At 42.2% G+C, this 133,761-nt stretch overlaps 4 protein-coding genes across 4 annotated transcripts; 1 reads left to right on the forward strand and 3 right to left on the reverse strand.

The window, feature by feature from the left end:
- Nucleotides 1-6,381: 6,381 nt before the first annotated feature.
- Nucleotides 6,382-23,725, reverse strand: FBXO15 (F-box protein 15). Its single transcript, XM_077352897.1, has 10 exons — nt 23,502-23,725; nt 19,395-19,514; nt 18,609-18,713; nt 16,950-17,192; nt 16,305-16,514; nt 15,157-15,286; nt 12,169-12,248; nt 10,806-10,951; nt 9,371-9,495; nt 6,382-7,280 (listed from the first exon to the last, which is right to left on the reverse strand). Exons 1-10 carry the CDS (start codon nt 23,678-23,680, stop codon nt 7,011-7,013), a joined length of 1,608 nt encoding a protein of 535 aa, XP_077209012.1. The 5' UTR covers nt 23,681-23,725; the 3' UTR covers nt 6,382-7,010.
- Nucleotides 23,726-24,869: 1,144 nt separating this feature from the next.
- Nucleotides 24,870-33,021, forward strand: TIMM21 (translocase of inner mitochondrial membrane 21). The gene is made up of 6 exons (XM_077352898.1): nt 24,870-25,428; nt 28,975-29,037; nt 29,132-29,229; nt 29,997-30,070; nt 32,251-32,356; nt 32,446-33,021. Exons 1-6 carry the CDS (start codon nt 25,095-25,097, stop codon nt 32,536-32,538), a joined length of 768 nt encoding a protein of 255 aa, XP_077209013.1. The 5' UTR covers nt 24,870-25,094; the 3' UTR covers nt 32,539-33,021.
- Nucleotides 33,022-52,093: 19,072 nt separating this feature from the next.
- On the reverse strand, nt 52,094-71,505 carry CYB5A (cytochrome b5 type A). Its single transcript, XM_077352916.1, has 5 exons — nt 71,291-71,505; nt 57,304-57,432; nt 55,084-55,113; nt 54,573-54,607; nt 52,094-53,307 (listed from the first exon to the last, which is right to left on the reverse strand). Exons 1-5 carry the CDS (start codon nt 71,438-71,440, stop codon nt 53,229-53,231), a joined length of 423 nt encoding a protein of 140 aa, XP_077209031.1. The 5' UTR covers nt 71,441-71,505; the 3' UTR covers nt 52,094-53,228.
- A 31,996-nt stretch (nt 71,506-103,501) lies between these two features.
- DIPK1C (divergent protein kinase domain 1C) lies at nt 103,502-125,810 on the reverse strand. The gene is made up of 4 exons (XM_077352901.1): nt 125,305-125,810; nt 114,757-115,434; nt 105,124-105,288; nt 103,502-103,780 (listed from the first exon to the last, which is right to left on the reverse strand). Exons 1-4 carry the CDS (start codon nt 125,491-125,493, stop codon nt 103,541-103,543), a joined length of 1,272 nt encoding a protein of 423 aa, XP_077209016.1. The 5' UTR covers nt 125,494-125,810; the 3' UTR covers nt 103,502-103,540.
- Nucleotides 125,811-133,761: the final 7,951 nt, after the last annotated feature.

Raw genomic sequence — 133,761 nt, forward strand, 5'->3', positions numbered from 1 at the left:
TCCTATGGGAGCAATTGTAAACTTATAACCTCCCGACTGTGACTGGACAGCATTGCTTGCAGCATTTAATTCTCGAGACAAACTGTGACTTTGCCATGACACTGCAGTATCTTGGTTTCAACATAGCCTGTTAAAACCACAGGCAAGTGTTATGCACTATGAGATATTGCACTGACTCTAGTAGAAGCAACGGATCCATCCCACTAGCTATATAACATGGGTAGTACAGACAGTAAACAAAATGAAAAACAGAGCAGGCACTAGATCTGGACAAAAGGATACTTTAAAGCATGAGCTAGTGATGTTAAAGCACCACTGAGAGTCACTGGCAATGCTTAAAACGCTGCCATGAGAGTAGAAATGTTTTATCTTGATACCCTCTAATCAGATCTCCCAGCAATTTCTTTTTAAAAGAAATATAGTGGTGAGAGGCATTTAATTATGTCACTGCAATATTTTATCATTCAAAATCTCTCCCCACCCACCCCGCCAAACCCCTGCTTTTTGTTTTCCCTGACAAAGAAATCAAAAGCTTATACAAATTTATCAGCTCTGCCTTAGAAACTTCCTGGTAAGGGTGGAATGTAAAAAAGTCATGAGATTTAAGGCCAAACTGTCTTCTGAAGGTTCCATTTCTTCCTGAAGAACTGATTCCTATGTAGTTTGGGGATTCGTTGTAATTCCACTTGTAATTGGGGTACCCTCCAGCCCCCACCTTGATGTTGGTAACTCTTAAGCCTGATAGAACTCTTCTAGAATAGAAACAAGTGATGGAAAAAGCCAAAGAGGCCATTCAGTTGCCTGTCCTCCAAGATGGGCATACATGATATTCAGGTAACTTTGAATACAGAAAAAAAAAAAAAAACACATGCAGAGAGATATAAGCAGACAGACTGCAAAATCAGAGGCAGTCCCTTGAACTTCAAAGAATCATAATACATTAATCCAGCTTCCAGAAATTGGATTCTCATTTGTTAGAACATTCACCAGTCGGTTACACCAGTGTTCTGGGAATTATAATTTAAATGTCCTTTGTTAGTCCTAACAGTAACTCAAAGTGACTTTCACACTTACAATTAGACTGTACTTTCTCAGCATCTGTGCACTGTTCCTATTAAAGAAAGCTAGACAAAGGCAATCAGAAGCATTTGAAGCTGCAAGAGTTTACCTATATAGCTTCTTTTATTGTTTCATTTGCAATTTTAAAAACTTCCTGAATACATGGCACATCTGGCTAATGGAAAGCTTAGGATCTGACTACTAAGTGACTAAACAGCAAAGCCACTAAACAGCCATAATCATGCGCCAGGTGTTGTACATAACCGTTAACACAGAAGTTACCTAGGCAGCATACGTATCAAGGAAGGAGAAGGGAGAGGACTTCATAACAGCATAGCTACTGAAGGTTTCTATGCTTTTTTTCTCCTTGAAGTTCTGTTTAATGGTACTCCACAGACTCTGGCGCTGATACAGTACAAAAGGACCTTATAGCATTTGTGACTGCATGCTACAAATCAAGTTTCCCTCTTGTCAATATATGGAAGCACTTCCAGTGTATACAAAACTGGGCATTTAGTGCATGTGGGTCTACCACAACAGAAAGAGCATATTACTCTATGCTCTTTCCATGGTTGAGAAAAACTGGATAGTGTTGTGGTAGCTGCAAGTAAGGGAACTAATAAAGCTGGTGTTATAGAACACAGGAGGCAGGTATGTGCATTGGACACTGAGCTGGATTCTTGCAGGCCAGAGATACTTTCCCCAGGCAGAAGGTGGAGAGAAATTGTTTTTTTATGCGGGAAAGGGTCTTTTAAACATCTTTGAGCCATTTCTCAGGAATCTTTACAAAATGTCAAATACATATTACATATCTTACACCAATTCTGAATGGCACAGTGCTGCCATTAAAATAGGTGTCTAGTCCTTTTCTGAGATAATTCAGTGAATTTTACTCAGAAGAGGTAAAAAGAACTCAGCTATTTATATCAGACATGTAAGAACTTATCCAAGTACCACATTTAATTCCCAGCTCCGACACGCAGGGCTCTGCTGTGCTACAGTACTGCTGCTGGAGTGTTTTCTTCTCTTATGAGAGTCCTGTCCATGAGTTGGATTCAGGTTGTATCCAATGACAGTTTTCTGTCTATTTTGCAGATTCTATGTCCCACAGCAGATCCCCATTTAAGTCCTAAGATCCCCTGTTCTAAAGGAACAGAATTTAGGGGAGCTCCCAAACTGGCAAAAATCACCTTCATCGATGAAAGTGAACAAGTTTACTTTAGGTAGAATCATAAATCACAATAATAAGTTCTTGAAGAATAAATTCTTACTCATTCTTACTTACTCCACAATGTCTCATGAAAATCACCTCACTCCAACAATATCTGGATAAAAATTAGATTTAAAAGGTAAATTTGTGCTTAATTTGTAGTCTGTTAATGTTCAGATTAACCTAATATTACTTTCACATATAGGCATGCAAAATGTAGTACAAACAAGTTTTTCTACATAGTTTTCAGCATTAGATTATATTAATTAGATTTATAGAATCACCACTCTCAGCACAATCGTCTTGGGGTGGTATGCAACAATTTAAAACAATACTACAATAAATATGTTACTTGAAATCCATCAAGAGCAGCAGTTGGCAACCTTTTACTCCCAGGTCTGATCAGAGATATTCACCTAAACTAGAGTGGGATGGGAGGGCACCTAGATGTTCCTTTTGACCTGACCTCAATGCCTAGCAGAAGTGCTTCGTCTTGCAAGCACCATGGAATTCAGTGAGCTTCAACAGGGTCCACGTCTCTTCTGGGACCTCTCTTGGATCAGAGACCACTAGTCTGTTAGAACCAACTGAATGTAATGCTCTTCAGGGGGCATATTCGGAGAGTCAGTGCCTCAGGTACACCAGGCACAGACAGTGAATGGCCTTAAAGGTCAAAACCAGAACCTCAATCCTAATCCAGTACTCCTCTGAGAGCCAGTTCAGCTCCCTGAGCACAGGGCTTATGGGACCCCTCCACGATGATCTAGTGAGGAGAACTCTGGCAGCTGCATTTTGGTCCAGCTATAACTGCCAGAGTAGGGACAAAGGAAGGCCCACGCAGAATGAGTTACAGAAGTCTAAACTGGAGATGAGCGTGCATGGATGACTGTGGCTAAGTAATCCAGGGCCAGGTAGGGTGCTAGTAGCTTAACCTGATGCACCTGCTGAGCTACCCTGGTAACTTGAGCCTCCATAGAGAGGGAGGCATCAAATATCTCCCCCAAGTTCCATGCTGTCTTGTGCAGTGGTCAGCTGCATGCCATTCAGGTAGGGTGAGTTTCCTCCACTGGTCCCTTTCTACCCAGCCACAGGGCCTCCCTCTTTGAAGGGTTCAGCTTTAACCTTTCATCCACAACTTCCAGACAACTGGGGGAGTTTGGCCAGCCACTCATCAGGAGGTAAATCTGTGTGTCATCTACATATTGGTGACACCCAAGCCCAAACCCTCAAACCAGCTGGGCAGCAAGAGGATGCATGTCATGATGATGATGATGTCATCCATTCCATTGTGTCCGAACCTTGGCGATTCTATAGGAAAATCTTCGCCATGCGCCCCTGTCTGGCTGCTTCTTTTAGTTGGTTCATGGTCATCCCTGTATTGGCTTTGTGTTGAGCCAGCGGATCCTTTGGCGACCACGTTTCATTTTGCTGCTGACCTTGCCGAGCATTAATGATTTTTCTAGAGAGTTTGATCGCATGATGTGTCCAAAGTAAGTGAGCTTTAGCCACAATATCTTCCCTTCTAATGACATAGTTTTAGAAAGGAGCAAACCAACTATCTTGTGGGTAACTTTGGCATAAAGATGCATAAAGATGTTAAATAACATAGGGGAAAAGACTGCGCCACTGCAGAACTCCCACTATTTGGCAAACAGGATACCAATTTAATGTACTACTATGGAAAAGCTAACTGCACAAGAGTTTCTTCTGGTGGTTTCATGATTCATGAGCACTGAACCCACAGAAATCTCCAAAAGAATTAGCAATTATCCAACAGGAGATGTCTAAGGGTATAATTCAGCCAATCTTAGCAAAAAAAAAAAACTTATAGTACTGGATCACCTTTGTCCACATATTTGTTTACCCACTCAAAACGTTTAGTGAGACATTTTTCCTTACAGAATTCAAGCTGATTCTTCCTCAACAGCTTTTGATCATCAATGTGCCTATGAATTATATCTTTAATAATGGATTCCATCAACTTACCCAGTATTGATATTGTTCAGAATTTCCTGAAACTCCGGAGCAGCTGTGCCAGAGGGCACATGTAGATGTTAATATGGTTGTAAACAAACTGCAATCTTTTTTTTTAAATGAAAGTTACATCAACTACTTCTAGTCAATTTGCAGTTTGTTTACAACCATATTCATGTTATAAATCAGTGGTTTAATGCAAAATCATGGTATGTGCTAACCTTTGTTTTCACCTTCCATCTTTACAGCTCCACTGCAAGCCAAAGTTTCTGATCTGCCTACCCACTGCAAAACCTCTAAGTAATAACAATGATTCTCAGTGGAGTCTGACAAATAATGAAAAGAACACAAATTTGGAAATACTTTCCTGTCACCATTATCTGAACAATTAACAAAAGTATGTGTATGTTGGGTTTTAAATTTAATCTGCACTGGTCTAGTCTGCCAAAATAATTATTGTAGCTTTTAGGCAGTTTTATTGCTGATTAATATGTATGGAATTTAAATTTAAATTTTATCTTTAACTCACTCTACAATTTAAAATTCAAAAATTTGGATGCAAAAAAGCCATAAATTCAACCTTTAACATTCTTAACAGAGAAGAAAAACAATCAAGAATTTCTAGACTTTATCAACCTAGTTAACGTCAATAGAACTACAGTTAAGAGCACAATGCTGGCAAAAGAAGAGTGTTTTGTGTAGGAGAAAGTGGCTAGTTTGCTGCTTTCCCCTCTCCCATGACACTCTTACCATGCACCATCATCTGCAAAGAAAGGAGTAGCACAAAAAACAAACAACTAATGCTGCCACTCTGTTCATCTAATAATTTAATTTAGCAGTCACCCCCCCCCAAAAGCAAGCTTGGGAATGCCCCCCCCCCCAAAAAAAAAGTAGGCACAAAGTTGTACTGACAAAAATGGTATTGTAGTCACCAAATAGCTGATCCCCAAAGAGGCTTCTCTCTAGAGCAGGATCAGCTTTCAGGCAGTTAATTTGGCGGTATCAATTAAAGTTTCCCTATTTGGCCAACCTTGAATTGATTTACCAATCAGTGATTTGGATTATTCAAGTTTTACTGAATCATGAAACTTCAAATCAACCCGAATTCCACTGCCTCCCCCCCCCCCCAATTTTTTTTAGTGAACACTAAAATGAGATGTGGTTAATTTCAGTTACTACTCTGTATATTGAGCCTCTCGTGGCGCAGAGTGGTAAGGCAGCCGACATTCAGTCTGAAAGCTGAAGAGGCTGGGAGTTCAATCCCAGCAGCCGGTTCAAGGTTGACTCAGCCGTCCATCCTTCCGAGGTCGGTAAAATGAGTACCCAGCTTGCTGGGGGTTAAACGGTAATGACTGGGGAAGGCACTGGCAAACCATCCCATACTGAGTCTGCCATGAAAACGCTGGAGGGCGTCACCCCAAGGGTCAGACATGACCCAGTGCTTGCACAGGGGATACTTTTACCTTTACCTTTTACTCTGTATATTGTTATCTCAATATGTATATTCTACTGTTTTACTACTGAATCTAGTAATTATGTCAATAAAGGTATTCTGATCTGATCACTACTAGAGATGACCACTGCATTCTATATAAGTTTTTTCTTACATAGTATTATGAGCTTCATTTCAAGTTTTGCACAGTGGGAAAATTGAGCTTCCTCAAATAACTACTGGAACATCAACAAAGGGAGAAAAAAGGATGGTCATATTAGATGTGCCACATATTTCATCCACACTAATACCATTAGAATTACATTTCCAAGAGTTTTTACAAAAAATTAATCCTGTCACACTGTTTTTGGAACTGTGATATTTTCAAAGGGAATTTGCAATCTGCAGAAATACTATAGTACTTTGTAAGTGCAGAAATAAGTCCTTATTCTGTATTACTATGTTATATACTGGCTTTGTGCCTTCATCAAGTGCATTTATCTCTCCTATAATCACGCCTCTCAGATGTTTTAACACTTTGATTCCAACTTAGAAGGTAAAAGAAGGTCTTCTCTAGTCTTTGCAATTACAATTACAAACCTAATTCCTATTATACTGTTCACTTAATGTCCCATACTATCAACTGTATTAACTAAGTCTGTGTAAGACACCTTGAATCCAAGTGAGAAAGGCACACTACTACAAATATTGTAAATAAATAATTTTTGAAAAAAATTACAGTAAGACCAAACTGAATATACAAGTGCATACATTTATACTCCTGTACATGAATGTGTCTTATCTAGTTGACATGTCTTTCAGGGATTAGAAAAATTCATGGGGGATAGACTTATCAACAACAAAGACAGCTAAAATGGAATCTGGTATTCACGGGCAGTTCTCTCTAAGTACCAGTTGCCTGATATAAAGGAGAAAGACACAGAATGGAAAATAATTGCTACATTTGTGCCCTGGCTTATATGCCACACTGATACAGCATCTTACATACGTTTATGTTCCATTTGTGCATTGCATCCATCATTATACGCAATGGAAACACATAGCATACTATATTGAAGGCTATTGCATGAAATGTTTCTATTTTAATGTAAATTTCTGCAGTAGCACAGCAGCATTCCAAAGTGACAGTCATTTAAAGTTTAAACTGTTAAAATTAAAAGTTACTCCAGAAAAGCAAATATACTTTTTCCCCCCCACAAACAACCAATGTAAGAATTTTTAAATTAACATTATTGTGGGGATCCAGTTTCCTAAGAAAATAAAAATGCAAACAAGTTCCCTTCAAGAAAAGCAATTATATTCAAGAAACTACACTCAGTAATTTCGGCCAAACCAGCTATTAACTTTTTGTGTGCTCAAAAACAGAACCAGATTTGTTATATAGTATTCTTGTGTTTCTTCCATCCAAACCATTTTCACATGTACTTTCCCAATGGAATCCACATGATCCAAGTAATAGCTGGGTCCTAAATATTCGTAGAGATCAGGTGCTTTGGAAGTGGTTACCATGCTGACTGGGGCACTAAAACACCAAAATGGTTTTTGTGATTCATCCAGAACAGTCACATCCATAATGAAGCAATTCTACAGCACAGAAAAAAGAGGAAGGGGAGTCAATCAATCTTCATAATTTACCACACAATTTTGCAAAAGTACTTGCAAAAAATTCCTTATTCTTACAGTGCTTGAGTTGTCTTTAGTTGTAAAGGTAAAGGTAAAGGTATCCCCTGTGCAAGCACCGAGTCATGTCTGACCCTTGGGGTGACGCCCTCTAGCGTTTTCATGGCAGACTCAATACGGGGTGGTTTGCCAGTGCCTTCCCCAGTCATGACCGTTTACCCCCCAGCAAGCTGGGTACTCATTTTACCGACCTCGGAAGGATGGAAGGCTGAGTCAACCTTGAGCCGGCTGCTGGGATTGAACTCCCAGCCTTATGGGTAAAGCTTTCAGACGGCTGCCTTACCACTCTGCGCCACAAGAGGCTCTTGTCTTTAGTTGTACAAAATAAAATAAAGCAGACAGGAAGTGACAAAGCACTAACACATCCAGAAACAGTACAGAAACATATCCTGTGCTTAATTAAAACCTGAAGTACATAATATGATGGACAAGGACCGAAGGCGATGGTCTTTGTTTTCACAACATCAACAGAGAAAAGCAGTATACCATAAATGTAGCTTTTTTTCTAAATGGTGTCCTAAAATCAAAGATACCAAAACTTGTGAGCTGAAATGCTAAATTCGCCATTAATAATTTGTCTGGCCTCCTCCACCCAATTCATTAACCTTCCCCAAACCAATATTTAAAGAAGTGGTTAACAGTGATTTTTTAAAAATCCCTTTTCAACTCATTTGTTACCCCATTTACACCTTTCCTTCCTGTGTTCTTCACTACTAATGCTGACCCCAGCTACACATCCAAGGTCCAAACATCTCCATGTAGTCCCTACTATCTAAGCATTTTTGCCATACCAGTTTTGTCCTCCAAACTACCCATTCTGCCAGTTTATAAATGCCATCTAAGACACATTCTCAACTAGCTACCAACATACTGCCTCTCACACATTCCCACATCTGTGGGAATGTGTACAACATGCATGCACATTTGCTCATAACTGACTGTTGTTTAGGATCTTTGTATAAGGATTTATAAAAAATACAGCCCTAGTCAACATTGTAAAAAGCATAAATTAAGAGATTAACAGGAAAGCTAAAATAATTTACTAACAATTCTAAATTCGTTATAGAAGCCAGAGTTCCACATTCCTTTTAACAAAGTGAAACTTTATAGAATAATAGAATCATAGAGTTGGGAGGGGCAATACAGGCCATCTAATCTAACCCCCTGCTCAACGCAGGATCAGCCCAAAGCATCCTAAAGCATCCAAGAAAAGTGTGTATCCAACCTTTGCTTGAAGACTGCCAGTGAGGGGGAGCTCACCACCTCCTTAGGCAGCCTATTCCACTGCTGAACTACTCTGACTGTGAATTTTTTTCCCCTGATATAGCCTATATCGTTGTACTTGTAGTTTAACTTGTAGAGAGCCAGTTTGGTGTAGTGGTTAGGAGTGCGGACTTCTAATCTGGCATGCCGGGTTCGATTCTGCGCTCCCCCACATGCAACCAGCTGGGTGACCTTGGGCTCGCCACAGCACTGATAAAACTGTTCTGACCGGGCAGTGATATCAGGGCTCTCTCAGCCTCACCTACCCCACAGGGTGTCTGTTGTGGGGAGAGGAATGGGAAGGCGACTGTAAGCCGCTTTGAGCCTCCTTCGGGTAGGGAAAAGCGGCATATAAGAACCAACTCTTCTTCTTCTTCTTAAATCCATTACTGTGCGTCCTTTCCTCTGCAGCCAACAGAAACAGCATCCTGTCCTCCTCCAAGTGACAACCTTTCACATAATTAAAAAGAGCTATCATGTCCCCTCTCAACCTCCTTTCCTCCAGGCTGAACATTCCCAAGTCCTTCAACCTGTCTTCATAGGGCTTGGTCCCTTGATTGCTTACACATCACATCATGTATTAAAAATGTAGACCTTAGCAAATCTTGGGTGTATTAAAAAAATGGGACTTAACTCAGTTCAAGATTTTGTTCTTAATATTTTAAAAGCACAGAATTCTCCTATCTGTAAGCTGATCTCCTATTCAACTGAACAGATTTCCTGCAATTTACCTGAACAATACCTTCAAGCGCATCTGTCTTCCAAGAGAGACCAACTTTTCCAACAAGAGGCAAATGCTGGGAATTATTTTTGTAACTTATGACTGTAAGCCTCAGGTATCCATTTCTAATGTAATCTGTAATAACCAAAAATATATAAAAGTACATCAAATTAGAGCCAATTAAGTCAATGGTTTTTTTGAATGTTTGTTTTCCTTTACCCTGAATAAAACGTATGTCATTTGTAAAAACAAGCCCTTCCTGTGACATATCAATGGTCCAGCTATGCTAGCATCCTCTTTATTACATGGGCTGAAGTCAAAAGTTAGAGGTGTACAATTATAACATAATTTGAACAGTATATTCTGTTAAGCGATGTACAGGTACTGATTAACCTATTTATGACTTTTGCAAAAACAGACTTTAAAATCTGAGAAGCAACAGCTTGGTTTTAATAACGAAACCTTACTTTTAGAATCAGAAATGTCTGATTAATAACATCATGCCAGCAGGCAATGATCCAAACTCAAGGCAATACACTGGACTTAACCTATCTTGACCTAATCAAGATCAGGGTGGATTGTACAAAATCTCCTTATTAGGCCCAGGTGATCATAAAAAGGCTCCCCTTAATCACTACAAGCAAGGCATGGCCCTAACATGGGATTAGGGATCGCTGATATAGGAGGATGTTGACTATAAACAAATTCTGACCCTTAAAAAATGACTGCATTAATTCAGTGCATTAATATCAATTTTGTACTTCTAGGGTTTTATTATAAGCCAGCCTTGACAAACATAACAGGCTGAGTGCAGTATATAAATGTCTAAAATAAGTATATGAAACTAATAATACACTAAACAGAGACCTCTGGGCTTGGCAATTAGGTTATGAATTTGTAAAGATCTTCACATCAGCCAGCTGATCAATGGCAACCAGGGGTGTGCATTCAGCTAAACCAAGTGGTAAAAATATCTTACTAGTATTTTTCAGGTACTATTTAAGCCAATTAAAGATAATCTGATCAGCAACTTGGATAGGCGAGCCCAAATAAAAGCCAAATTTTATTGGCTTTTATGCAGGGATATTTAGCTATACTGATCAGCTGGGATGGCAGGAGCTGTCTCTTGTTGAGTTATTACAGGAGCCAGCCCCAGTGGAGGTGATGGGGAGCTCTCAGCTCCCACCACCCCAGCTGATCCTCTCAAGTCTGTATGCAGCGGTAGGAGACCTCCCTACCACATGCAGATCCTGGCAACAGCTCCCCTGTGGTACGGTTTACACTATGCCACAAGAAAAGCCAAGCCAGCCACTGGGTTGGGCTGGGGTATTTAAAATCGTTTTTTTTTCCTCAAGATTACTGCAGTGCCACCTAAAATTCAGATTATTAGCCATATCTGGAAACAAATGAAAAGGGGCATGTAGACACGTAAACTGAGAATTTACCTTTCCTACAAAACAAACTGCGAAATGTTCCACACATATAAGTATTTCCTTTGCTGTGCATATCAATGTGCAGCTGATAGCCATGCAGGCCATATTCTGGATCAACGTCATCTAGCACTGCCTTATCTGGGGGTACAGTATGCATCCTGAAATAGAGAGAAACAAACCAGCCATTCAAAAGCATGCCAAGTAGCTTCAAATAAAATAATAGTTAACAAAGATTTTCAAGCCTTTATTTCTCAGTAGTCTCCATTTCAGCATCTCTAGTTAAAGGGATCTGCTAGTTGGGGCAATAAACTGTTAGTTTTCGTTTTTATTAACCGCCACTCCTGGGTCTACCAGCTCATGATAGTTTACATTCAGTTATAAAAAACCCAACAGATGATAAAACACCACTTGGGCTACTATTGTGACTTAAGCCTCCATAGAAAGGGAGGCATCAAAGATCACCCCTAAGTTCCTGGTGGTAAGCTGCACTCCACCCAGGGCAGGTAAACATGCTTCCTGGTCCTGCCCCTTTCTACCCAGCCACAGGACCTCCGTCTTAGTAGGGGTGAGTCCTTGTGACTTTGCCTGAGCCATCCAGAAACTGCTTCCAGACATCTGGCAAATGTTTCCAGGGGGGAGTCCAGCCAACTGTTCATCAGGAGATAGAACTGGGTGTCATCCGCATAATGGTGACAACCCAGCCCGAAACTCCGGAGCAGCTGTGCCAGAGGGCACATGTAGATGTTAAATAATGTAGGGGAGAGTATCGCTCCCTGCAGCATCCCATAGGGGAGCACAAAGGGGTGTGATAACCCCTCCCCCACTGCCATGCTCTGTATCCGATTCTGGAGAAAGAGACTAGCCACTGTAAGTCTGTCCCCCAATCCTTGTCCCAGCGAGGCAGTGAGCCAACAACTCATGATCAACCACATCAAATGCAGTCAAAAGATCTAAAAGCATGAGGATAGCTGAACTGCCCCAATCCAGCCCAAGATCCTGCCCAAGATCCTGCCACTCTTTCTGTATTCAATTTCACATACTAAATTGAATATTTTTGGGATTTTGAGGAAGCAGCAGAGAAGCAAATGTAGTTTTCCCCTTAGACAGAATGCTTCTAAACGTAAAACTAAACTCTCCAATCTTGCAATTATATTTATAAGTTTCAGAAAAAGCCTTTAATTGTGCCTCCCTAATGATTAAGCAATTTACCCAAAGCGGTATAAACCTTTCCACTATACTTTGCAAAAAAATCACTACAAATATACATTCTTATTTCAAACTAATTATGATTCTGAATTCTGCAGCAATATTTTGTTCACCTTCTTTTGTATACCAATGCTGCATGCAGCAGAAGATAACTAAAATCAGTACTTACGCTGCAGCAGAACCCAGGATGCTTCGCTCAATAAGCTGATGGTAATGAAGACATGCCATAACAAAAGCAATTTCATTTTTCTACAAAGTTAATCACAGAGAACATATTTTTCACAGCAAAGCATTTAATTTTCCCCAAGCTCTTCTTTGTCTAGAATTACAACACTGTATCACAGGTACGTTAATACTATTTTTTATGAGTTTACAGCTAACAGGCCGTAATTCAGACATCTGTTATTGTACCCTCCATTCCAGCACAAATTAACTTTGCCACTGTACAAACTAGAAAATCAGCTCTAAAAGAGAATTTTATGTAGTTTAACTAGCTTCTACAGAAAAGTGAGCTAGAAATAAAAATGGCAAAACCCTATCATTATCAGCAACCTGATCTCAGACATGTATTCAGTGGGAGAAGACAACATGAAATCCAAATGAAGTGACAAATGTCTATTTAGCACTATTCTACTGTAGCAAACAAACTCCAAGAAAGGCAAAAAGCCTTGTCCACAGGTTCCCATAGTATCATACATAGTTCCATGAATTGTACTTTTTCAGTATTCATGCTACTTGCTGACTACAAAAAGAACTGGATGAATATTCAGACTGCAAAGTCTGAAAATATTATCACAGAACAGCTAATCTACATATTGCACACAAATGTGGAACAGATAAAGCAGGTAAAGCTAAAATAGAAGGATGTAGAAATATTAAATCACAATATAAATCTTAAGAACTGAAACCCAGAGAGGAATGAGGGTGAAAAGATAAAAAGCTGTAGGCCTTAATAAGGCAGGACAGGGAAAAGAGAATGGCATGGAAGGTAAAGGAAGCTATTTTAGTTTCAGGCAACAGGTGAGAGCATATGAACATAATCGCTAACAAGTTTTAGACCTCTTGCTTCTTTTACATGTGTACTACAGCTAAAATAACAGCTCAGTGTTTACAAATGCCAGTTGCACAATCACATGAAGAACAGGAGAGTGAGCACAATGCATGACCACTGCTGTGTCACATATGTGATATAGGTTAATGTGCCCATAGAAAATCAAACTGGGCAAAGCACAAATTAGTTACATGATATACATGGTGTAGTGGTTAGGAGTGCGGACTTCTAATCTGTCGAGCCAGATTTGATTCCGTGCTCCTCCACATGCAACCAGGTGGGTGACCTTGGGCTTGCCATGGCACTGATAAAGCTGTTCTAATTGAGCAGTAATACCAGGGCTCTCTCAGCCTCATATACCTCACAGGGTGTCTGTTGTGGCCAGAAGAAAGGTAAGGCGACTGTAAGCCACTTTGAGACTCCTTCGGGTAGAGAAAAAGCGGCATATAAGAACCAAAGCCTCTTCTTCTAATGTCTCCTTATAGAATAAGCCTTCTGAAGTAGGTATCTAGTTTAAGCTAAAACTGAAGTCAGACAGGATAGATGTGTTTAGGGTTGGATGGGCTCATGCTGAAGAGATTACTGAGCACCTGGGATTGGGTAGGTCTGGCTCTTGTAGAGCAATTACAAGAGTGTTCTTGAACCCTGCTTTTCTACTGGAGAATCAGGTTAGCATGGTTACCAAGAGGACCTTCTTTGTATTAACACCTCCTTTGTAAACCCACATTCCTTTTTGATTCATCTTCTCGCTATGTTTATCTATGCTACTATAACTCTGCAACTGCTGTAAAACACCATACATAGAATATCCCTGAATGATAACTCAGAAGCTTCAATTAGCGCAAATATAGAAGAGCAAGCCAAGATTAACAGATTACATCTTTTCTAAAATAGCCTCATTAATTGCCTATTTGATTATAAATAAATTGTCCAACATCAGTTGGTGATTATCCATATCTAACAGGCAAAAGCCTGTTAATTTGTGCACATTCTTCACACTATTATGTTAATGTGTACAATTGCCACTGTTTACATACATTCACCTGTCAATTTATATTTCAATAAATGTGTTTCTGTAAAGAGGCAGATTCATGTGGACTGTGACCATTTCCACACGAAGGGGTAGAACGCGAGTGAGTTCCTGCTTGCTTGCAAATGTGGGATGCTAAACCTTGCGTTTGCAGCCCTCCTCATAGGAGACCCCTCCCATGTTGTCCCTCTGCCCCGTAACAGCTTTTTACTTCCTGACGAGGCTCCAAGGGAAAACAAAATGAACTTCTCCTTCCGTTCATTGGCTTGTCAATCAGAGCAAGACACCAATCACCGCACAACAGTTTTCTTGAGGACTGAAACTTTCCCCCGTCCCCCAAAATAATTTTTTTAAAGCACTTCCATAACAGTATTTACCTCTCTGGACTCCAGTTGCTACCCTGGAAGGATTTGTTTGGTGGGATCCCACCCCTTCCCACCACCTCCATGCCCATCATTGACCATTTTGGGAGGGCTCTACATGACCACTAAAATAGATAAAGAATTAATTAACTCCCACACAATTGGCCAAACCCTTCCAGGGCCATCACAAAACCCTGAAGTTTCATCAAACGCTAGTTGAGAAAGCCTGGTCTACTCAGACAGGCACGGCTCTCCAGGATGTCAGCCAAAGGGCTTTCATATAACCTACTGCCTGGATATTTTAGCTGGAGATCCTGAGGATCTTGGACCTTGTGTGCGTGCTAAGCAAATGCTCTAGCACTAAGCCATAGCCCCTCCCCTAGGCAATGACAAGCTACCTCTGAAAGCCTTTTGTCTTGAAAACCATGCATGTTTGCCATGAGTTGGTCGCAACTTGATGACAAAAATAATGCAATACATTTAATAATAAAATCACTACTACTAATAACAGAGCTTAGAATGGAAGCAGAGACTATACCCAGAATGAACTTATAACATTTCCAAGGTGTACTTGTGTAAAGGTTAAATGATATGGTATAGAAAACTAACTAGACACCTAAGTTTTCTTAAGTGCATACCTATATCTCAATCAGGACTGATCAGAGTCATCTAGAACAAACTATAAACAACCTTGTAATGGGAAAGTGATCTTACATTCCAAAGTCCCAGCAAGACTCCTTGTTCAACATGGTAAAGTTTAACAAGTTCATCGCACCCAATCATTTCAGCATTTTGAGTCAGATTGGCAAGCTGGTATTCAGCAATCAAGGAACGTCGCCAAGGCCTTTAAAAGATCATCAAGTTAAGTAATGAGCAGGCTTTGCTAACGCAGAAGCTATCAACAATTTCTTCGCAGAACAGCAAGCTAAAAGTAAATCGTTTCACTTATTCCTAAACCAAGTTATAAATACAATCTTGCAGCTATTATTGAAGAATGATTTTGTATTTCTGGATGTCTAGTTCTATCCTCTTTCCCCAAGAATTCCAGGAAGAAGCAACAATTCAGTTCCAGTGTTTATTTTGCCAGTAAACACGCAATTTGCAGCAGGGATCAATCACAAATGCCTCTTGCCTTGGATCCTGAAGTTCAAAGCAGTGTAGGAAATTGCCAATACATCCTATGGTGATATGCACATTTCTCGTTACAGTCCTTGTAAACCAGGGCTCTGAACCTTTTTTCAGACTACAGACACCTCTGGAATTCAGACACAGTGAGGTGGGTACAATCACAAAATGGCTGCCACGGGAGGCAGAGCCAACCAAAACATCAGAGAGTAAGGTTATGCACTCTTGACAATAGGTCTTAATGTTAATGATAATATCTTCAGTATTACTTCTGACGGCAAGCTAGAGGATAAAGGAGATGAAAGAGTGATCCACTTATTTGAACAGAAATGAGCAAGTATGGATTGGAGAAGAAATTAACTCACTTGGCAGTAAACTAAAAGAAAAAGTGAGTTGTTTTTACATCTGTTACCAAAACATCAGATGGTTGGGGGGTTAGGAGGGAGAGAGAAAGAGAGAGGCAGTACTATCCTGCTTCCCACCCCTGGGGAGTTTTGAGGACTGCGTATTTCCATATGTCATAATTTGCCCTCAGAAAATGCTGTTTCCTCAAGGAGAAGAGCAAATAGTGTGAGGAAGGGGGATGCAGAAGAAAATGAAGTGACCCCTGCAAGTTCTTACAGGATCTCAGCCTGTATTTACTGAAAGTACATTACTATTGGTACCGGAAAACAAATTCTTTGTCAACAAATAACTCATCAGCACGCTCAAGTAAAATACAACCATCAACTACTTACCCATTCTTGAGATGTGTTTTACCCTCACCTAGAAGAACCGGTGTCACTCCATATAAATGCAGACATGACAAGTTGTCTAAATAAGGCCAACTAATACCATACCAAAATACAGTAATAGAGGTCTCATTAAAAGAAATATCTGCCTGATCCATTACATGTTCATTGCCACTTCTTTCTTTTAAGGTGATTATCCATCTCAAACCAGACATTCTGTTATCAGAAAAATATAAAGATTTAAGATTGTATTTAAAAATATAGAACATGGACACTTCTAATTACCTACAAGGAAAATTTCCCACCCTTTTAATCTAAAATGAGGAATATTATGACATTACTCCAATTTTCCCATCATAAGCATAAAAGCTGACGAAGTATGCAAAAATACTACTTCAGTGTTATTAACTTTCATAATTTAATTATTTGGAAACTAGTATAGTACCAACAAAATTTAAGTCCAGTGGCACCTTTAAGACCAACAACGTTTAGTTCTGAGTATAAGCTTTTGTGTATATGCATACCTGCATCTAGTAAATTATCATACAGTCCACCTGAATGTTTCCCTCTTTGTTCATAATATATATAAACATCGCTATTAAAATAGCAAATAAAAAGAGGTTCCTACATATACAATTTAGCACAGCTTACTTGATGGCATTTTTGGTTTTTACTGGAAGGCCTGTGTAAGTATTTACAGACTTCAGAAGGTGAATTATTCCAGCTTTGCCAGAAGCAATTTTTTTTATGATATACTCTTTCTTCCAGTATCCCGATTCCTTATGCTGCAAATCAGAAAGGCTCTGCGGAACAGACAAATCCTGCACAGCTTCAGTCCTCCATTTGTTTCTTTTAGGGAGAAATGACTTGGAGTATATTTTTAACCAGAGCATGCTGAGAGAAAAAAAACGAACACAGCAAAAATAAATAAAACACAATATTTAAAAAATGTATACAAACAGAGGTTAGGCGTAAAACCATCTTCAGAAATCAATTAAAGTATTCTTACAGCACCAAATATTAATATTTTAAAATATTTACATTTTATTTTAAAATGCATTTCCACTAGATGACCTATTTACTAGTGAAACTAGAAATTAATAATTACTGGATAACACGACAAGTTCAGTTAATTAACACTCTATATCGAAGCATTAAATATTAATTTAGTACTGATAGTGTTTGATTACAGCAAGATGAACACATCACATTTGCTCTTTCATTTCATTTATATACCTGTAGAATATCTCAGGGCAGCCAGTTTATTAAACTGTAAAAGCTAATCAATACCATAAAATACATTAGTAATAAGCAAAAGAAACTATTATAAATCCATAACGGCAGCAAGTACATCTCTTTTTATCTTTCCTCAAATGCTTACTAGAATACATCCTTAATTGACAGGCTAAAAAACAAAACAAAGGTGGTCTCCAGACCTTGTTGAGAGTTCCAGATCAGCTAATTTAACATCAAATGAGACAATAGTCCAAACAGAAACCAAGGGCAAGAGAAGGACTTCAAAAGGTTAAAACCATTCTGGGAGTATGCCTAGCATAACTTAAAGACAATAGTTTCACTAAGATGTCGTAAGATTGATCCTACCCTGAGATATCTTAATGTAGACAATGCAACTAATTTGGCTGATTCTTCACACCAAAATGGGATTTAGTGTTTACACCTGATTTGTTATCCACAGTTGGTACTAACTGTGGTGAGTTGTGACATCTAGATTTACAAGTCATAGTTCGTGGAGCCACTGCAACCCTTGAAGCCATCTATCCACTTAGATCTTGTAGACTAACCAGGGTTTATTGCAACATCTAAATTCATACAATAAAAATTCAAATATATATAATTTCTGTCAAGCAACGCTTTTTTTCAGTCACCTTCAAGGGCTACTCAGAGGGTGTCTAAAAAGGAGGTAAACAACTCATATTGGCAGATCTAATGGAAGTTAATTGGAATATATTAGTGTTCTTATTTTTGCTGTTCACTCTTTTTTCATGTAACACAGCCATGGAGTGATACCCACAGTATCATGGGAAAGGAATATCAAGACGTTGCAAATATGATATGCACAGTGCAAACAGAAGATTTCTTGAAGTAGGTTAATACAAGCAATTCAGATAAATGATGTTCATACTGGGCGTATCTCATTCAGACTAATACTAAATACCAGCTAATATAATAATACAATCCACTTGAAAAATACAGAAATAACTTATTTCTTTGCCCAGACAATTAAGTATAAAAATAAAGAGACTAGACTGCAAACCTTAGCATGTCAAAATGACTGCTATGCTTCCTTACTTGTCATTGGACAGATGATAAAAACGCTTATTCACGCAGCCAATACAAAGCAGAGTCACACTATCCAGATATGATAATATCTTCAGTATTACTTCTGACGGCAAGCTAGAGGATAAAGGAGATGAAAGAGTGATCCACTTATTTGAACAGAAATGAGCAAGTATGGATTGGAGAAGAAATTAACTCACTTGGCAGTAAACTAAAAGAAAAAGTGAGTTGTTTTTACATCTGTTACCAAAACATCAGATGGGTGGGGGGTTAGGAGGGAGAGAGAAAGAGAGAGGCAGTACTATCCTGCTTCCCACCCCTGGGGAGTTTTGAGGACTGCGTATTTCACTTTTTCTTTGTATCCTTGCTTGAATACCACATGTACTCTTTTTAAAAAATTATTTTCAAATTTCTTATCTGGAAAATTGGAAGAAAATCCTCCAAATAAGAGTGTTTCTCTCAATTTTTTCCAGGCCAACACATCTCTATATAGTTCAAAGGTATTATCGGACACAGAGATGTTAACGCTGTGTCATCAAGAAATTCAACTGCACATTTTTTTAAAGTTCAGAGCCATCATCATATACCAGCACACCAAAGCAAGCAAAGTTTTCAAGCAAATAAATTATTCATATCTTAAAAGTCTATTTAAAAGAGACAAATGTTTTTGTTTTTAAAAATGTTATTTCAATGTAATGACTGCTCTTCCAGAAAGCATAGTATCACAACGTTCAGGTAGACATATTGTCATGTAAGAATACTGAAGAACGCATTTGGATCATGACAAGTATTCTTTACCTCTCAATTCCTGTTGTAGAAATCGATTTACTAAATGGCTTCCAATGCTGCTTTTGAAGGTGCATTGTTTTGAGTTCAGAGGGCTGCATGGCCATAACAGTCGAGCATTTGGACACAATACTGAAAGAATAATAATCCATTAGATCATCAAATGAAGAATTCTATGAAGCAGACTTAAGGCAAATTTCATGAATATACTGTCCAAAGTGTTCTCAGACTATATGCAACAGACAACCCATTATAGCAGGGATACCATCATTTAGTTATTCCTAAGGGCAACCTAACACAGAAAAGTTTAACAGAGATAAATGGGACAGGAACATGTGATAAAAGAAACTTTATCTTGTTAGTTTCATGTGTTAGGCTGAAGTTGAAGGCACTGAGAAAGGGCCAAAAAGTGGCAATCCATAAAGATAAAGAGAGAAGAAATTGCTACTTGCACAGTATTTTATTGCCACTTAACTACAAAAAGAATGCCATCATGAAGTGAAGGGGGGCAAAAATCAAAAATAATGAACAGAAAAATCGCTGTTTTGAAAAACAAGATAAATAAAACCCAAGAAATAACCAAAAAAGCAAAATTCAACAGGAAACTAGTCTTAATAGGAAATTAGTGGCTATTCCAAGCTACAATTCTGATTTATGCTCCACCCTTCTCCGCAATGAGGATCCAAGGCAACTTCTATCATTCTCCTCTCCTCAATTTTATTTATTTATTTATATTTGAATTTATAGCCCACCACTCCCAGTAACCAGCTCATGGCAGGTAACAATTGATAAAACCCAGTAACAATAACATTCTATTAAAATACCAATAAACCATTCTAAAACAATTAAAAACACATGGCAGTAAAAATCTCAGCCTCCCCACGCTGATACACCTGCTCCTGAAGGAGCAGGGGGCTATTTCAACAAAACACATCCTAAGGCGGCGTGGGGGGGGGGGAGCCCATCAGATCTTCCTGCACTAGCCTCAATCATAAATCCTGCGGAAGACCTCCATCTTACAGGCCCTCCGGAAAGCTGACAATTCCTGCAGGGCCCACAGCTCTTCCGAGAGCTAATTCTACCAGGCAGAAGCCAGGACCAAAATGGCCCTGGCCCTGGTCGAAGCCAAGTAAGCTTCCCTGGGGTCAGGAACAACCAACAATTTGGTACCTGCAGAGCACAAGGCCCTGTGGGGGGGCATAGGGCGACTGGCAGTCCCTCAGATATGTTGTTGCAAAGGGCTTTGAAGGTCAAAACCAAAACCTTGAACTGGATGCGGGCTGCAACAGGCAGCCAATGTAGCTGCCTCAGCACAGGCGGGATATGAACCTTCCAAGGTGTTCAAGTGAGGACTCTAGCGGCCGCATTTTGTACCAACTGCAATTTCTGGGTCAGGGACAAGAGCAGGCCCATGTAGAGGGGAGAACCTGCTCTTGAGCTTCCGGGTGCTTTCCACAGGAAGCCAAGTAGAAATATTTAAGAACATGGGGTGTTTCCAGGGCTCCTTTTTAAAACAACTTTTCTTTTTGAAGATCCTGGTATATGGACCTGACATCTCTTGAGCTGGATCTTAAGCATGTCTGCCAGTTCAGAGGTGCTTACTGTCAAGTTAGCATGGGGAGGGTTGTTGGCCATAAAGTTGCCACTGGACTCAGAATTTGTTCTGCTCTGCTGCTTCAGCTACAGAACCGATAATGCTTCTAACAAGCATGCAAATTTGAAATGATGCTGGCGGTAGGTTGTACTTAGTGTCTGTAGAGCAAGAAACAAAAATGGTTTTCTTTTTAGTCAGGAAACAGAAATCAATTGGTAGTCATTGTATTGGCTGTGGAAATAAGCTGCAAACGTTACATGAGATGTAAAGTCAATTGAAGACTGAACTGGATACTTTTGCATTGCATTCTTTTATGCATAGTAGCTTCCTGGACCATTTGTCAGGTACTTTTCTGTATAATATAGTAAAAAAGTGTTTAGGGGTGTGTCTGTGTGTGTGGGGGGGTACTTTCCACCATTTTTCCATTCAATCTGTTAAAACTTCTTTTTTTAATGCATAACTCTGGCTTACATATTGGGTTATTTGGCAGCAGTTCTTCTATATTTTCCTCCTAGAAAATGGTCAGGTTCATAACAAGAGGTGGACACCAACAATCACTCAATGTCAAGTGCAGAACAGCTGGAGAGCAGAAGTCTAAGTATGGCAGTTCTATACAGACACATAATGGGCTGCTGTCCACTTTGCTCTACTGCCCCCCTCACCAAACAGTTCGCCCCTCTGACAAAAAAAACTCTGGCCTGGGTTGTTAGCGGGTCAGCCACTCTTTCCCACACTTCTAAAGTTCATGTCCAGACCTGTCTCTGGATGATATGCATTTTAGTGTCATTTTCAGTCAGGCAGTGTGTTGCCTGTGATATTTGAAATGATATTAGATGAAGGATGTTTATGGCTTTCTATCTATAAACTACCCCTCAATGATAAGAGGGGTCTGACTGCTAACACACTAGGAATTAATTCCTAACAAACTCTACTGCACTTACTACCAATGCATTTGTTTACCATCATGTTGCAAATAAACTGCAGCAATTGTAAGTCATTTAATGCCACAGCAAGGATACGTTTGCCAACAGGCTTGGAGAAAAAAAATGTCCTGTGCCTTTAATACAGGCTAAATGTGTAGAAATAGGCAAATGTTCAAGGCATAAAGGTAAATAACATCCTATTAAACTTGCAATAATAGGCTGAGATAACTAACCAACCAAATCATGTTTCAGGAACACAAACCTATCCTAGAAGATTAACCATGTTTGGGGGCTACAATCTTGATTTATAACCCTGATATCATGTCGATCAGGACATAGAATAAAGTGGTATCAACAGGATGTTCATAAAACTGCTCCCACCAGTAAGAATATACTTGTCAATAGTCTACCAACATAAGAACATCATTTTTACAATAGTTAATGTTATTGTATCTGTACCAAAAATCTTCACTTAGGATACACACACTTTACTGGGAAAATTCAAGAACCTAAAAAGATGGAAAAATACTAAATCAAGCCAGTTGATATTTAATGTGGACCAGCTGGGCTACAAGTACTAAAACTGGTCAGCAAGTCTGAAGTTGAAATTGGGTACAGAATTGGGTTCCAGGAGTACACACGCACACACACCTGTTTTTGCATGTTTCAATAATGAAAGGATAATTATGTGTTCTTTGTTAAAAACCAGGCTGGGAGAAAATGATTAAAGCAGATATCTGAATAAATAGCACACAAGTACTTACTTTTTTTTGCAAAATGAAGCATTGGGTCAGTATGGGCCAGTCCATATCCCATATGGTAAGAACAGGACAGGATAAGTTACACTTAATTTCTAAAATATTTTCTGCAGTTCTAAAGACCTATTGGTTGAAAGGCAGAGCTTAAAACTAGAAGAAGAGTTGATTTTCATACCCTGTTTTTGACTGCTCAAAGGATTATCAATCGCCTTCCTTTCCTCTCCCCATAACAACCACCCTGTGAGGTTCTGACAAGAATGCTCTGTGAGAACAGCTCTATGAGGACTGTGACTAGCCCAAGATCACCCAGCTGCCTGCATGTGGACGAGTGGGGAATCAAACCTGGCCACTGCTCTTGACCATTACACCAAGTTGGCTCAATAAAACTGAGATAGGACTGAGGTAAGAACACTCTGAGACAGAGCACGGAGTTTCCAACTGCTGACTTCACATCTGCACATGTCTTGACACCTGCACTCATGCTCTTCCCTTGTTTACAAGCACTCTATCACCCATGCTCCCAGTTGTATATGCTGCCTAGCACTGCTGGGAAAAGGCATGGGGGAAGTGCGTGCAGCATAGCTCCTAGCAGTGGCAAAGGCATTCACAGACTCACCCAACACCAGGGACATACAGGTGGGTGGACAAAAAGAAGGGCCTGGTAGCAAACCCAAGAAACACTGTTTGCCCACGGGGCTCCCAAACCTGGCACAAGCCCTGGACAATGGCGATACGTTAACTTAGCAGCATTGATCAAAATTTTTTAAAAACCCTACAATTAATAAGCTTTATAGTGTCAAAAAGCCGAGCGTCAGAGGGGACGCGTAGAAGGAAAGTCGCTCACCTTCCCCGGGCCGGGCGGGCAGGCGGGCTCGGGCTTCCCCTGGCGAGCAGGACTTGCCCAGAAGGCAGAGCCGGCGACACCGTCGCCCCGGCCCGACGGAGGCCGCCGGAAGCAACCCCTGCGGGGCGGGAGGCCCCTCGACTGTGCTGCTGTAGAATCCAGCCGCGTCCAGTCGCCATAACGACAGGCCCTCACCCGCACGCGCGCAAATTACGCCTTGCAGCGCTTTCCCGCCAAACGGTGAAATGCGGGGGGGGAGGCCCAAAAGCGGGAGGAGCCAGCTCTCTCAAGCGGCCGAGCGGGCACGCTTGTGTGTATTGTATTATTTGACTGGAGTGCTGGGGACAACAAGTTAACGGACCTATTTGACTAAAACTTCAGTCAACAAAAGTTCTCATCTATTGTAGACACCCCAAAAGCCTTATTACTGGCGATTCTCCCAGTTATGAACAAGTGAGGAGAAACAGAGGTAGCAATGGTACTGATACTGAAATACTGGGTACTGTGATTTCTTTAGTAAGCACCTGCCACAGGTGTGGTAGGTAGTCTCATGAAGATTATAAATATGACCTCGTTCTCACTATCGGGAAGCCTGTGTCTAGCAGTCTCAGCATGCGGGATGCAGTAGTCCTTCATAAGAGGAAGAGGAAAAAATCTCTCTTGGGTGCTGATTTTTTTTATATGTAAGGAATCATAGGGTGGCCAAATGGGCTCTCCAGATGTCCATGGATTACAATTACCAGTAGTTCTCCAGATGTCCGTGGTCTACAATTGCATGTGCTGGCTGGGGCTCATGGTAATTGTAGTCCATTGACACCTGGAAAGCCAGTTTGGCCACCCCATCTCACCCCCCCCCCCCCACACACACACCCGTTATTCCAAAGTGTCACGGGTCGATCACTTCGGTGCGAACTCATGTACATTGAGCCACGTGCGTGTGTGTTTGTACAATTACGCCAGCCATGACTTTGATTGTGGGCAACGTTTAAGACTGTTCAAATCCCCGAAAGCACGACAAAAACCATTTTCTTGCAAACTTTTTTTATCTTGTAGTAAACCCGAGTAGAAAATATACACTTTCCCCACTTGTAGCTCGACAATACAGCTTAAAATACAAAGCGTTTATTTCTTATCAATGCGCGCCCCTGCTATTTCCTTCAGTGACGTAAGGATTTGTGTTGCTTGAAGTTTTCGAGTTTGGTTTATTGCCTAAAATAAGGGGCTGAAAACGATGGGGGGGGGAGAGAATCGAGACTCCTTGATTGCTGTCGGACTCGTGCTGCGAAAAAGGACGCGGAGCGGTGCACTGTGGTAATTGTAGTGCTCTTTGCTGTGCGGACACGAGTAAAGCAGGCCGCCTGTAAACTTCACTTCCCAGAGAGCTTTGCACTCACAATGGCGGCGTAAGTTGTAATGACCAGGGAATATATGTTATTCGCGCGTCCTTCGGTTTTGTTAAAGTAAATGAAGGCGTGAGAGTAGAAAAAACTGGGCGACTTGTGGGACGAATGCAGGTTTTGCAGGGAGAGTAACTTCCTCCACGATGAGTACGGTTCTTTGCACAGACTCAAGAAGGTTTGATTAATAGATCTTATGCGCTCGGCGCACTATAGATTTTCCTTTATGATGCTTTCTTCTTTTATCCGAGGTGTTCATTTAAGCGACAAGCTACTGGCATCCCCTGTGAAATGGTCGCGTGTAAGCCAAAGGAACGCATTTATCAGGACTTGGGTGTGTTTCAAGTTAGGGCAAGGGTTGAGTGGCGATGGAGCTGTCTTGCACCCTGGATTGGCCTTTGGTAATGTGAGGAGGAATATCTGGACTCCAGAAGGATCCCTGAGAGCAAGTAGATCTGAAAACAACAACACACAGCTGTCAATGCCAAGAAGCCAGAAAGGAGGTACCTCCTTGTCTGCTGCTCAGAAAGGTAAGGGATAGGAGATTGCCAAAACTGCTTGTACTTTTGTATCTTTTTAGTTATAACATTGGGTTATTCTGTGTGCAGTTAATCTATGTGAAACTACTCTAGGTTTTCAATCTGTAATTGCTTGGACAATCATACTAATTTGAGATTTATTAAGGTCATTAGTGTAAATGTTTGTTGAGGTCCTGTGGGTTGTGGGGTTCTCTTGAATATAGTGTGCCATGAATAATAACATTTAAATACATATGCAAACATAAAGAAAAACACCTAGGTATGCAACATAAATTAGCCATTCTGAGTGTTAAAGCATATGTAGAGTGACAAGGAAGCAATCATATACAATCAGCAAAATTACTCAAAGGTAGAAAGCCCATGACCACCAGAACTGGCCAGTGATCTAGCAGTGGGCAGTGGCCGACCTTCTGTCCAACCTATTCTAAGGCACTCTACTATTATTTACATTGCAAAATACAGATGTCAAAACCTTCCCCTGATACTGCCTCCTAGCACTGGTATTCAGATCTTTCCTGCTTCTGTATACATTCCATTTACTTACTGTGGCTTGTAACCATTGATAGACCTATCCTCCATGGATCTGACTGATCCCCTTTTAAACTCATCTGCACTCATGGCTATCACTATGTCCACTGGCAATGAACTCTACAACTTCACTGCCTATTGAGTAAAGAAATGTTTCCTTCCGTCTGTCTTGAACTTGTTTCCCACCAACTTCATTAGATCTTCTCAAGTTCTGGCGTTATGAGAGAAGAAAGAAAATCTCTCCCTATCCTCTTTCTCCCCCCCCCCCCATGCATACAATTTATAAAACCAAGTATCTAACATGTCTCCTTTAAGCTGTGTTTGTTGTTTGTTTTAGACTGAGAAACTCCATCCTCTGCAACATTTTCTCATATAAAAGTAGCTACAATCCTGTAATTGTCTTGGTTACTCTCACCTGTATATTTCCCAACTCTATAATAATCAGTTTTCAGATACAGCAACCAAAGCTGTACCGTATTCTGAATGAGGCCACATCATAGCTGTAGACAAATGCCCAAAGTTCCTAGCTCTCAAAGTATTTTACTAGCCCCCTATCTATGTTCATGTTTGTTAGAAAAGTAGATCCAACTCTTTCTGATTTTATGAATGCTTTGTGGTTCGTTACATAGTAACTTTTTCTAATCCCAAGTAAATATTTGCGTGCCTGGTTCACTGTTTAGACACCATGCAAAACTATATTGTTTCCTGTGAAAATTCTTAGCTACCGTAAGTAAACTGTTGTAGGTTTGAAGTATAGATATGGCTTTAATAAAATGAAGGAGTTCTAAGTGAACAAAAGGGATGTCAGTTTAGCCTCCATGGATGTAGACCTATGCAGGGTTGAGAGCACCTAGGCCCTTTTATTTCAAGGGATTGCAACACTGGCATGCATACGTAAGTATGTATATACAAGCAAGGAGCCACAAGGGACTAGTGGGAAAGGGGCTTCACATTCCTCTTGCATTTCTTTCCTGTTTTCTTCTGAAAGTTGTTTCTGGTACTAGTACAATAGGATGCTATGTGGCTTTATTCTATTCTTGGGGCATTTTATTTTAATTTTGGCATTTAATTTTTGCTTTGTTTTTATTGTTGTTTATTTCTACCTTATGTAGCTTTTTGTCTTCTCCTCCCCATACTTTTGGTGCCAAAATTTCCTTCCTAGTCTTGTTTGAGTGGGGTTGGAGTGTTGTGAAGACTTAGGTGAAAAGGCTTTGAGGGAGTTTTAATTGTTAGCTTATTGTTACATAGCTTGTAGTTGCAGGGTTTTCAACTGGTTTTTAATCTGAAATGGTTGGTCTTTTGTTTCGTTTTAATTATTTGCCCACCTGAATTATTATAATTTGTAATGGTCATCTTGATGAAAGACATCTTAATTTTTATTGTTGGTCTGAAACATCCTTGCTGCTCTACCAACCCACCCACCAGCTCATCCTCAGTGCTGCCTCCCTCTGCCTTTCATTCCACCACCACCCCCTTACACACCACCATCTACCCATCTTCCACAACCAGGCTGAAGCAGCTGATGTGTCCCCCTAGTTTGTAGGAAAATCTATTTAGTATCTATGTAGCCTCCATCCTCAGATTTAGGTGTCTGCACATGGGAGCCACACATCACTGATGGTCCACAAATAAAGATGCTGTGCTCATTGCATTGTTTATAGCCAAATTGTATTTATAGATGCAACCAACTCTACTATCAGTTTTATTGTTTTCTTATTATTTCTTATTCAGCCACATGAAACTAATAATTTATCTTCAAAACAGTAGAAGTGAAAGCCTGGCTGAGTTTAATGTTCAGAAGCAATGTTCCCTGTATAAAGTTTAATGTTGTACTTTAACATTAAAAATAACTGTTTTCTAATGTCCTTGAACAAATCTTTGGTGAAGCTACTTCAGTATCACTGCAGTTCTATGTAGTTACTTTAGTTTAATCCCATTTCCGTGGCTGACGCTGGAGTGAAGGGTTAGAGGCTAAACGTAACTGAAGCTAGTGGAGACACCTGAGCAGTAGTTTATTCCCAGATCGTTGAAGAAGTCATGATACAGCCATTGGTACATCATACCCCTGATGTCTCTAGTCAGTAAAAGTTTTGCAGGAGCAAATAACACAATTATTTTTTAGCCATTCAGGCTTCTTTTGGGTTCTCTGTATTTGTCTCAATTTCCACAGAGCAGCTGCAAGGAATGTTGTTTATGTTTTAAAAGTCTTGATGGTAAGAAGCTTCTGTTAGTGGACACTTGCTGTTTTCTGTTGCTATTGACAGACTGCTGCCCATCTTAATCTGTCCTGTAGAGGTATGTGTATAGTACTTAAGACTGCTCTATAAATACCCTGGTGATTCTGAAGTTAACAGTCATGATGGAGAGATCAATAGACCATGTTCTCATGAGAGCTTGCATTTAAGTAAGTGACAAAGTATGGCACATTAAAAGAGCCTACCTTGGCTCGCAGAGAAGCAATTTGTAACTTAAAGTAGCCATAATACTCCAAATTAAGTGGTTGCAACTCATCACTCGAAAGGGACTTTTTTATAGACAGTAACTTAAATTAGTGAATCCAAAAGACACAGAGGCATGAAAGTCATTAGTACAGGACACAATTGCCATATTCTGGTGGCAGTGGGACATACCTATTTAGTCATGCCACGGTATCTGTCTCCCAGGTATAGATTGACCACAGTCACTGGAAGAAACAGATGTATTGACATCTGCGGTTCTTCTGTGGTTCTGAGAGTCAGACAGTTATCCGCTAACACCGCAATACTACATATAGTGACCCTGTGCTGCACAATTCCTGGGTGGGGAGTAGAGATGGGGCCTGGGGGTTAGTACATTTGCTAGGACTGCAGAAAATCCTTTTTGTGTTCTCCTCCTGTGGCCAAACAGTGTGATGCTTTTATCTTTATAAAGTTTTAATTAAACTATTAGGAATCATTTAACCCATGTGACATTATTGTGAATTTTATTGTCTGATATACTTAATACTATCTTGTTTTTTTTCTCTTTCAGTGAAAGAAGCTGGAAGAGATTTCACATACTTAATTGTAGTGGTGGTTGGAATTGGAGTTACAGGTTACCAAAACAACAAAATCTTACAATTAATTGGTTATTTCTCTAGATTGGTCCCTGATTCATCTACATCTGTTATGTTTTTCTTCTATTTCAGGTGGTTTATTCTATGTGATTTTTAAAGAGTTGTTCTCTTCCTCTAGTCCCAGTAAAATCTATGGAGATGCTTTAGAGAAATGCAGAGCTCACCCTGAGGTTTGTTTTCATGCATGCATTTAAGAGTTTCTCCTTTAGAAGCTGCCCTTGTATTAAAAAGGAAATCTTGCCTTTATTTACTTGGTTTGCTCATCTGACACTGCAGACCTGTTTGTTGTGTTTATCTTGAAATGGGAACTGAATCTCAGTACCTGGGAGGGAAGCATTTCATGGTATAGTTTATGATGTGCACATCAGTTGTACATACTGCATATTGCCAGAATAAGAGTTCTGCCAGTCAAGCTAATGGAGCACAACTAGTAAATCAGCAAAACAAAAATCTCTCTTGGAATATTCTTGAGCTCTGTATCACCTATCAAAGGTGAAAGGGCAGCAATTATGTGGACTTCTGACTTTCAAGGATGATGGTGCAGAGACATTTAGTAAATTTTTAGTAAATTACTGCATCCCTATAGATCAGACAGCAGTGAGCAAGAGGCAATTGGAAAGTGTGAAAAACTCACATTGCACAGATAATCTTCAGAGATTTCAGGGAACCCTTTTTAATCCACTGGTGCAGTGAGGTGCTGCAGGCTGGCCTTTAGACATTGCAGGGGGTTCTGGGATGTATTCTGGGGTGCCCTCTCATATCTGATATTCTCATGAGATTGAATATTTTAGAAGATTATTAGCAGTAGACATGCTTTTTTTGGAGGGGGTGTCAGGAAAACTTGACTGCGATTGCTGATTTTATTGTTAAGTAAATTGCTGACCTACTGCTTGACAGTAGAGAATGCTAATTCCTCTATCCTGCATTTGTTGATTAGGTTATAGGTGTTTTTGGTGAACCCATAAAGGGTTATGGGGAAGCAACACGGCGTGGAAGAAGACAGCTTGTCAGGTAACCGCTAACGCATATCTTATAGAAGCATTAGGTTTTTTCCTAGTACCTTCTGTGAGCATGCATCACTCCTTTTTCTTCCTCTTTTTACTTTTATCATACTCACTTGTTTTATCGCCACTTAATTCAGGTAGAAGAGAACATACTATGGAGGTATGTGGCTGGGGTCATATTTGAGCCCTGGTGCCCTAGAACCAGATGCTTCTCAAGTTGCCACTAGGACTTTCATGCTTTAAAACATAAAACTCATTTCTATACAGCTGCGCACAGAAAGAAATAACGGAGGTTGCACTTTTCTGAACACCTTGTAACATGTTGATACCATTAGAATGTTGCTCAGTGTGCTACTTGAGAACTGAGAGAAGCATCAGAATGGTCCCCCCCCCCTGGGAAACACCTTTGTGACAATCAGTACACCATGAACAAAGTATTTTATGAGTTATAACAAATCTACTGTGGAATGCTTTCTAGATACCTTTAGTCTGATGGTTGCTCAGCACATGACTACGTTTCACAAGTTACAGAGAAAAAAACATTGTTGGAGGAGAGTTTGTACCGTATAAAGTTGGAATGACTGAATCATTTTCAACTTTAATTTCTAGAACAAAGTGTTGCTGGGTCACAGGCATGTTTGTCAGCTCTATAAAGAATGTTCATGGCCCCGTGTGAACATAGGAAGGGCACTCTTTTGCATAATAGGCTTCTCTCAGCTTTTTAATCTAAATTTGAGTGTTTTTTTCTGGAACGTCCTCATGAAATCATGCTCCAGTTGTGTTTCCACCATTATTTCCACCATCCTTGGACCAGTCTTTTCCGAACTTGACTTGATCCAGTGTTTGTGTGGCACAGCACAGTCCAAGAACATAATCACAGTATCGAGAAAAGAAGGTGCACATTTTCATAGCTTTATTTTTGCCTATATCAGTATTGTTTCCTCAGGCCCTTGGACTTGAAAATTTTCCCCCTTCTGGTGGAGAGCTTTTTGTAAGCTCTTTAAAGAATTTCAGTGATATCATTTAGGCTTGTAGACCAAGGGCCCAATCCGGTCGATTCGGCTTTGGCGCCTATTAAAGTCAATGGTGCCATTGACTTTAATGGGAATTCCAGTGTTTCCACCTTTCCCAGGGACTGGGGTTTTCATTTACAGCCTTCAAACTTTCAGGGTAGCTCCAGGAGGCTCTCCCCTGACCCCTCTCCAAATTTCACAACACATGATCACAGGGTCCACTTCCAGGGGTTTCAAAAGAGAGTGCCCCATCTCTCCATTCTATCCAACGGAGAGTCTGTTCCATTAGATAGAATGGAGCAGATGGGGCATCATCTTTCAGAGCTCCTGGAAGTAGACCCCATGGTCCAATCACTGTGAAATTCATAGCGATTAATGTAAAATAAAAGGAGCTTCGCTCTGGTGGATGCAGCCTTTGTGTCTATTTTTTTCAGTTGTTATCTCCATATCAAGGAATAATGTGTGAAGTCTCAGTTGTCTAAATCTCTGCCAATGCACAGAGTATCCCACCTCTTTTCCCAGCGACTTTTTGAGAAAGCCTATCCTAGTTCTCTTCTAACGTTTTGTCATTGGGTTAGTATCTCAGTCCACAAATTCTTGTGTGCAAAATAAAACTGCATACATTTGCCTGCATACCGTGATTCTGTGCACTTGCCTGCCAAAGCAAAGACAGCTGGTAGCATGCTGGAGTTCACAAAGCACAGTATATTGAATGAACGCCTGAGTTTTAAAAACAAGTTTGAAATATGCTGGCTTACGATGAAGTATTTGAGTGTGTTTACTCCAGTAATTGTAAAACTACAGCTGCAGTCTCACACATGCTTCCTGGAGAATGAATTCTGCTTAATTCATGTAGAGGGGCTTACATCCAATGTTACCTGTGTTTATTTGGAAATAACTAATTTTGCATCCAAATATCCTGGCTTAATTTGTGGATTGGACAGTTTTCTATTTGTGAAGGCCGGTATGACCTGCTGGGCTTAAAATTGGCTCTTCAAGCAGAATGACCAATTATAAACATATTAAGCACAGGTCTGCACGTCCACCTCTGAAGCAGTAGTTGGTTAACCATCTGGTTTGAATATATGGTTGGTGTCTTTAGACGTAGTATGTTACTACTTTTTTCCCTTCAGACCATATGCTGCAACCCCTTTTCTCAACTCTGTTTTCACAGTCACATTGAGTACATAAAAGATGGACTGAAATATATGCGCCTGAAATTCTACATTGAAGGCTCAGAGAAAGGAAAACAAGGGACCGTGCATGTGGAAGTGAAAGAGGTGCGATGGCTATGAATGATCTGAGCCAAAAGCATTTTTTGATTCTTAAGTGACCATGAATTAAAAAGCAATACTTTTGCTTGTTACAGAATCCTGAAAGTGGAAAATATGAGTATCGCTACGTATTTGTGGATATTGATGTCTACCCTAGAAGAACTATCATTGTGGAAGACAATAGATAAAGAAACAACTGGAAGGACTCTTCATTGTTGTGACTCTTCTTCATAATGTGATGGATGAAACAAATGAGACCAAGAAGGTTATTTTCCATCTTCATGTAATATCGAGGCCCTGCTGGTGAAACTAAGGAGGGTTATAGCTATTTTGTGATTTAAGTACTGGAAGTAAGAATCATGTTTTTAATAGGAAATGCAAACAGCGCTGACACTCTGCATATACTTTGGCAGTAAACCATGACAACTGCAAAGCTGTCAAAAGAACTGGTAAATAGTAACTTTAAAGCCTACACATCATATACTGCCTTCTAGGATTTTGGAATAAATTTCTCCATTTAGATATGAATTACAGGAACTTAATGCAATAAATCCAGCACGGCAAATGTGTAGATAATCTCCATTGTATTCCTGTGCACAGCATTTTAGTACACATTATGGTACAGAGCTTCTGATTGGACATTATTCTGTTATTAAATAATATAATTCTGATGGCTATTTAAAGAAAAATGTGCTTGCATAGGGATGGGCATGAACCAACTCCTGAACTAAAGTTTGTCACAAATTGTGGTTTACAAAGCAAGGTTTGTGGAAGAGGGCCCAGCACAAACTTTCCACAAACTATGATGCTGTACTTGGCAACTTACAAATGGATACATTTTCAGACAGACAGAATTCTAAGGTAATGGGGCGGGATGGAAATCTCCAGCCTTGGAAACACCATAAGGAAACCTCTTAAGCTCAACATGCACTTCTAGCTGCCAGTAACTTCCCATTCTGCCCTATGGGATCAGAAAGCTATATTCAGCTCACTTCGACAACCTCTAAACTGTCAGCTCTTTGCAGTTACACAGAAAGGCAGGGAACTTTTGAAAAGTGGACTAGCAGAGCACATTAATTTATTCCTTCCTGACTGTAATCTATTTCTTGCTGGGGTTTGAGTGTTAGGTGGACTTGGGAATCTCTAAGCCATCCTGGATCTCTGAGTGCCTTGGCTGAATGAAGGCCCATATTTTTATTGTGATTCCTCTGGGGTTTGGATATAAGGTGCTTGGGATTCTTTGCAACACTATCTCCCTAACTGGAGAGATTGTAGAGCAGTAGACATTTGATGACCTCTGCCCAAAAGCATTTTCCTGGCTTGATCTTAGTCCTGTTGGGTTTGCAGTGGCACTGATTCTGCTCAGCTTACAAAAGTGCCCCCACTGCCTTCTTTTCCACCTTTACAAAGGCCACCAAGGTGCTGGCTTCCATACATACATGATAAAATCACATGTACATGATAAGATTACATTTAAAATCACTAAAATTAATCCCTCCACTCCCAAAGAATGTATATCATAAAGACAAAACTAGTGTTAAAATACAAAACAAGAACATTGGCCAGGACAGAGGAATCATTGAGTGAAATTTGCTTGGTTACGAACATCGCAATGTCATCTTGTTCACTCTGTGCACTTTCCTTAAATCTTCTGTCAGTCTCACTCTTCCAAGAAGATTTAAGGTTCGCAATAAGGTCGCTGTAGCCAGGGAAATTTACCTGTCTGACAAGCATTGCTGTGGGAAACAAAGCCAACGTAGAGAGTGGGAATGCCTCTCAGGTGGCGATTCCAACTGATTAGGGATTATAGGGTGAGATCAGTCTGCATGCTAACATTATGGAGGACAAGCAAATCCTGTTTGAGCATCATTTGTCTTTTTGCCAAATCGGTAAAACACTTTCTCCCTCCTTGATATATCACTGAAAATTAAAACACTTTTTAATAATGCCAAAATGGTGACAAAAATGTTTTCTACTTGTAAGAGGTTGCAGTCATCCATCTTTTCAGCTCACTCTTTAGACTATTCATCTGAAAACTGAGGGATGGTGTAATCTCTACCAAATGGTTTGAGTATTGCCGGAGAGTATTGCCATCTAGTGGGGTTTATGGCAAACTGCATCACTTAACAGTTCAATTCTAAACTAGTTAAGCATAGAGCAGAAATCCACCAGTAGCTATTAGCCACAACATACAGGTGGAGCACTATGTCTGGGCCAGGGGTGTGCAGTGTTCTTGGTGCTTGGGGGAGGGGGGAGGACAACAGTGGGAGGGCTTTAGGAGTTCTGGCCCCACTGCTAGACCTCCTGCACTGCCTTCCCTAGTGTGCATTCTAAACTGACCTCCAATTTCTGTTTATTATACCTTGACTGCATTGCTTTCTGAGGTTCTTTGAGATAGAAATAGTGCTAGAGATTAAAAAAGCATTTAATCAGAGGACTGCCTAGGGACCCTGTGCACACTTCAGAGTAAGTATCTGAAGGACCGCCTTACTCCCTATGCCCCTCTCAGGGTGCTTCACTTTGCAAATACCAGCAGCTTGGTGATCCCTGGACTGCATGAGGTTCACCTGATCTCAGCCTTTTGGGCCCTGGCCCCAGCCTGGTGGAATGAGCTCCCAGAAGAGCTGCAGTGACTAATTCAGTTCCACAGGGCCTGTAAGATGGAGCTCTTCTGCCAGGCCTTTGGTTGAGGGGGACATCAGAGGCCCCTCCTCCTAGACTGTTCCCCATTATTCCCCAACTGGGTCACATTTTCTTTTTGGGTATTGGCAGTTGGGGGATAGGGAGGGCTGGGAGGGTTTGATTGTAAGATACTTTTTTGTTTCTATATACGTATTTGAAATTTTGATGTTAGCTGTGGCAAGCCTGCCAACTGAGAACTGTGGCTTATAAATCTAATGACATAAAACAAATAAATAAGCCTTGTTCACTGAGAAATTCAGTGGGAGTTCTATCACAATAATTGACGTCAGTAATGTTTTCAAAAAAATGTCACTTGCTACCAGTAAAAATGGCAGCGCCTCAGAAAAAGGAGATGACGGTGGGGCAGATGTGGGTGGCCCCTTTAAAAGCACAACAAACTTAAAAGACTGCAAAATTGACTTCAGGTCCATTCCTTCTGGAAACATAGGTGCAAAGGAGATCTGTTGAAAAAGTGTGAAACTTAAAAAAAAAAAAAAAACCTAGAGAGAGTATGCATGTGTTGCCTTTCAGTTCTTTGATCAAAGAGCCTTTAATGTGAAAAGAGATGCAATTTCCCTGGCCCTGTGTTATCATGAAACATAAAACGTTTTGGGGACATTTTGATCCTCATGTTCCCCGCATTTTAAAGTCAGGAGATTGCTGGAAGGTGCTGTTTTATGCGTCTGGTCTGTTTGAACCAAAGGGTGCACCCATACCTGATATTGATGGGGGGGCTAGGCAACAGTCTTATTGTGAACAATGAGAGCCAGGTTCAAATAGTCACTTGGCAAACCAGTCACTTGCAGCATAATATATCTTGCAAGGATGACAATGCAAGGGGAACTGTGTTTGCCACCTGGCCCCCCAGGGAAGAGAGGCAGCATCAAAGCACATACATAGTAAATGTACAGGCAAGTGAGGCCATTAAAAGATATCATCTTTGGTTCTTATTCTGGGAGGACCGAAATAGCTGCTTAGACCCTGATTAATATTTATTCTAGTTATAAATGACTAGTGCAGCAGGTGGGATAAATTAGTTGTTTAAAGCTTGCCAAGAGCCTAGTTTAAAGTAAGCATAACTAACTTCCGGATTAATGTGAGATACCACCCCAAGTTGGCTGGCTCAGTATACAGTGTTGTGTAATATATTTATCCCTTGTGATAACGACCCTGTCTCCGCACATTAGTGATCACAGCAGCTGTAATGCTTTTTTTTATATAAGCTTTGCCCTTTCTGCAATGTGACTCTGCTAGCACAATCAAAACCCTGTGCTTTTTTCTTCTCTGATGAAGCAGTTCATAGCTGCAAAATCAATTTATCAGAATTAAACACCGGCAAGCTGGCTTCGTGAAGACTCCTCGATTGATTTCTAGGCTGGATTAAACTTTCTCCTTCATTACCTATTCCCTTATACAGGGGATTCCAAGCATGTAGAATCATATCCAAGACACAGTAGTTCGCTAACTTGCCAGCAGTTTATGGAAGTGTAAGGAAATTGGTTTACTGGTACAGAATCAAAATTTGCCAACTTGCCAAAATGGCAAGGACTGTCTAGTACAGGGGTAGTCAAACTGCGGCCCTCCATATGTCCATGGACTACAATTCCCAGAAGCATTCGCTGGCAGGGGCTCCTGGGAATTGTAGTCCATGGACATCTGGAGGGCCGCAGTTTGACTACCCCTGGTCTAGTATGTTTCAAGGTACTGTATTTATTTAGAAAATATCTGCATTGACACTCCATAGAATCTACCTGGGGAAAAAGCCCTACATGGTGAGTTGCCCGTGAGAGAAGAGGAAGAAGAGATGTTTTTTTTTTTAATATTCTGCTTATCACTACCTAAAGGAGCCCCAAAGCGACTGACAAACACCTTGATCTTCCCATAAGAGACACCCTGTCAAGTAGCTGTGGTTGAGGGAGCTCTAACAGAACTGCTTTGTGAGAACAGCTCTAAGAGTACTGTGACTAGCTCAGGGTCACCTAATTGGCTACATGTGGAGGAGTGGGGAATCAAACCTGGTTCTCCAGATTACAGTCTGCTGCTCTTAACCACTATGCCACATTCGTTCTTGTTGCAAACACGATTTTTCTCATAGCTTGGTGTCTGATTTAGAGTTCCTAGAAGTCAGAAAAGGGAAAGAGAGAATGTAACGGATAATGTCACGCTGTTTTTAATGCCACAAATGGTGGAAAGATTGGATAGCAATTTAAAAAAACAAGGTCACCGTGCGTGAACAGGTAGTTGTGAGATCCTGCATTGTGCAGGGGGTTGGACTAGATGACCCTGAAGGCCCCTTACAAATTCTATTCTATTCTAAGGGCTTGGAAGAAAATGTTAAATGTGTACAGGAACCATTTGTTGGATGTGTCCTCATCACATGTAAAGTCTCCAACACTTGGGATTTTGTGTTCCTGCTATTTTCAAAGGCATGGTATTTTGGGGATTTAAAAAAATGATACACTTCATTCCTCATGCAAAATCAAGCAATACGAACTGGCTAAAGACAAGAGAGACCATGCTATAATAACATAAAAAACATAAAAGCAGGACAGCCACATTACTGAGCAGTACTAAATTGCCGTATGCAACCAGAATGGACTATTTTTCAGAGAAGCAACCACAAGTCTAACAAAACTGTATTGAGCCTTCTAAATAAACACTGAGACATCTATCAGTCTAAATGTGTTATTACAGCCTACAGCAATGTTATAACTGTGCACTTTGGCACAATGTAATAGCTCCACTAAAACAATGGATTTACTTGAGAATTTAAGTGAGATTCAGTACATTTGTTTCCACCAATATTAGGTCAGACTTGAATGTTCAGATTGTGCTGTGGTAAATCATAGCACGGAACCCAAGTCTAGCCCCTGCAGTCAGGCGATTCTTTTCACCATACGGCCAGCGGGAATGTCTACTGCATTTGACATACAGGTCTTTCACGATGGTGTGGGAGCCACTTCCCCCATGGTGTGCCCTGGGTAGCTCATCAATGGTACAACCCACCGAGCAGATTGTGTATCTTTTTAATTGACTAAGACCTATAGAACTGGGTTTCTCCCGAAACCTACAACCACCAGAAATGTGCCATGGGGGAAGTCACGTGTGCGAAGGGCGGATCTGGACTGGATCCTTTGATATGCTCTTTATCTTTCTGTACTGACAGATGACTCACTTCTTAAACAGGAGGCAATTGGTTCAAAGCCCTGGGATGAGAGGCAAGACATTTGGGGGATGATTAGCACAGGAGTTCACATCCTGTCCCCAAACAATTTGCTAGAGCCCATTGCATTTTTTTCCCACACAACACTATCGCTTGTTTTGGATAAAAATGTAGTTCTAATGCCCTGCTTTTGTTTTGTACTAAACTCCATACCACTGGCAGTCAAATAACCTTTCTGAAATTGGTTTGAAAAACGCAAATCATTCCTCTTTATTGTGTGCATCTGTAGAACCAGATGGAGGCCATCTTGGACTGAAGCCATGCCATAATTCCAAGCTGCAACAATTGAGCTCACTTCCTAAGCACAGGTTCCAAAATGGCTTTATCCACTCATAAACTGAGAGTATCTGCCATCCCTCTATTCCCATCATGTATTACTAACACTACTAATGTGCAATCTGATATACAAATGTTGTAATGTTTTATTGCCTAACTGGCTGCCAGCAAACCATCCCAAACATGAAAGTCAACTAGTTCCAGTTTGTGGCATCTATTTTATGCCTGAGTTGGAAAAAGAATAGTGCAACTAACTAATAGAGTCAATGGGCTCTGCAAAAATGTGATTGGGTCAGTAACAGATAGCACAGATTCAGATGTTCCATTTAGCAAGTCCGGTAGCACTTATATCCACAGAGCTGCATTAAATCAAAACTCAAATGAGAACAACCATACAATTTGCCTAGCCTAAGCACATGAACATCCTCATGTTCCCTTGTGTTAATGAGATCTGAAAATGCCTGGTTTGTATCAACTAGGCCAGTGAACAACAACAGCAACAGATAATGTTTAACTGTGGTATGACATAAGTATGTGTGAATCAGAGTTCACAACATATAAAACAAGGGTGTTAAAGGCTTCATGTCTTCAGGCCAAACCAGATGTGACACTAGGAATCCTGTGAAAGGACCAGACATAATAGCATACAGATCAGGAGCATGAGAGGTAAGCTTCCCTACAACCATGCAAGAATCTGTGTGCTTCCCCTTCATGATGGAGTCCCAAACCTAACTGAGTTCATATGTGCCAGCTACTTGAGAGCCAGTGTGATATAGTGATAAAGAGCAGCTGACTCTAATCTGGAGATTTAATTCCCCACTCCTCCACTGCAGCCAGCTGGGTGACTTTAGGCTAGTTACAGTTCTCTTAGAACTGTTCTCACAGAGTAGTTGAGCTCCCTCAACCCCAAATACTTCACAGGCAAGGCCGGCTTATCTGTGTAGCACATGCTACAGACCCTGCATTTCCAGGGGCCCCACACAGTGGCTTCCTTCCATGGATCAGGGCTGTAGCCTCTGTTCTCCCCCCTTTCCCTTCTGCAAGGACACCCGGAGTGACAATTTTCACCACTGTTGGGGGCCCTTACACCCCAAGTCCGACTGCTCCTGCCACAATTGTGGCAATTTAAGCCATGCCTGCTCACAGGGTATCTGTTTTGGACAAAGGAAGGGGTAAGTATTTGTAAGCCACTTTATTTATTTAGATTTATTTATTATATATTTATATACCGCTCTCTCCCTGTGGCTCAGGGTGGTTTATGTATAACACAGAAAACAAGAAGGTAAGCACATTATAATTCAGAGTAATATCAAATGAACAACAGTAGTAACAGCAGTTGCATAAAATTCATAACAGATATAACATAGCTAACATAGCAACATTAACATTTGGGACTCCTTTGAGTAGTGAAACCAGGGTATTAAAAAAAGCATCTCTTCTTCTATTACTACTTTTAAAAATGTTGAAAGGTCTATTCACTAAATTCCCAATGTTGCGTCTGGTTTTGCCCTTATTCTTTGACCTGTGATTTTTTTAAAAACCTTCTTCTTATATTCCTCATCATTAGCATACTTTCATTTTATTCTCCTTGTCATCTTGGTCCAGTCCTTTCAACCTCTATCAAAATTCAGGATGGCTTCCAGCTAGCTGGGAGTAAAGAAGAAAATAAATCTTCACCACCAACAAAAATCCATATACTGGCCAGCATTTTTTTTTATTTGATTGATAAGAGTCATCTAGGCAGAGAAACATATTTTACTGTTTCTACCACAGAGTTTATAGCTCCCTTCTTTTACTAGAAGGGCACTGCTGATGGTCTGTCAGATTCCCTGCTAGAGAAAGTCTATCATGTTCCTCAGGTATGCTGTCTAGGGTGAATTTCGATAGTTCCTTCCAGAGTCCTTTCCGCAAGAGGATTAATCATAACAAATCCTTTTAGGACACCTTGTGTCCTAGCTAATTTTGTTTCCCATCCAGACCAACAAGTTGTGAGGAAGCCTGTTTGATAGAGTCATTAATCTCTGAAGCGGCTCAGTTTAAACTAAAATTCTCCAAGCCCTTTTGATTCTTTGCTTGACCAACTGCCCTTCAGTTGATTCTTTTAACAAAACCTTTTCCTCTGTATGCCTCCCAGGCATCTGAGGTTCTGGGTGTTTTGGGTTTTTTTTTTACTTAGCTCCCTATTGCAAGGGAACTTAAAGTGTGCTCTGCAAATGCAGTAAAAAAAAAAGTTGTTCTCATAAAGGACTTCCTGGTCATGGCTCCATTTTATAACATCATAAATGTTATGACAGGCACCTGACATCACTGATATACAGGCATTTCTCTATAAAATTGCAGAAGTGTGACAATGTGGAAATTTGCTTTGGGAAAAAGGAATCTAAATTTAGCAGAGTTTAGAATTTGGTGCGGTGGATTAAACTGTCCCACTGAAATCAAAAGGGCAGAAGAGTTTTTTTTTTTATCTGAGTGCCCTTCATCTTTATGGACACACTAGGTTTCAACTCCCATTCATAAGAATGGGCTTTCAAAGGGCCCCCCCCCAGCGGCAAGCACCCCCAATGGCCGAGGGAGGCTGCAGGTGTGTTCTGGGGCCAGAGGGAAGCCATACCCAGCCCCCTCCCTCCCCGGTAAAGCCGTGGATTCCCCAGGGCCCTCCCTCCCTGGTGCAGCCTCTTCCCTCCCCAGCTGCGGGCCTACGGGGCCTACACTGCTCCCCGCGGGCCCTCCCTTCCCCCTACCCCAGGGCACTTACATGTGCCCTGGGGAGCGTCTGGGGCAAACTGCCACCACTGGTGGCAGAGAGCCCCTGGCTGGCTGGGTGGGCGGGCAGGAGTGGACATGGCCAGTCCAGGTGATGCGTCCCGATTGGGCCCTCACCCGGACTGGCTATGCCAACTCTCCACCCACTTAGCCCTTAACCAAATATGTATACTGTTTCCTGAGCAGTTTAAAGATACTTGGGAGCAAACCCCACAGAGATCCTTACGATCCAAGGATCAGGCTTTTGGATTGTTACAGCTAATCAGCTTTCATGTTGCATTTCATTTCAGTTTTCTTTCTCAATGTCCTGGAAGAGAAACAAAAACTAACAGGAATTTTCTGGTACCTCAAAGGCAAACCATTTTTTATTCAAAGGGTGATTCCATGCTGGGGCTATACTGTGAAATAAAATTATTGCTGTTCCATCATTAATTGCATCCAGAATTAAAGCAGGATTCGCATATTACACCCTCTCACATTTTACCATCTGCAGGGGTGGGTGGGTGTGTTTTGCTGCATTACAATCATAAATTCACTTGCTTTTTAAACTCACCAGTTGATGGCATGCTTTCACCAGTTTGTGTTCCATTTGATTTAAGTGCCACTATTACACCAGGATGCTGGGTAGCTACCCTCCAGGTGGTGGCTGTTATTACAACTGATCCCCAGGCAACAGAGCCCGTTCACCTGGAGAAAATGGCAGCTTTGGAGGCTGAACTCGTCGGTATAATAATCAGCTTTCCCCTCCCCAAAACTTGCCCTCCCACCCCCGACCCCAAGTCTCCAGGAATTTCCCACCCTGGGGATGGCAACCTTATATTAGCAGCACCTCAAAACTGTACCCTTTTCAGGGGCTATGGGTGCATAGGTGTTGTGAAATCGCTTGTGCAGCACAGTATCCAATTCAGTCATCCTACTGCAATATCATAAGCCACATGCCTAGGGATTTCTAAAACCTGTAGGCTGGAACTCAGACTCCAGTTGTCCCTCACTCAATGTAATTTAATCAAAAACTTAGCAGTGTTTCGTAACTGTGTTTCTCAAGTTCAAACACAGTAAGTATAAGCAAGTCCCACAATTTTTAATACATCTGACAGCCCTGCAGAAGCATCCATGCATCACTGGAAATGACTACCATTGTGCTATAGCAATCAGTCATAACTGGATTTTCCTGTGTGAACTCTTAGCAGGAGCCGGCTGAATGCAAGTGTAAAGGGGGTGGCTGCTTTAGGATAAAGGTATGAGGTTTGTTGCTTTAAGAAAAGAAAAGAGACTCCTTACTGTTTAAAAACAACCTTTAGTGTGATAGGAAAGTGAAATCGGAATCCAGTAGCAAAAAGAAAGGCAAAACAGCTAGAATGCTGAACTACAACTGTTTCCACCCCTGCAAAAAATGACACATTGGCCATCTTAATACTCCACGGAATCATAAGCATTTCACTAAAAAATTCTGTGATTTAGACACTGCTCCAAATATGCTCCTTGTTTAACCTGTGGTTTGCAAATGCTAGTAAAACCAGATTCCTCCCTGTCCCCTGGGAGGGAATTTGTGGTTACCTAAAGTGGAAGCCCAAAAGACCTGAGTTGGCTTTCTCCTCTATTCCCACCTCAAAGGATTATGTTTCAACCCCAACCAATAGCCTGCCTATCCTCCCACCCACCTCCTCTTCCCCTCCCCTCCCCACCATATTTTTTTAAATTTTGAACATGTTCGCATTACAATCTTAATCTGCAGTAACAGAAGCACCACATGTACACGCCCTGCCTCCCCCTGTCCCTCCCCCTCCAGCAACTAAACAGACCTTATGCAATGAAGAACTTTGTAAATTTCATTCAGGAAAACATTTTTCTAATGGCTTTGTGATCTTGGATGCATAGTCACTGAGCACGCATCAATGCAAGAATCCCTCCCTCTTGCTTGAGTGATTTGAGTGCCATGGGAATCAAGGGACAGGGAGGCGGTGCATTTCTTTTAACCTTTATTTTACAGCATGAGCTCATTATTGCAGCCATGCTCACTTTTCTCCCAGCCCTTTGCTGCCCTTGCCTCCCAGGTGCCCGCTCACCCTTTCCACTGGTGGCAGTGGCAGCAGCTAGGAGATTCAAGAACAAGTTGGGGGGGGGGAAGGGAGGGCATTTTCCTGTTATGATCGCAGTAGGAGGCAATTGTGTTATTGCACATTCTCAGTTTTTAAAAAAGGGAGGAAAGGCAGGGCAGGAGGCAGGAACGCCCACTCTCCAGACGGAAGTGCAGAATTCAAGCCCCGAATGGACTCCTGGCCAGTGCCAGAAAAAAACACATATGGAGAATTCAACGTGCAAATTCGGGACCTGCATACAGAACTCAGTGTGGTGAGAACGCACTGGCAAATCACAACTGTGGAAATGGTCTATGACATGCAGAGAGATTCAGAGAGCACGAACTGCCCTTTAGGAGGTTGAAAAGAGAGTAGGAGGGAACTTGAAGGGAGGAAATCCTTAAGAATACCAATCAGGGTACCAAAGAGATAGCAGCAGAACAGAAAAGGGAAAGGATACAAAAGGATCTCATCTCTCCATCTTCCTTCCTCTACTGCCCCTCATATGCTTGGTACGAAGAGATGTCACACTGTCCAATATTGCCAAGACAATCCAGTCATAAGGTTTCCTATAATTTTATTTGGGCCACAAAGTGTGACAATATGGCCACAATCTAACAAACATCTTTCAGTGCAAGGATGGTTGTCCAGATCACTGTGCCTTTCTTCTTTCTCCAGCCATACATAGCCATGCAAGCACTCATGCAAGCACTCATGCAAGCATTGCAATCTGTTCAGAAACACCCCAGGTATCAAACATAATTTCCAAAGCTTCCCTGAGTAATTTCTGAAGTAGAAAAGCGAGATTGAAATCTTACAAATGAACACCTTGCAGTGTCAAAGGGGAGGGAAGAGACATTCCTACTGCCCAAGGTGCATCTGGTTGTGTGCTCCTACCTTGGAAACCCATTATTAAGAGGAAAGAATCCATGCCTCATTTGCAAATCAAATTTACTTTTAATTACAGTTGACATATAGAAAAGAAAGTGTTTGGAATAATTAATGACAGAATGAAGCATTCAAATGTTTCTCATTATTTTCAGATTAAAATTCAAATAGGATTCTCAGCACTTTTACCTTTATCTAATGTATTTGCTGTAAAACATTTTTTTCATAAACATTTAATGAGGACTGACTGCTACAACGTAACTTTCCCACCCCTTTGTTTTCTATTTGTAACAATTGCAACACAGGATATGGCAAAACAGATAAGTAACATCCCAACTCAATCAAGATTTAGAAGATGGCATTTGGTGGCTGCTCAAGAAAGCCATGAAAAGTTTGCCATGTTACTATTAAATAATCTGTGATAGAAATATTGATATAATGAATATTGGAGGTATATGAAGTGTTGTTTGGCATGTTTAACTTGGCATTGCACAAAAGAAATCCTGTCTTACTCCCCTAACTGCTTTTGTATGATATTATTTTGTTTTTGAACGGTCAGAACCATTGCTACCAATGTAGCACATTCATGGGGCTTTTCTGCATGCTATAATTTTAGCGTCATATTTATCCTCTGAAGACACTATATTTCAGGCACTCTGCATGACATCACCAACCTCCCACATCCAGCCAGCAAATTGCTCGCTATATCCGCCATTTTAAAGCGCAAGTTGGTGAATCCCAAAATGTGGATTCAATAATGTAAGAAGCGCTATCCCCCAGCGGACAACCAGCAGGCCACCAGCCAAAGAAATGTATGGAGGTGAAGAAGTGCTACCTCTGCCTCCAAGGTCCCATCCTCGCATCCACCTCCACTTTAAAAATGGAGAGCAGCCTGGAGCAACAAGTAGGCGCACAAGTGTGCAGGCGTTTCCAGAAATAAAGTATTTTTTTCCAAAGTTGTGACACAAAGCATGCCTCTCTGAAGTCCCCCCCCAAAAAAAAAACCCGAATGAGATTAATATTGAAAAGTATCTAAACATTTGTGATTCCATAAGGGGTGGCATTCAAAAAGCACTGTGCATCTATGCATAGGCGTTTAAACGGAGAAGTGTTATTTTAAAAAAAGATAGCGGGCATCGCAGGACCTTTAAAACATGGGGAAAGGGGATCAGCTGCCTGGCTTGATTGACAGGCAGAACAGAGTCACGTGTAAAGCATGTTGCTCTTTTCCGCCATTTCCAGCAGCAGTTGTGGAGGGTGAGAAGTGTGAAAAGACGGCCGCCTAGAACGAAACAGAAAAAAGGTAGGGAGTGGCTGCGAGGCGCAATAATATTTAGCAATACGACACTCAGCTGCTGTAACACTATATTTACCAATGTACGGAAATGCCCTTAGACTACACATATATAAGCCTATAGTTCAATATTTAGTCAGCAGAGGGCGTTTATCTCAGTCTTGAAAGGATAAGCATTACTGCGTTGCTAAGGTATTTGGTCTTTTTTTTTTTAAAGTTCAGAAAGACAAAATGCTTCAGAACAATCCCTTATGGAAGCAAGATTAGATGATACATGTGGGAATATTAATAATCTGTAAACCACTCCGCAGAGCGGTAAAAATAAAGCTCTAAGGGCTGTGTGGGCAGAGAAAGGGCGTGGCTCCTCAGAGTGCCACTCGGGGGCCAAGTGACCAATGGGGAGACACGCACAGCCCTGGACTGCCCGCACAGATGGTTCGCAGACGCGGCAGCCCTGCTCCTTTCCCGGCGGCGAAGCAGAGACCTTGCCTGGGGAGGGGGATGCCCCCCCACACCCACTCACCCACCCTGCTCTTTGCCCCCCCCCCAATTCGCCCCCGAACTGCTACCGTTCCACACCGCTTTCCCCCTTCCCAACAACCCACCCACCCGCAGAAGTCGCCGCCATGCTCCCTCCCCAGCCGCTAACCCACCCATCACCATCTTACCCTAACCCCCCCACACAGGCACCCACGTGATCCGTGCAAGTATGCACCCACCCCTCTCTACCCCACGCTCTTCCCGTGCAACCCCTCCATTTGCACCCCCTTTGCCACTCCCCCCGACGGACACTTTGCAACCCGCCTCCTTTCCCCCTCCAATCCCAGTTCACCTACCTCCCTGCCGGCCTTCCTTCCTTCTTCCTTCCTCTCTTCTTGACTTCCTCTATTTCTCTATCTACTTCCTGCCTCTCTATCTCTCCCTCTCACTTCCTCTATCTCCCCCTTCCTGTCTTTCTGCCTTTATGCCCTCCTTCCTTTCCCCCTTCTACCCATCCCTTCACCCACCCCTCCCCTCCTTTCTCACTCCCATCCCTCTTTCCCTCTTCTACCTTCTTTTCCTTCTGTATTCCTCCAAATTCACTAGCACCCGCTGTTCTTTAGCTACAGCTACAGCGGGCTTAATTTCTAGTCTCTGTAATAAAAGCTTTAAAAATCTTTCTTTTTCTTCTTTCTCTGTTGTGATTGGGTAAGCAGTTTTTGCACACTTCCAAAAGATAATGTAATCTGTTATGGGGGGAACAAAATTAAGACTTTGAAACTTGCTTTCTAAAAATAAACTAGAGAATTATTGTGTCCAGGGGAATTTTTAAGGGGTGGAATGTGGGAAGGGTTGCCAAAAATGTCTAGAAAAATGTCCTATCCTTTTAATCCTCAATAAATTTCATTTAAAAAAATACACCTATTGGGGTATAATGTCTACTGCAAGCCAAATTCTATTGTATGTTCAGATAGAAATTGTCCCACAAAGCTAATAATGATAGTGGTGGCAGAAATCACTGATGTGACAACGCCAAAACATCTGGAGATTAAAAGATTTTTTCTTTCAGTTTGAAGAAACAAAAACAATGTTTTGAACCTATGATAACCTAAGATACTAGAAGACTAACACAAACATTAACAAAAAGATCTAATGTAACACTATTTCTATCTGGAGTATTTTTTTTCCTACCCCAGTAATATGTGGTGGTGAGACATATACAAATTCTATGTCTGGTTTGTGCATACAACCAGCTTTGCATATCTTGGGAACCAGTATATGAAACCAGTGTACATCCTCTGTCAAAACTAAATACTGATGACAGTGATTCTGTGAAGGATGTGGCTATATTTCAGGAGGGAAGTACGGTTTATTTTGCTTAACGGGGCCAACATATCTCAGGTTTTGAGTTAGCAAAGCTTCTGCTACATCTAACTTGTACGGAGGTTATAATCACTACATTTATCCCAATATGGTTCCACGTTTCAACCACTGTTTTCATCATATGGTACAAAAGCAGCAAATCCCACAATGTTCAATGCTGTTTGGGCCAGTAGACTTCTCCTTTGACAGGTTATGAAGACTCAGCATCACAACACCACTATACTGTTAGTCTAGTTTTATCAGGTTGGATCCACCCAGTTTTTCAACTAAGTCTTTCTACCCATTCCAAATGGGTTTATCTACACAGGTTCAATGTTCCACAGCACAGCTTTTTAGGTGAGAAAAGTGGAATCCCTTGAGCCCTTATACACGGCAGCAGCCATGCCCTGGTGCTTCCTATGTAATCATGGGGGAGGGAATCCCCCAGAGTAAGTGGGCTGCCCCAGCATAGCGCACATGCAAAATGCCTGGGCTGGAAAGCCTGGCACGCTGTCTGGAGGCAGCAGCGGGGGGGGGGGGTGGAGCAGGGGGAATGGGGGTTCCACCACACAATGGCAGGAAGCAGCATGCCACTTTCCCTCCAAGATGGGGGTGGGGGGACTCCCTAGCCAGCTCCACAGAGCTGACAGGGGTATGCAGTGTTTCTGCAGGGACACCATAGGTTGGGGAAAAGGGCCAGGCCAAAAGGCCCGGCTCTGCAGATTATGCATGGTGCTGGCCTGACCCAGCACCCACTCGCACCCGCAGCATCCCAGGGAACATGGAAAATTCCGCATTCGCTTGCCGCGGGTCTTCCGGGGTGTTGCACTGGGCCAAGGCTGGGGTGGCAGCAGCGTCATGCACAATTAGGGCTGCTCTGCTGCCACCATCCCAGATTTCCTGTCCCGTGCATTATTGGTCCTTGTGAAGCAAAGCACCCCTGTGTTCTCCCAAGGGTTAATGTGAATAGTAACAGGCCTGTTCCAGCTTGCACGTATACAGAATGTGCCGTCAAATACTAGGTATTAATATATTAGAAAAGCTAGCTTCTTTCTTTTCAGTTCTAAGGCTTTAAGGTTTTGTGTTTCCTGGAAATCAATTCATTATTTAAGTATTTAAACAAATTTCATATATTTTTACCACAGTGCACAGTAGCCCTGGGGTTCCATGGGGTTGAATCTAGGACTCCTTGACACGCACCCTTTCCTTTTTTACAAGCAGAAAAGCTGGTTGGATCCAACTTCTGATTTAGTCCTGTAGGTTTTTTAATAATATGATTAATAATATGATTAATAATATGATCCATAGCATATCACAGATGAATCTACAGTCTGGATACACCTTCTCACAACCAAAGGCAAATGAGTCTACAAGAAAGTTTTTGGGCACAATGTTGTTGACATCTTTCAAGTCAAGCTAACCAAGATATTACTTTTGTTAAAGCCAGTTTGAATTACTCTTCCTGTAGATCCCCGTATCCAGCAAGGTTGTACTGAAAGGCAGTTCTTCACTCTTAAATCATAGAGGAACTGGTTGATAATACTGGCATGATATCCTTTCTAAGCTATTTTGTCATTCCATGCTTTTATGCTCTCCAGATGGGTCTATCAGTGTCAAGAGAGAAGCCATGTTAGACTAGATTACGCTTTGATTGAACGCTCCACAGATTCCCGGCTGGACCTTGGTAAAGATAACGACAACTCTTTCGGTTCTCCTTTGGACTTCATCCACTGATAAGACCCGGACTGGACTTTTGACTACTCTCTGCTACACGCTTTGAACTTGCTTGACTCGGTAACTGTGCTTGCCTTTGCACTAACCCTGCGTGTGCCCGGCTAGGGCAGCACAGAGGTGGGTGCAAGGGTGGGCCACTGGAGGTGGATGTAGCGCTTCTTTGCCTCCATATCTTTCTTTTGCTGGTGGCCTGCTGGGGGGAAACACTTTTAGTTTGGTGAATCCACTTTATGCGATTCCCCAACTAGCGCTTTAAAATGGCGGATGTAGCGAGCAGTTTGCTGGCTGGACATGGGAGGTTGGTGATGTCATGCAGCGTATCCGGAATGGTCTTAAAATTGATTACCAACCTTAAGGCTGATCCTTTGGAGACCAAGTTATTCTCATATTTATAAATGTGGTGCATGATCAGATAATGTAAGAGGGAGACAACGTTCAACAATCAAATGGAGTGCCTGTAGAATCCCATTCCACACTGTCTTCAGACAACACAGTTTCACAGAAATATTGCAGGTTTACTGGGCAACACAAAAGAAAGTTGTCCAAAAACTTGTTGAAGTGAATCAGCTGTACCACACAGAAGGAAGCTTGAAGATATTGGCTAGGATCTGAAAAGCTGCATAGGTTCACGCAAGGTGCTAATGCATGTTTGTTCATTGGATTTGTTCCTTTCTTTGAACAGCCCTCTCCTCTCCTTCCTCCCTCTCACACACAGTGCCTTAAACCTTTTCTCAAATTCTTCTTGGCTTAAAAAGCAGTCGGACTGGGGGAGAAGACCAACAAAAGCAAGTCTCAGCTTCCCCTGGGCTCCTGCAGCTGGTGTCACCATTATTTGTATCCTAGCTCCTTTGTATAAAAATATGAACCAGCAGCCAAGGAACAAACCATCTGCTTTAAAACCTAATGGGATTCTAAAATTAAATGGATATATTTGCTAGACTTTACCTGGAGGCTTTTCACTTTGTTGATTCCACTGTCCGCAGAACTACTGGACATTGCTTCAGTATTCGAACCACTGAATTCTCTCCCCATCCCCCCTTTGTGGGTGGCAATATTTAATGTTTATAGAACCAAAACTAGTACCAAGACAAATATGTCAAACTCGCTCTCAGATGTGACATGAAAGCAGCCCATTTTTCACAAGATACCTGGAATAGAATAATCAAGTGGTTAGCCATGTTTTTCTGAAGTAGCACAACAAAATTTGAATCCAATGGCACCCTTAGGAATAAAAGAATAAATCTTTGTTGGTCTTAAAGGTGCCATTGGACTCAAATTTTGTTGGGATAGAATAAGTGAGGATAAACTGGAAAGTCCTCTCTACTCACAGACTGAGGGAAGTGACTATTCTTTGACTCCCATATACTATATTCATTCAAGGTGGTAGCATATTTGTTATTCACTCCGATGATTAGTGCCACTGTTCTTCTGGTGTACTGAAAAATTGATACAATAGGGCAGATCACATTTCTAGGAAAATAACATTAATTTGGTGTATTCAGGTGCATAGCCATGTTGATCTGAACAAAATGTGAGTCTAATGGCACCTTTAAGACCAACAAGTTTTACTCAAGGTGTGAGCTTTTGTGTGCAAGCACACTTCCTGATTAATTTGTTGAGAACAACAGCCATGGATGCAAAGAAGCTAAGCAACTGGACAGAGCTTTCTTGGGATTGCACCCTAACTATTTTCCGATAAGCCATCAATTGCCTTGCTATTACCAAAATACATTTTTAAATTTATCATCTTTTTCACTACAGCAAATTATACTTCCTTCGCTATATCATACTTTCTTCTTTCTTTAGGCAAAAGAATGACACTTTGACATGGGTGGAAGCAACGAAATCATAGCTAAGAGATAGTCTGAGGACATTAGAAACCAAGTGGTATACTCAGGAATCAAGAAATGACTGGAAAGGAATCTTAACATGCTTGTTGCCGCGATAAAACATCCATTTATTGATTTTACAGTTAAATGCTGTGCTACATATGATAACAGCATGATCAGTTGCAGCAATTGGATGTTTTCTCATTAGTTTCCTCAGTGGCACGGCAACAATGTTTAAATCCTCAAATTCAACAGGTAATTTTGAATTTTTTCATCCTGGTTTCCTGGGAGACATGGCTGATTCTGTGGACTCTGCCTACATTATTACTTTGCCAATGATTAAACTAATGAGAAAATATTGCTCAACTGGAGCACATTTTGGCAAGTATTTTCTGTGAACTGTGGAACTAAAAAAAATGATTTATTAAAGAAACCATGTAATTAACATTTGGTATACCGAAGAGTTCAGTATTTTCACCCCCAGATGGAGCCTGCAATTCTCCCAGAATTACAAGAGACCTGGAGATCAACAGATCAGTTTCCCAAGATAGAATGGAAGCGTTGGAAGGCAAAATCTATGCCATCATGACTTCAACTAAGCACCACATCAGCACCATTTTCCAAATGAACTGCCCCAGTATTGTCAATTATTTCCCAAGTTGGCAACCCTTTTATTTCTTGGACTTAGAAGCCACCACTCCCAGACCAGCTGGCCCATGATAGTTCATGTTTGCCCATAAACCATCAACAATAAAACCTCCTCCCATCCTCCCTTATTGGCTACAAAATTAGCATTGTGTATATGTATGTGCCTGGGGAGATGTAATAGAGGCGGGGCCCAAGGCTCCGGAGGAGAGCCAGATCGTCTATGTCCTGAACTCAACCAAGCACCTGGCAGGACAGCTCCATCTTACAGGCCCTGTGGAAAGTTCCTGCAGGGCCCTCAACTCTTCCGGGAGCTAATTCCATGAGGCAGGGACCAGGGCTGAAAAGGCCCTAGCCCTGGTTGAGGCCAAGTAAACCTCACAAGGACCAGGGACCTCCAACCTATGTGGACCCAACATTGATGCATACCTCTTAATTCATATCAACTGAGCTTGACTCCATAACTCTGTCAACCAGGACACCACAAGATACAGTAAACATCTGAGTTTATTCCCAAACATTATCCATGTGAATAATGTAAGAATTAACAAGTAAAATCATATGTACACGCAAGTAGAGTTATGTAAAACAATTGGTAATGTGACATCCACTACTTATTTTCTTTCATATTATTCCATTATTTTATCAAAAGGACATGTGAACAGAATCAAGACATTCATGTGTTTGTTTACAACTGTGGTATCCAAGGCAGATTTTACAATAATCTGAGTATAGCAAGAAGGCTAATTTTACGAAAGCTGAACACACAGAAGGATTCTGATTAAAGTAGCACCACCCTGTTTATGCAATTTCCCCAAGTAGCGTAAGTCTAAGACCTAGATTTCTCCTTCATCCCTTGATCACTCAGAACAGATAAAGGGTTTTTATTCTCCCTGGCAAAGGCTTATATTGAAATTTCAGCCTATAGTTATACATATATTGCCCTATCAGAGTGGGAGCTTCGTTCAAAAGATGCTACTGTGGAAACTGAAGGCATCTTGATTTATGTGTAGACCAAGTTTCTGGAACCATTTTCAGGAGGGTGGCTGGAGATGTGGGGGTGGGGGCGGCACTATAATCGCTTTCTGTTCACACCACGGGTTCTTTTGGTCCAAGCCGGTCTGTTAAGATGTAATTATGTAAAAAGCTCTTTTTTTCCTTTAGGAAGACAGACGTTACAACTTTGCAAATCAGTTGTTGACTAAAAGCAAAACAGCTATAATGAAAGAATTACAGGTAAAAGGCAAAGCGGTGAGTGTAAGGAAGGAATCTCCACCTGCCATTTATTTTGACAAGAGAAGCACATAAGATTTAATAAAGGAATCAAAAAGCTTTAACTAATAAATCTCATTTCATAAGAATACACCGATGGTATCAGTGTTCTTAACTCCAACAGCACAGTAATCTAGTTAACAGATTAACATGATAGAGGCAGCCCCTATACTTAATAGTTGAGTAAAAGGCAGAATTAAAAGTGCACAGTCGAAGAAACGTTGTTTTGGCTTTCACAAGGGTGGGAAGATGGATGGTTTCAAATATTGTCCTGACAGGAAGAACATTCAGACACATTCTTCGTTCTCTTTACCAAAACAGCCTCTTCCATGACAGCTTCTCAAGATGGTGCTTATTCAGGCATGTACAAACGGTACAGAAGGACAGCAAAAATGGCTGCTACCACTGCGATCAGCCAGGTGGTCCATGAACTAGAAGAAACAAGCAGACATTATTTTCATGCCAACCCAAAAACTTCTAAAAGGTGTACTTAAGAAAAGTGAATGGGTTTGATCCTGAGGTTCTACACGAGAATCACAGCATTCATATTTTCAGGACATCTGTTGAGGGTTATGTGTGTGCTACTTGTCACTGCAGGACTCCCCTTCTACTCCAACACTGTTTGTGGATCCAACCCACTGTTTCTAAGCATCACATTTCTTTCAACGACAACAGTAGAGCAAAAGCTGGCACATCACTAACACACCTCCAGGCAAACCCAATGAGTTGGCCATGAAGCAACGGGTAAAATGCCTGATGAAAAATAGTGAAAAAGAAAAGACAGTGTTTTGAATAGAGGAAGGGAGCATTTTACTGAAACGTGTCTTGGGCAGAAACGCCAAATAAGTTTTATTTTTCCTGAAAAGCGATTACAAAATACTATTTTTAGATAATATGGATGCACCAGATGGGACAAAGGGCCATAAGGCCAAAGAGAGATGTTAAGAAGGTCAGTTTAATAAAGATATCCTATATGCTGCTGCATTTCTCACTCTTTTTTGTTGTTGCTGTTGCACATTTACTAAAACTACAATATACAACTCTAAGCCCACTGAAGTCAGTTAGCCAGTAACAAAAAAAGGCATAGATAATAGGAACAGTTTCAAACACAGGGTGCTTCCTGCAAATACAACATAACTGATTATCAAGACAGCCCTGTGGTTTACAACCATGCTGACTACCCAAACACTTACTTGAAAGGGCGGGGCATGGGGAGGAACACTAGATTATATGCCCCATGTCTTTATTCATTCTCTGCACATAATGAAATGAATGGGTCCTGCTCAACTAACACAAGCAGTGCTGATCTTGTTCTGAAGGCAACACACTGAGAACTTTCAGAAGACAGGAAGTGGCCTAGCACTGCTCAGATGGAAACAATCCCCAACACGCACGCACGCACACGCACACACACACACAAACCAGTCTGGAAGTATCACTCGTTTCCACTGCGGCCTGTACTCATTTAGTGATGGATAGCAAAATGAAGACATATTCAAAATGATTATCTGGACAAGCTAGGCTGTTTAAACAGTGTATCAACTGTTTAAACAGTGAATTAAACAGTTAATCAGTTAATTAATTAATTAAATTAAACTTTATTCTTCTAGCCCCACCCCCCTGTCTGTGCAGCCCAGGGCAGGGAACAAGTGTCATATATTCAAATACATATACCATAAATAAAAGCCTACTATACCTGGGACTAGAATCAACAGTGGAAATATAAGTATCCTGAAAAAGAAAGCCATAAGTGAGTTATAGAAGTCACTCCATCCCACAAACCAGCTCTTGCAATAGTGTTTTCCCCTGGAATGTCCATGAATTACATTATGCTTGTTGCAGATCCTCTACTCATTAACTACTTTAGTTTAAGAGTAAGCTTCTGGGCTTCCTTGTAAAACCAAAGGTCTATTCTGTAGAAGTCCTCAATGCAGTCATTGAGAATTCACTTAATTATAGCAATACTTCAATATTATGGAACGTCCTAGTTCATTAGGAAAATTTGTGGGATGCAGTGGAGTAAAAATAGGTAGAAGCAGAGCAACAGGTGTTCTCATAGCCTTGCTTGAAGATTGTCAATGGAATCAGGCCTCAACAATGCTATTCTTGGGGCTTATTAGTTAATGTCAAGCTCCAAACTACTTAGAAGGTAATTTTTAGTTCCCTCAATTTAGATTGCCAACAAGGGTTCAGAGTAAAACACTTACTGTTGGTGTCTGAACTTTTTCCCAGTCATCCTGCAAGGGAAGAGAACATACCAGTTACATATAATACTATGCAGATTGCCTTAAGAGGGTAAGCATGAGCCATGTCATACCAATAATGCACTGTTCAGACCGGGGACCTCTGAACTAACCTATGTGGTGCTTATGGCAGCCAAATGCTTTCTGAAAATGGGTGAGGCCAAGCGGGGTGACTTGGGATGGGAAATGCTTCACTTTATTCCAGGAGCTGGTTTTATGAGAGGAGATGCCATTAAAATTCTGCAACTCACTCTTGTTCAGGATATTTTTATTTCCACTGTTGATTCTAGTTCCGGGTATAGTAGGCTTTTATTTATGTTACTGTTGTAATATTTTAAGGCCCTTTCTTTTACTGCCCACAGGTTTTTTTTTTGAAGCATTTCCCATCCCAAGTCACCCCAGCAGGATTTTTAGAATAGATCTCCTCCAGAGATAAAAATGCCTTGGCGAAAGATTCCTTATTAAGGCCACAGCTTAAAGTATTCTCCTGGAGTCTTACAGCAAGATACAAGTTTCATAGGCAGAAGGAGGGGGGGAGGCTTCTACAAATATAATAGGTATTGTAATAATTTTAAAAAATTAATCTTGCACTGACATTTTGATGCTGAGTACAGTTTCCCACCACCTTCTAACCTAATCATCAGTATTTGTATTAGCAAAAAGAAAAAGAAAAGAGCTCTTTGCTCTGCCACCTCTACCCAGCTAGTGATCTCTGGCCCCAAGGAAGTCCCCTTGACCTCAATAGGGACAGAGCTTTTTCTGTCCTGGCTCCCACCTGGTGGAACAAACTCCCAGGGGAGATCAGGGCCCTAATGGAACTAAAGCAGTTTTGCAAGGCCTGCAAAAGGGAGCTCCTCCACTAGGCATTTGGTTGAGGTCCTAATGGGCCCCTGAACCTCCCTCCATTGAACCCATACGATGGTTCTGCCCATCCATGGGTCTGTTAGATTGTTTACTCTGTTATAATGTTATCTTTTGTTTCTTGTTGTTATTATTACTGTTGCCTTTCATTTGTTATAGTCACTGAGTCTGATGTATTGTTCTTGTTTACATTTCATGTGAACCGCCCTGAGCATTAGGGGAGGGTGGTATATAAATGTAATAAATAACTAAAGCTTTTAATTTTATAAAACATTATAAAGCGGCTGATGAAAAATGGGAGGAAAGGTTACTTTACAACTGTATCACCAGGGCCATTAGACGAGGTCTGTGTACATGCCAAGGTTTGCTCTTAGAAGAAATATGCTCAACAATCCAAAAACAACAGCTGGGAACCCAGTGAGAATGCAATTCTCAAGATACTCATTAGACCGGGCATTCTCAACCAGGGTTTCATGAAACCCTGAGTTTTCACGACAGACCTGGAAAGGTTTCCTGAATTATATATATTAATTTGTGAAACATTTATTGGGTGATATGACCCTATGTGGTCATGTTGACCTGCCCCTCCTCCCAGAATGGCCAATGATGGGCCAGGTAAGAAGGGGAAGGGTTTGTCTGGGTGTGTACACAGCTACGCTTCCCAACCATATTCTGTATGATCATACCACTTCTGGAGTTTCTCAAAGCCCGAAGAATGTCTCAGGGGTTTCTCAACAGTAAAAAAGTTGAGAAAGATTGCATTAGACACATTTATCATATGCATATGGATCATACCACAGAGACATTTCTGTGTTTCCCACACCCAGAAATATAAACCTTGTCTACCAAACCACAGAGCAAAATCTGTCATTTGTTTGTGTTTCAGGGACTGAATTTCGTTAATCCATTAACCTGCCATATTCTCCCAGAGGTTTGTGTAAGAATGCATACCTACGATACTTCATTTTGTCCTTTAAACACTGCTTTCCACAATCCCAGATTGCAACCTAATACACTACGCTGATATGCCCATATGGAGTGACAAAACCTGACAGATATAAGTGAGTGACATCGCAAAGAAACACCAGTGAACTTTGCCACTACAAATGCCAGGAACCAGCAACCCTACAGCCAAATTGACATTATATTTTAAAAAAACCTAACAAATCTATAATTGCTGAGACTTTGCAACATCTGCTGAGCTCCAAGCACACAGTACTTTCGCAAGGGTTTGTTTTGCAATATCTTGAAACTGGGTGTGTCGATCAAGATATGAAAGCTATGAAAAACGTAAGAAGCCTATCCATGAACAGGTGTACTCACTGGATGAAGTTCTCCTATAATATATGTATCTGACAATGCTCTTGCATCTGTGGAATGGCCAACATCTTCAAAATTTTCTGTAGCATCTCCACCTGCTTGTTCCCTTAGAACTTCTTCACCGCCAGGGTGCTATAAAAGCAAACCACAAAACAGTAATATTTATCATGTGTGTGCTTTTATGGTAAACAAGTATTAGAAGCTCATAGTAAACAATAAAGAATTTAGATTTTGTTTAGATACTACTATAGAATAATAAACATCTCCTGACCCATCTCTTTATCCTTCCACAATAAAAACAGATTTTTCCAATGACTTCTTAGTAGTGCTGTCCAGAGATGTCCGGAGTAGCTGCTCTCCACGACTCACCATCTTCTGCTTGCCTGCACAGTTTTTAAAAGTTGTTTCAGTAGTAACTGCTATCACCGCACAAATATCTTCGCCGTAGGACTGAAGGTAAGCTAAACGCACACAAGTAAATATTTCTAAACAATATGTTCATTTTCAAAGGCATCCAGTTACAGGATACAGTAAGTCCTGCTTCATGTTATAGATTGCCCACTGAACCCAGGGGCTAGCCAATCATCCTGGACACGTAGGAGAAATGGCATGTCATCAGAATCAGAACTGACAGAGCCTACAAGGTGCTCTTCATCAACAAATTCCCATAAAGGAAGGAACTCCCAATTAATGACATTTATTGTCCTAGGTAACCATACAGTATGGGTATTCACAACTCACTGAAAAAATTATGCAAAAACTATCACTTTGTTTCATGAAAGCTGTGAGTGCTCTTTTCAGTAGCAAACCAATAATTTTAATATTCTTGAGGCAACCAGTTAGTAAGCATGCTTGATCGGGAAATGAACGAATTTCAAAATGCAAGACTTGGTCTGAACTAATGGTCTAAATTTGTTTTTGCTGATTTTAAAAGAGCCCACCACAAAAATACAGGGTTAGCGTTCATATTCCAAGGTATCAATACCCTCCTTACTGTAAGACAGGAAGGATAACTTCCTTGGATCATTTCTCCAGCACTGACAGCTGCTGTTCCTTGTTTTTAATGTGTTTTTCTTTTTCTTCTAATACTCTTTGTCCCCACCTGTACCAACAAAATTCAGTGAACGCCAGCAGGGTCAAAATGCCCCAGACAGGCTAGCGTCTGACCACCACCAATCAGGAGACTGCCCTTGCAATCCTTGCAGCCTGCCGTAGTGTCTTGATGAACATATTCCCCAATAGCAGCAAAGTGGAATTGTGTTACTCAGCTTAACCCTGCAACCCCCAATTAAGATGAATTCAACATGGATGAATCACTTTCCAATGACCCTCCCATCAGGCAGTGGCCCCAACACCTCCGCCTGTGGGTAGGCTCTATGCCCAACTGGGGATCTCCTAGCAACATTCTCAAAATCTCATGCAGTACTGACTCTTGCATTTTTTTAAAGGTTTGTACAATTTTCCAAGCGATTAAGACATGTACCATGCTCACGCAGAATGACGAAGCAAAAAAACAGAGGGCACATTATACAAGCATGAAGCATAAAGATTAGCAGGGCTTTTTTTTTTTTAAAGGGTTAAGGGAGGATATGCAGAAGAGAGATTATGCAAGGAAGGCGTGCAAGTACAGGCATTATCCTAACAAATCCTGCCCTTGAATCAGTTCAGATAACTATACACCTAACCAAGTAGAGCAAAGGTCCCTGGCAGCACTGAAACAGACTACCTTGAGATTTACAATGCCTTCCAGAAAACAAGTTGAACTTTAAAGGTTATAAAACACAAGTCTTCAGAGAGAGTGAATTCAGTTTCAAAAAATCACAAGCTGTTTTTTATTACCACATCTACACAGAAACTTCCCCAGTCGACAATTTTAAAAAGGACATTTTTTGCAGAGAACCCACACTGAGGAACTGTGGGAACCTCACACAACAAATGGGGGCAGATGGGACAAGAGGACCTTTTGCTCTGTATTATGCACTCTGGAAAAAGAATGAGGAGATTGTTTTGAAGACCAATACAATATCTGATCTAAAGAAACTTGCCTTGGATGACAGAAAGAAAAACTGGCTTGATAAAGGTCTCCAGAACCTGCCAAAGGTACGGTTCAAAAAAGCAAAATAAATAAATAATAAAAAATAAAATAAAAAAGACACTGCAATCTTAAACCAAGTCCTGCTCTCAATTATTCTCTTGATGATCACAGCAACTGAATTTGACCACATTAGATGACTTTTGTAATTAGTTTTAGAGGGGGCATCTCATTTTCTCCTCTCCACTCTTTCTTCTTTCCCTTTGACAGCCGCCATAGCCTCTCCCCTCTTCCTGCTTCCTTGTCATCTACCAGCCAACTGACCTTTGGCTTCCTCTATCTTCAGCATTCCCTCCTTCCCTTTCCCTGGCTGCTTCTTTCCAGGTACAGCCTGGTGGATGCCAGCAACAGGCTTGCCAGTCAGTCAGTAACCTTTTATTGGCATAAAATATGTATAAGACATATAAAAATAGGGTTTAAAATTTCAACAAAAGAATAAAATAGGCCATGGGGCTACATAACCAAACAGATCTTAAAATGATTAAATAAACTATAAAAGATAAAATACAAGGTAGGCAGCATATTATAAAAGCATCTTAGTTAAAACTCTGGCAACTAAAATGGTTACCTCTGGGTCTTTGTCAGAGAGCAGAAATTGCAAGGTCATAGATTTACTTACAGAAGGCTTGTTTCCCAGCAAAGCAGCAAAGCTGTCATCCCGACACTGCTCATATAAGGGGCAATCTAACAAAATGTGTGAGACAGAGTCAGGGCAACCAGAACCACACGGACAGAGTCTCACATGGTATGGGATACGGTGGGCAACAGGCTTGCTTCTTCCTTGTCTTCTCACTCACCAGCCTTGACCCACTTCCATTCCTTCAGCAGTCCCTTTCTGCCCATCTAGCAGCCTCTTCCCTGGAAGTCTGGTTGGGTTGCATCGTGGCTGACACTGGGCTGGATTGTGATGCACAGTGACTGCCACCATGCCAGGTTGAGCTGTGTAGGTTAGCGATCCCCAACCTGTGATCTGCGGACTCACATGTGGTCCGTCAACTAATTGGAGGTGGGCCGCGAAGGACGCCTTCTCCCCCCCCCCCCGGCCCTTTGACTATCTCGTTGCAGAGAAACAAGCTCAGGGTTCCCACTGATCTGTCATTGTCATGAGTTAAAATTTCCATGAAAATAAAATGTTCCTTATGTTCATTGTGGCATGTCTGTATCTTATTTTGAAGGGATGTTTAAACATTACCATAGCGATCATAGAGCGTTAGGGCAGTGGTTGAGAGTAGAGGAATAAACTACCCCCCCCCACCGGGCCTCAGTAAAATTGTCAAGCGTTGAGTGGTCCCCGGTGATAAAAAGGTTGGGGACCACTGGTGTAGGTAATAAGTTCCCGGTAGTTACTGCCAGGCCTTTTCTGGGACTGTTCTGGCCTCCAAGATCACTCAAGACCCCACACTACAGAAATCAAGGCTTGGCAATATTGCTGAGGATGCCTAGCAATAACCACTGAGAGCATCAGGGGCAATCTTTCTTAAAAGTTAAGCATTGTTGATGTCATTTGGTGGGAAAGAGCTGAATTACAAGAGCTAACCACGCCTGAATCTACACTGAACTAAGCATGTAGTTTTCTTAGTACCATGCTCAATCAGCATAAAGGACCAATTCAGCCTACCATTTCAATTTTCTTTCCTTTCAAGGTACCCATAAACAAAGTAGAGAGTGGAACCAAATGTTCCCAGGCAGATAAGCTAAGTATTTTGTTTCATGTGATAAATGGCTGTGCTGAGTTATTAACACAAATACAGTACATCTTCATTCTATATCCCCATGGGAGGCAAAGGGAAAAAGAGGCGGAAACAGTGCTAATAATGACTGCCTTGCAACACACACACACACACACAAAAATTTAAAATCACACAAGTGAAGTTTTGAGGCCGCATGAAATGCCATATCAGATACTGGAATTTGTATAATGGCGATTGTGAATCAAGAAGTAGTGCTTCCGGGCACTTTGTTCATCACCTATCTCAGGTATGCAATTTAAAACACAGGTATGCTTGCCCTCTTTTTGCGACACCAAAGCAGTGGTTTTTCCCATGTAATGTATGAAACAGCTAGGATATCATGATTTTCCAATGCTCTTTCAGTCTTCTGACCAAGCTGATTCATTTTTTGGTACCGCTTATTCCACTGTACAGTTTCATACATATAAAGCTAACTACGAGCCATCATATTAGGTGGGAAGAGGCAAAGTAACGTAATGGTGGTAAATAACCCGCAGTGCCAACTGCATTGCCTAACAGGGTTCTTGTGAGAGCTAATCAATAAGAAATAAAGTATTTTGCATACCGATATAGTAACATTCAGATCACACCAACAAAAAAGCCAATATGATAATTACAAACAAGAGTAAAAGCATAAGCCAGATCTGCTGACACAAACAGGATCCTTTTTGCAATAGTACATCTTTTTTCTTCAAAATTAAGTATGTCAAAAGTAGTCAGTATCTGGGTAGGGAGAAAAGAGAAAAAGTCCTACTGCACAAAGTACTGTATTTGAAAAATCCTAGTTGCATACATAATTGACTTTTCTGTAGCATGCCAAACAGGAGCACACATCATAATTCGCTTTTATTTATTTACATCCTAATTGTTTTCCCAGTAAAGATCCCAAGTGGTTTACCATTTGCTCTCTTCTCCATTTTATACTGACAACAACCTTGGGAGGCAAGGTATGTTTGGCCCAAGATCACCCAGCAAGCAATCATGGTAGGGCAGGAATTCAAACCTAGATCTCTAACCTAGCCTTTCTCAACTTTTTTACCATTGAGAAGCCCCTGAAAGATTCTTCAGGCTTCAAGAAACCCCAGAAGTGGCACGATTGTGCAGAATATGGTTGGGAAGCATAGCTGTGCATATACCAACCTTGAGTCCCTCCTCTTCCCACCTCCTCCAGGCCCATCATTGGCCATATTGGGAGGAGGGGTCGACATGACCATATAAGGTGATATCACATTATATATTTTTTTAAAAAATTAAAAATGTATTCCCATCCATTTGGGAAACCCTTCCAGGCCATCAAGAAAGCCTATTCTAACAACTACACTGTGCTACCTGTTACATGTAAGTAGCCCACAAACAACTGTTCCCTACATTATTGTGGTGTTGTGCCCTTAGATGTTAAGACAGAAATCTGACCATTCAGATCACAGGTACTGCCGCTGAACATGAAAAAGAAGCCATTTCCCCTGATATGCTCAAGGCTACTGGCAAGTAGGTCAAGTTATGCAATTAATTACATGCAACACAGACTTCCAGACTTCTGTGATAGAGAAGGAAGTTTTCAGCACTTTGGAACTTCATCCAGAGAAGTCAAGAAGAATTCAAGTTTTACATCTTTCCCACGTACACCTTTCTGGAGAACCCTAAGCTTGCTAATTCATAAAAATCAACAGAAATTATAGCCATTTATCATGTGGGTAATGTGACTTCAGCGTGCTCCTCTGGGTCATACCCACATTCAACTCCAAGGCAAAATCCCAGTAAAGTAAGAGCTCGGGCCAAGTAGCCAGAAAAAAGAACAGCCAGAGCCAAGAAGAATCTGCAGTTAATAAGTGTTCTCTCCAAGTCATATATTATCTCAGTAGACTTTGAAGTATTTTCAGAAATGTTTAAATGTGACTTGTACATAATAGCTTCCAAAAATACAACATAACTGGCAGCTCTGTGATGGCCAGGCTAGTTCTCCGTTCTGTATAACTTTGGTTCCCATTAGGGTTGGGCACTCAAAGCGGCTGTTCACTCCTGAAACAGCAAGCGCTTCACGGGGGGGGGGGGGGAGGGGAGGCACAGGCATCAGCACACCAGCGGGCGCACACGCAGGTGCAGGCATCAGAGCGCCGGCGGGTGCACACATGCAGGCGCGGAGCTCCGCACCTTGTCAGCAGGGCGGGGATTGGCCCGGCCGATGGTCTGCCCGGAGGAAGGGGCCAATCGGCACCCTTCCTCATCCAGGACAGAGCCCGCCCTAACTTCTCCCCCTAAGCCCTTACGGCTTTATTCAGTCCGCGGCGCCGGTGGCGCTGCGGGCTGTGTAAAGATTTGTATACCACCCTCCCCGAAGGCTCAGGGTGGTTTACATGAAGCAGAACAGAAACAGTACAGATAACTTAGATTAACAATGATGAATGAAATGAAACAATAAGCAACATGAATCCATAGAAAAATTAAACATTAAAGTAATTCATACTGATAGCCCAGTGGGTTGGGCAGAACTGCAGTGGATGCTGTAGGAAGCTCAGGAGGAGGGCCTTGGGAAGAGATGGTACAGGTAGACCTCAACCAAATGCCTGGTGGAGGAGATCCCTTTTGCAGGCCATGTGGAACTGTTCAAGTTCCGTCAGGGCCCTGATCTCCTCTGGGAGCTCGTTCCACCAGGTGGGAGCTAGGATGGAGAAAGCTCTGACCCTGGTTGCAGCCAAGCGAGCTTCCCTGGGGCCAGGGATCACCAGGAAGTTGGAATTGCTGGAGCATAAGGCTCTTTGGTGGGTGTAAGCAGAGAGACGATCCCTCAGGTACACTGGGCCCAGACCGCGTATGGCCTTGAAGGTGATAATCAGAACCTTAAGTCTGATCCGGAATTCATCTGGAAGCCAGCGCAGCTGCTGGAGGATGGGCTGAATGTGGGACCTCCGAATTGTTGCTGTGAAGACCCTGGCAGCTGAGTTCTGGACTAGTTGCAGTTACTGGATCAAAGTCAAGCGCAGGCCTGCGGAGAGCGAGTTGCAGAAGTATAGCCTAGAGGATACCATCGCATGGATCACTGTGGCTAAGTGCTCCGGAGCCAAGTAGGGTGCTAGTAGTTTGGCTTGGCGAAGGTGACAGAATGCCAGCCATGCTACCGTTGCAACCTGAGCATCAAGAATCACACCCAGGTTCCTGGCGGAGTGGGGCACTGATAGCTGCACTCCATCCAGGGTGGGTAAACACTCTTCCTTGCTTGGGCCCTTCCTACCCAGCCACAGGACCTCCATCTTTGAAGGGTTCAGGTTCAGATGACTCTGCTTGAGGCATCCAGTCATGGCTTCCAGGCAGCTGGCTAATGTTTCTGGGGGACAGTCAGGGCGGCCATCTATCAGGAGGAAGAACTGGGTGTCATATTGTCATATCGGTGGCAACCCAGCCCAAACTTCTGCAGTTCAGCAAGAGGGCGCATAAAGATGTTGAACGGGATTGGAGAGAGAACTGCCCCTTGAGGGACTCCACATGCCCATTGGTGATGGCTTGATGTGCCCTCTCCTAGTGCTATCCTCTGTCCGCAATCCCGAAAGAAGGACATCAACCACTGAAGGGCGGTTCCTCTCATTCCGGCATTGGCAAAGCGGTGAGCTAGAAGCTCATGATTGACAGTGTCGAACGCTGCTGAGAGGTCTAATAATACAAGCAACGCCAACCCACCCCAGTCCAACTGGCGATGGAGGTCATCCGTCAGGGCAACTAGTGCTGTCTCTACCCCATGGCCAGGCTGGAAACCTGACTGGGATGGATCTAGGATCGAAGCTTCTTCCAAGTATGCTGACAGTTGGTCCGCAACAGCCTTTTCAAGCAACTTCCCCAGAAACCGTAAGTGAGAGACGGGGCAGTAGTTGGAAGGCTATCACAGGTCCAAAGATGGTTCCTTGAGCAGCGGGCAAACCACTGCCTCTTTTAACCCTTCCGGGAATTCTCCTGTTGAGAGAGAGAGATTGATTATCTCCCGGAGGGGGGCTACTACTCTTCTATCAATTGTTTTTAGTAGCCATGATGGGCATGGGTCTAAGGAGCAAGTGGTTGGCTTTGCTGCCTTTAGCATCTTGTCCACTTCGGTCAGCATGAGTTGTCTGAAGTTACTCAATGTACTCTCCAGAGACGTCCAAGGGGCCTCTAGTTCACTTTCTGTCTCCAAAGTTGAAGGGAGGTCCTGGCAGAGTGTCGAGATTTTGTCTGCAAAGTGGCTTGCAAATGCCTCATAGCTGATGTCCAATTGGTTATTGTTTTGGCTCCCTTCCTCTAGGGTGGTAAGAGATCAAACTATCTGTAAACTGCTCCTGTGGAGCGGTAGTAATAAAATGCTAAGGGCAATGTGGGAGGAAAAAGGGCAGGCTCTGTCCGGGATAAAAACTCGCAGGGCCAAATCAGGAGCCGCAAAGCGGCTCCTGATTGGGCCCTCTGAGTGTCAATCCAGGGCCAAGTGTCAATCCAGGGAACCATTCCAATGGAGGAGTGGAAATTAATGTGGAATAATATGGTTAACGGTAATGACTGGGGAAGGCACTGGCAAACCACCCCATTTTGAGTCTGTCATGAAAACGCTAGAGGGCATCACCCCAAGGGTCAGACATGACTCGGTGCTTGCACAGGGGATACCTTTACCTTTACCTAATATGGTTAAGCGTACAAAGTGTCATCAAATAAAGGAAAACTGGTTTAAAATGTTTTATAGATGGTATGTAATACTTAAGCTATTGAGCCATGTAATTGGCTGTTATGATACTAAATGTTGGAAATACAAAGATAAGGTAGGCTCATTTTTTCATGTGGTGGCTATGTAAAAAAATGCAAAAATTTTGAGTGAAGATTAAGTATTAAATTTCCGTTGGGTCCCGAATATATGTTACTGAGTGTAACCCCGGACATTTTGCTGCATAAAGTTGGTTAATTTTTCTATCACGCAACCACAGCGGCAAGGATGCTGGTAGCAAGAAGATGGAGGCAAGAAGACATCCCAAAAATGATGGACTGGATTGAAAAACTGGGGGAACTGGCGAAAATGGCAAAGCTCACCAACTGAGTAAATGATAGACAAGCAGAAGAATATGAAGAACACTGGGGGTATTTTACATGGTATTTAGCTAGATAGTTAACTATGTATTAATGAGATAGCAGAGTAATTGAGATGTATCTTAATTTGTATAATCTTTCTTGATCTTTTCTGTCTTTTCCTTTCATAAACTTAATAAACGCTGGTGAAAACCAGCAGTTCAAAAAAAAAAAAAAAGATTATGCATTTGTGGATCAAGGGAATTGGAGTCCCTTGGGCATGTTCTCTTTAGGTGCCCACTCTATGAGGGATCATTGTCCCTCTTTGCTTCAAACTTCTGGAGCATTAGAGGGAGGAAAAATTAAGATGCTCTTCATAGGAGAAAATATTGACGTCTCTAAACAGGTAGCCAAATATTGTGCCAAAGCTCACAAGTTACATCAAACATACGTTAGTACTGGTAAATAGTTATATATATTAATGTGGAATAATTGAGCAGGGGGTTGGACTAGATGGCCTGTATGGCCCATATATATATATGGATATTTTAAAATATTTTTTCAATATTTATGTTCAGTATTATTTTGGATTCTTCATTTTTATGAGGACTTACTAGTTTTTAATAATGGTAATGTTGTCCTGGGTTTTCAACTGTGTTTATAACTGGCTTGGAGCTGCATTATAATTAAATCTGAATCACCAGCAGAAGCATATGCAGTTTTTGCTGGCCAGGTATATTAGGCCTAGCTATTATTACAACACATAACTACACCATCAGACACACTTGAAATGCTTTTTCTCATTCACGCTAAGCCTCCAGGAAACATGGTTTGAAAATTACCAACTGGTTAATTCCACCCAGGTGGTGAACTCCCCCTCACTGGCAGTCTTCAAGCAAAGGTTGGATATACACTTTTCTTGGATGCTTTAGGATGCCTAGGGCTGATCATGCATTGAGCAGGGGGTTGGACTAGATGGCCTGTATGGCCCCTTCCAACTCTATGATTCTATATAATCGCGCATACCAATATGCTGTATCCACATTTTATTTTGGACAGCAGTACAAAATGCTAGATACCACACTCTTATAGCTTAGATTTTAGCTGAATTGCAAAAAGGAATTTCCCCAATAGGGAATATCCAAAGTCAACCATCCCTAAAGATTTTTATTAAAAGATTAACAAACTGAAACTATTATTTACGTTTACGTATTTATTATCCCCCCTCCTTTTAAATAACTCCGAGCAAAGATCCCAAATCTTCATAATACCACACACTAACCCTGTTAAGTGGGTTAGGCTGAGAGCCTATGATCTGTACACTGTCACTTAGCAATGATGTCGGTTTTCCAGGAAAACGACTGAGGCAAACTTAAGTAATGTAAATGTTTGCAAAATTTAAACAATGTTAGCAGTGCCCTAAATACAATGTGATCTGATTACACACATTTCTGTTGATTTATGTTTAGTAAACTGTTCACTAGGAGTATCAGTTTCAGTATTATTGGTTCTAGCATCAATAATTTGCAAGTTTCACGTCAGACCAATGATTACAACCATCCATTCCACTGGGTAAGAAGAGGCACAAAAATAAAACTATCAGTTTTGGTTTGGATATGAGCAGCTCAGCCAATCAGGTAAATTAATAACTTTCTTTTTTATATAATTTATATATATGCATTTATTTACACAACAATATAACATATATGTACACTCTCATGACTCCCAAGCATAAGTATCCAGAAACCATGAATCCCAACTTTGAAATGACCAGGCTGACTTCATACTGTGTAAAGAAGTTTACAACTGTGTTGGCCCAAAAGTTAAAAAATTCAAAAGCCAAGAACTTTAAACCACGTGAAACCTTTTAGTCAGAGAAACCCAGTGACAAAGAATAGCACACAAGTTTTCATGTTCTTCGGAACTCTTTTTCAGGCTGTTATCCCTCTCCCCTAGAAAAAGGTTAAACAGTGCTTTGCAAAGTGGTAGTTCCAACAGGATGTGAATTAAATCTTGTTAGTCCACAAAGTTTTCCAAGAGATTTCCCATCTAAGTTCCCAATAGGGATTTTGAGTCTCACTGGTTTAAAGCAATAGCAAAGACCTTGCTTAATTTACAGATTGTAATTGATCTCCCGTTTGGGGATGGAGCTGGATATGGAAAGAGGGAGTAGACTGTTGGCATTGGTCCAAGGGATGAACGCGGCCTTTGAGGTAAAGGTTTATAATCCTATGTAACCCTTTGTTCTGGGCACAGGTTCATTCTGGACTTTAGTCCCTCTGCGTTTTTCTCTTGCTGCAGCTAAATCAAAACATAAAAACGGTTTTCCATTCTGGCATGTCTCCGGGTAACGTCATGCTAGGCAAAGGACCCTGTTAGAGGCCTGGCATACCTGGACCGCCTCTCCAAATATGTCCCCAAAGAGCATTACATTCTGCCTGTTCCTGCTGGTGGTCCCTGGCCCCTACTTGGTGGAATGAGCTCCTGAAAAAGACATGTGCCCTGTTGGAACTCACCACGGTTCCACAAGGCCTTCAAAACAAAGCTATTCCATCAGGCATTTGGTTGAGGCCAGACCACCAGAACATCAAGAACCTTCCTCCTCCCAATCAAAACACTCTCCCTTGTAACATCTGGACCTGGTTTATAATATGGGAGAGCAATGTGGGGGAATGTGTGTGAAGAGGTCCAGAAGTAAGGGAGGCTGGTACTGTTTTAAATGGGTGAACTGATTTCGGGTTTAATTTTATTGTTTTAAGCTGCTGCACACTGCCCTGAGGTGGCTGGGCTGAGAGGGGTGGTCCTATAAATCTAATTATAAATAAATATAAATAAATAAACATTCAACATACAAACAAATATTCAACCTGAAGAAGAAATCTGTTTTGTGTATCATCAGGTTTCTCCTAATAAAGGGTATTGCAGATACTATGCTCCTAAATTTTATTGCCACTCACATCCACCTATTCTTTTTAATTTGATTACTTCTGTGATTACTTTGTTGGTGAGATATTCAAGTTTTATGGAATCAAGTTGTTCTAGCACATGAATCGCGTGCTCTGGGATAACTGTCCGAAGCACTTACAAAACACTGTCAAGTAAATTGAACTGCATCAAGTTTTGCTTCCATTTGCCAAGAAGTTATTTTCCTCATGCCGGCCCTTATGAGGGCAGAAAGGTGAGGTATGAATTCTGTAATAACATAAATAAATGAACTGAAATCATGGGTGCATCTGGCAAAAAAAAAATCAAGCATGCCTACCACTATTTTTTGTATCAGCAAACACAGAAAGTTCAGCTTTGGTACAAAGGATACTGTTTCATACAGCTGTCTTACAAACAACAGAACAACTTCCAAGACTGTATTGTCTAGATGTGATATGGCATGCATAGACAGCTGCTTTTCCAAGTTCTCCATAAGAATAAGCCAAGGAAACAGCCCTGTACTTCCCTGTGACTCAGATTCAGAGACCAATTGCACAACCATCCATTCATGCAATTTCAAATTCTGGACATAGAATTGTGGCTAAAGGGCAAACAACAGCTAGAGGGTTTCAAGCAGCTTCCAGAGTGCCAATTTAAAAGGTACAGCAGGATGACGACATGCATTACTGCAACAAGCAGCTTATTTCTGCAAACTGAAGTTGTGTTAAACACCTAAAGCTTCTAGAATTCATTAACAGCTCACCTCTCACAACAGAGGAGGGTTTGAGATACAAGCCCTGAGCAAATTGCCAGATATAATTTCTTTTTTCTTTGTCACTTTTCTGGGAGAAAGATTTAAACAAAGAAAAGTATAGACAGACCTCAAGGCTCCTCTAATGAACTGCCACTTAAATTCCACACACGCCTCTTTTTCATCAAAACAGGTGCACAATTTCACTGCTGAAGGGCATTCTGGCAAATCTGCTCCTTAGCACATGAAACTCTTGCTCAACATGAGCTGTGAGAGCTTCAGCCTCTTATCTGGAGAATGGGGTTTGATTCTCCACTCCTCCACATGCAGACCTTGGCCTAGTTTGTTCCCTTAGGGTTGTTCTTGCAAAACAGTCCTGTCAGAGTTCTCTCAGCCCCATTACCTCACAGGTTGTGGGGAGAGGAAGGGAAGACTATTACAAGTCATTTTAAGACTCCTTTGGGTAGTGAAAAGCAGGGTATAAAACCCAATTCTTCTGCCTGTAGTGAGAAAAGGGCACCAACCCCTTTGGGGCAAGCATCAACCAGACAATTCAATAATCGGTTCATTAGTTGACAAAGTCCTGAAAAGATTTGATCTGCTACCTTAGCGAGCCTTCATAATGTCCCACAAGTGATCTACTGAAATATTCCTCATGCTTTGCAAGGAATCACACAGGGCCATCCAAACTGTGAGAGTCTGTATGTTGGATTTTCATCTGTGACAAAGCCCCCCAAAAGAGAACTAGATATATGACCTGGAGCTCCTGGAAGGAACCCTGGGGTGAAAGTGTACCAAAAGTTCAGTAGATCTGCAAGACACTAGGCACTAGACACTTAATAACAATCATGACATTTCCCCAATATATTCTCCTGATCCTGGGACCCTAAAGAGAAACTTGGCGGTGGGGAAAGAAAAGCAGCTCATCATGCCAACTTTCGTGCCTTGTTGCTATCAACGGGCACCTTGCACTGATCTTGGTGCTCCCACTGATAGGCAATGGGTGCAATCTTGCTGGGTGGATGTGGACACACCGGGTGTCCCATTACCCAAGTCCCACTGCAGAAGGGACTGGAGACGCTGATGCAGACAGACCTCTTAAAGATACTTTCCCATGCAGGATCCAGCTGCAATCTCGGTTTGAAGCCAGGGGCGGGGTGGAGGCCGCCTGAGCCAAGGGGCCCTCGAGCCAGTTCCACCCCGTTTCAGACCCCGGGGAAACGCCTCCCCGCCTAACAGCCAAGCAGCCTTGGCGGCGCCGCGCTCCAGAAGGCCGAGGGCCACCCCAGCGCGTCACAAGCACGCAGGACCTTGCGGCTCCGGCACCCCGGCGGCCTCGGCAAGGCTGCTGCGCTTCCCGGCGCTCCCAAAGGGTCGGGACTGACGCAGCCGCACGCTGCCCGGAGCCCGCGAGCGCAGAGCGGCGCTAGTCTCTCCCTCAGCCCCCGCGCAACACTGGACGCCCGCCCGCGCACTCGCCTCCTCCAGGAACTTGGTGAGGTCGTAGACGCGGCGGTGGAGGATGATCCAAGTCGACTGGCTGGTCTTGTGCTCCTGGATCTCCTCGAGCTTGTAATAGCAGCCCCGCCAAGGCTCCTTCGCGCCCTTGGTGCTGTTAGCCTCCGACATGTCCGGCGCCTGACCCGCACGCCACTCGCGGCTGCTCGGAGCGCGGGCCCAGGAGACGCCTGCCTGACTCCGCCCCCGCCCCCGCCGCGCGCGCCCATTGGGCCTCCCGCCAGACAGTCCCGCCCGCCGCCCCTCCTTCTCTGCGTTCTTGTTGGCTGCGGTGGCGCGACGTCCGAAAGGGCTCCGCTTCCAAGACGGCCCTCGGGCGGGGAGAGGAAAAGGAGAGCGCTCCAAGCAGCCGCGTGACGGCCCGGAGGGAGTCGGCCCTGGCCCGACGGGTACAAAATGGCTGCGCTTGTAGGCTTTCGAAGTCGCCTCTTTTGTGAGCAGAAATCGAATTCACCCGAGAGAGCCGCAGTCCGAGTGTCTGCTGAGGCTCAGGAAATGCTGAGGACAGCATGGAACAAGAACACTTTCCCGTTTGCTTCCTGCATTCTGGGTTGCAGTCCATATTGATGGCCATTGTATTCAGAGCAAGTGATCAAAGATATCGAACCCAAGGACACAGAATCATAGCTCTAGCACCGTGTTTCATGCCGAATGAGTAACCAAAATGGTCTTTTAATCATTTAAAAGCAACAACCCCCAGCATCATCTTTACAAGCCTATTCCTCAGCTGATGAAACAAAAGATCTTTTGGTTTCTTGCCCTTAGTGTTGTCCTTAATTGGAGTGCTGGGGACACCAAGTTAACAGACCCGTTTGACTGAAATTTCAGTCAACATTAAGCTCAGCAGAAATCTTCTGGTCTCAGGCAAAGGCACCATTTTTGTTACCACTGGGGCAAAGGTGTATTGGGACCAGTGCAGCAACAAGGATTCAATTTTATATCTCTAGTCTTGCATCATTTTGACTCTTGCAATAAAAAAGGGAATGGGCAAAAGTGGGATCTAGATGACTTCCTGTTCTTTCCGTTCCGACTACGGAACGGCATCTCAATCTGTGGTTCCATCAGTTCCGCCTACATCCTCGATTCTGTTGACCCAGCTTACTCCTTCTCTGAATCCAGCCTCCTTGGTTCCCAGTCATTCTCCTCACTCCAGAACCACCCCTTTGGTCTGATATTCTGCCCCACGGGTTTCCTTTGATCCCTCACCAGTGTATTATTATTATCATTTTATTTATATCCCACCTCCCGCTGGAGGTTCGAGGCGGGTTACATAAAACAATCCCATTAAAACAATATCATAAAAGCATGAACCCACAACTAATCCTTGTACGCGGGCCAGTGGGACCAGCCCTATGAGGATGAACCTCAGATGTCATTTAGGTTTGAAGAACCTCACCTGCCTGAGCAGGATATTGATGTAGAGGAAACTCCACTGAGTTATGAACATTTTTCTCAAGACATGAAGGAGGTACTCCTACAGTCTAGACTTCCCTGCAGGTAGTGAATTAATGAGAAAAATCATCAAGAAGTGCCATTGTATTCTTGGGGGTGAGGGGTAGGATTGCTGTTTAAAATTATTAATGTTAATTTCCAATGTTTTATTATCTGTATTAAAATAAAGACAAACGTTATTAGACAAATCATTCCTGATGCAGTTCGGGGATGACATTCTACTGAAGTTTGCCCACATTCGTTTTTTGGACAAAATAATTCTTGCAAAGAAACAAATACTTCCTATCATTTCTATGCCATTGTTCTTCCATTACGGACCTCAAAGCAAAAGATGTGGGATTCTTAAAAGGTCTTCCATCAATGCACTGAACAGACATATATTAACTGTGCCCAAGTACTACATTGTATTATGAACACCAGTATTTTTAAATGAAATTGTATCAGTGTGTATGACTTTTTGCCTTAATCGCTGTTTCTCTATGTTAAAGGCTGGATTGCTTAAATCAAAGTAATTCTCAAAGTAAAATGAATGACTCTAAATGCCAACCTCTGTTTTTCACCACTCCATGCTAAGCTGTAAAAACTCTGTGCCATGAAAATTACACTGAGTTCTCAGTTGGCAGGAAATGCACTTTCATTTAGAACAGCACAACTGATGATTTACAGGAAAACAAAAAAAATCATTGTATGCATAAAATCCTTCAGGGAAATGTTTGGGGGGTGTATTTGATTTATTGGCTAGATTTGAATACCTCCTGGACATAAGATTATTACTACAGATTATTATATTTTCCCACATAGTTATTCTCACGAAGTTCCTAATGAATACTAAATTAAAAATAGCTGGAGATGAAGTGAAGGTTTATTTCACATGTTGCTTATAATGAATTCTTGTTTGTGTTGAAGGCAGTTGCAGAGGGTAGTTGTCTTGGTCTGCTGTAGAACCACTATATTTGAATCCAGGAGCACACCGCAGACCAATAAGATTTCTGTGAAATCAGAGTCCAGTAGCACCTTTAAGACCAACAAAGATTTATTCAAAGTGTGAGCTTTCGAGTGCAAGCACCCTTCGTCAGACTAAAAACTGACCATCATGACAGTGGGAATATATGATGGTCAGTTCTTAGTCTGACGAAGAGTGCTTACACTCAAAAGCTCACACCTTGAATGAATCTTTGTTGGTCTTAAAGGTGCTACTAGACTCTGATTTTATTGTGCTACTTCAGACCAACACGGCTACTCATTTGAAGATTTCTGTGGTATAAGCTTTCTATCTGACAAGGGGAGGTTTGACTCCTGAAAGCTTGACCCACCAACCCCAAATCTTCCTGGCGTTTTTGCAGCTTGCTGAACAAGTAATACTAGTTTTATCAGTTATGCTCATTTAAAGTTACCTGGTTAGCAAGCTGCCCTTCTTCTCCAGTTGTACTCTGATAAAAAAGAGTTGAGAAAACAGGCTGTAATTACATATTCTAAAACAGAAACCATAATAATAATAATAATAATAAATAAATACGGATGATTACTGGTTTAAGGCACTGTTCTAAGAGCTGGTATTCTTGCACAAACGAGAAAGCACACAGTTGTATCAGTTCACATGGATGGGATCAAAATGCCAATTTTTAAAAAGAGCAGCCACAAATCATAGACCTGTTCTCTCTAAATCACTACAACCCCTTCTATAATCAAAGACACTTTTAAACCTGGGTCAGACCCTGTGCTCACCAGTAGCACTTCTGTCTTTTTGGGATTAAGTATTAGATAATTAGCCCATACACTGTAACAGCCTCCCTGGATCAGCCAGAAACAAGAGATAGATCTGAAGATCACAGAATCATAGAATTGGAAGGGGCCATACAGGCCATCTAGTCCAACCCCCAGCTCAACGCAGGATCAGCCCAAAGCATCCTAAAGCAAGATTATCCATATACTATATGAATTATTTACATATTTCTCTAAAATGTTTTATTTATTATTTATTTATACTCTGCTTTCTCCACTACTGGTTACCCAGGGTGGTTTACAACATAATTCTTCCCTCATTCATATCCTACCGGGGAGGCAATTCACAGCAATCCAAGGCATTTGGTCTGCATTTGAATTTGCTTTCCTCTACTCTTTCTGCCCTTGCCTTTGAAGCCTGAATCTGCCCACCTTCACTGGCTCTCGCCTCTTCTTGTCCATCCTTCATGCCATTTTTTTAAATTGTAAACTAGAACCCACAAGCCCTTCTTCCCTTCAATTCTTAACAGCCCAGGAGTTTATTTCTTTCCAGCTATCCCTTTTAGATATTCTCAACTTGCCAAGCAACCCATTACTTGGACAGAAAATTTGCAAACTGAAACAAAGGTTGAAATTGACATTCAATCAATTAAGAAAGATCATTTACTGGTCCCTTTGGGCCAAGACCCCAAAATTCAATTACATTCCTAAAATGGACTATCGCAGGCTTGGTCTCCAAGAGAATTGATAATTCTTTTAACTCTTTTTTTGGCCCAACATGACATCACTTGCCTCCAAGAAACCTGGTCCAAAGACCCACTGCCTGCAGATAGATTCGTAATAAATCTTCTAGCCACTCCAGGGGAGAAGCAAGTAAAGGCTAATGGAGGACTGAAATGGAGGATTGACTCTTCTTATAGTTACAAGATTGCAGGCAGCAGTCACCCTGCTGATATTATGTGAACATTGGGCCTAAGCCTGCATGGTCCAATATAGAAAACAAACCCTCCAATGACTCCAGACAAAGAGAACATGAAATATGGACAAATTTTGTAACTAAACTCGCTTCTCCTGTCCTCTTTAAATACACCTGTTGTAGTCACGGGATTTTAACACCAGACCCGGACCTTCAGATGAATTACTACATGCATCCTTCAACTGAGTATTACCAGTGAAAAATTCCTTAAGAATCCCCCCTAGAACTTTTAAGGATGGCAAGTTAAACAGAAAAGGTTACCACTTACTATAGCTTCATCAAGGACAGACCTTTCCATTCTTAAAGGGGCTACCCAAGGAGATATTCCCAGAGAGTGTACATATTAGTCCGCAAGTACTATAGACTTTATTTTGACATCTTACTATTTGCTTAGTCACAACACAGACCTAGAAGTAGGGACTCAACAAGAGAGTGATCCCTTCCCAATCATCCTCCTTCAATTGGGGCCTTTGTGTTGGAAAAAGCAATGTATGAGATATGAAGGAGAAGAGAAGAGAAGAGAAGAGAAGAGAAGAGAAGAGAAGAGAAGAGAAGAGAAGAGAAGAGAAGAGAAGAGAAGAGAAGAGAAGAGAAGAGAAGAGAAGAGAAGAGAAGAGAAGAGAAGAGAAGAGAAAAAGACCCTGCAGGGGACTGCAGGAGGAAAATTAGACAGAATAGTGGGGTCAGCACCTTATCTCGTGCTAAATGTCATTCCTTGCCTCCAAATTGATTCAACAAATTCCTTGAAAAAGTTATGTTCAGTTCGTCAGCATGTGCTACCAATCCTAACCACAAGATGGAGCTTAAAGTCAACCAGCTAAAAACAGGCATTTTCCTCTCCTTTCCATTTATCAGCGGAAGATGAGAATACAAGAGTAACGGGATGCAAACTTCAGATGAACCTGCACAACTGCTCCACTCAAATGAAACTTTAAAAATACTAAAGTATTTATTTTCAGGTTTTCTTTTTTAAAAAGGTTCCACCAGAGTCATTCCAAACTTCAAAGGACAACTGTTACAGATAAACAGGCAAATCAAAGAAGTCTTCCCTGAAAAGGAAAAAAACCTGACCATTCCACAATATTCTCCAAAAGTAATGAAAACTAACACAACTACTAAATTGACTGTATTCAAGCCTGGTGTATATCAAATGAACAAATTATTACATAATGTATCATTAAAAAAAATTCAGACACAGATTGGGCAAGCAAATATAACATGGACACTAAAAAAGAAAAATGAGAATGATGAACAGATGTCAGCTAACGGAGCAGGTTTAGAGAGGAATTTGAGTGAAATCAAATGCAGAAAGTTGAATTCTTTGTCATCCACTATTGACCGATGCTTGCATCACGCATCAGTTATCCAACCACATTTGCACAAACCTGCACATCTCAAATTCAGTAACAAAGGAGAGTAGAAAAGCTGCAAGTCAGATTGTCCTAAATACTGGATCAAAGAAAACTCTTCCCTGCATATCTGTCTCACAGGTAGAAGTAACAAATATCAAACTATTTCAAAAACGAATTCCAACTGAAGAAGAAAATACTAATGCATACAGATAAAGCAATTAAGTGTACAGGAAGGCCACAAGAGAAGGAGATCAAAAAGAATTAGGACCCTATTAATATATCCAGTTTTCAGCTGCAGTTTAAAAACCTACAGGTCTAGTAAACAAACTAATATATTAATGTTGGAAACCTGAACAAAGAAAGCAGGACATGTATATTTCTTGTGTATTGACTGTGCCCACCTCCAAAAGGCCTAGCCAACAATTTCCCACAATTATGTTGAGTTTCCATGTGAATTGCCTAGTGGTTGGCACAAGGTGTATAGAGCAGCTTGTAAAGAATGTCACGGAGCTGAGCGCCAAGCCTCACAGATGTATGTTCTCAGATATATGTCCTCTGAGGACATATTTTGGCGTTGCCTTGCTAATGCAAAGCAGGTCTCAGCCAGGATAGGAAACTGCCTGCTTGTGATCTTATCTGAACTTCTTGAAGGGAAAGTAGTGTATATCATTAGATATATTTATTCTTTTCTTAGAACTAGACCAACTTCAAGGACAATCAGATAAAGGAATAAAGCTGCCCCATTGATTTCAGTAGACGTACTCTATTAGCTGCAGGTTGCATTTTGATGGCTTCTTCTGGCAAAGGTGGTGTATCTGGTCTTGTCTTTGATCTTTGAACAATTTTTTTAAGGAAAGGGGAGGGTATTGTGAAATGTACATCTTCTTTTAGCAGAAATGTGGATGAAATGGCACTAATGAATGATCAGTGCAGAGGAGGCCAATGAAACAGAAAAACACAAAAACTTACTGCTCTTGGGGCGAGTTCTGGACATATAAGCTATTAGGGGAATACCCATAGTCTTTTTATTTCCCTCTTTCTTCAATTTCTTATATCTGTAATTGCTTCACTTTTTGCCTTAGGATGGCAGAATACATAGATCCCTTAGACAAAATGGCTGCTTTGGAGGGTGAAGTGTATGGTGTTATACCCTAATGACGTCCTGGCTTTCCCTAAGCTCCACCCCCAAATCTCCAAGCGTTTCCTGACCTGCAGTTGGCAGCTCTGTTCTCCCCCAGACTCAGCCTTTCCTGTTGCTTCCCTACTCTACTAGGCTAGGGTTTTTTAACCCTCCTTTAGCAAGGACCTTTAGACCTCTTGCTCTGCATTAACATCTAGTCAAGTTATCTAAGTGGACAGGAGAAAAGGATGACAATATCCTTGAGATGTAAATGTTATGGATTGCTGAATGCAGTTAGTCTTTACTGGGTCTAATACTTCATGACAAAATAAAGACAGGTGTTCTGCAGTTATGAGGTGCACAAGAATAACATAAAAGTTCTATTTCCACGACTTTGAGAGCCAATGCAATATAGTGATAAAGAGCAGTGGACTCTAACCTGGAGAACCAGGTTTGCTTCCCTACTCCTCCACATGCAGCCAGCTGGGTGATCTAAGGTGACCAGATTTTAACATTGGTAAAGTGGGACACCATTGACCGGGGGATGGGGGGGTTCTTGATTAAAAATTTGGTCTATATGGAGCAACAAAAAGTTTCATAAAACGCATAGAACGCAAAAATAGTATTGTAATATATATATTTTAATTTCAATATAAGTACAATTGGACAGGTTCCCCCAGATGTCCCTCCAAAAGTGGGACAATCTGGTCACCTTACCTTAGACTAATCACACTTCTCTCAGGGTTGTTCTCACTGGGGTTCTGCTGTGGGAAGAGGAAGGGAATGGTGTTTGTAAGGAGAGACTACTTCAGGTAGTGAAAAGCAGAGTATAAAAACAGCTCTTCTTACAATAATATGAAAATGTAAATGCATATCTGAAAGGGGTTTTGTTTTTTTGGGGGGGTCATTTTAAGATGCTAAAGACAAATGAATCATTATGTTGTAAGGATGTAAATCTGAGCCAAATTTTTCAGAAGGTGAAATCCACTTGACTTCTGGTACAGACCTAACTGGGAGAAAACACCATAATAAGGTTTAGCAATAACATCTATAAAATATTAATAAGAAGATGATAAACATTTGCTGAATATACTGAAAAATAAAGCTCATTAAGGTAATGATCATATCCAGAAATCATTATGCAAGGTTTTTTTCATATAGTAGAAGAATTAAGAAGAATTAGTTTTTATACCCACTTTTCACTGCCCAAAGGAGTCTCGAAACAACTTACAATCGCCTTCCCTTCCTCCCCCCACAACAGATACCCCGTGAAGTAGGTGAGGCTGAGAAAGCTCTGACATGACTGCTCTGTGAGAACAGCGCTAGGAGGACTGTAATTAGCCCAGGGTCATGCAGCTGTCTGCATGTGGAGGAGCCCAAAGTCAAACCCAGCTCTCCAGATTAGAAGCCGCCACTACACTAAACTGGTAGAAATTAGCTTGTTGAAATAGCATTGTTTATGGTCATTTCCAGTTGTATATTCTTTTTCCTGTTATAACAGCCATTGTTTTGTAATTATAACTGAAATGGTTCCATTTTCTTATAGAAAACCACTTCTGTACTATTGCTTAAAAGATGCTGGCTGCTATTTTCTATAACATTTAGAGGGGACGCAGATATTTTGCTGTTCAATTAATGAATGCACATATGCTGAATGTATATTACATCACCATAGGAACATAAAAATATGTAATATGACATTTGTTGAGGTAGCTGTTAGCTCAGTACTTGGGAGAAAATGGTTTAATTATTTTAAATATAAAAGTAATTTGCTTTAATGTTTTAACAAACTGGCAAAAAGAAGGAGGAAGCTATTTAAAGCCACAGAAAATAAGAACCAGTAAATCTGCAAACTAAAACAAGACCATAGGCAAGAAAGAAAAAATTGACAATGTTTCTGTAATGGAATTTTGAGATAACTGGACAGTTGAATGTCCTTGTTATAAGGAGAGCCAAATTGCCTGTCTCTCACCTCAATTCCAAGTGCACACAGATACAAAAATAAAGAACCGAGCCTTAGCAGGTATACTCAAAAGTAAATCCAATGTTGCTCATGAGGGCTTGCTTCCAATGTTCTGAGGATTACAGCTTGAGCCTTTTTGGAGTATGAATAATTCAATAGCTAAAAAGAATATCCTCCAGGAGACATCAGAAGAGATGTATATTTAGCATAGTTAGAATAGGAACTTCCTAGAATTTTTCAAATACTCTCCTCCAGTGTCCTGATTGGGTAATGGGAGCACACTTCCCGGTCCTTTGAGCACACTTCCTCCCTGCTTGCCTCCTAAACAGGAGAATGAATGTAGACAACAATTAGAGCACTTGGTTAGGTCATTCTTACTTCTTCCTATACAAAGTTGTTATTCTTTACAAACAGCCTAGTTTTCTGCCCCTTCACATATTTAAACTCTGCCAAAAAGCCTTTTGAGTGTGCTCTGGTGTCTATGCTTGCTTGAATTATGTGAAACAATGTAAGCATACAGATGAATCTATATGCTGCTTATTTCCTTCCACGGAAATGAATCGTGAAAATATCATGAGTAAGCAGGTCTATGCACACACTGGAATTCCTATGTTTGGAATTCAGGATCAGGGTGACTCCATACATCTTGCACCATGGTTTATTTCTTATGGAAATAATCTCCATGGAGTTGGTGCAAATGACCATTTGGAAAATACAGTGCAAATATTTAGGGCCATTTCGCACGGCTTCAAAATAGCACAATGGTTGCTAATTGAAAACGCTACTAATTTGGAATAACCCACGACGTCGTAGACAATCTGCAACACTCCTGAAACCGACCCGCAAAAAGCGCTTCGTTGTAGCGCTTTCAGGGGAATCCCAAAAAGTGGATTCACCCTCCGGAAAGCGATACACTCCTGCAACCAATCTGCAACAATAGCGATAAAGACCTGTGCGTTAACATTGTTGCGGGTTCTTCAAAGTCCCTCCTCCTGAGCCTGTACTCCAAACTTCCGGCGAAGCGATTGCTATTTTTTTTCCCCGAGCGAGTGGAGATCAACGCACCGGCGAGCCTCCGTTTAGCCAGTGAGGCTTCCCAGGCTGCAGTCCCTCCTCAGAGCTGTTTACAGCACAAGAAGCCCGCAGAAGCCCGTTTGCTGATGTATTTTCCCTTTATTTTTCACACTGTTTCGGCTGAAAATCGCGCCCGTGAGGGGGGGGAGGGGGATTTTTTTTTCCACTCGGAGGCAGCGTGGCCACGATCAAATGACAGCTCAAACAGAGGCTTCCCCGGCTTCAGTCCCTCCCCTTCAGTCACTAAGCACACATATTTCACACATTCCATTCAGCCGAAAATCGGGCCCGTGAGAGGGGGGGGGTTTCACTCGGAGTTAGCGTGTTAACGATCAAACGATCAAACGACAGCTCAAACACCCCAGGCAGCTGGATGGGTCTCTCCATTGCAACGAATCTACCCAGATTCGTTACAATGGGTGTGTTTTTTTTTTTTTAAAAAAACCTTCCTTAAAGGGAAAGGGGCTGTTTGGGAGCATGCTAACGGCTGCCCATTGGCTGCTTGACGGCCAGGGGCAGGACGAGCTTGGCAATAGCGCTTCCTTTCTAGCGATTTCTGCCGAGACCGGAAGCCTGTGGGAAACGCTAAAAAACGCAACTGATTCCACTACAAAGCCAGGTATGCAAAACGACGAATTCCACTATTTTAAATGGCGATTTTTCATTCAGTGACCAATTTGCAACAAAGATCCCCGTGCGAAAAGGCCCTTAGTTTTCTCTGGCTACACTTGTTGGTTGCATCCTATATATTTGTGCCTTTGCATCTCAGAAGTGACAGTGTTCCCCCTTTCTCCTACAGTGTAGCTATTCCTCTGTAGGAAACAAGGTTGTTTTCAGAACAGTTCTAAGATGTGGGTTGTCCATGTTTATAGCAGTATCTAGGAACGCAGTTATGTGCATATTTACTTGAGAGTACTGTTGAAAATAAAGGAACTTACCTCTGAAAAGTGTAATTCCAGATAATATTCCTCTAACAGCTGAAGTTTTTTTTTAATGCAACAACTGCGGCAAGAATTGTTACAGCAAAGGTTTGTAAACAAACTGAGGCACACTAAGGGACTTGTTAGATAAACTTGCAGAACTATCTAAAATGGCTAAGCTAAGCAGCCTGGTGAAGGTAGACTACAGAAGAATTTAAAGAACTATGGCACTGTTTTACAGATTATATGGATAGTCAGTAAATGAATGTATTAGTTGAATGAGGGTGGTAATGGGGATTCAATGCTTGTTCAATATGGGGATTCAATGCTTGTTGTACTTGACGAGTTTTAATCGTTACTTTTCTATTCTATTTTATATTTTATAAAAATGAATAAAAGCTAGAACATCCAGCATTATTTAAAAAAAAAATCTCAAAGGCCAGAACAGCTCAGGGAAATGCCCTGACCCCTTCCCCTGTATTTTCTAACAGAAGCCAATAATTGAAAGCTGGCAATATTATTGTGGTACTTTAGCAGCAGCCACTGAAGACAACCATTGCTGAAAACTTTTATAGTGTTGGGTTACCCCTGTTGTTGTTGTTGTTAGGTGTAAAGTCGTGTCCGACCTGTCACAACCCCATGGACAATGATCCTCCAGGACTTCCTGTCCTCTACCATTCCCCGGAGTCCATTTAAGTTCCTACCGACTGCTTCAGTGACTCCATCCAGCCACCTCATTCTCTGTTGTCCCCTTCTTCTTTTGCCCTCAATCACTCTTAGTATTAGGCTCTTCTCCAGGGAGTACTTCCTTCTCATGTGGTGGCCAAAGGGTTACCCCTACCTATTGTCTTTTTCTTTTTAGATTTCAGAATTTTCTAAAAACCTGGGGCTTTGCTAAGGTTTGTTGGAAGATCTGCCTTGACTGTCCATAACATAGTCTCTGGATTTAAGTATCCACAAATTATGCCATGTTAAAATTAGATATATTGATGCAAAACCAAATTCCTTGGGTCAGGATCTTATAGATCAGACTTAGATGCTCAGACTGTATAGGATTGATCCATTAGTCTACAGCTCTCTTTTTGTGGATGAATATTAACTTACCCAGTATGTGACCTGTTTGAATGTTCTGCATACACAAAACAGATTTCTTCTGTTTTCTACCTTCAAGTTTTTCTGTTGTTTAGGTGACCCTTTCTAGAGCTCCTACCTTCTCTGTAGTGTCTCCCACCTTGTGGAACAAGCTTCCTAAGCAGATGAGTGTATGGCCTCCATAAACAATCTTTATTACATCTTAGTTGCCCTGAATAACAGTATAGTGTTCAGCCACTTCCAATATAACTTTCTTCGCTCTCATACTTCGTAGCAGCCCTTATCTTTAAAATCTGAGTTGTTTCTTTCTACCACTGGATATGAGGCACAAGATGGCATGCCTCATCCTAGTGTTTGGGATCAATTAATGATTCTTTTACTGGTAGCCAGCATCTAGGGTACAAGATACCTAGTTTTACTTATGTATGTGGTCTCGGATTTTGGCAAGCTTCACTGTGTGTGTATGTGCTCAAGGTCCAACTGATGGAAGCTTAGCTTGCATTTTCTGTAAGTTTGATAATTTATTAAAAATCTCCTTGTAAGCAATCCTGAATCACACATATTATTTCCTTGGGGTTTCTTTAAACCTGGAACAATGAAGGAGCACCATCTTTAGGAGGCACTGTGAGGCCATGTTATTTATGGATAGTCAAGCAGAATTGTGCCATAAAATTGTGACATTTTCATCACATTGCTGAGCATTTTCAGAAAGTGAGTCTGTGCTATTTTGTCAAAGGATATACATGTTCTTGAGAGGAATCTATTGTTGGCTAGCAAAGCCATCTGATTTTATATTGAGCCTCAGAGTTGCTTGAGGGCCTGTCTTGTCTTACAGCCAGATATATACCTTGCTTTGCCCTATTGATTAAATTTCATCTGACTGAATTTTCGGTTTATAGGACTAATGAGATAGTCTACCTCTGAGGTGTTTTAGAGTAAGAAAGAGGAGCAATAAGTTCAGAGACTATGGTTTCTTTCTTTAAAAATCCAAATCAATGCAGTCCAATAATAGGAATTGCGCGACTCATTACACGTGGGCACTGCTCCAAGCTGTCAAATGGAATGCATTTGTCTCCATTAATCCTAGAGGTACAGAGCTATAAAGTAGCATTCAGTTGAAATGCTACCTAAAAAAAGAGAAAATTCCTGAGAAAATTGTTGCTTTGGGGTACTTTGAAATTCTACACTAATAATTATTAATTGCTGCAAAATTATTCCTAGCCTCTCCTTCTCATTCATAGCAGCACTGTTATCACTTCTGCCTTTTTGATAAGACAGCAAATCTGTTCACTATCTCCCAATTTCAGTAAAGATGGCCAGCAGGACTAAACAGGCTCTGCCACAAAGTCTGCAACTGGGAAAGATTAGAAAATAATTGGCTAGACCTACAACTGTATTATGGTTCCTCTATAGGAGATGATAGATAGATAGATAGATAGATAGATAGATAGATAGATAGATAGATAGATAGACAGACAGACAGACAGACGGACGGACGGACGGACGGACGGACGGACGGACGGACGGACGGACGGACGGACGGACGGACGGACGGACGGACGGACGGACATGGATTTGTTTTCCTCTCTGTCTCTGTGGACTTAGTATTTGTGCTGATTATTTATGTATACAGTGCTTTAGATTTGACTTCTTGCGAAGGTCATTTTCCAAGATCACAACCTACTATATTCTAAAGTCAGAGTCCAGTAGCACCTTTAAGACCAACAAAGATTTATTCAAGGCGTGAGCTTTCGAGTGCAAGTACTCTTGCACTCACGCCTTGAATAAATCTTTGTTGGTCTTAAAGGTGCTACTGGACTCTGATTTTATTGTGCTACTTCAGACCAACACGATTACTCATTTGAATCTACTATATTCTAGAAAACCTTACAGGTACAGTGGAAGGAAATCTATATAGGTGGAGAGGGCTCATCTCCCTTGAAAAAGGATTTGTACTTCTTGTTGGTTATGCTCTTTGATAGCAACATTAGAAAGAGAGAAGTCCAACCATGCCTCTTGCATGCAGGCTCTTAAAACTTCTAAAATGCTGTCCAAGTAGAGAAAGACTCATTCAGTGCATATTATTTTAGTTGCTGTTCAGGGTTTCTTTGATTCTGTTTCTCAGAACAATGGGTACAAATGCAGTGTGTAGAAATGTAATCTACCAAGTCAGGGGTGCCACTGGTATCCTTTCCTAATAGCCCATATAGCTATAAAGCCCTAGAAAATCTGGAACTAATGTACTAAAAGGATTGCTCATCCCATATGAGTTTGCCCACCAGCTAAGAACATCAACCCAGGTGCTGGTCTGTGTCCACCCCACCTCTAATCAGTACCAGAACTAGGGTTTTTCTACCAGGGTTTAGCATCTGTGGAACTTCCACCTCAGAAAGTTGTCTGCAGCTGATTTACTGAGCTTTGGAGAGCAACCCGGATTACCAACCCTGATTTGGAAATTCCAGGATATTTGAGGGTGGACCCTGAGGAGAGTGGACTATAAGGAGTGTAAGGAACCCCACAGAATATAATGTCATAGAGTCAACCCTCCAAGGCTGCCATTTTCTCAAGGGGAACTGATCTCTGTAGTCTGAAGATCAGCTATAATTCTGGGAGATCTTCAGACCACACCTGGAGGTTGGCAAGCATCTCAGCCAAGAGTATTCAATCGTGTGTTCATTTAAAACAAATTTGGTACTTCATTTTTAGTTTTGGGCTGATCTAGGTTTTCCTCCCTATTTTTTTTGTTTTACTGTTTTCCTTTCTTAACATTAGAAGCCACCCAGTAATACTGGGAGGTGGAATATAAGCACTTTAAATAATAATAAATACTGCCAAGGAAATAGAACCTGCATTGAACTAATGCAAAAAATGCACACAAGTGCTAAGAAAAAGAGTGGCTGTGAGCGGCTGGAAAGAAAAGAGCTGGAGGTCAAAGAACTGGGGCAGTCAGGAAAGCAGGAGAGGATAAATTTCTTTCTTTGCTGCTTCTGCTGCTCAAAATATGCCTTATACACATGCTGGTTATTAAGAAAATCTGATTTCAATCATCCATCTCACAATTACATTTTACGACCAACATGGGAACCATACCATTGGAGGGGAAAACACAACTGAAATATTACAAGAATAAAGAGTAACGTAGCTTTAGTGGAAAGCAAAAGAATACGGGGCAGAGTCTCCTGAGGAACCTTCTTGAGGTTCCCACCCAGACCTTCTTCCTTCATGCTTCAACACTCTGTTGGGCAGTGTTTGCCTCCCACTCATGCTAGACTTTTGCAGGCAGGTGTTTATCACTCTACTTGCCCGGAGCTGACCCTAGCAACTTACAGCATTAATTTTTAAGACCAGCAGCGCCTTTGGCTTGGCCACATGGATCTTTTCAGGAGACACCGTAACAATATTGCATTCATATAGAGGAGCCTTTGAACTCTCCGTCTCTTTTTTAAGACCCCAAAGCATTTTCGAAGAGTGCAGTTCCAAATGTGGCCCAAGGGAACGTGGCAGCAAAGCCCAACTAATTTAAAGCCATTGTGAATGCCTAATAGCTCATATTAGAAAAGTTAATTCTCAGCACAACAGCGCCGTTTCCTTTTTAATAACGCGTCCAGGGTTTTGGTTTGTTTGTTTTCCCTTCCCTAGCAGAAGAAATAACTCTTCTATCATGATTTCACATTGGAGACGGGAAGCATCAAATATTCATGGAATGGCTATTTTTAAATTATTAATATTGTTTATTCTCTTAATTTAAAAGGCCCAGCCAGCTTGACAGCTCAGTGAAAACAGGAAGGGCAGGTGCCAGAGTCTAAGCCATAATACTATTCAGAGTAAGGGGGGTCATGGTTCAGCAGGGGAGCACCTGCTTGGCTTGCAAAAGGTCCCAAGTGAAATTCCTGGCATCTCCAGCAAAAGCAAGTAGGAAATACTAAGAAAGGCCTCTCTGTATCAGGGAACGGCTAACAGTCAGGATAGGCAGTGCTGACTAGATGGACCCATTCACCGCAAGGGAAATGTAGAATAAAGAAAGGACAGCTAGCAAAATACTGTTTCTATTTCTTGGTAGTGTTCTGCCTCAAGTCTGCATGTCTACAGACTGTTCCCAATTATCTGTGCTTTCTGTGGTTTATGCCTAGTTATTAATACTCTTTTATGCCTATGAATCTTGGGTTGATTACTGAAGACTGCCTGGAAACATCCTACTCACTTTTTGCCAAATGCTACTCTGTTATGCTAACCAGAATGGGAGAGTGATGAAGAGAAGCTCTGGTAGTGAGATGCCCAGAAGCCACTGAGAGGAGGGAAGCCCTCTCAGCATCTTTCTCACTGTCACACAAAACGTCCCCAGAGGTTACTAGCTTGCAAAAGAGCCAGAATCATAGATGACGAAAAATTAACGCATTGGGAACAGCCAATGCCAAAGATGAATTCTCGATAGGGAGGGAAAGGAGTTTGTTGCTGCGGGCAGGGGCTGGAAAGGAACTTTTTATGCCCCAGAGCTACTAAGTTTGCGGGTTTGGTAAACACAGACTCCAAAGTTTGAAAACAACAGCTCTTTATTGACATAATAACAACCAATGCCAACAATACTGAACAGGGAACATAGGAACAACACAGACTTGTATACAGTTGGGCTTGCCCACCAGGGAACCTGATTGGTCCTTAACAGGAAAAGTTCATTGGTCCATAAGTTCATGAAATGCAAGCCACTGGTTGGCTGAGTTACAATCCTTCATTTGCATAAGGAACAAAAGCAGCACTATTGAGACAGCAAACATAACTAGAGCCTTTTGGTTCCCAGCCAACTTGGCATGTGGAGCTGAGTCCCAAGCACCATGATGATGGTCAAGGGCAGATGAGATATAAGCCAGTGGCAGGGAAAAATAGAGCAATATGATGTTTTGCCTTGGATTCTCTGAAATCTATTTCTGTTTCTTCTTTGAAAACTAAATCTGAAGTAATCTGTGCACGTGTAAGGGGCTTAAGTTTTTATAAAGCTGTACCACTTTCTGCTCCACTTTGTTCTACATACACACACAAGAAAAGAGGGGCCCCCACTGAGGGAAACATAGCTTGGGAAATATTGGTTCTGGGAATGTTCATACTTAGCATGGGAAATGAAGCTGTTTGGAGGGAAAGCAGGGCAAATTTGGGGTGGGGTACTGCTGTTGTCGGTAAATTAAACGGTAATGACTGGGGAAGGCACTGGCAAACCACCCCGTATTGAGTCTGCCATGAAAACGCTAGAGGGCGTCACCCCAAGGGTCAGACATGACTCGGTGCTTGCACAGGGGATACCTTTACCTTTACCTTTTACTGGTGTTGTCAGCCCCTCCCCCCACGACTATGGGCCTGACTAGAAGGCCCCTTAGCCCCATGCCATGATCTTCATTGAATTTTCAGCTTCAGTTTTAGAAAAAGTAAATCTCTAGTTCTTTCCTTAGGGAGGTATGAAGTGAAACGTGTAAGGAGGGTTTTTCTGGTGGTGGAAGTGTTGTTGGGTCACCTGGAAAGTGATAGAGAGGTGCTTTTGTACTGTTTCACTTAACCCTTATTTATCACTGTTCAGGTGAGTAGCCATGCTGGTCTGAAGCAGCAGAACAAAGTTTGAGTCCAATTAAATCTGAAGAAGTGTGCTTGCACACAAAAGCTTATACCGTGAACAAAGCTTCATTGGTGTTAAAAGTGCCCCGGAGTCTAACTTTGTTCTCCTTATTAACCAAGTTCATTCTCACCTACCCTGTTTCATTACTTTTCCTTTTTTGTCCTTCTTCTTTTTTGTGTCTGTCTTTCCACTTGAATATCAGCGGTGAGAAATTAGAACACTGGAAGGAAACGTGAGTGAAGTTTATACTTATCTGGGCAATTTGCAGTGGGAAATTTGCCTTAGAAGTAGGTGAGTCAATAGCCTGGAGAGAAAAAAATGCCCCACCTGTCTAAATGGAGTCTTCATAGGATGTTACCTACCTCCATGCTATGAAAAGCTCTAACTGCCCATTTTCATGCATTAAACCTCTACTAGAGGGACAGGACACCTTTTTCAGCCCTGGATTAAGGTCATGGGGTATCATGAGTAAGAACGGGGGGGGGGGGGTATGATATAGCTTCACAGGCTTCAAAAACACATTTTACATTTTAGGTTTCATTAGCTTGTACTATGTTCTATGGTTTCATAGAACTGCACTCCTGTACAAATGCTAAGCTAACAATTCTTCCAAATTTAAGAGTCACCAACCCCACTGACCAACCAAAACAGAAAATAACATAGCTCAAACTTCCCACCTCCAGAAAATAAAGTAGCCAGAACTTCTGTTTTCCATTCACATTCCAGATCCCTAGTCCTCAGAGAAGAATGACTAACTCATCACCAATTCACATGGGAGTTTGAGATTGTAGTCTTAAAGACAGTTTCCTGGAAGTAAGGATCATTGAATTAAATGGAACGTAGGTCTGTTTAGGATTGCTCCATAAAGGTACATTTATATTCTCAAAAAGTGACCTAACAACAAAAAAGCTAGGCTGTTATTCATGTAACATATATAAAATGACACCAGGTGTTGCTGCAACTCTTAACAACTCTATAGCAATACATAGTGGGTTTTAAGATAAAGAAACAGAACAGTCCCTTGAAAACTCATTGAAAACTCATTCTCCAAGACAGAGGTGAAAACCCATTCTTAGATGTCATTTCTACATCCCTCCAGTGGTATAGTTCCCATGGTACTCCTTCAACACCAGAAGAATCTTCCATTTTCTGTAGTTGAGTTGCCAATAGCCCAGAGGAAAAACTAGAGGCTTAATGGAAAGTTATTGACTTCCTTGGGAACATGGTATGTCTAGCCGAACTTCACTCTCCAGTGCTTACCACTCAAACTATGTTTGTCCATGAAGTGACACTGGTCTTCTGAGAGTGCCAAGAGATGATAAAGCTGGGGAAGTTCCCTGGCTGAAATATAACAGTATAGTAGTGGATTCAGGTGGGTTTTCATGTTGGTCTGAAGCAACAGAACAAAATTGGTGTCCAGGGGCATCTTTAAGATCAACAAAGTTTAATTCTGGGTATAAGCTTTGGTACACATACCCTTAATACCAACTACATGTGACTGTGCATACTTTATATTTTGTATGTTTATTTACTTGATTTATATCCCACTTTTCTCCCCAATGGGGATTCAAAGGGCCTTACCATATTATCTTTTTCATTTTCTGAGGACCAGTATGGTGTGTATTATACTAAGACCAGCAGGAAGATCTGGGTTCACAGTCTATTCAGCCATAAATCTTACTGTGTAACCATAGGCTGGTCACTTAGCCAAACTTAGCTCACAATGTTCTTGTAAGGATAAAATGAGAAGGGAAAACAACATATAACACTCTTGAGTTCCTTGGAGGAATGGTGGGATGAAAATATACTAGATTATTTATTTACTTACAAAATGTTTATGCCTGCACACCAGAAAATCTGCTGGAGGCAGCTGAACAACAACGAGAAACCTGCAATCAGGAAACTAGCTTAAAACAAATATATAATTGCAACAGAGATACTTTAGGACTTGGCTTCAGAAAAACAAAAAAAATATCAAGGTAATAGTTAAGGTATTACAAAATGTTAGTTGATTACAATGAAAAGATGGAAGAGACTCAACAGAGACAGAATGAAAACACATTTCTAAATAGGGAACATGGCAAATTTTCTTTTTCTAATTGAGGATTATGTGAGCCAGAGAAATGAACTCTTGAAATGGAAAGAAAAGGAATGCCAGTGTGGAGGTACTAATTATCTCAATTCTTTCTTTGGGTCCCTATAGTATTGTCCAAAAGCAATATCAATGGGTTTAGAGAAAAGGTTCTTGGCCTAGAAGCAGAAGCATCCAAGACACCATATTATTACATAAAGGTCAGATGGTAATGAACACTACCGACATGAGCTCTCATTAACATTTTCCGGCAGGAAATCTCACTCCATTTGCCTTGACCAATGAAACCTACTTAAAACAATGCAAACTTAACCTAATCATTAGAAACATAATTCCAAAAACTAAAAAGTTCCTTTATTGCTGGATGAACTGTATGTGTTTGTGTTTGTGTGTGGGGTGCTTTTATCATATGGACATTTTGACTGAAATAGCAAACAAAAAACTGTGTGATGCTGCATATTCTGGCAAAACTCGACACATCTCCAGATAGTCATTTACATGGTATGTCTGTAAAGGTTGTCAGTGTGCAACTTTACTTGTAGTTTTAAAATCACCATAAATTGAGATGTCACATAGCTGTGGCTCCTGGCCTTTTTCCCCTGTTTTTTTTTCTCCAGGTCTTCTCTGACCTGCTGTAGCTAGCAGGACTCTGCCATGCAGAATATCTGGCAGAGGAAAGATCTAGGGATCAAATGAAAAGCCTTTGCTGAGTGCTGTAAGTTCTAGGAACAAATGAAAGTACTGCAGGAGGAAAGATCTAGGTCCAGATGAATAGAGGAAGAGAATGAAAAATGTCCAGGAGATGTCTCCGCAGTGTGAACATATACTGAAGCAGTCTATTGGTCTAGTAGTATTGATGTTGCCTGGTAGAGATCTTCCACATTAACTACAACATGTTACATTTAACTAGAGGTGCCAGGGATTGAACCTGGGGCTTTCTGCATACAAAGCAGATACTCTGCCATTGAGCAATAGATCTTTTCTTTTTCAAATGAGTAAACTTTACTTGCAGCCTAAACTATATAAGGATGTCTCTGGGTCATTCCTGAAACCTCCTAGTGGTATCTGTGCAACCATCAATTCTGTACAAAAGTTTGGACAAGGATGTCCATGAAGATAGCTTAGTGCAAGAGTCACAAGGGAACCAAAAACAGTTCTGAACTGCAGTTGTAGACCAGTTTCATACAGACCTTCCTTGTAGGAAGGCATGGCAAGATAGATACCTTGCACAATTCTCAACACCTGAATAAAATATGAAGTATCTTAAATACTCCTGTGAACTGGTGACAGCCAATATTGTTTAAGCCTGCAGAATGGTTGTTGGTTGTTTCTGTAGATCCAGTTGCATGATGTCTTTTTCAAGTATTGTCCACTTCCATATAACAAGAACATCTTCAGAAGCCTGCTCTGCACCTCCCTACCTCCTGAAATAAGGCTGGTGACAACTAGGAAGAGGTCCTGAGAGGACCACCTCTGGAAGATTGTTGGCCAGCATCAGAATATATATAATCAGATGTCAAGTGAAGATTTTTCTTGGGCTTCTGATACATTCTCCCTTGGATTATTCGCTCCATTCACCCAGTGATATAGTGGTCAAAATGTCAGGCTAGGGTCTATAAGACCAAGGTTCCAATGCACCCTCTGCCATGGAAGCTTGCAAGATGACCTTTGGCTAGTCATGCTGTCTCAGGCCAGCCTGCCTCACAGGGATGTTGTGAGGATAAATGGAGGAGATGAAAACAATATAAGCCACTTGGGGTTCCCACTGAGACATAAACAACTAAATAGTGAGAATTTGATTTGGCAAGACAGCTTAATTCTACTACCAAAGCAGAATTTAACAGCAATCTCATTCTGTCCAGTAGATGTAATTCATAGATCCGCTTACGCTCAAAGTCTCTTGATACTATAAAATGCTCTTTTGCATTTTCTCAGTGGCCAGGGATGTCAAGTAATCAACAAAGTGTCCTTTAATTAAGGGATAATGGATGAGTCCAAGAAGTATTCTTTGATCTAACGTTTGGTCCCAAAGGTTCATTTTCCAACCCTAAATGCAATGCTGAAAACATGATTCAGCAAAAGCAAATCATGAATGATTTATTGCTAGGGCTTTTTCAATACTGTATTCTGGGAAGGCTACAAGAAAGCTTGATGATGAATATATATACATATTTGAAGCAAATATATAAGCACAGGCAAAATAAATCCTTTCTAAGCATTCTATATATCCCTATTAGCCAATTAAAGATGTGGTAATGGTTGAAATTTTGCAAAGGGAGTGTGAGGCTCCAGGCAGACAAGGCATGTTGTACATTAGAACGAACCCAGCAGAAGAGTGATGATAGTTGTGTTTCCTGACTGTGAGTCACCTGCTGCATCTACATTTAACTGGATAGTGTGCTAATGTAGTGCTACAACAATAATTCATAGAATCACAGAGTTGGAAGGGATCTCCAGGGTCATCTAGTCCAATCCCCTGCAGAATGCATAACTACCTGCCCACCCAGAGTGACCTCAATTTCACGTCCAGATGACGGCCACCCCCCTTAAAAATCCAGAATCCCTGGCCAGTCTGATCTGGAGAAAATCTGCTTTCTGACTCCAGAATGGCGACCAGCATTTTCTATATACCTTAACTAGTTGTAAAGATGCCAGTCTCTAGGTGGAACCTGGGGATCTCCCAGTTTTACAGCTCATCTCTAGATTACAGCTTTGAGAACATATTTGAGAATATGGAGGGAGAAATCTACAGCATTATTGAGGTCCCTCCCTGCCCCAAATCCCATCCACTCTCAGCATTATCCCCAAAGTCTCCAGGTATTTTCCAACCCAGAGCTGGCAACCCTAGTTGTTTTAGTTGGTGCAATGAGCTAATTAGTGCCTTAGTCTCAGGTTAACATTATAGTAGAGCAAAATATTTAGGATTAAGGATTTTTAAAGTGCCTCAGCCTCTCCCTTTCCCTATGCCATTTTAGAAAGCAGAAAGCTTTTCTTCTAACACCATAGCCACACAAAAGTGAAATTAGCTGAAAAGACTTGGGAGTGCCCACTGTGCAGAAAGCCAGATTGTGTGGGGCAAGAAAGAGCTGTGGGCCTCCTTAGCGATAATGTTCACTGGGTAACCCAGCCAGTTTAACTCACCCTAACCTATCTCACAAGTTGAGGATAAATGAGGGTAATTTCCTTATACATCTCCCTGACATTCTTTGAGGCAGAATGAGATAAAAAGCTCATCAACATAACAGATCCACTCTGGCTGCAAATCAGTGTGGGAACTATTTTTAAAATAGCCAGCTTGGTGTAGTGGTTATGAGTGCGGATCTCTAAGCTGCAGATGCAGGTTTGACTCCCCGCTCCTCCCCACATGCAGCCAGCTGGGTGACCTTGGGCTCACCACAGCATTGATAAAAGTTGTTCTGATCGAGCAGTAATATTAAAGCTCTCTCAGTCTCACCTACCTCTCAGGATGTCTGTTGTGGGGAGAGGTAAGGGAAGGTGACTGTAAGCCGCTTTGAGACTCTTTTGGGTGGAGAAAAGCATCGCATAGGAAGCAACTGTTCTTCTTCTTTAACTCCCCCGAAAGAACAGCCTATATTTAATTCAGGGGCCATAGTGGAGCAGGTAATACTTTACACTGCACGAATAACCTCTTTTTTCATAATTGTGCCACTATTCTTGCATATACACAGCAGCCAGACATGAATGGGCCACCTTACATCATCAAGTCCTGCCTTTCTATCTGTGCTTAGGCAACAGAAACAAGTTGTGCTGCTGAGAAGGAAAATTCTTTATATCTGGCAGACAGGCAAGGTTATAAATGTTTTCAGTAAGTAAGCTTTTGTGGCTCTAAGTCTGAGGGAATGACTCTTATGGTTTTCCATTTATAACGTTAGTTCTAATTAAACAGAAGACTAAAGTGCAACAGTGGGGCGGCGCATAAACCATCAACAAAATCCACACTAGTTTGTTCTTGCACATTTGCTGCAAAGAATCTCATATTGATTCTATTATGAGGTACCTAAGAAACAGTCTGTTGGATATTTGAAACTTACTCAAGGAAATTTTTTAAGGAAGCCAGTAGAAGAATTGTCCAAGTAGATTATTCAAAAACATCACATGGACCCAATGAAAACAATGACATGAAACCAAAGAGGTATCTTGAGATTTATTGTTTCAAGAAGTTTAATGCACCTTTCATATTGGTGACTAAAGTTGTGGCTGGGCTTTATTGCACAGTAATCACAATTCAGTGAAAATAGCTTGTATAACAAGAAATAACTTTTGCTAGTATGTCAGAACAAAATCCCTTTTTTTCCTTAATAAACCTAAGACAAAATGTTATGGAAATTACCACCATCAAACCAATGTTGGTTTAATTTTTAAAAAATTTGTTTTGAGGACAGACACAAGCAAATACCCACAACATCCCACTGATTTTCCTTCTGGTTGCTACCATACAGAGAAATGTTTTGTCCATTAGTCCAGCATTAGTCCAATTCAAGTTGGTGCATGGGAGTGGGAAGTCCTCAAGATATGCTGGTCCTATAATACATATGGCTTTGAAGAAGAAGAAGAAGAAGAGTTGGTTCATATATGCCGCTTTTCCCTACCCAAAGGAGGCTCAGAGCGGCTTACAGTCACCTTCCTATCCCTCTCCCCACAACAGACACCCTGTGGGGTGGGTGAGGCTGAGAGAGCGCTGATATCACTGCCTGGTCAGAACAGTTTTAACAGTGCCGTGGCGAGCCCAAGGTCACCCAGCTGGATGCATGTGGGGGAGTGCAGAATCGAACCCAGCATGCCAGATTAGAAGTCTGCACTCCTAACCAATAGATTAGAAGATTAGAAGTCTGCACTCCTAACCACTACACCAAACTGGCTCTTTAAAGGTAATGACCAGCATTTTAATTGGGTTCAGAAGTATCTTGAGAGCCAGTGTAGACTTTCACAACCCACTGTGGTCAACACTATGGTCAACATTTTGCATCAACTGTAATTTCTGGACACTCCTCCAGAGCAGCCTCATATAGAACATATTGAAGTAATCCAATCCATATTGAAGTAATCCAATCTAGATGTTACCAGATTCTAAAACCTGGACCTGATTTTTTGCTTTGTAAGTAATACAGATGTTTAGGAATAGGGTTTCAGTCTTCCAGTGGGATGACTTTGCTTAAGTCCAAAAAAGCTAGATCTGCATTTTACAGCAAACCCAGATTCAAACACCAGATTCTTATTCCCATTAAGAAGCTGACTTTTTTTTTTTTTGGCTTAGACAGTTATGCCCTTTTAAAAAGTAGGGCAATTTAGCTGAGGAGCTGGATATAAGTGCAGTTTATGGGTCAAGAGGGAATGAAATGAGAATGATGAAAAAGCAGAAATTAGTGATATATTTAGAATTAGTATCTTGAACCATTTAACACAAAGCTATCGATCTGTTGGGTGGAACCTTTTTTGAGCAAGTAATTTCAGGATTACCAAGGTCAACAAGATGAATCTTGTTTTTCTCCTGCTTTTCCTGCAACTACAGTTGGTTATATGTCTCAGACTTGCCTGCTTCTCATTTTGCTGATACCACGCAAAGAGAACACTGTCCAATATATGTTTAAGCAGTCTCCAGGGGATACCATTAATGACTTGCCTAATCCATTTTACACTCTAAAAGATTAATATGCTAGGCCGTGGCAACAAAGCAGTTCTTCATTTTCCTATGGTAAGATGCTTGAGGTCAATAAAATGATGTGTAAAGTAAAGACAAAGAGATGAAGGCAGAAGCAGTTTATCCTAGTAGCACATGTAGTGTTCTAGGGGTCCTAATTGTTAGGTGGTCTTCATACTTAGGCAACTTGTGGACCACAATAATGAAAAAAGAGCAATACACATGCTCTGTTAGTAACTGAGCATGCACATCACTTATTGAGCTTGTGTGCGGACCACAAGCCCCTTAGATATTGGGGCATTGATCTTGTGTGTCCCACCAAGGTTCAAGAAATGTTTTCAGCCAAGTGAAGGTGTCCAAAATTCTAACTATTTCTGGGACCCCCCCCCCCCCCGGTTGTTACTTGTGCAGCTCAAGAAACAGTGCCAGTTGTGCTTTTCTAAGGCCCCAGAAATCTTTAAACTGGCTCTTATGGGCTCCACAAATCCTTAAACCAGGCCTTGATGAAGGAGGGGTGCAGGACAGACCATCTAACCCAGTACTGTTCATTGTAACAGGCAATGCTTTCCCAGATCTTTAGGCAGAAAAGAGTCTGCATTATTTCAGTGGGAAAAGCCGTGGATTGGATTTATGATCTAAGTAAAATGCATGTACTGTACCACCTCTGCTATACACATATAAAGCTGCTGAATGGGACCATCACTGCTCCTGTTGAAAGTAACAAAATCTGAACTGCAACCTATGCAGGACATCACAACACACATTTCCATTTTCTCATTGAATGAATTATCTGTCTCCAAAGTAAGTCTTTGTTTTCAGCATAGTTCTTGTTTCCAAGGCATCTGCTATTTCTCAGGTGCTTCCAGTCCATTCTGATAGCTACACATGTAGTGCAGGACCTTTCCTTAGCCACAGCTAACCTCTTTGCAGCCTCCCTCCCAAAATACATTTCTGCTAACCAAGAGCATTTCTGGAGTCCCTTCTCTACAACCACTGGACTGGGGGGAGAAAACAGAATGCAAGAAATTAAGCAGCAGGGGTGGGGAATGGATATTTCGCAGCCTTCCTCTGTGTCCTATTTTTGTTGTTTAAAAACAGATTCATGCACAGATCTAGCTTGGCCTTCAGCAAGTGCAGGGTTACAACCAATTTCCACTCATATGTTGCTATACCACAAATTTCCTGTCCTCATCATCTCCTGACTAGTCACCAGTTACTCATCTTCCAGTTGATAGAATTGTGGCAGGATAAATTTTCCATCTGTGATAGGTAGTGCCAATGCAACTGTAGTCGCATAGTGATATGGGTTGACTCATGTTTCTGGCCTGTGCTCATGAAAGTGGACTAGGGATGGTCCCAACAGCTGGAAACCTGAAATTAGAGGATCATGCTGTTTTCTTAGGCTTTCCTTTACAAGAAAAGTATTCAAGACACTTTTTGACGGGTATGCTCTATTTTATACAGCTGTCTGAGAAAGAAGCAACATAGGTAATGGTTATTGTCTAAAACACATTCCAGTTTAAAGTATTACTATCTGAAAACTGAAGCAGTCTATTCAGAGAATTATCACAACTAAGTGACATGATTTTGCTAGAAAGCCCCACAATTGTATACACACAAATGTGTGTGGTATAAAGCTGTTCAGAGGATGACCAACCTTTCAAACGGACCATAATGCCTCTGCTGTTTTGTCCTCTACAATAACTCTATGAGCTAGGCTAGGCTAAGTGAACTTTCAAACCTTTTTGATTGGTCCAAACCTAGTATTCTAACCACTACCAGGGCATACAATCTTCTATGTGATGACATGAAACTCAAAACTAGTACTGATGTTTCAAGAGAAGGGGTATGGGTATCGGAAAGTGTTCCAGCCTTCTGGAAACCAAGACTCAAATAAAGTATACTGGAGTGTTTGGGGGAAACACTGCAACAAATGCCTCTCAACATAAAGATTGAAGTAGCTATAAATAGTTTAAGAAACTCTCATTAACCTGAAACTTAAGAACTAAAGTCTGTGTGTATACTGATTATACCTTGGAGTTATCTATATTGAGTTCCCTCAGATTACACTTGACCTTTCCCATCTATTTTCAATAACATATGTTACTTTTGAATTTCAAAATGCCTCGACTGTCATTTAAGTTAAAGGAGCTTCCCTGGACTGAGCCAACAGCCAGAATATAGTACTGTAGCAGGGTGGGACAGCCAGAGTTCTTCAGCAAAGAAGCAAACACATTACTAGGGTAACTCAGTCAGTGAAGGGAAAAAGAAATGGAGGGAAAATCTTGCCTCTGAGGGAAGTGGGGGCGGGGGGGGGGCAACTCAGTTCCTGAGGTCCAGAGTATCATCTGCCATCTTGAATTCCACACAGAGGGCAAAAAATGGAGTGTTAGCATAATAAATGAAACACAGAAGGCAGTTTTCTGTTACCCCAGATAGAAAAGAAGCTGAGAAGGTTGTTTTGGACAGTCCTGACCTGGATGGCCTATGCAAACCTGGTCTCTTTAGATTTGAGAAGCTAAGCAGAGTTGGCCCTGATTAGTATTTGGATGGGAGACCAGTAAGGAATGTTATGGTCACTATGCAGACCTCTCTATTGCCTTTAAGACCCTATCGGATTGCTGTAAATTGGCTGTGATTTTACAGCAATTTCGAGTCATGCATTTTGAACAGGAAAAAAAATGGCCAAAGGGAAAATAATTAAACAGTCCACCCTCCTGTCTTTGTCTTTCAAATGGGCCCATTGCAGGCCCATTTATGGTTGAAACAGAGTTGTGCCATGTCTACTGTGGGCTCAGGTCTGGTTCTTGAGGGGTTCTGGCAGCTATTAAGATTTATTTTGCTCCTGAATGTGTGCATTGCCAGAGAATGCAATTAGTTTCAAGAAACAGTCCCTGGTGTGGTAGAAAGTGTGAGCAGTACCCATTCAGCAGCCAATCCTTCCAAGCAGCTGCACAGAGCCACTGGTTATATTTTCCACCAGATAACTGATTGGTTCTCAGAATCAAGAGGCCCAATATCGCTGGCTCCAGATGGTCCAAAGTTGTAATTGCTCCTTTTCTCCTTAAAGATAACCATGAGACCTAAAAGTGTAATAAATCTGTTAGCTTGGGTAGCATTTCTAAACTCACAGGATACATCACTGCTATTTTTTCAACTATAGCCATAAGATCTAGAGAACTAAGAATGAATGAATGTAATAATACTGAAGAGAAACTGATGAAATGCATGATGAAATGAGTGGATCCATGTGGCAAGTGATTGATCTGCAACTCAACCAATCTTGGCTTTCCAATATAATTTTGTTGTGGAGTGAGCTGTATGTTGAGGCCCAGGTTGAAGCAATCAGCAGATGCCAGTAATGTGCAGATCAACTTAAAATTTATAGCTGCTTGGTCCTCAGAAGCTTATGCCTCTAGCCAGATCAAACGGGCACCAAGTAGTGTAAGTAGCCACGTCTTCCTCAGGCTCCCTGGGATTACCTGCCAACAATGTAATTATATCTGATCCCAGTGAAGTCCGTTATTTCAGAGAAATCGTTTCCCAGGACCATTCTGAGTAACAAAACATAAGGGGGGAAAGCTAAGAATGAATGAATGTAATACACACACACACAATGTGATGCTATATTCTGCCTCCAAATGCTGGTATTAGTCAAGTTTGATTGAAACATGACACAGAGCTATCTTGTATGGGTAGCAACCCAGTATAAATCCTGTGTAAATGCAAAGTGTCACGAGTGCCTTCTTTTGCCTTAGCCAGTACGATGTTTAAATCAGTCCTCAGCAGAAAGCTCCAGGGCACAGAATAAATTTGCCATATGTAGTTTTATTAAGCCTTGTCAAGGGGGAGCAAACCTCATGAGAAGAGAAATGGGATTTATTTGTAGGTTCCAAGGAATGTGTTCTCAGCATTTCCCATATTAACTCTTAAACAATGTTCAAGCAGATTTTAACTTTGTGCAATACTGATAGATTGATTTGATGCAATTCCTTCTGTTCTGTGTATGTGTTGAACCTGTGCTGCAAGCTGGACCTGCTCATAGGCATGACCTATCCCTAAAATTTCAATAATGTTCTTCTGTGTTACAAGGACTTGTATTCTGCATTCTGGGGATCTATTGTGAGTCCTAAGGTTTGCCCCTCCTTCTCTACAAAAAAGCCAAACTGAAAAGGTCAATGCCCTCAATGGGCAGAAAGGCAGCACACACATTTTGTAAATAAATAAGCAGCTTTATTTATTATTTTATTTATTTATATTTTAATTTATACCCCGCCAGTCCTGTGACTGGCTCATGATGGCTAACTATAGATAAAACCCCACAATAAAATCCCCCTAAAGGAACAGAAATCCAGCAATAAAACCAGAAAAGTTGGCAGCAGACTAAAAACTCATACCCATCCCTACTCACAGAGAACATAAAAACGTCCTGGGGGTTTAATAGAGGGTAGCCAGATCTTACTTGGCCAGGTCTCCTGTTCAGTTTGTTTTAAATTGTAAGCTCATGATTCTTATCAGTAAGGGAGGACTCATTTGTATAGGCATGTCTCTACCAGTTCAATCCTTGGCATCTCTTGTAAAAGGGTCTTGGGTAACAGGTGTTTAGATAGACTTTCTTGTGCTTCAAGAAATGAACTCAAAGTAACTTTAAGATCAACAAACATTTATTCAAGGTGTGAGCTTTCGTGTGCATGCCCTCCATGCATTTTGTGCGTCTGAGGAAGTATGCATGCACGCGAAAGCTTACACCTTGAATAAAACTTTGTTAGTCTTAAAGGTTCCTTTGGAATCACATTTTGTTCCTACAGATACGCCCTTTGTTTGAAATATGCCTATGTTCCTAATATGGCCTTCTTTGAGCCTAGGAGGAAACACTTTAAGAAATTGATCTTGCTTATTTTATTGGATTAATTATTCTCACAGCAATATTTTTGTTTGTATTTTTAATAACTTTGTAATGAATAATTTAAAATTCATGTGCTAGAGAAAAGGTGGATCCACTGACACTTTCCAGGTATTATAGACCTGATCTACTGCAGTATCTCTTAAAGGGATTATTCCCATTCAGGTTACTGGGCATTAAACGTTTTCAATAGAACCCTCAAGAGTGTATCTTGCTGCAGAACTTCTGAAGGTGATCAAGGCACTTTGGCAGGTGTTCAGTAGTGGCAACTGAGTACCTGAAGTTCAGGCTGTTTCTCTTTACATAAGGGAAATGCATCCTAGAGGCAGTCAATGAAGTTGGCACCATGGTTGCATTGCAAATCTGCAACTCAAATTAAGCAGCCACAGCTACTCCCACCCTGCCACCCCAAGCCCATTCTCTACTGCTTCTCTTGCTCTTCTCTTTTCCCACATAGCGGGCAAGACTCCAGTTAAGAGACACTGAAAAAGGAATAAAAATACTATGGAAAACCAGGGTGTACAAATTATAGCAGCTTTTAAAAATGGTATGTGATCTATTAATCTGTGAGTTGGCAAGGTACTTCTTGGCTCATGCACCATTTCCGCAGTACATACTTACTTCCTTTTCTCCTCATGTCGAATCCTCACCAGGATTATTCAAATCAGCTCTGGTCATTCCACAATAGTGCTTTTTCTTTGGAGTTTTCTTGTTTCCCAGGATGCATTTGGCAGCATGAACTCCACATTTTCTTTGTGATTACGTATAAACTATTAATCATGTTTAATTTTTTTGTTTCGCACATGCACAGCTACATTGCCATGCAACTTTGTAATGAATCTTCAACTTGATAACGAATCTTCAAACCTGCGTGCGTATCCCTGCCATTTTGCTTGCCATGTCCCATCGCAGCATTGAATCCCAGTATCATTTTAAATATTTAAATATATATATTTAATCTACAGCTTTAAGAACCCTTACAGTGGCTAATCCTCCCCCCCCCCCATAGCCCGCTAAACAGTTGATCTGTGGATTGGAGCCTCTCCCAGGATTGGCTTGGGTGGGGCAGAGAGGGCTGGTTTGAGATCCTGGCCCAAGTAGACCGTGGGGAGAAGCTTATCTCCAGGAAGCAGCTGTTTGGTGAACTGTGAGGTATGATGGTTCAAACTGGACCTCCCTACATATTACAAACACACAAGACACAGCCCACCGGAATCTCACTTATAGCCCACTAGGATCTCAAGTGTTTCCCAAGTCCTACCCTCAGAGTGATTTATAATTGAGCTCCACTACCAAAGCAAGTAGAAGGGGACATACATGGGGGACATTTAAGTAAAAGCAGCATTACAATGCCGTAAACATATATTCAAAATATTATATCCTGGAAAACTCCAAGTTAGAACCCGGTGTAAAATTAAAATCTCTGTAACCATTCAGAAGGATTCAGAAACCACAGGTAAGAGACTGCAAAATTCTGGTCTTCACCTAGATAGCACATTTCAGGGCTTTAAAAACACAAACATGGGGTTTGCTCCAGTGGAGAAATGGCTTTGGTTCCGAATCCCTCACCATGAGTCATTTCCCCTAATCTTGGTGACCTGCAGTTGGGTTCATTTATAAAAACACTAAAGAACATCAGGTATGTACTCTAACCATCTACAGATATAGGTAAACTCCACAATTTAGGACCACAGTCTCCAGCTTATTATTATTAACTTCCAGGATCATTGGACTCAATGAGACAAAAAATGAAATTCTAAGAACATTTTCCTGGAAGGAAAGCTCCAATGTGTAGAATTCTGAGAAAATCCACTTAGGATTGCTCTCTAAATAATGCACTCTAAATTGTAACATTAGACACACTTGGTTAAAATCTGTCCTTCATTCATATGTCTAGGCTTTTTTTTTTCTAAAATCAACCCCGAATAAATCATTCACCCACCCCCTATTTTTTTTTAAACCTAGTCTTTAAAAAGTCTATTACTTTATCTCCAAAGCACTTTAGAAATTCAAATGCTTTTCTGCCCTTGGGTCAGACATTGGTTTGGATGGGTGCTGTTGCTTTTTGGATAAACAATATAATACAAACTATCAGTGGGGAGGAACAGCATGTGTTCAGGAACTAAGTAAAAACAGAGCCCAAAGCCAGTGATTTCACATTTCAGAGGACATCAGTAATATACACATTACATCTATAATTACAGTCTTCAAAAGCACAGCCAGTAAGTATAAACTAATGAAACTGATGTCGACAAAACAGATGTATTATTTATTGGATAGAAAATTATTAGTGAACCTGATGAGAGTAGCTTCCAGATTTCTGAAGCTCCATTTGACTGGCTCTAAGCAACTGGTATAATGTGGAAAGAGAAGTCAGAGAAGTCCTATGGAGAAGGGTAACATCATCATAACTTGGTTCTGCACAATCATGTACGGCCTTCTGCAACTGTAGTTGCAGGGGAAAGGAGACTGTAGATCCTCTGAAGTTCAGCGAGAACCAAGGGCGAAATATTTTGTCACAGATGACCTGTGAAAATGAAAACAAAAGTAACTTGCTATGAGATCTTTCTATTCCACCAAAGTTCTGATGTCGTACAGTAATGTAAATAGAAGCGGCCGTCCCATAGTCCAATCAAACATCCTTAACACGCCCGCGGCGCCATGGGCGCTGCTGACTAAATAATTCGTTAAGCCCTCGGGGGGAGGGCTTTGTCCGTGATGAGGAAGGGGCCTGATTGGCCCCTTCCTCCGGACAGACCATTGGCCAGGCCAATTCCCAGCCTGCTGAAGGAAGCAACTGTGAGCCGCGTGGTGCGCGGAGCGCCTCTCGCCGCTTCAGGCCGCCCACAAAGGGAACCCTCGGCAGCCACATGGAGCGCCTCTCGCCACGTCAGGCACCCGACAAATGGAGCCCCCGGCAGCTGCGCTCCGCGCGACTGCCGGGGGCTCCCTGGTCTAGCGCTCGCTGTATTTAGATACAGCGGGCTTGATTACTAGTTTACCATAATTAGCATTTGTCTAGTTTTCTGTTCATATAAAATAAAAGTTCACTGGCATCTAACCTTATTATGAGGTTTTCAAATCAAAAATGACTTCCTGAGATCCAGTGGAAAGAAAGAAAATCATTTGCTTTGTTTTAAGAAAGAGGCGAAGGGGCAAGAATTAAGCAATGAGGTCTGGGATAAATTAGGTGTGATTCTCTAGTAATGCATAATGGATGCTGAGAGAGCTCCGAGGTTCTACCAGCTCTCTCACATGGTGAAAACCAATAAAAGTGCAATAAATTAGGATAAAGAAACTAATTAAGGAAGAGGCAGTTTGAAGCATGGAAGAAGTAACCAACATCACAAAAGGGATATATATTATGATACAACATGTTGAGAACAGAATAAAAGTTTTAAAACTGGGAATCATCTTGGGTTATTAGAAATTATATTGAGTGAGGAAGTCCAAGTGTCACAGAAAATGCTTAATTATTTGATGAGTACTAATTCAACGTGGTCGTATTATATATCCCTTCTAAAGTTTTTGTTTGTACAACAGTGACTTTCAGATCTGCAACAATATGTCTAGGAAGATGTTCACCAACTGGTTTTTGAGTACTGCAATTTCTCATGTCAGATTCCAGAATCTAACATTTGTCTTTCAATAAATAGAATAAATAGTAGTAACAACATAGTTGTCATGCTGGATTAAGTAGTGCTCCATCTTAGAATTCTTCACACTGGCAATAGCCAGTTATATGCCATTACTACACCTAATAGTAAAGTGAATGAGCCCATCACAACTATCACAGAGTCACCTATTTTAAATTGTATGGTAAGTATGCTGCTATAACATCCAGTCATAAACAAAAAGCCTGTTGCTCACCTGAAGATTGTTATTGGCTCTCACTGCTCCACATTTTCTGCTTCTCAGGTCACACTTCGAAAAGCAATCAAAAAAATTACAGTCTTCGTCTCCTGTGCAGTTCTGCTCAAGGATGTCTCTCATTTTAGGCTCAAAGAAAGCCATATCTACATCTATAGCAACCACCTGCAATCAGAGGAAGACATCCAAGGTGACACATGTTGACGAATACAGCCACACAAATTGCCATTATTCAGTTCTCATTGCTTGTAAGCCTTGAGATTGCTGACCCAAGCAATCCCAGATAAAGGCAAAGGAAAATTAAAATTACAAGTGGAAGAGCTTTTGCTGCCTAGCTCAGCAGCACCAGTGCTGAAAATAGAAATGTAACAGTTGCAGCAATTTTTTGTGACAGGAATGGTTAAGTTCTTCACTGAGACTGCAAGTAGAAGCCAACCTCAGAACAATGTACTTTATAATTTACTACTGGTCTTTCAAGGAATAGTGGCCTCGAACAATAATGTCCACTTCTGCCTCCCTTGGTCTAAGAAACCTCACCCTTCAGGGACTCCTCCAATCTCAGGGGCACAAAAATAGTCCAACAGGAAGCTGAATCTAACAAAAGCTTCAATCTGCTCCCTTGTCCAAATTGTCACCTCATCTACTTGTCTCTCAAAACTGATCTTTCTACAAACCTGAAAAGTGTCTCAGGTTTGCAGGGGAAAATATGACGATTGGATATTTACTGTGAAAAGTCCTTCTCCTCTGAGGGGAAAAAGAGGACATCCTCTGGGTGATTTCCACTGTTCCATCAGGGAGGCAGGACTTACTCAAATTCTTCTTCCTCTTTGTGCTCGGTGGGAGTCACCCAAGCACAGTTCAGGAACTCCAACAGCTTCTATAACTTTACTATCACACTGTTAACTGTACCACATAATGTAACAAGAAGAAAAATAGCAAGAATTAGCAAAATATCACTGATAACTATGGCAGTATGGCAGACCCAAGTGATTGTTCATGCACTCATCTTCAAGATATGAAGACTGCCAAGAGGAGGGAAAGAGACTAGGAAATTCCTAGAGATTTCAGGGGAATGGAGGCTGGGGAAGGTGAGGTTTGAGAAATGGAGGGATCTTAGAGGGCTATACTGCCTCCAAAGCAGCCATTTCATCCAGGTGGAGCTGTATATCACAAAGAATCACAACTGGTCTCCAGATGACAGAGATTAGTTCTGGTGAATTATCTGAAAGAAGACCACTGCGAGGTAAAAACAACACCCTTATTAAAGTTCCAAAAGTAACAGCATCCTTTAAACAGCTACAGCTGCCAGCAAGACAAAAAGACAAAACTAAGAAAGAGGCATGGAACGTAATCAGTCTAAGTCAGGGTGGAGCTCCAACACCATCATGTACAGCAAGCCAAAGAGGACAATACACTACAAGTTTCTCTGAAGAAAATGACTGCTTTGAAGGGTGGGCTTTATGGCATTATACCCTGCTGAGCTTGCTGCATGAATCTTGCCCTCTGAAGGCTCCATCCCTAAATATATCCAAGGATTTCCCATGTTTGACCAATTGGGAGATATGTTTTAATTCCAGATCTCCAGCCCCCACCCTGAAACTAGCAACCCTAGAAGAGAAGGAAGCAGGAAAAGGGGAGTGACTATGGGGGAGTTTGGGAAAGGGAAAGAGGCAATAGTAGGAGGGGAAATTTCCCACAAGGCCGTGTGGGTTTCCTTTGTAGGTATACACAAAGGTATGTTGAAAAGTATTGCTCCGAGGGTTTCAGTTCAGACATGCATGGGTTTATTCTGAACAAAATGTGCTGAAACATGTATTTGTAATCAGAGGATGGCTGCAGACAAGTTCTCTCAATACCTGTCTTACGGTACCTAACAAAAATTGAAAATCATGTTAGTGATAAAGTTGCATTGGGGGATTTTTCTCCATCACAACAATGCACCTGCTCATTCTTTGAGGGCAGCAAGGACAGTACTATGATAATTTTGTTGGGAAACAATTGGGGTACCTAATAACCTTTGAGCCTCTTGTGGCGCAGAGTGGTAAGGCAGCGATATGCTGTCTGGAGCTGTCTGCCCATGAGGTTGGGAGTTCGATCCCAGCAGCCGGCTCAAGGTTGACTCAGCCTTCCATCCTTCCGAGGTCGGTAAAATGAGTACCCAGCTTGCTGGGGGGTAAATGGTCATGACTGGGGAAGGCACTGGCAAACCACCCCGTATTGAGTCTGCCATGAAAACGCTAGAGGGCGTCACCCCAAGGGTCAGACATGACTCGGTGCTTGCACAGGGGATACCTTTACCTTTACCTTTAATAACCTTTTACTCCCTATTAAACTTCATTGTCTACCTTACTCAGCTTGTCATATTCGTAGTAACTAAAAGAAATTGAAATCTAGCAGCATGTTAACTCCTGTTTTATATTTCTGCTATGGACTAAACATGGTTTATATTTGCAGATATATAAAGGGTACCTAAAGGACCACTTTCTCCACAGGAATTGGTTCATTGGTTTCTATCATCAGCAACAGATCATTGGCTTTCCCATTGTACCCCTGTCTTTAAAAGTAAAGCTGATGTCTACCAAAAGAGGGATTTTTCTGGAGTGGCACCCAAGCCATGGAACTCTCTCTTAAGGATGTCTGCTTGGCCCCTTCACTGCTAACATTAGGCAAAATTTGTTCTGTTATTTATTTCTTTTAGTGGTATTTACTTGCGGTTTCTACCCTGCTGCATGCCATTTTTTATTTATTGGATGGTTTTAGTGTTATATTTTTTTTATTTCTGTATTGTGTACATTTGCCAGGGAGGGCTGCTTTGTGTCAAAACAAGGGGTATATTCTCCAAAGCATAGGTAGATCCTTCATTTCTGGCTACTGTGACACCAGATTTTCTGGAGTTTTGCTTGATTCCAATAAAATATCAAACTTGGCGTCCTGTTTTCCTCTCCCGTGATGGCAACAATCCCTCTGCCACTTTTTAAATGTGCCTTGTCTTCTTTTGCTATAGTCTATTGGCTCAGGCATTTTCATCTCACAGTCAGTCTCCATGGTTGCAGATTTGTACCTATTCGTTCAGAACATCAGAATCATAAATCCTTTATTGCCATATAAGACTAACACAAATTATTTTAAATGGATGTCAACGTTGAATAATATGACAGAATGAATTCAAAGAACCCAATGGAAATAATAAACATGCCACAATTTATCACTCACACTTATCCTGGTGCAACTTCATGGCAAGTTGCAAAAATATAGCCATGTTTTCTGTTATTTCAGAGTTCTTATTATTCAAAAGGATAGAAATCTTTACAAGATCCGGAAGTTCCATCTGATTTAACAAAACGGGGCTTAGGTATTTCTTACAGATATCGCTAGTACATATTAATTTATAACAAGTGTGAATAAAGTTGACTTATACTGAATCAGAGCACTGGTCCATCAAGGTCAGGGCTGTCTGATCTGGCTATCAGCAGATCTCTAGAGCAGGGGTAGCCAAACTGCGGCCCTCCAGATGTCCATGGACTACAATTCCCATGAGCCCCTGCCAGCATTTGCTGGCAGGGTCTCATGGGAATTGTAGTTCATGGACATCTGGAGGGCCGCAGTTTGACTACTCCTACTCTAAAGCGTCAGGTAAATGTTGTTCACATCACCTACCGTTAGATCCTTTTAAATGACGCTTAAACCTGGGACCTTCTACTTGGCAAGCAGATACCACAGAGCCATGGTCCCTCCACTTTATAAAGTGAAACCACCCAGCCTGCTTTTTGTTGATGCCCAAATAAATCTCTTGGGTTTTCAACAGGTAGCTGCTGTCACTGTCTGATGCTCCCTTATGTTTAAACCTTAAACCCACTGAGGATGATCAGCGGAAAGACAGAAAACAGAAACAAGGCATAAACTCTGTCTTTTCCAGAGCGGGTACATTTAGAGTACTCCTTTTTCAAAAAAATGCTGATACCGTTATTAACGACATTTACTGGCTAAATCCATCCTCATTATGTAAATAACAAATTCCAAGCCATCAATACAACACTCTCTATTATAAGTGCACCTTTCACTTGGAAATTACAAAAAGATGAGGAGGGGGGATAAACAGCTTATGAACCACAGAGCTTTAACTGACGGTGTGAAAGTCCTCTTTAAATATCAAATGGCTTTCTCATTTTCCCTCAGAACTAGAGCAGTCGAAACACAATATATCGTTCCAAGTGTTGCTTTTAGGCTTCTTGGGAAGCTTAGAAGACTGACATACCCTGCAGCCTTTCACAAGTTCATGCAGGCAGTATCAGACTGCATCTGGTGTCTGACAGATTCTTCAGTTTGCTGTAACTTTTTAGAGATTTTTGTTTCTTTTTCTCAAAGACTATACATTTCTGTGGGGAAGCCATATTAATTGCTTACAACACAAACCAAAAAAGGAATAATGCGACACCTTAAAGACTAACAAATCACAAGTCCCTTGAACTGCACTGGTTACTTCCATGGTTCTAGGCCCCATTCAAGTGCTGGATATTACCTTTAAAGCCCTTTACCATCTGAGTATATATCTTATTTCTTGAACTCCCAGGGTATTGTGCATGGGATAGGGAAGGCAGAGAAAGTACTTTTCTCCCTTTCTCACAATACAAAACTCATGAGCACTCCAATTAATGAGTAGCAGGCTTAAATAGATAAAAAGAAGTACTTCAGCCAAAGAGGAATTAACACATGAAATTCACTGATGCAGAAAGTGGCGACAAAAGCATACATAGCTTCAAGTTGGGATTGGCTACACAAATGGAGAAGAGGTCCATTCACCACAATGTATAGAGGAAAGACTACATCTGGGGCAGTGATGCTCTGTATTCTTGGTGTTTGGGTGGCAACAGCAAGAGGGCTTCAGGAGTTCTGGCCCCACTGGTAGACTTCCGGACAGCACCTGAGTTTTGGCCACTGCATGACACAGAGTTGGACTGGATAGGCCATTGGCCATCTTATGTTATATATACCCATGTACCAGCTATACTCTTCAGACAGCCTTTTCCTGGTAGTACCTTCTCTGAATTGTTTGCATGGCAAGAATTAGGTCAGTGGCTTTTGCTGTGTTAGATCTAGACTTCTGGAATGGCCTACCATGGTTGAGGGAACATTTCCTTGCTGAATTAAAGAAGGCATGTAAGACAGATTTATTTCTGAGGGTGTCTGATGGAGCATAAACTGTTTTGATGGATCTGGCTACATTTGTAAACTGTGTGTTGTTTGTAAGTGGTTGAGGAAGAGTCATGTTATTTTAGTGGTTCTACAACTAGCTGTTGCACTGCTAGCTGTCTCAAATCCAAGGAGACATTTTAAATGAAGAAACTCTGCTTAACATGTACACAGTCTATATCTCTTGCATTTCATAGCCTTTTTATCCAGTATTTGAAATTAGTTTCCCTAAGACTGAGAATTTCCTTCTTGAATTACAGTTCATCAAAGCTTATACTTCAAAAACGTTAGTCTAAGTTGTTATGACACATTTTTCCTTAAGAGAATCCCTAAGTAGAATTATATACTTCTAGATCCATTTAAACCAATGAGTTTAGAAGGTTATAACCTTGCTGAAGTTAGCACTGTCCATCTACATGTTTTGTTTGCTATTAAGAGCATAAGAAAAGCCCAGTGACCTATCTAATACAGCATCCCAATGCATAGAGGCCAACTAGTTCCTCTGGATGGCCAACAACAGGGCATAGAGGCCCAGGCCTTCCTCTGAGTTGCATATTGATTCAGAGATTTGGTGCCTCTTAATATGGAGGTTTCCCTCAGTCATCATGGCTAGTAGCTGTTGATAGAATGATCTTCCATGAATCACAGGTTCTTTCTGTTCTATATACCTGATATTATGTAGTAGTTTTTGATATATAAGGTTTGTTGTATGATCCCTCTTTTTCTTTTGTATAATTGTCTTGATTTTTAAAATAAAAATATATTAAGAAAGGAGAGGGGGAGGAAATAGGTGCCTCAGTCTGTGTTCTATCTATAAGTAAAATAGATACCATGAAAATAATCTAAGTTTCTGGTACTCTCTACTTCAAAGGGAACCAACCCAAGTATACATGAGACTCTAGGTCTTGTGGAAGAGAATCAGCTTAATGTAGTGTTTAAGACCGGTAGCCTCTAATCAGGAGAGCCAGGTTTTTAAAATTACTATTACTATTACTATTATTCCCTGCCATTCCACTCCTCCACATACAGCCAGCTGGGTGACCTTGGGCTCATAACAGCACTGGTAAAGCTGTTGGAACTCTCAGCCTCACCTACCTCAACAAGGTGTTGGGAGAGGAAGGAAAGGCTATTGTAAGTCATTTTGAGACTCCTTCGAGTAGTGAAAAGCAGGCTATAAAACCAACCCCCCTTCTCACTGGACAGAAGAAGTGGGATGCAGGAGACAAAACAATGATGTTCCAGGCCAGTAGAAGAGACTCCAACACAGAGACATCAGGCAGGGCATCTTCAGTGGCGGAACTTTCCTTTGGAATGCCGTATACCCTTTAGGCTTCCCTGGCACCTACCATATTGTCTTATATGTGTCACTCTAAAGCATTTCTTTTTAGCCACGATTTTAACTAAATTGTTCTATCTTTCTTTGCTATTTTATGGTCTACTAGTCTGAAGACAGTTTTATGGATACTTCAAGCTGTTTTATATTCCTGATTTGTTTTTAATGCCTTATTTTGTTTTATATTAACAACTGATGATGGTCTTATGGTAGTGTTTTTACTTTAAGCTGCCTCAAGCACCACTCTGGAAAGAAGGCATAAAAATTTCCTTAACAAATCAATAACATCTGCCAAATATTGAAAATACAAAAGATGTGATAAAAATGGAATTTGGTATTTTATAGAACAAAATATGGATATTTAGACTTTAATTACTTATTCTAGTTGGGAAAAATAAGGATTTTCCCTCCTCAGTCTTTATAAGTATGACTAGGGGCCAAGCCTGTTGCATTCAGGAATACAACAGGTGCTAGATTAGGGGGGTAGAGTGAAAGAACTCTGCGAAAGCTTCCCCCTCCCTCCAGGACCTGGAAAGGCTGAAGGCAGCTGTTATGGAGGCACCAGCAGGGGCAGCTCTCATGCAGCAGGGATCTGCAGTCTCCACGCCTCAGAGGGAAGTGGAAGGAGGAGGGGGTGGTCAGGGGTGGGGGATGGAAGGTGGGCCGCTGACAGACAAGTAAGCCAGTTGGAGGAGGAGGCACTCAGGGGTGGGACAGCCATCCTGAGTGGATGTTAAGCGCTGAGTGGCCATGAGACACATTCTTCCTTCAAGGCCTTACCAGAAATATATAACGGAACGTTTATGCACTGGGAACTTCACTGCCCCACAGCTCCTGTGCAGGAGCACAAATAAGGGGCAGATGAGGTGCACCAGGCCAAATGCTCCCCCATGTGGGTGCAGGAATATGTGGGGCAACCTGCCATGACTAAAACTCCAGCTTGCAGCCTGGCATTGCGTAAATGGTCATGGAAAAGATAATGTAAGGAGGGGGGGGGTTAAATAAAATGGAGGAGTAAAATGGTGGTTATTAGTGGTTTTGTTGGCTCTGATTGGGCTTTGGCTCATATTCCTTAATTCACCAATACAATTATGCTTGTGCAGGCAGAAAAGACTCAGTGAGTACAAGAAGGAGGAGGTAACCTTCCTTCCACTTCTCCCTGTTACCACCATCCTAGGTGGCTTTTATCCACACAATTTCCACAGTTCCCATTATCACCTTATTTGGGACTAGGGTTGGGGAAGGAGGAAGTGGGGGGGGGATCCACCTCCACCATCTACTTCCATAGGTAATGCATAGGTTTCTGATAATAGTAAGAAAACTGATCCAGACAAATTGCATCCTCCTTCACTTAATAATACAAATTTTCTGGCTCTAATTATGCACCTGAATAAACATCAAAATAATTTGAAGACTATTTCTTACCCCTTTAAGGTGCTACATACTTAACTATTATATAACACTTCAAGTACAAGAAAATTTATGCACATACTTAATAAATACACAGTCTGTTAGAAGTTGTGTTAATTATCACAGGCTTCTTTCATTATGCAGGAATAAATTAATTTGCTTGAGGCTGCAATGATTACATGATTTGAAAACCTTTCCAAAAATCCTTACAAAAATTTCAGCTGAGATCAGTATATAAATAAGTTGGATTTGTATTTCACCTATTCACCAAAGGTTCAGAGTCAGCTGTAAGATGTCTTGAAAGAGAACAAAACACCTCATGCTTATCCAGTCTCAAAATCCACTGGTATTAAAATCCCTACTATCACTGCATGTAAACTTAATTCCCTAGTAAAAGGCCTTTCGAGTACAAAGATTTACAATATGTTCAGCACAAGCACAGGCGAAGGATTCAAGACCCCAAGAGAAGGAAGTTCTTTAATAATGAGTTCTACAACAAACCTTCTCTATATAACTCATTTGGATGTGGTGCACCAGAAATTTCTAGATGAAATCAGAGGGAAAAGACGAAGACCAAAGCCACTACATCCAGCTTGTTAGGTTACAACATGAAGACTTAAATCAGTTGTGCAATAGGAGTTTTGTGCCTCTTAGGGGCAAGCTGCCCCCTCTGAGCTACCGATAATTAAGATGGGGAGCTCCAACTCACCCCCCCCAATCATTTTTGTATCTTCAAACTGCCATGGATACAGTCCAGTTTCTGGTTTGAAGGCAAAGGGATGTGTTATGGTTACAGTCCCATGGATATATGCTTGGCCCCATTGCAAAAATCAATATTTCTTACACAAAGAAGCAATAATGGCTCCAGTGGGCAGTATGAAGAGTCCAAAACATCATAGAAGGGAAGGATGCTGCCTCCCGCACAGATCCTGGCTGCAAGCAAAGAAGAGCTGATGCATCTTGGTAAACTTCTGAAACAAAGCCCTCTTCCTATTCTCCAACAAACACAATGTGTTTGTTACAGAGCCTGTACTGTGTAGTGGTTAAAATGTCAGATTAGAATCAGGGGGAGCCAGGTTTGAATCCCCACCCTGCCAGGGAAACTTGCTGGCTGACCTTGGGCCAGCAGACACACACTCTCAGCCTAACCTTCTTTGCAAAATTGTTGTGAGGATAAAATGGATGAGAGGAAAAGATGTCATCTATTTTGGGTCCCCATTGGAAGTAAATAAGTAAACAGAAGATTGTTCCTTAGGAAATTACAAATTAAGGGTGTCTGTTGTGGGGAGAGGAAAGTGAAGGAGATTGTAAGCTGCTTTGAGACTCCTTCTGGTAGAGAAAAGCGGCATATAAGAACCAACAATTCTTCTTCCTTGCCAGCAAGGTAGGTACGTGACAAGCACTGGATGGCTGACCTCTGCTGATTTGGTTTACAAGACAACCTGTTTTTCGAGGTCAGTCACATCTGAAACAATTCTATAGAGACAAGCTGAAGGTTACTTGAGCTGTAAGACAGAGACACCTATGGTGATCCAGGATCACCTCTGCCAGCATTAGCTGCATCAGCTATCAAGACAAAAGCAACAGTGTGTAAGTTTACATGAGGAACTAAGGTGGCAGATGTGATGAGCAGAAAGTGGTCACAACATACCAGTCTTTCTGAGTAGCAGCATGACTTCCAGTTATGACATATGACTTACCGTCAGATCATTTCGGATAGCAAAATTTTCCGGTTTGATGTCACAAAGATGCAGCCGATGAGAAAAGTCATTGTCAAAGTGATTCACCATATCCAGGAAGCTGATGGCAATTTCAGTGATGGCCTTAGCTTTGCTTTTAATCCCAGAGAAGGAGGCGCCAACAGCATCTTCCACAGAAAAGAGTGTGTTGTGCCAAGCATGCCCAGCTGTCAAATACTCCACAGCATAGAAGTGCCCGCAAGAGCCAATGACTCTCAGGACATGTTTACTGAAGTCTTGCAAGACACTAAAATAAATATATTCTTCTTGTTGTAGTAAAGACCACATACTGGCCAACTGTGCTTTCCAGTGAGGGCCTCTCCCCCTAGTCCACAAGGGTCCCGTGTTATTACTAGGTAGTTCCAAGCCCAAAGCATTTTTTATCTCCAAAGCCACCATAAGAAACAGATCTGCCTCTGGAATGCTCTGTGATTCCATTTCTTCCAGGAAACCAAGATGCTGATAGCTGGAGAAGATTTCCATCTTGGATTTCAGGATCACTGGGCGTCCTCTCCAGTCAGCTTGGATGACCTTTTTGCCTTGGTCATAATAAAGGCAGCGCTTGTATATCAATTTCTGGGCCACGCACAAGTCTTCACAAAGATCACCTGTCAAAGCTCCTTTTCTATAGTCCAGACACTAAAGATACAGAAACAGAAATGAATAACAGATAGCAAAAGATGTCATTCCAAATCATGTAGGGTGGGGTAGAAAGGAGGAGGAGATCATTCTGAAGCCCGCTCCTATAAAAAGGGTTTTCCACTTTCATGTGTCTCATAGCAAGGAATGTCTGTCAAGATTGCACATTCCTTACTTAATGTTCGATTTCCTGCAGAACTGTCAGAGCCAAGGAAATTTTGGCTAACTAGTTTAGACCTGATGGTTTTTAAGACAGAGAGCTCAAAATGTCCACAAAGACCTAAGAAATCATGGCTCACAGGTTTCATCCCAGTGTTTTGACTTTGCATCTAGGTTCTGGGTCCTAGTTATTTACTTAAATATACCACCTTGGTCTTTTCTCTGACACTATGCAGAAATGTACAATTTACAAAGGCCCAAAATCTGGTGTCTCATTTATTTAAGCTTAGTAATTTTACTTCACATCCATGTGGTCAAAGATCTAAATTAACATGCTAAGAACAAGTGTAAACAAAAATCCTTTTTGCCACATATAAAAATAGCTTGCAAAAAAAACCCCAACAGGAATGCATGCTTCTGCTGAAAAGCAGTGAGGCATATACCATGTAAGCAGTGGGAAAGCATTTGCAACAACATGGTCACCCTACAGAGAAGGGGATTACTATAAGGTCATGGGAATTCCTCTGTAAGATCAATCGAAACACATGGGAAATTCATGACCACATTGACATCAGGGACAAAATCCTGTTAATTTAACCAAGCCCAATTCACAGCAGACAGTTTTCAAGTTAAATGTGGATTGTAGTCTAAATTTTAGTAGAATGATACCAAGCTGGAAATATGAAAGGTTAAAAACCTAATTTTTAAAACAGCTTATGTCTGTTTTGCAGGGTCAAAACAATCTGACCTCCCATGATAAAAAGCATGGAAAGCAAAAAGCACAGAAAGGCTCTATCAAATACATATAAGTATATTCATACTACTTGGGCGTTTACAACTCATGACTGAAAAATCTAAGAAGAAACTGCAGCCCTGTGATTATGTGGTCATCTCAAATGCATGAAAGAAATCAAAGGATTTCCCCTGTCGGTCCCTTCCTCCACCCATAATTGTTTCCAGCCCTCTGTTTCTAGCAGTAGGCAATCTGCATAACTATGAGTCCATTCAGACCTTCCAGAAGTGCAGCTGCAGTATCTATTCTGGGCCAATCTATGGAGAGGACAAGGGTTAGGGGGAAGGTCTTCGCTGATGTGCAAAACTAAATAGCCAAAAGATGGCTTGATACCAATTCCTCCCGTTCCCCTTCCAGCATTGGGATATTTATTTCTGCCGGCCAACCATTTCCTACATTATGTTCATTCAGGCCTCAAGAGAAACGTTGGGCTCCAGGAAACGAGCATCATAGACTTCCTCCAGCCAGCTTCTATTATTTTGGCTGAGGGTCTTGTAAAGCAAGAAATGAAGGAGAGAACTTTTCGCAGTTTTTCAATAATAACATATGATAAAGTTAAAACAATTCATTAAAATTTAAAATGAAATGAAAAACAGATGGAGGAAACAAGCAAATATCAGCAACCAACTGTCCCAGTTATAAAGCGCATTCAGTCCTTCCGGAGCTAGAGTATGGTCAGGGGTGTCTTACAGATAGGAAGGGCCCCCCAAAGATGGTAACTAGCCCAAATCAAAAGCCTGACGAAGAGCTGTGTCTTGCAAGCCTTGCAGAATTGTGCTAGCCAGGGCCTGGATCTGGTCCAGGAACTAATTCCACAAGGTGGGGGCCAGGACAGAGAATGTCCTAGCCTGGTTGAGGTCAGATGTACTTCCCTGGGGCCAGGGACCCCCATTCTTAAAGACTATCTCTTCAATATGCCCTTCTATGCCAGCTGCAGTCTTCAAGCTGATACCTGCTAGCTGCTCCCCAGCTTAGGGTGGCCTGCTGGGCATCAACCACAGACCATGCTCTTTCTACTCCCTTTATGGAACTGGCACCCTGAGGAACTCTGGGGGCACTGTCTCTGCATGGATTTAGGAAGGTATGCCAAGGCTACCCAATTTATTAGCGCTTTTCATGAGGTATAGGCTGCAGGCAAGGGGGGGGCGTTATTTCAGGTTTTACTGTATTTTTAAAATCCAGTTTGTAAGATATTTTGGGCCATGGGAAAAGGTGGGGAATAAATACATCAATAAGCAAAGAAAAAGAAGAGGTCCATCTGGGCTCCAGAGAGATGCCCAAGTTTCTAGGTTCCAGCACTAGCTTTCCCAACCAACTTGTGAAGCATTCAGGAGACAGCTGAAATATGAAAGTATAGTTAGCAAATTAATTTTTAAAAATGTGCATCCCATTTCCAAAACCTTAATATAAAAGCATGCTATTGGTTGTAAGGTCAAAAGATAAGTGCTGCAGAGGAACTATTAAGTATCCTGGTCTTGTATCTCAGATCATTAGGTTTATTCGGCAACCTTCTGTTTCCAATATTTGCAGGAACGTATAAACAAGTGCTTCCTCTTCATTTCCCCCCAAATGCTTTGCAAAGTTTATATATCATAGCTAAGGAAAATCAATCAAACACACTTCCAAAGTATTGTAAATCGTGATGCATGGCCCTAGATTATTCCAAAACCAACCATACATCATTGACTGTTCCCCAAAATCACTGAAGTCTCCTGTGGTGATCAAAGGTTATGACTAAAGCAAAAGGACATAAGGGAAAAACCCACTACTTTAAAGTCTTTAAAAAAACTGCTTATACAAACGTCTGTGTAGACACTCAGAAATTAGATTTAAAGAGAAATGCTAATTTTGTTTGAAGCAATTCACTGATGAAATAGTATGACACAACAGATTTAAATACATTTCAGGTTCTCTGGTTTGGCATGACCAGTAAGGTAATGCCGCTTAATCATTTTGGTAAGATTTGATGCTCTGTTGCTTCTATTTTATCACTCGGTGCTTTCTAAATATAAATTTAAGGGCTGTAAATCTCTTAAATGTCATTTAAAATTTCACACATTTAATCTGCTCAAGTGATTTGAGTACTGGACTGTAAATATACTTACACATTTTGCCATTGAGGAACTCAAGAATTACTTAACTGTGACTATCTGGATTTAAGACACAATCCTATAATTTAGGATACAATCCTGTAATTCATAAACTACTTATGAGCTGCAATTAAGCCCTAGGCCACCATAATTCAGATGCATGCGGACGTATGCCAGTGTTTCTGGAGATAGGCTGGTATAGAGCCCTACTGAGCTAAGAGAAAGGTGGCTCCAGGGCTTTCTTCAGGCATCGGGACTTCGACAGGCCCACATAGCCCACCATTTAAGAAGTGGCTGTTACTTATCAACTGGTGACATCTAACTCTAAATCTCTGGTCTTCCCAAGGATTTTTTAAACACAATGAGGGATTCCCTAAACCCTGCAGCATCTCACCCTTGGCAGGAATTTGGGAGTGGTCCTGAATGCTTCCCTGTCTACAGAGGCCCAGGTCATGGGAATAGCATGCACAGTGTTTTTCCATCTACGCCAGGCGAAGCTACTAGCGCCCTACCTGTCCTCAGACTGCTTAGACACAGTTATCCATGCAACAGTCACCACCAAATTATATTTCTGTAACTCACTCTATGCGGGCCTACCCTTGTCCTTGACCCGGACATTGCAGTAGTGCAAAATGCGGCTGCAAGGGTCCTCGCTGGGACATCTTGGAGGACCCATACCCAGCGGGTGCTGAGGCAGCTGCATTGGTTGCCAGTTGTGGCTTGGATCAAGTTCATGGTTCTGGTGTTAACTTTTAAGGCCATCAGCATACCTGCACACCACCTATTTCCTTGTGCCCCCCACAGGGCCTTGAACTCTGTAGGCCTGAATATGTTGGAGGTCTGTGGCCCGAGGGAGGTTTGCCAGGGCTAGGGTCCTCTTGGTCCTGGCCCCTACCTGACTGGTATTGTCTGGGCATCCCTCACTTTGTCTACCTATCTATAGGGAATGGGTCACTAGGGCAGGATTCAAACTCTCTCCTGCCACACTCCCCAAATGATGGCAGTTACAGAGCTTCTACTGGGCATTTGTAGCTGAGGCTTCCATATTTCTTATATTTCTTCCTGTGCTGTATTGTGCGTGGAAACAGAGTGAAACGGGATAGGCATGAATGCATATGTGTGTATTGGTTGGCTGCTTCCATGTGCACCTGACACTGGAAAGTAGCTGGGCATGCCAGACTATGGCCATCTTGCTATGGACACCTGTACAGTTGCTGTGTTCCCAGCTCCTTGGATTTGAGATCTTTTGGGGCCTTTCCCCCCTCTACAGAGAGAAGATATTAGCAAGGTATGTTAGCACCTCATTTTGGATTAGTCAACCTGCCACCGTCATATGTTTAGGATTTAGCCACCAGTCATTTCCTGGACCATAAGACCGAACTGGCTTATCTACCTCGTGCATAAGATTGTAAATAGCCTTTCTGTTTCTGGAATCCAAGTTAGGACACAGGCCAAAGGGGGGGAAGGCAAATGTTGTTTCCGAAGCTATGTCAGACACCTCTGGATTATTTTGGCATTCTGGCAAGCTCTGGAGGAAATGGAAAAAATTCAGTAATTCAGAGATATCCAAGCTTCACGGCTGCCTGTCAGAAAAAAAGGATTCCGTTCGCTTGCTATTTCCAAGAAGCTGGCAAGGCCACTGCAGGCACACCATTTGTCTTAGTTTATTATGCAGAACGCAGGAAAATTTATAGTCATCAATAGCTTGCTACCATAATAGATTATTTAATTTCCATTAAGGTTTCTTTCCCACTTAAGCAAAAGCCATTTAAAAATAAAGGAGTGTAGGTTTTTACCTAACCCTTTCAGCGCCATCTGCCAAATGCTTCTTTTCTGGGATTTTTAAAAACTGGCATCATCAAATCAAAAAATATGTATAATAAACAGAATTTTTTGTGTTAGTCTCAGCGAAACCAGTTAATATTCATCTAGCTGAATTTGTTCCTACTGAAGAAGTGCAAAGCAGATACACGTTTCACTGGCGTGCCAAAGACTAGGTGCCTGGGCAGGGGTTGCGCAGATATCAAGGGAGTTGGCACTATGCAAATCCAAAGGCCGATGGGTGAGTTCTTTTTGCCAAGCCAGCCTCACGTTTCAATCAGCCCCAATCTATGGCACAGTAGGAGATGTTGTTCATCAAGTCTCCCCCTTGCCCCCAATGCTATTTAGTAGATGCTTGGGCAGATGATGATACTATAAAGCAGGGATTCCCAACCAGGGGTCAGTGGGCCCCTGGGAGTTCATGAGAATGCCAGAGGGGGTCCACGGCCTTTCCCCTCCTGCCTTAATGGACTCCGCCACAAGCCAGGGAACTGGCTGCTGCCATCACTCCCCTTCTCCCTCCCAAGCATGAGTTCTCTCATGGTTTCTCCCCCTGAGGGGGTCTACCTGTTACTGCTGGTGGTGATGTCACTGCCAGTGGGTGAGGTCAGCTGACATCATTTCGAGAGTTCCTCAAAGCCTGAAAAATTACTGCAGGGGCTGATCTGCTGTCAAAAGGTTGGAAAAAGCTGTTATGAAGCATGGGAAATGCTGGCCTTGGTACTGTATGATTCTACCTTTCCACCACATACCCTCTCCAAGGCAGCGAGCAATTCAATTCGGATCCATCTTTAAACCGCCCGTGGCGCCACGGGCGCCACGGACTATATAAAGCGTTAAGGGGTCCTAAGGCGGGATGTGTCCGTGATGAGGAAGGGTCCGGATAGGACCCTTCCTCAGGACAGACAATCGGAGGGACCAATTGGCAGGCGCGCAGCGCCTGCCAATTGGTCCCTCCGATTCCCAGGCCCAGCAACTGCGAGCCGCGCACAGCGCGGCTCGCAGTTGCTCCGACACGTCCGGCTGGCCGCAAGGGAGTCCCCGGCAGCCGCGCTCTGCGTGGGTGCCGGGGGCTCCCTGCCCGGCGGCCTGACACGGCGAGAGGCGCTTTGCGCCTCTCGCCGCATCAGGCCGCCGCCCGAAGGAGTCCCCGGCAGCCGCGCTCCGCGTGGCTGCTGAGGGCTCCCTGCCTGGCGGCCTGACGCAGCCGGCAGTACCCCGTTGTTGCTGAGTATCCCGACGCAGCTGCCCGCGTGGCCCATGGCATATTCCACCTGATAGAGGCGGTGTTCTGGGGAGAAGATCGTTGTTCTGGAATCATCTCTTCGGGACATGTTGCTTGTAGGCGACTCTGTGCTGCCTCCCGCCTCCGTCCGCCTGCTTCCAAAATGGCCGCCGCGCCTGCGCCCTCGCCTTGACGCGGAGCCGCTCTGCCCTCCGCCTCTATGGCGCGTCAGCCCGCCAGGCGCATCAGGCCGCCAGTTGCGCCGAGCGCGGCTGCCGGGGACTCCCTGCCCGCCAAATGACCGCCGCCCGGGAGAGGCCCCGCCGCCCGACGGGCCTCCTACGATCTGGTACGTGCCTAGAGCCCGCTGTATTACTCATACAGCGGGCTTGATTACTAGTATAAAATAATGCACTTTGTACATGTTCTATAAATTATCCATAAAGATAGTTGCAGAGGGTAGTTATGGCAGCCTGAAGCAGAATCATCAGATTCGACTCCAGCAGCACCTTAGAGGCAAACAAGATTTTCAGGGCATAAGCTTTCGAGAGTCATAAAACTTGACGGCACATGCTATATCTCAATATATCACAGACAAGGGAGAACAAACCTTTCTTCAGCTAGTCTAAAAGAATAAATCCTCTTTCCTTTTCTTCTTAACCACAGTGACAAAGCGCAGGATATGGTGTGCAGATGTTCTAGGTGACCAACATAACCTCCACCCAACTGCCTTGAAAATCCACTAGAAACTACAAAAGGGCCTTTTTCAGTCTGCCTTTCCGTGTGTTTTATCAATTAGACCTTGCAGCTGAATACTTTGTCTTCTTTAATTGACAGTAACTGCTGCCTAGAAGGTGTAAAACACAGCCATGGTGGCAAACGCTTTTCAAGCAGTCGCCCAATTCCCTTAATCAGCAGCCTGGCTTCTCCTTTGCTTCTCCTTTAAAAAAAAAATACCGCAAAACTCCATCAGCATGGACTACCCCTCTTCTAGCGTCTCCCTTTGCCAGCACTTTCACAAATCTCCTATTCATGACACTGAGCATTCACCCTTTCCCACCAGCCTCCACTCAAAGGGCTGATCCTCTACAATCCAGGAGTGAGCTAAAAGTAATTCTCTAGCTTTGATGTGGCCCAGCTCAGGAGGAAAAGGAATGGCATGGCATGATGCACTGTCATGCACTGTATTGTGACTGCAGTACAATACCCATATACAGCAGTGATTTTAAAAGATTTCCTTTACTTTTAGGCATTATTTTAATTCCTGAGCACTGAAATCCCAAAGAATATAGGAGTAATCTGTTTTGCTTTTTCAGGGTGTTGTGCTGTCGCTTTCTAGTGTTTCCCTGATTTTCCTCCCCTCCCTGCAAAGCAATGAAGATGGGCACAGGTACTCCTGATATCCCCCCACCACCACCACTCTCACCCACTATCATTTTCCTAGTGATGGCAGACATAGTGGTAAAATATGTAGATTCCAAAGCGCCTCAGTCACTCTTAGGTTTGATAAGGCACGATCACCCCGTTCTTAATTGTTTTGGGAAAGTTCCGAAGTTGTCAAGTAATGCTGTGGCACTTTCCTGCACATGTCGCAGGGATAGATTCAAATGAGTAGCCGTGTTGGTCTGAAGTAGCACAATAAAATCAGAGTCCAGTAGCACCTTTGAGACCAACAAAGATTCATTCAAGGCGTGAGCAATAAATCTTTGTTGGTCTCAAAGGTGCTACTGGACTCTGATTTTAGTATGTCACAGGGAAACAGAGTTTCAGAGCACTATTATTTATTTATCGTATGGCATGGGTGTAATATAGTCATGAGATCCTAAGGTTGTTCAGGGGTGCCTGCCTCTGTGTCGTGACCCTTGGAGGTCACCCTTCCAAGTGCTAACCAGGGCCAAGCCAGCTTAGCTTCTGTGATCTGAAGGGATCAGATTTGTGCTGCGGATCATGAGGTGTGTGTATTTTTCAGTTACGGAAATTTCTGAGAATTCCTTTACAAAAAAAGTTTGCTTTTTTGCTTTGTAGATAACAGTCTTCCATTTTCTTCACTCTTTGGCACAGCATTCCAGAAAGTTCTCAGTCTCTTACATGCCAACCTGGCTCTCCTATTCACGCCCACTCTGGAAATGCCGTAAGTCATTTGGATAGATGGAGTGGTACTGAATGGAGGCCATGTTGACATAGAACTAGACTTTTCCTGCCCTTATGTCTCTTGGTGTTGAAACTCAAATACTTTGGCTACCTCATGAGAAGGAAGGACTCCCTGGAGAAGAGCCTAATGCTGGGAGCGATTGAGGGCAAAAGAAGAAGGGGACGACAGAGAATGAGGTGGCTGGATGGAGCCACTGAAGCAGTTGGTGCGAGCTTAAATGGACTCTGGAGAATGGTAGAGGACAGGAAGGCATGGATGATCATTGTCCATGGGGTCGCAATGGGTCAGACACGACTTCGTAACTAACAACAACAACAACAACAACAACTAGTTTCTTGGTGTTCTCATCACCTTGCTATTGTATGTTCAGTTCTTGGTACCTCAGAAGCAATGGAAATCGTTATAACTGATACTGTGAACGTCAACAATGGCTGGGAAATGTGTTGTTGTCAGTTAATCAATGACTTGAATACTTTGATTTAGTGCTATTAGCATACCTATGTTGAGAAGAATTGACTTTTATATCCTGCTTTTCACTACCCAAAGGAGTTTCAAAACAGCTTACAATCACCTTCCCTTCCTCCTTGTAGGGTAAGCGGGATAGAGTTCTGAGAGAACCATGATTGGTCCAAGGTCATCCAGCAGGTTTCAGGTGAAGGAGTGAGGAATCAAACCCAGTTTTCCAAATTAGAGTCCGCCACCCTTTAATCAATGCACAACTTTTGTTGTTTGGCGTTAATGTACAATTACTCCAGTAGTAGACTATCCTTCTGTTACCAGGCAATGGACCTGCAGGTTCTAATTTTGTCCACACCACAATCCTGAGGTAGGCTAGAATGCAAGACAGACTTTGGCTTAAGGGTTTCTGGTGAATTTCACTGGCTGAGCAAGAACTAAAGACTGCCCAGCCCACACTACACCAGGTAATGTCAGACACCGACTGTTCTCTCCAGAATATCCTTGTGCACCTGTTCCCCACTGATGCCCTTTCCGGTCTTTCTCAGAGCCTGAACTGATGCCACTGATCTATAGCAATCAAACTGCAACATGTCCAACGGGGAACGGCTTTCTTAAGCAGAAAAAGGGAAAAAGTCATGACTCACGTTATTCCCCACACCTCTCCTTTTACAAAGCAGTCACCAGACAGCCCCTCAGAGAAAGGAGAATTTAATAATGCAAAATTCCTTCGAAAAGCCTTTCGACAAAGTTCTTCAATGCCCTCCCCAAACCCAAATATTTTGGGTCCGTTCATATCACCCTCTGCCTCGATCAATGCAATACGTGCTCCTACCAATGCCTGTTTCCTCAAAAGTAACCTGTGCACCCAACCAAGACCCCGTGCGCCTTTGCTCGAAGGGGTTCCCGCAGCGCAAGAGAGCCTCCTCCCCGGGGGTCCCCGCAGGGCCCTGCGAACTGACCTCCCGTGGCCCTTCCCCCGGAGGGACGCTACACGCTCTCAAGCCACCACGGAGCAGCACCACGGAGGCAACCCCGACGATGCCGACGAGCCCCGCGGGAGCAAAGTTGAGGCCGGGTCCCGGGGGCCCCAAGTGGCCCTCTCCGGCAGGCAGCGTCCCCCGCAGCCCCGCGCCCTCCCCGCGCCTCGCCTGATGCCGCGGAGGCCACCTACCAGCCGGGCCAAGATGCGATGGCTCTGCTCGTCGGTGCAGCGTCCCGAGAAGAAGCCGCGGCGCGCCAGCAGCAAGACGAAGACGCCCCCTACCGCCGAGGCCAGAGCCCCGAGCAGGAGCAGGGCGGCGGGGCAGCGCCTCCCCAGCCGCGCTCGCAGCAGGCGCCGCAAGGCGGGCATCCCCCGCATGGCCAGCCGCTCCCGCCTGCCGGGGCTCCCGCGTTAGCCCATCCCGGGGCGGCGGGAGACGGGCGAGCCTCCGGGTCCCTCGGCCGCGGCAGCGACACGCTCGGGGCGCAACAGCGGCGGCGGCAGCCCAAGTCTTCAGCGCGCCTGCTGAGCCTCGCAGCGCTCGCGGCGGCCAGGCAAAAAGTCAATGGGGAAGAGCGTCACGCTCCCCGCCCGCGCCTTGCGCCGCCTGAGAGCCCCTCTCTCGCGCATCAGCGCGCCCAGGCAGACGGGGCTTTGGGGGGCCAGCGCTGCCTTTTGAAATGAAGCCACGTAGTTCCGCCTCCCCCCCTTTTTTCCCCCTCCCCCTGCAGCCAGCCAGCCAGCAGCCAGCCAGCCCTCCGCTTGGGCAGTTATGGGCAGCTCCCCTCCGCCCCCGACCCAACAAACTTTCACAGCCAAGGAGAACGGGGGCGGGGGGGGGAAGAGAAGAAAAAGAAGAAAGAGCCAGTCGTTAGTTGTTTTGGGTGGCTGATTGACACTTTGAAAGAGACAGCCAGCAAGGCTTTGCCGATGAGTTTATTTTACTGGAGAGATACCCACTCTACACTTGGAGACCAAATATGCCGCCCAATCAGCATGCTGCACTGTGTTTAAATAACTACCAAATAATGCTGCACAACCACAGATTTTAATATTTTACTTGTTATATCACCTTCCGCCAGAAGTCTGATACATTTTTATTAGGATGAGACCAGCTCAAAATTTCACAGATTAGGGAGCTGGCAAGTTTTCAAGTTCTTCAGAACTCCTCTTCAGACTGGAGGTTAAACAGCACACTTCTCTGCCTGCAGCTCCCTAGAGCCTGTAGGTAGACCAGAAGAAATACTAAGCATGCTTAATTAAATTAAGCCCTTCATAAGACAGCCCAAAGGCTGCTGGGATGAAGACACAATGGCTGCTCACACACTAACCAGAAGATGGGTAATGTGGACAGCAGAAGTAAAGAACAGCATATATTAGCAAAGCTGGAGGGTTTTTTTTCCTCAGAGGAGATGCATCTTTGTTAGTTATCATAGAGACCTTAACAAGTATGAATGGCTACAAGTTCTTTGGAAGAGAATTGCTTGGCCCTTGGCCAGGGGCATGCCACTCTGCCCAGCAAATGCAGAAGGAATTGAAGAGATTTTTGGACAATAGACATTTGACATGATTGAAACAAACCGAAATGGCAAATGACGTGGTACACAACACCCTTAGTGTCTTTTGAGAACACTGTCAGTGTAGGTTTACACATTTCAAATGAAATTGATTTGAATTACTAACTTGAGAAATGAAAACAAACTCACTGAAGCATAAAAATACCCTGGTGAAACGTGTTAAATCGGTGGGTCCAAGGAAGCCAGGACCACTGGGAATTCAATCAACTCTTTATTACAATCTTAACCTGTCAGAGTCATTCAAGCAAAAGAAAACGGAATATACCTAGGAGTTCGTTTTGATTATTAGGAAAGTTTGAGAAATTGTTTTCTGTTTGAATAAACTCTTATTTGCCATCACCGGCTTGAAACTCATTTCTTTTGCTTGCTTTATTAGGATCTCGGCATGGTATTTAAAGAGGCAAAACTGAACTGAGAGATGCCTAAAGAACCCCAACATATATACACTCATGAACAATGGATCTTCCTGCCATTGGTCGCTATTGGTCAGTTTCAGTTTAAACTGGCTGGATCCTGAAGCTGAGATCTAGTAGCACATTGGTCGGTTACATCTCCCACTTCAGTCCAGCCTCAGACCTCAAGCTGGGTCCTTGGCAGAATCTTTTAACAAAACGACAAACACAACACCCATCCCTCCTTAGGAAGTCACTTAGCAGTTGATGCACAAAGTGCTGCAAGTACCAAGGTGTTGTACAGGTCCTTGATTATAGGTGGAGCGCAGCAGCTGGGGCTAGTGTGTTACTGTCCGAATCAGCTGGCTGAGGAGCTGGCTTGCAGGGCACAACCTCCACGAATGGCTGTGCCAAATGGGCCGGAGGAGGAGGTGGTGGCGGTAGAGCAGGCGCTTCCCCAGGAATGGCCGTGTACCAGGATGGGGCCGAGCTGGAAGGCTCCTCAGAAGTGCCTGGTCTGGAGTGGTGGTGGCACACAGGGTGCAGCCATCTGGTGTCTCAACCTTGCAGTAGCATTCAGAATACCGCCAGCTGACAAGTAAATGTCAAGCAGAGCTGCATGGACATCCAAAAACCATTTGCTGGTCGCAGAGTTCGCTGGGACCTCCCCCCTTTTCAGGCATTTTACAGGACCACATTTCCTTGGCATCCAATGCAAATGGTTGTCATTGTAGAGGGACCAGTGAGATCTTACCAGTGCAGTCTTAAGAACAGCTATTGCCTGTTTAAGTTCATTGAAGTCAATGGGGGCACTGGGTTGGTGGAAAGTGCTGTCAAGCCTCATAGGGCTTTCAAAGCAAGAGACAAATGAAGGTGGTTTACCCTTGCCTGCCTCTGTAGAGCAACCCTGGACTTCTTGGTGGACTCCCATGCAAGTACTAAGCAGACTCTGCTTAGCTTCTGAGGTCTGGTATGATTGGGCTAGTCTGAACCATCCAGGTTAGGGCAGAACTACACTTGTAGGTAAATCTTATCATTTCATTGATACCGTCCCGTCCATTTAGAAGAAGAAGAAGGGTTGGTTCTTATACCTGAAAGAGGCTCAAAGCGGCTTACGTTCACCTTCCCTTTCCTCTCCCCACAAGAGACACCCTGCGAGGTAGGTGAGGCTGAGAGAACCCTGATATCACTGCTCAGTCAGAACAGCTTTATCAGTGCTGTGACGAGACCAAGGTCTCCCACCTGGCTGCAGTGGGGAAGCTGGGAATCAAACCCAGCTCACCAAATTAGAAGTCAGCACTCCTAAACTGGCTCTCCTACACCAAACTGGTTCTTGCTAGGTATTATCCAAATATTACAAGGGGGAAGGCTAAATTAGAAGGGCATTGGCTTGTTTCTACAGTTCTAAAAGATTCCCCTTTTTAATGCAATGTAGCCATTTAGTCTAATTAGCTCCTAAGATCTGCCTGTCTATAGATTTCCTGGTGGAATATTTTGCCATCTACCTGGGATTGTGCTAAATTACATTCAAATGTTTTCTCACCTAAACAGCAGGAAATGGCCTAGAAATTAAAGCAAACTCATAAGTTCATGAGAGGGACAAGGGACGCAGCATCCCAATGTACAGCAAAGAGACAAAGATTTCATCTTCCTTTAACAGTTTTCCCCTTCTCCAAATGGAGATGGATTTCCTTCGCTATATAGATAGTAAGAGACTGAAAGGAGCATTATGCTTGCAAACACTATAGCCCTGCACAGAGATTCCATACCGGAGGCTGCGGGGTGCCAGGCTCTTAAAGGTGTTTGAAAGGCATGAAGTGACAAAAGCTCTGGAAGATTAAAAATGCGACCCGGGGTTATGCATAATACCTAGGGCTTTCTTTAGACTGGGAGGAGGAATGGAAATGAGAGGCAGGAAACAAAACTTCTATTATTCCATCAGGAGAAGCCCTGGAGGCTGAAACAGTATCACAAACCACTCCCCCACCCCAGTCTTAGGATCCTTGCTAACTTCTTCATGCTCTTTCCTTCCCTGTTGCCTTTTGCACTCTACACCAAAGCCAGACACCCTAGTAACAGCTTTTTAATGAGCATATTAAATGCAAGGCACCTAATTTGATATTGATGGAATTAGTGAGTGATGTATATCGGCAATGAACTTTGGGCCTAGGGCTATACAACCCACACTTTAAAATTCCCGGCTCTGCCTATAATACAGCCAACAGATATCTCCAAACTCTTTTAAAACCATTTAACAGATCCATCATCCGTTGTCCTCTTCCACCCACCCACCCTTTTTTTTTAATTGACTTGTCACCCCATTCAAACTTCAGGTATCTTTTAGTCATAAAATCAGGTCATCAAATACACTTAATACAGGAAAAAGCCTCCATGCAATGCGTGCTTGCCAGCCTTCATATGTGTACCCACAATCCAGAAGGGGCATAAGGGACTGGAGGGAGGGGATGGAAATGTTGAAGTGTGTGCAATGGGGCACATGGTGAGACCTGAGCCAGGAATGCCGTGGGAGGAGAGGAGGAGTAAATCTGTTGGGAGGAGGGAAAGGTGCAGACTGTTTGCATTGGAGGGGGTTTCTTCCCCAGTTAGTGAGGAAAACCTCGAAACAGACACACATAATATAAATACTCCAAGGAATTGCTCTCAGCACTTGGTCAATCCATCACAAAAATCATGAATTTTCCACAGATTCACCAGCCGCTTGTCAATGGCCAGAACATCTAAACCAGCCCTTTTGTCCCACCACCTCTGTGTGATTCGTCCACACCAATCCACTCTCCTCCAATTCTCAAGTCTGCTCCCACTGACCACTCCTTTCCTTGCACTTCAGTCTCACTTAGAGACCTGACCTTCCATAAAGACACACGCACACACCTCAGAGTGCTGAGGTCTGAGCACTGGGTGTAACAGCTGGGAATCCCAGGTCTTATGCCTCACTCTGCCCATGGAAGCTGCTGGATGACCCTCTGAGCCAAAGTACTCTGCACAGTTGTTGGGAGAGTCTTCCAAGACTTAATTTATAAGATGGGGAGAACAATACTTGTCAATTGCTTTGGGTCCCCAATTGGGGAGAAAAGCAAGGTACAGCTGGCTAGAAAATAAAAATGATGCCACAAAATCTCATTAAGTCGCTAGGGTGTCTCAAGTCTCCTGTTTTATCTTAGCCTCCAACTACACCCCTCCTCTTGCATGCCTTTCCAAAAGCACTCAGCACCTTCTCTCCCTGCAGCAGCTATATTTTTCTTCTTCTCTCATGATGTTCCAAGTTTAGGTCCCAACACACACCCTACTCTGTGCCCCTCCCCCCCATACACTCTGGTGTTCCCGTTCCTACAATTTGCCTAATGTCTGTTTTCACTGTCAGCTGCCCACCACCACTTCCTTCACACATAACAATTTTCTCCCTTTTTCATCCTTCCCTCCTTTCAAAGGGCTGCTTCTCCAGCATCATGGCAGAGAAAGAGCGAGAGAGGCAGGCAGAGGAGAAGAAAGTGGCAGTGACATGGCAAAAGAGGCGCCTTTGGCTGCTGAAGGCCCAGCACCTGCATGCATACATGGATGGGGAGGTGGCGACCCCACTGCTTCTGACAGGAAAAGAATGGGCATCAGCTACACATGCACAGCCTGGCCCAACTGAGAGGGAGGGGAGATTAACCTTCCAGCCAGCTGACCTGATGCGGATCTTTCTGATGCTCTTGTAACTGTGCCTTCCTCTTCCTCACTTGCTGGCCAAATAGCAGGGCTTGACAGGCTGGTTCTGGCCCCCAGGCCTTATGGTTGACACCTGTTGTGTAAGCGGGCATGCAGGTAATCCTACAGAGGACTGAGCACATAGTCTGTGGTAGGATTGGGTAGACCTGGGCTGATTCTGCACTTACTTTTTTTTCTTGTTGTGGATCCTGCTGAATTCAGATCGGCTTGAACTCGGGTCTTCCTCTATTCCCCCCATCCTCCATTGAAACAGAAAGTGTTCTGCACTTAATTGGGGAAGCTCAGAGAGGGAAGGGGAACCAAGCACAGCAGGAGTCTATTTCTTTTCCTGAACAAGAAGGGGGGGGGAGAGGATTGGAGACAGCAGAGGAGGGGGAAATAAATCCAAGAGGCAAATCTCTGCTGAGAGAAGTGTGGGCTTCTGGAGCACAGTCACTGTAAAACAGGGAGGGAAGCCTTGCAACCAGGAACCAGGAAGTCTTTGAACTGATGCCCTGGCCAATCAGGGAAGACTGCTTTGCTATCTCAGTGTTGCAGGCATGGAGCAGGAAGTTAATAATTCCCCAAAGGCAGAAATCTACACTTATACTGGGGGCTTTAAAAGCCAGGTCTTCAAATATAGCAACTTATATCCATGCCTGGATATTGCAGGGGATAGGTAGGGACACTGCAGATCAATCACGCATTTTGCGGAGGAAAAATTTAATGGAAATCAAATTTGATGCAGACAGGAGGGATTTATTCGATTGGGAGTGGATAAAAAACAAAGTGCAGACTCGCCCCTGGACTCTAACCATCACAGCCACTGCGACAGCCAATCAGTTTGTACTAGTCAAGGGGTCTATGCCAATGGCTCACCACCCTGGCCAGCCTCATTGTTCTCACTATGTATATATGTTGGGATCTTAGGGGAGGTTTAGTCAATGAAGTCTTGGTGCTGCTTGTGTCATGTGTCTTCACAATTAAAGAATTGCAACAATTTCAGTGTCAAGTGGTTCTTGAACCCACATATTTTACAATACTCATGGCCTAACCTGCCTTTACGGGTTTGTTGCAAAGATATGACGGAAGATACAAGAATTATATAACCTGCTTTGCATTTCCACTGGGCAGAAAGGTGACGTATAAAGAAATTAATCACAGGCCTCTTTGGAAATGGAAAGTTAGCCAATAAAGCTCTTGCTCTTTGCTTGAGATCTCTCCTGGGTGCCTCTTGCTCTCCTATTCCTCTTTAGTGATTCTGATTATGTATCCCAATCTTTTGTACAGCTCCTTCTCTCAACTTGAGTTCTGATGTCAGTCAGATACTGTGACTGGGGCCAGTTTATCCATGTAACACATGCCATGGGCCCTACACTTTGAGGAGCACCGCAAGGTGCCTTCCTCCTATGGATCAGGGCCATGGGCTCTCTCCTCTCCCTTTCCCCATTTTAAGGGCACTCAGAGTGACACCACTCTCCACCATTGGGGGCCTTTCTGATTCCTGTCTGGGTGCTCCTGCTGCAATTGCCCTCAGCTAGGGCACTGCAAATGCTTAAACTTGCTTCTGTGCTACAGGCCCTGCAAATCCTTAACCCATTCCTGGCTGTGACTGCCATTTCTGCAGCTTGAATCCTGACCATGCAGGTATTTGAGGGCTCTTTACTTTCCCAAGCCTCAGAATCAATTCACACTTCACCCAAGAATGCATCTGCTGTACGTAACGCTGATGGCTGAAGCAGTGAGCCCTGGGGAATGATATATTTGCAAATACAGAGAAACAAATGCTAGATGTTTTGCTGGAGAACCAAGACCGGTTTCAGTTCCCTGGTGCATGTTTACAAATATGCATTGTAGTGACAGGCATCAGTGGATGTGAAGGAATTACACTCGCCAAATAAATTGTGACTGGGGAAATGGAATACTCCAAGACCAGCTTACGGGTGCCCTGGTAACACAACAGTCTGCTCTCACAAAGAATCATTACGATGGGGAATGCATTCCTTCAAGGATCTGTAATTTTGGCATGCTTAGACTTTTAATTTTTATGATCATCTTGTAATTTGTTATAGTGACAGGTGGCAGTTATGAATGTCACATCCAGACATTCCATTACTTTTGAAGAAACTCAGATATTTGCCATGACCTCCCAGTTCTGACTCTTAGAACAGTACGTATCACAAGGTCCAGGAATGGAAATTCTCTCCAACACTTCACAAATTATATTCATAGGGGGGGAAAAACAAACCCCTTTCTTCCAATATTGTAGCATTAGCTTCTTTTCAGTCTGGTGCCGACTATGAGCTGCATTGTTTGGAATGCTTTGGGAGAAATAATGCTTTTGTGCTGATTTTTACTGAGATTGAAGTGTGACAGCAATTAAATAAAAGAAGTCCAAACCAAAGCAGGCAGTGCAAAACAGAATAATAGGAAGTCCGGAATGAATGGGTCTTCGGGCCGTGAAGCCGATGCAGAACTAATAGGAATGTGCCTCACCACATCTTCCTTTCAATTTTCACAACTTGCAAAGCCACGAAGTAGTTTGGCTGATCCTAACTGTGAGTTGGCTGGTACAATGAAAACAAGAAGGGAAATGCCTCAGCACACAATTGCTTGGAAACCTAGCTTGGAGCGTAGCAACCATATCTGGTTCAAACTTGGATTTAAATCCTAATCCTAGATGGTATCAGCAAAAAGTGTAACCAGTTCAGGAAACTGCCCTTTACATTAGTCATCTTGAATTGAATTTGGAGGGGGGGGGGTGTTACCCGGTTCTCTTCCTGAACCATTTCTGCTGACACTAAAATGGCAATCTTAAGCAGGTCCGCTCGGAGTCATACCCAGGCCTGTTCCTACAGACTTACTCCTATGAAAGTGTTTCTCACGTTTGCAGTATAACACATCTGAAGTGGCCCATGCTAGTTGAGCAATCACACTCATCTACAGAGTGTGGGATGCATTTGCGGATG

Source organism: Paroedura picta, chromosome 9 (assembly GCF_049243985.1).
Source record: "Paroedura picta isolate Pp20150507F chromosome 9, Ppicta_v3.0, whole genome shotgun sequence".
In the NCBI taxonomy this organism is placed as follows: Eukaryota; Metazoa; Chordata; class Lepidosauria; order Squamata; family Gekkonidae; genus Paroedura; species Paroedura picta.

What these genes read in the sequence shown, in the direction of transcription:
- FBXO15 (XM_077352897.1), bottom strand. Translation starts at nt 23,680, where the DNA reads ATGGCGACTGGACGCGGCTGGATTCTACAGCAGCACAGTCGAGGGGCC. An exon ending in TCTACAACAGGAATTGAGAG is followed by an intron (nt 18,714 to 19,394) that starts GTAAAGAATACT and finishes TTTATCCTCTAG; the next exon opens with CTTGCCGTCAGAAGTAATAC. An exon ending in TCTTGCTGGGACTTTGGAAT is followed by an intron (nt 12,249 to 15,156) that starts GTAAGATCACTT and finishes TTAACTTTGTAG; the next exon opens with AAAAATGAAATTGCTTTTGT.
- TIMM21 (XM_077352898.1), top strand. Translation starts at nt 25,095, where the DNA reads ATGCGCTCGGCGCACTATAGATTTTCCTTTATGATGCTTTCTTCTTTT. An exon ending in CTTGTCTGCTGCTCAGAAAG is followed by an intron (nt 25,429 to 28,974) that starts GTAAGGGATAGG and finishes TTTCTCTTTCAG; the next exon opens with TGAAAGAAGCTGGAAGAGAT. An exon ending in GGTTGGAATTGGAGTTACAG is followed by an intron (nt 29,038 to 29,131) that starts GTTACCAAAACA and finishes CTTCTATTTCAG; the next exon opens with GTGGTTTATTCTATGTGATT.
- CYB5A (XM_077352916.1), bottom strand. Translation starts at nt 71,440, where the DNA reads ATGTCGGAGGCTAACAGCACCAAGGGCGCGAAGGAGCCTTGGCGGGGC. An exon ending in TCACCAAGTTCCTGGAGGAG is followed by an intron (nt 57,433 to 71,290) that starts GCGAGTGCGCGG and finishes TTGCTTTTATAG; the next exon opens with CACCCTGGCGGTGAAGAAGT. An exon ending in TTATAGGAGAACTTCATCCA is followed by an intron (nt 55,114 to 57,303) that starts GTGAGTACACCT and finishes CTTCCCTTGCAG; the next exon opens with GATGACTGGGAAAAAGTTCA.
- DIPK1C (XM_077352901.1), bottom strand. Translation starts at nt 125,493, where the DNA reads ATGCGGGGGATGCCCGCCTTGCGGCGCCTGCTGCGAGCGCGGCTGGGG. An exon ending in CTATCCGAAATGATCTGACG is followed by an intron (nt 105,289 to 114,756) that starts GTAAGTCATATG and finishes CTCTGATTGCAG; the next exon opens with GTGGTTGCTATAGATGTAGA. An exon ending in GAGCCAATAACAATCTTCAG is followed by an intron (nt 103,781 to 105,123) that starts GTGAGCAACAGG and finishes TCATTTTCACAG; the next exon opens with GTCATCTGTGACAAAATATT.